The following is a 127,104-nucleotide window of genomic DNA, read 5'->3' on the forward strand; positions in this document are numbered from 1 at the left end:
ATACAACACATTGAACCTTGAAGCAGATGGGTTACAGCAGCAGAAGACCACACCGGGTGCCACTCTGCCACTCCTGTCAGCTAACAACAGGAAACTGAGGCTACAATTCGCACAGCCTCCCCAAAGTTGGACAATAGAAGATTGGAAAAATGTTGCCTGGTCTGATAAGTCTCGATTTCAACTATCACATTCAGATGGTGGGGTCAGAATTTGTCGTGAAAAACAACGTGAAAGCATGGATCCATCCTCCCTTGTATCAACAGTTCAGGCTGGTGGTGGTGTAATGGTGTGGGGGGTATTTTTTTGGCACGCTTTGGGCCCCTTAGTACCAATTGAGCACTGTTTAAACACCACGGCCTACCTGAGTATTGTTGCTGACCATGTTCATCCCTTTATGACTACAGTGTACCCATCTGATGGCTCCTTCCAACAGGATAATGCACCACATCACAAAGCTCCAATCATCTCACCATTGGTTTCTTAAAGATGACAATGAGGTCACTGTACTCCAATGGCCTCCACAGTCATCAGATCTCAGCACATTTGGAATGTGGTGGAACAGGATATTTGCATCATGGATGTGCAGACGACAAATCTGCAGCAACTGCGTGATGCTATCATGTCAATATGGATCAAAATCTCTGAGGAATGTTTCCAACACCTTGTTGAATCTATGCCATGAAGAATGAAGGCAGTTCTGAAGGCAAAAGGGGTCCAACCTGGTACTAGCAAGGTGTACCTAATAAAGTGGCCGGTGAGTGCATATATCTATATATAGATATATATATATATATATATATATCTCTATATATACACAGTGCCTTGAAAATGTATTCATACCCCTTGAAATTTTCCACATTTTGTCATCTTACAACCAAAAACATAAATCCAATACAATAAGAACTTTGTTTCTGTAACCTATGGGGGTCATTTACTATAGCACCAGGAAGTACTGGGCGCTATTACATGTAAAAGCGCCAATTTTAGGCAATTAAGATTTCAACAGGTGAATGAAAAAGCACGAAATCAGCGGCGAACATACGTTTGTAAATTCGGAATCAGCAATTCCGCAGATATGCAAATTCCAATTTTTACTATTTTTGCAACCATGATCCATGTATGTGAAAGAAACATTTTTATGTGAGATGTGCTCTACCTCGTGTGCATCTATTGATGTATATTGCAATTAGTATTCCTTTTTTTTCCTTCTTTTGCTAACGAATGCAGTTATGAATGATTATTACAGAGTAATATCTGCTATTCTGTAATGTTACACGTATTAAACATTTAGGTTACCTATTTGTTGTATGTTTTTTTTTTTTCATTTTTTTTTATTTAGGTAACTATAAAGCGGTAATTATTTATGTTCATTCTTTAATCATACTACACTATTATGCATGTCTCAGCATACTTAGCACAATGGCTTGGTGGTCTGCTCAGATGTCTCCACAGCACTCAAGGTATGAGTTTAAGTCCCAGCCAACCTACCATCCACCAGCTGTGTTTATTTTTTCAGTGCACAAGCCAATTAAAATGAACAAACAAAAAAAGTAAACTGCCCATTAACTAGTGTGTGATGTTTGGAATTCCACACCATAATATTATTGAATACTTACATACCATTGCATGCATTTGAAGAATTAATATAATAGAATCTGCCAAACTAAAGTGAATTGGCATTCGCCTATTCTCAGCATATGCTGCTTTGGCTAATTGGCATTTGCCTATTTTCCACCAATGCAATCTTTTATTATCCTTCTGTGAGATTTGAACCCATGAGACTTTCAAGGCCTGAGTTTTTCAAGGTATAAGTGCTGACCACTTGCCTATTGGGCTGTGCACAATTATATATACAAAATACTTTTACTAGTGTTTGATGTTTTAATTTTATAAAATAATGTTTAGCAAATGAGCCATTAATATAATGGAAACAACCATGCTCATGCTGATGTGGCATTGGCTATTTCTTAAAAAAATTGACAAAAATGGCGTGTGCCTCCCCAGTCTTTAAGGTGAACTCAACCCCAAAATTATTTTAAAAATTGGCATAGGGTCCCCCCTCCATACCAGGCCCCTCAGGTCTGGCATAGATTTTAAGGGGAACACCACGCCAAAATTAACAAAAAATTTGGCATGCCTCCCCCATATCCATACCAGACCCTTATCTGAGCATGCAGCCTGCAGGTCAGGATTGGGGGGGTGAGTAACCACCCCCCCTCCTGAACCATACCAGGCCACATTCCCTCAACATAGGGAGGGTGCTTTGGGGTGCCCCCCAAAGCACCTTGTCCCCATGTTGATGGGGACAAGGGCCTGTTCCCGTCAACCCTGGCCATTGGTTATCGGGGTCTGCAAGCAGGAGGCTTATCGGAATCTGGAAGCCCCCTTTTAGAAGGGGGCCCCCAGATCCCGCCTCCCCTATGTGAATGGGTATTGGGTACATCACACGCCTTCCCATTCACCCAAAAAGTCTCCAAAAATACAAATCACAAGAGACAGTTTTTGACAAATCCTTTATTCAAAAAGTAAAAATAATAAAAACTCAAAACGCTCCACCTGGATAGGAGGGCTTCCGCCGTATGTGCTCTGTGCGCTTTGACTGTTCTTTTATAGGCAAGGGCGGGGCCACCCAGGTACATCACCCAATAGCCCCGCCCCCTCTGACATTACGTGATGCTATAAGGGGACGGGGTCACCCAGTTACGTCACTGGGTGGCACCGCCCTTGCAAATATAACACCTGTCAAAGTGAAGAGACAGCAGTTGGCGGGAGCCCTCCCATCGAGGTTGAGCGTTTGGATTTTTTGATATTTTTTGGGTCCATCGGGCGCCATGATTGACGATAGAAGTACCTCGTGGGACACTTTATTATTTTTATGTTTAAAATAAAGGAATTGTCAAAGATGGTCCCTTGTGGTTTGTATTTTTGGAGACTTTTTGGGTAAATGGGTAGGGGTACGATGTACCCAATACCTATTCACATAGGGGGGGGTGGGATCTGGGGGCCCCATTGTTAAAGGAGGTCCCCAGATGTCGATAAACCTCACACCTGCAACCCCCCACAACCACTGTTCATAGTTCTGGGGAAGTGGCCATTGTCCCCATCAACATAGGGACAAGGTGCCTTGGGGGTGTTGGTGCAGAGCCCCAACCACACCACAAAAAACATCCCCACATGCTGATGACATGTTGACTGATCTGGCTCAGGAGCAGGGGGCACTCTCTTTTCCATGGCCTGCTAGGCTGAGCACTAAAATCAGGATCTGGTATGGATTTTGTATGGGGCCCCCATGCCCTTTATTTATGCTACATTTGTGGCGGGGGTTCCCCTTAAAACCCATACAAGCCCCAACGGGCCTGGTATGCATTGAGGAGGTGGGGGAAGAGCCATGTGGTCTGCTTGTTTCGTAGTTATACTGCCAGAAATGGCTTGCAGCCATGGAAAACTATTTGAATCTCATTTGTTGGTGTTTAAATATGTCATTATTGCTGCAGCAGGTTAGAGAGAAATGCAACACTTTACAGGCAGATGAAATGGACCCCCCAGACACTCTTGAATATAAAATTTCACTTTAAATATCCTTCCCCCCTTGGCACTGGCCCTTTAAGGGGTGTGCCATTCTGAGAGGCGGGGCTGCTGGCACTATTATATGCAAATATGCATCCACTCTGTGCCAAGGCCCAGCTACCGCAAGACCGCATATTTGCATGCGATCTGCGCCAACTGTTTACAATCACTGCACCTTTAAAAACTATAGCTTAGACCATATATACATAGTGTTTTTACAGGAACATGTACAAATGCAGGAAGTTAGTCTAATGTGCAGAGAAAGAGGCAGTGACATGTGTGTATGCCCAGGAAGTAAATGTGTGTGAAGGATCACTACACACAACATTCCCCCCCCCCCAAATAAACAAAGCTAACTAGCACATCACCCCAACCCAGAGAACAAGACATCGCCCACACTTACCTCTCATATCAGCAGCTGCTCTTCTCGTGAAAGTAGCGACCTAGCCATGTTAGAGGCTGAGCAGCAGTAAACTTCCTGTGGGCGTGTGCATGCCCTTTCCCTTTTCATGATGATGCATTTCCAGGTCATCAACCGGCCAAAGCAAATCTGAGAACACTAATTTGCGTTGCTGCAACGAAAATTTATTCACATTTATTTGCCAGATTTCATGGTTTGCCTAGTCCATAAAAGAATTGATAGAGCTCTGGAATTCAGCTTTAGAGCAGGTTTTCTTTTTTTGTTGGGGGGGGGGGTTGCGGGTTCCCCCCCATTACATTTTCTACTCAAGGACTTGCATAACCAAAATACTTTTTTTTATGCAACTAGATTTACTAAAGATTTGAAGGGTATGAATAGTTTGCACAAATATGAAAATATGAAAATTATAGTCTGCAAAAGTAAAACAAAACAAAAAAAATCAACTTTTTATTTCAACATTAGTATAAACATTTGGAACATTAATATACTTAAGCCAAAAAATAAAAGGCATGGAAATGATGCTCCAGCATTTGACAATATAGTTAGAAGGGCCCTGCTTGAAAGAGCTTACAATCTACAAGGGTAGGACACCAAAAAGTAGACACATTAAAAAAAATCACATGATAAAAGCAGGGATACAAATCAAGCAATAACCATGACAAACAATTTTGAGGATCAGATCTGCTTACCGCAAACCCCTAAAAAAGAGAGAGTGTAGGATTATAAGCAAAAACAGATACAATTATTACAAACTCAAAGAAGGCAGCGCACAAACAAAAACACACACTTATGTTTGGAATTAGCATGAAGATTCATTTTCATCTAAGCCATTACATAAACTAGATTAAAATTAACAGTTGTAAATGTAACGTGAGAATTAGAAGTAACTAGAACAAGAAAAAAAATCTGCTGAGGCACACAAACACAAGGTCAGAATGGACAAAGACACAATTTTGGAAACCATGCCCACAAAAAACACACTTTTGAGGGCCTTAATGCAAAACTATACCAGCAAACACATAAAGCAATCACCAAACTACAGCCTTAGTGGTGTGTGGGTCAGGCCTTATGCACACACTCCCCCCCCCCCCAAAAAAAAAAATTAAAATAAACTATAGCTCTATTTGAAAATCAATATACACAAAGATTCAGGCCAAACAACCACCACAACTTCAGGCCTTTATATAACCTAGATAGAATTGCTAACAGACCCACCCAGTAAAGGACACACCCACCAGTGTAATTCTGTCTCTTCATGTAGGCCTCATGTAGGCCTCACACCTGTTCATCAGGAGCACACACTCTACAAATGAAAGAATGTCTCAGCATATATATCTGTGCAGGCTAAACCTAAAAATAACAAATGCCCCTTACACACGAGCGAAAATTCCGCCAGCAAAAGTCTGATGAGAGCTTTTGGTCCGAAAATGCGACCGTGTGTATGCTCCATCGGACTTTTGCTGGCGGAATTCCAGCCAGCAAAAGATTGAAAGTATGTTCTCAATTTTGCAGTCGGAAAAAGTTCCGATCTGAAATTCCGATCGTCTGTACCAATTCCGACGCGCAAAATTCCTACGCATGCTCGGAAACAATTCGACGCATGCTCGGAAGCATTGAACTTCATTTTCTTGGCTCATCATAGTGTTGTATGTCACCGCGTTCTTAACGGTCGAAAGTTCAGCAAACTTTTGTGTGCATATGCAAGCTAAGCTTGAACGGAATTTTGTCGGAAAAACCATCCAAGAATTTCCGCTCGTGTGTACGCGGCATAAGGCTCTGGCCAGGATCAGTGATACCAACAATCTAAACATTAAACTTGTACGTTGTTGGGCATGTGGAGGGTACAAAACAGGAAATGACAACACAAATTGTTGACAAAGTGCATACATCATTCATCATCAGCATACAACATTAAAATATGTGTGCAGCATCACACCACATCCATATCTGGCCAAAGACACACAGTTCTAGATTTGGTGCAAATTCATAATTTATTAATTGAATTATAATATCATTTGTTGGGTTTCCATGTTTTGAAACCCAAGAAATTGGTGATTACTATTAGCATGCTGAATCATCTCGAAATTGGTTAGGTTTTGCTTGGTAAAAGGCTGCAATTAGTGGTGGTGGGGAAATGTTAAGGCTGATTATTTTCCTTGCCCATGGAAAACATATGACATGATTTGCAATGGTGGTGGAATCCCCCTTACGCATAAATACTACATTTAGACATAATTAATGGAAGGACCTGAGTCAGGAGTTATGTTTAACAACATAGGGAGGCCAGACAACTTTTCTAGGTGAAGTGGCATGCTTGGGATTCGAGCCATCAACCCCAGTACTGATAAGCAGAAGTACTAATCACTTAGCCACTGTGCTGCCACATGGATAGAGACTGCATCTCTGTGCTCTCAAACAGTCCTAAGTCTCAGGGGTGCAATGAGTTAATCAATGCAGATGTGCTGTGGACGGCCAGAGAGCCATTGAACAACCTGTTTCTGGCATATGCCATGTGTTTTGAAGGCTCAGTATGGGTTACTATTGTGAGCATGCTGAACCATCTCAAAATTGGTTAGGTTTTGCTTGGTAAGAGGCTGCAATTAGTGGTGGAGGGGAAATGTAAAGGTTTATTGTCCTTGCCCATGGAAAACATTTGACACACTTTGCAATGGTGGGAGAACCCTCCTACACATAAATACACATACATCCTGGATTTCTTTGAACATATATACCTATAGGTGGTGGAATGACATCAGTCAGGAGTTATGCTTCCTGATTTATTCTGTGATATTTGGTGGTTCTTGGTGGCTGAGTGTAGAATAGTGATGTTACCCTCTGAATTTTGGGAGTGACATTTTGATTTCTGATGTTGGTACGCATATCACATTTTTTGGGCTCAAATTCTGATCATTTGGAAATACTAAACAACACACAACATTGTGACTCATTTTAATTTTGCATCAGCAATGGTATTGTTTGTGGTTTGTAAAGACACCTGTGTGAGTTTGGGTATTTTTGTGAGTTGGAGAGTAGAGTGAAAGTGACAAAGAAAAATATATTTTACCAAAACATGAAAACATTCCACACTCTAGCATTCTTAAAAACAAAATATAGAAAAACAGGACAAGAAGGATCTATCGGGACAGTTGCTGTGGCTGGCCATGGACATATACCCATCAAGTAGGTTGTACTGGACTATCTCGGTACTGATACACAAACACATTTTTAATATAAGAATATAATTTTAATACATATAAAAGAACATATAAAAAAGACAAGAGATAAAATTCAACCACAGACAACTACTAACGGGGTCACCCGAAAGATAACTGTTGATGTGGGGTATAGACAAATTGATCCTCTATTAGTTTTGCGGATTGAAACTTCTTCAGGATTCTTCTTCTGTCTATAAAACAGAAAATACAATAAAATATACAGTAATTACATTATCAGAAACATAATATACAGTAAACATTATGGTAGAAAGATCTGCTCTTCAGCAGATCTTTCTACTATAATGTTTGTTGTATATTATGTTTCTGATGATGTAATTACTGTATATTACATATTACATAATATGTTATATTACATATTATATTATATTACTGTGTATTTTATTGTATTTTCTGTTTTATAGACAGTGCCTCCTGTAGAAGCGGTTTCAATCCGCAAAACTAGTAGAAGATCAATTTGTCCATACCCCACATCAACAGTTATCTTTCGGGTGACCCCGTTAGTAGTTGTCTGTGGTTGAATTTTATCTCTTGTCTTTTGTATATGTTCTTTTATATGTATTAAAATTACATTTTTATATTAAAAATTTGTTTGTGTATCAGTACCGAGATAGTCCAGTACAACCTACTTGATGGGTATATATCCATGGTCAGCCACAGCAACTGTCCTGATAGACCCTTATTGTGCTATTTTTCTATATTAATTTGGATGATGGTACTTTATTTACGATTGCTAGTTCTTTGTTATGTGAGGCAACACTCATAAATTTTACTTAAAAACAAAATAGATGAAGAAGAAGCAACATTGTTGCAAGGAAAATTTATTTCAGAGAAAGATACATTTCATCTCAACATTAAAAGTATTTATTTGGGGAAGCTACAATTGTACCATTATAATCAATGGCTGAAACTTGCATTGGACTATATAGCGTGGATTTTCACTCTCAAAAACGCATTTTAGCCTAGCGCTAATTTTGGTATTTATTATAACGCCCTGTAAAAAAGCCATGGGAGTTAAAATGAGAGTAGTTTGCCTTCTGAGGATGCAAATGAATTTATCTCTTCTCAGACTTTTAAAGAAATTTCAGTCTAGAAATCACCTTTTCACACAGTTTAAAAGCAGATTATCGTTAAACAATATCCCGCATATTTTAGTACCATTTAGGTAATCATATCATGCTCTAAACATTGTTTCCATGTGCACTACTCCAGGTTCTAGCAGAGTAAGGGTTTGGATGCTATTTGTTTTCTGGGAGCTATAGTAAATTCGATTTTGGGAGTATCTTTTCACCAGTGCTATAGTGAATACTGTTGCGCTAATTAGCGTGATTAGTGCTAATTCAGGGTAATTAGAGCAATATAGCGCGCAGCTCTTTAGTAAATTACCCCCTATGTGTTCCTTTTTTAAGGTAAGGATTTCTTGAAATGTCAGAATTGAAAACTGTATATCTACTATACTCTTCATTTTTTTATTTATAAATGTTTAATTACTATGATTATATTTGAATATTGTTTTTGTATAACTATTGTGTTAACAAGAAGTTAATATTTTTGAACTGAACCAATATTCAGTTTGCCTAAACAATTAGGCAGTGTGCCTATGTTAATTGTTGGTCTCATGAAGAGCTGTGTTTATGGCTGAAAACCTTTGCCAAATTGATTTTGTGATGTACAGTAATAAACTCATTTCATAATAATGAAGAAATAAATGCGGCAACCATCTATTCTTAATCTTTTATTCTTCTATATAATGGGATCTGATGAACTAATCCCCGCTACAAGCGCTCCATTTGAAATTCAGGTGTGCTATCTACCTCTTCTGTATATATACTGTATATATACAGTGCATCCGGAAAGTATTCAACGTGCTTCACTTTTTACACATTTTGTTATGTTACAGCCTCATTCCAAAATGGATTCAATTCATTATTTTCCTCAAAATTCTACAAACAATATCCCAAAATGACAACGTGAAAGAAGTTTGTTTGAAATCTTTGCAAATTTATTAAAAATAAAAAACAAAAAAATAATCCCATGTACATAAGTATTCACAGCCTTTGCCATGGCACTCAAAATTAAGCTCAGGTGCATCCTGTTTCCACTGATCATCCTTGAGATGTTGCTACAACATGATTGGAGTCCACCTGTGGTAAAATCAATTGATTGGACATGATTTGGAAAGGCACACACCTATCTATAACAGTGCATGATGTTTCAAAAAATCCTTACCTTAAAAAAGGAACACATAGTTTACAGAAACAAAGTTCTTATTGTATTGGTTTTACGGTGTTATATAAAGTGGTTTAATGCTTTAAAAAAATTGGTCTTTTATTTATGAGTTATTTATTTTATAAATTAAAATTGTATTTATTTTTAAAGTTAAATGTTTTTAAATGTCTTTTATTTTTAACTACGCTTTCCTGTTATATGTCCATTCCCAGATATGGTTCTCTAAAGTCTGTGTCCGCAGCCCAGTGGTACCATAAGCTTAATATTTTCCCAAGTTCATGCTGTCTACTTCCAGTCCCTGTTATTTAATGAATATAAATCATAGCCCATTTCAGTTGAACCAACTACTTCATAAAAAATCAGGGATATGAAGTAGAGTGCATGTATGGGAGTCTTATTGGCTTTGCCAATACTCTGCTAATCCTTGGGTCCGCCGCATAGGTTGGCGTCCCAACAATTGTTTGGAACTGTTAAAGGGTGGCTACATTTGTTATCCATGATCCCACTGTATGTAGGAACATTGCCACCCTCTTTTGCTTGCTACTAAGATGGAATAATAGTAGGGTTGCCACTTTTTCTTCAAGTCAAACCCAAACACTTTAGCAGCGCATAGCAATTTTCTTTAACGTACGCTATACAGTAGGATTATAACAGAATTTGGACACCTTTATGCACTCCAAAGAGAATAGTAATGTGGCGTGCATAGTACCCCCCTCACCCTCCTGTTCTGAGCCACGTTTCTGTCTGAATTCTCTGAGTTCTCTCTCTCTCTTGTTCTCTCCCTCGTTCTCTCTCTCTCCCTCACTCTCTCATTCTCTCTCTCCCTTGTTCTCTCACTCTCTTGTTTTCTCTGTCTCTCGTTCTCTCTCTTGTTCTCGCTCTCTCTCTCTGGTTCTCACTCTCATTCTCTTTATCTCGTTCTCTCTCTCTCCCTCATTCTCTTTCTCTCGTTCTCCCTCATTCTCTTTCTCTCGTTCTCTCTCGTTCCCTCTCTCGTTCTCTCTTGCTCTCTCTCTCGTTCTCTTTCATTCTCTCTCTCATTCTCTCTCATTCTCTCTCATTCTCTCTATCTCATTCTCTTTCTCTCATTCTCTCTCTCTCTCCCTCTCTCTCGTTCATGTATGGGTATGGTGTGAACAAGCCCTTAGTTTGTCTCACCTGCTTGCTGCCCGTAGCCAGTGAGGCGAAGTAGGAGAATGCAAAACCCAGCTCCCTCATTACACAATGCCTTTTAGTGGCAGTTCAGCACAGCTCAAGGGGGGTGGGGGGTCGGGAGGACAGTCGGGAGGGGATAGGTGGCAAAATGAACCTTCATCTGTGTAGACAATAATCGTTGCACCGGCCTTGTGTTTACATCTACTCTAGGTATTTAGCATATGTTGACCAGAATATTACCTCAGTCTCACTGGTTTGCTCCTCGAAGTAGCAATTTAAATACCCCACAAAAGGCGAACCAGTTTATACTTAGATTGGTTAACATTGTCCGTACCTGGGCTGTCTGTTACCTGTTTTTATTTTTAAACTACTTTTCGAGTTTAGGTCTGGTTTCACCAGCATGATATAACATTTTGGAAAAAAAATACAACCTAATATGCCAGTATTAGAACATATTATAGCAAATATTTCAATAAGTACAGTATTCTTTCCCATACCACTCATGTAAGCTGGGATAAAAGTGATCCAGACACTGCAGAACACCAGCATGCTGAAGGTGATGTATTTAGTTTCATTGAAACAATCTGGTAAATTTCTGGCCAGGAAAGCCACAGTGAAGCTCACAGCTGCCAGAAGTCCCATGTAACCCAGGAGTATGGAAAATGCAAGTGTAGATCCTTCATTACACCGAATTATTATTTTGTCTGGATACAAGTCAGTATTATTTTCTGGAAAGGGAGGAGAAACAGAAAGCCAAATTATACTGGTTAACATTTGAAAAGCCAAACAGATAAGAATCAAAGATAAAGGAATTTTCACTCCAATACATTTCCTCCACTGACTTCCAGGTTTGGTGGCTTTAAAAGCCATGTAAACAATGATAGTCTTGGCCAGAATGGAGGATATGGTTACAGAAAAAATGACCCCATAGAAAGTGTGACGCAGCATGCATGTTATTTGTAGAGGACGATCCAGAAACAAAAATACTCCAAGAAAACTCAGCATGATGGAGACCAGGAGAACAAAGCTCAAGTTTCGGTTATTAGCTTTGATGATTGGAGTGTCTCGATAAACAATGAAGATGCCAATGATGATTATAGTTTTACCAAATAGTATGGCAGAAATAATTGCAATGCCAAACGTTATTGGATCAGTCTGATATGAAAGATACTCAGAAGGTTTCGGTACACATAAGTTACAGCTGTTTGGCCACTTGTCTTCTGGACACTTCTGGCATAATCCTTTGTCTAAAATGAAAGAAAAGCTGCTCTAATATACATTTTAGGGAGTCTGTAATAAGTGGACCGCAAAAGCCCATGGTGCCTAGTGATCTACGACAACTGTAATAGTTGTCTACGCCCAATTTGTCCAGAAGTGTGAATGTGAAAAGTGCTTCTTAACATACTGTATATACAGTGGGGACAGAAAGTATTCAGACCCCCTTAAATTTTTCACTCTTTGTTATATTGCAGCCATTTGCTAAAATCATTTAAGTTATTTTTTTTTCCTCATTAATGTACACACAGCACCCCTTATTGACAGAAAACCCAGAATTGTTGACATTTTTGCAGATTTATTAAAAAAGAAAAACTGAAATATCACATGGTCCCGACGGAAGCCCGCATGGAGTTTGCTAAAAAACACCCGAAGGACTCCAAGATGGTGAGAAATACGATTCTCTGGTCTGATGAGACCAAGATATAACTTTTTGGCCTTAATTCTAAGCGGTATGTGTGGAGAAAACCAGGCACTGCTCATCATCACCTGTCCAATACAGTCCCAACAGTGAAGCATGGTGGTGGCAGCATCATGCTGTGGGAGTGTTTTTCAGCTGCAGGGACAGGACGACTGGTTGCAATCGAGGGAAAGATGAATGCGGCCAAGTACAGGGATATCCTGGACGAAAACCTTCTCCAGAGTGCTCAGGACTTCAGACTGGGCCGAAGGTTTACCTTCCAACAAGACAATGACCCTAAGCACACAGCTAAAATAACGAAGGAGTGGCTTCACAACAACTCCGTAACTGTTGTTGAATGGCCCAGCCAGAGCCCTGACTTAAACCCAATTGAGTATCTCTGGAGAGACCTAAAAATGGCTGTCCACCAACGTTTACCATCCAACCTGACAGAACTGGAGAGGATCTGCAAGGAGGAATGGCAGAGGATCCCCAAATCCAGGTGTGAAAAGCTTGTTGCATCTTTCCCAAAAAGACTCATGGCTGTATTAGATCAAAAGGGTGCTTCTACTAAATACTGAGCAAAGGGTCTGAATACTTAGGACCGTGTGATATTTCAGTTTTTCTTTTTTAATAAATCTGCAAAAATGTCAACAATTCTGTGTTTTTCTGTCAATATGGGGTGATGTGTGTACATTAATGAGGAAAAAAAATGAACTTAAATGATTTTAGCAAATGGCTGCAATATAACAAAGAGTGAAAAATTTAAGGGGGTCTGAATATTTTCCACCCAAAATGTACATGCAGGTGTGGCCAATGCACACAATGAATTGTCTTTCAAATATTGCTGTTTCATTTCCAGTCAGTTTGAAATGTCTAATAGTTTAACCAAGTACTGAGAAAAGTTATGAAGGCCCAACTCTAGCTATTAAATAAAGTTTTGCTTAACCCCTTTCCACCGACCGCCTCTCGGCCCTTTAAGAGTTCTAAATGCCAGGAAGCAGAAGCGAAGATTGGCTGTCGCAGTGGTCACATGATCGGTGAGCTCCCAATCACAAATAGGCATCAGGAGCTTTCCAGGTTCCCGCCGCTAACTGTGCTGGAAGTGTGCTTGGCATGCACTATCAGCACAGAATTGTTTACATATATGCGGCCTCTCGTCATTAAAGCCCACCAGCCTAGAGGCTGCATATATGCATACGGTTGACGGGAACAGGTTAAGATCCTTAACACCCATGGAAATGCTCTTTTTTTCCCTCGTACTGTCCCCTGTGGACATTCTGCTTTATCCACTGGAAGGCACCTCACTTCCAGGTTGAATGTTGTCCAGAACCATCCAGTCACCTTCTGTAAGCCCACAGTGTCAATGATACACCACCTGCCGAGAGGCTGCATATATGCATACGGCTGATGGGAACAGGTTAAGATCCTTAACACCCATGGAAATGCTCCTTTTTTTCCCCAGTACTGTCCCCTGTGGACATTCTGCTTTATCCAATGGAAGGCACCTCACTGCCAGGTTGAATGATGTGCAAAACCAACCAGCCACATCCTGTAAGCCCACGGTGTCAATGATACACCACCTGGGCTCAGTAGTCATGTAGCTTGAGCTTGCAGTGTAATGCTGTAACATTAAAGATCACCCACTACCTGATGCTGAAAAAGCAGAAAAAGGACAGTGCTAGTCACATAACCAGCCTGAAAACACCATAAATTAAAGTATATGTGCTTACATTTTTTAAGTTGGGGTGGGAGGCTTGGGAGAGGGTGGAAGTGTGTGTAATCTGGAATTGGGCTTTGAGGCCTCAACAGAGCAGCAGAAACTTTATTAACTCATTTTTTGTTTTATATTTTGCAGGGTCCGTTCACCCAGTTAAATACTGTGTTGTTGAACACTAAACAGCATGTACTCTAATACAAAAAAATTAACAAGCACCTATGAACAAATGAGGTTCTACATCACTGTGATTTTCCAACATGTTCTCATGTTTTTCTATGAAAGATGAAAGAACTGAATAGTCCTTTTAACACGCACATTAGATAAAAATGTAGCACCCTGGAGTTTAGGCAGGGAGCTCCTCACAAATTTACTTACCAGGAGTAGTTATCCTGGTTGATTGTTCGAGATCCATTGATTTGGCCTTGTTGTATTTTTCTCTTCTACCACTATGTGGCCGGGTACTTGGTGGTATTAGATATGAGAAGGGCAACCCAAGGTCAGGTTATGGGTATATGGGGTGTCTCAGCTAATGGGCAGGGGTTTTCTTGAATCCCTTGGCCTGCCAGGAGAACCTATATATTCAGGTGGAGTCAGGTGATCTAGGTTCTGTGCGACCTGGACGACTGTCTGGGTGGATGTGTGTTGTGTGACCCGGGCTGCTAGGCCGGAGATTGGGTCTATCCTGGGGGGCATCTGGCTGCTAGGCTGTCTGAGGACCTATCCAGAAGCAAGAGAGCAGCACAGGGTTGGGATTGCGGCTTGCAGTCCAACCAAAAGTGACGGTTCTGCTGGCCAGAGAACTTGTCGTGGTCGGAGGTAGAGGGAAAGCTGTCGCCAGTAAGGGACTATCCGCCTTATTACCAGGGACTACAGTGAGTAACTGAAGCAAGTACCAGAGCAGCATTCTCACCAGACAGGGACGGGGAAACTTCAGTGGGAATCAAGCCAGGGACCCAGCCAATGGAGGTGATGCTTGCAGGGCAGCCTTGTGTGTCAAGCTAGGGACCGAGCAGGCCAGCGTGGGTGAAGCTTGAGAGGTATCTTGAGTGCCAAGCCAGGGACCCAGCAGAGAAGCATGGGGGACGCTTGAGGAAGACACTACCGTGAAGCTTGGAGGAGCTTAAGGGATTTAGTGACAGTGAACCAGTGGGTCTAGTGAGAGATCGGGAGCTCAGTGGGCTGAAGAACTACAAGGAGAAGTTTTAGTGAAGGTGAAAGAACTGTTACGCTTTGTGTTAGGAACTGTTAAAGACTGTCTCCATAGGAGACAGCATTCCTGCATGTGCAGATGTGGCTTATTGCTGGAGGCCTTTCCCTGCATGGCTGTCCTCCTATTGAAGTCTCTGAGTCTGCTAATTGAACTTGTAACTACCTAAGGGTGTCCTGGCCCTAACCCTCTCTCCCCCAAAAATACAAAAAGGACTGTTAAGAGAACTAAAACCTTTTTTACATCCAAGAAGTGTCTGGCGCCCAATGACATTGAATGATGCCAGCTATCCCTGGCACTGAAAATTCTCATTATACCGAAGGAGACCTGGGACCTTTCTACAAAAGCTTTCTAAGAGAAAAGGTGAAAAAGGTGTGCTGGGTCTTGGCAGTCAGTGGTGAAGTTGAGGAAAGGCAGCCTTCTCATCATGTATAGTTCTGACATCTGTCCATTTGCTGTCTAGTATTCAAAAGTGAAAATTTACAATACCATGCCGTGAAGTTGTATTTATTAGGTATAATTTGTACGCCTTCCATTGGAAGGGGTATGCCGATAGCATAAGCTTAGTCCTTTCCTAAATGACCCATCCATGATGAGACATATAAACTAAGTAATAAAGGCACACTACCTGTCTCATTGGAGACCTCCCCTTCTGGACACTGAACACAGTCAAAGCAGCATCGATGAATTCCTTCCATTTTTTTCCTTCTATAACCCGGAGGACAATCTGGAGAACAAACTGATTTAGGGACCTAAGAAATAAAAAATGTAAATATAAAAAAGTTACAAAACAGAAAGTTTGGCAGCGCAATGTTGTATTAGTGTAGTTATTGATAAATGCAGAAGGGGGTATGCATTTAACAAAGCATAACAAATTAACTGGTTGCCGACCAGTGCACGATGATATATGTCGGCACAATGGCACAGCTGTGCAAATGGGCGTACAGGTTCGTCCCCATTAAGACGCGGCATTGTAGGCACGCGCGCACCCATTGCGTGCTCCGTGACCGTGCCTGTGGGTCCCGCGGACTCGATGTCCGCCGGTGTCCCACGATCGTGTCATGGAGAATGAATGGGGAGATGCGACATTGCGGCGGACAAATCCAACACTAAGTGACACTTTTTGGTGACCAGTACACCAATACAGTGATCAGTGCTAAAAAAAAATGCACTGTCACTGTAGAAATGACACTGGCAGGGAAGGGGTTAACACCAGGGGCGATCAAAGGGTTAAGTGTGCTCCTAGGGAATACTTTCTAACTGTGTGGGGGACGGATGCACTTTAGGAAAAGAGAGATCTGTGTTTCAGCTTAGCTGAAACACTGATCTCTCTTTTACACTCTGACAGAACAGCGGTCTGCCTATATAAACAAGGCAGACCGCTGTTCCGCCATTGCAGCCACCGGAGCTGCCAATTGGTGGCGCTTGCACACCACCTGAAACTTGTGCACAAAATCTCTTACCCATACGTGATTTTGCGCAGCCGGGCCGCCCTGCCGCAGTATATATGCATTGGGTGGTCCGGAACTAGTTAAATCCTCAGCGGCTGATGTGATCATGGTTCAGGAGACTCACTTCCCTGCTGCAGGTTCTTTTAAGTTTGCTTCCAAACACTATCCAACTGTCTACATTGCATCTGGTCCCTCTGGGACAGCTAGTGTGGCGACTTTGATCAAACGCTCCTGCCCTCCACTGATTGGGTCTTCTTATATACTGTAGTTTCTTGCGGCAGACTTATTTTCCTGAACTGTGATTACATGACCTGTTCTCTTACCTTAGCCAAAATTTACACACCAAATTCAGGTCAGATTCAATTCTTCACAGAAGTTTGCAGAAAATTCAGAAATACTCACAACCATTTATGATTGTTGCGACGACTTTAACCCGATTATGCCTCCAACGAAGGATAGACGTAAGTTGTTTCAAAATAATCCATCTGCTTGAGTACATAGATTAGCTACTTCTTTTTGCAAACTTATAAGAACTCATAATCTCTTATGCCGCGTACACACGAGCGGACTTTGCGGCAGACTTTGCCCGGCGGACTTTTCGACGGACTTTACGACGGACTTTCTGAATGAACGGACTTGCCTACACACAATCCACCAAAGTCCGTCGAATTCGTACGTGATGACGTACGACTGGACTAAAACAAGGAAGTTCATAGCCAGTAGCCAATAGCTGCCCTAACGTGGCTTTTTGTCCGTCGAACTAGCATACAGACGAGCGGACTTTTCGACCGGACTCGATTTCGACGGATGGATTTAAAACATGTTTCAAATCTAAGTCCGTCCAACTTTTGAGAAAACAAAGTCCGCTGGAGCCCACACACGATCGAATTGTCTGACGAAATCCAGTCCGCCGGGCAAAGTCTGCCGTAAAGTCCGCTCGTGTGTACGCGGCATAAGACACCTGGAGGGTCAAACACCCCACTCACAAACGTTTTACATTCTATTCTGCCCCTCCCCATAAATTATACTCCAGATTGTATCCCTTTTTTATAACTGCTCCATTGTTTTTAACACAGTAGCATCTAAAATTAACCCAATCACCTGTTCTTATCAAGCATCCATAGATCTGGACCTTACCCTGTTAGATTCTACTCCTGAGCCATGTCATTGGCCCTTCAATTAATCTTTTCTACGCATACCGGTTATCCAAGATGAACTAACACAAGATTTGACAGAATTCTTTTAGATTATTAAAAATACAGTATCGGAGGCCTCCACCCTATGGGAAACACACAAAGCATACTTCAGGGGAAAATATATTTCTGTTGGTTCCTGTCTGAAGAAAGAGGCCAATTTCCAAAGGATATCTCTACCCTCCAAACTGCGAAAAGTAGAAAATCAACAATTTTTTACCCTACCGTGGCTCGTCTCTGTGCTGTTATTTTTCTCTGTAACCATAGCAAAGCCCTTGACATGACTAAACTTGCTAAATCTTTACTGTGGGCCAACAGGGCCGAATATTTTAATAAGCCCCACAGGATGTTAGTGAAGAAGCGTAAATCACACCCCTTTCATTCTTTCCCTGATTTTCTTATGCAACTTGACGGCACTCAAACTATCACCGACATATTTGGAAAATTTCTTATAAGTTATATAATTGTTATAATTCTGACTCCCAATGCCTCAGACACAGGAGAAGTTTGACACTTTTTTTGCTTCCTTTAACTTACCTAAACTGTCTTCTTCCAATCTCACATTACTAAATGTTGTACTAACTGTTGTAGAGTTGGTGGAGGTAGTCAAACACATTTGCCATCCCGTAAATTCCCAGGACCAGATGAACTTCCATATTCCTATAAATCTGAATAGTAATATTCTCTTCTATTCTCTATCTACACCACCTCCCTTGGTCACCTAATAACTGCCCACGGCTTCCAATACCACTTATACGCTGATGACACCCAAATCTATCTGTCTACTCCTCACCTCACTCCTTCAGTCTCCTCTCGCATTACTAACTTACTAACTGACATATCAGCATGGATGTCGCACCACTTCCTTAAACTAAATCTCTCTAAAACTGAGCTATTAATATTCCCCCCCGCCCGTGCCCCCCTCCATGACTTTTCCATCAAAATCAACAATGCAACCATCAGTCCCTCCCCTCACGCCAGGGTACTAGGTGTAATCCTAGACTCCGACTTGTCATTTCAGCCTCAAATCCAATCATTGTCAAAAGTTTGTAGAATTCACCTCCGTAACATCTCTAAAATTCGCCCTTTTTTAACAAATGAAATCACCAAGCTCCTCATTCACTCCCTTGTTATCTCTCGCCTTGACTATTGCAACTCCCTTCTCATTGGCCTACCGCTCCATAGGCTATCCCCTCTTCAGTCTATCATGAATGCTGCTGCCAGACTTATCCACCTTACCAACCGCTCAGTGTCTGCCAACCCTCTACTTCAATCCCTACACTGGCTCCCAATCACCCAGCGAATTAAATTCAAAATTCTAACCACAACATACAAAGCCATTCACAACTCTGCCCCAAGCTACATCACTAATCTTGTCTCCAAATATCACCCAAATCGTTCTCTCTGCTCTTCTCAAGACCTCCTGCTTTCAAGCTCTCTCATCTCCTCCTCCCATGCTCGTCTCCAGGATTTCTCCAGAGCCTCTCCCATCCTCTGGAACTCGCTACCTCCATCTATCCGGCTATCCCCTACTCTTGCTACCTTCAGGCAATCCCTGAAAACTCATCTCTTCAGGAAAGCCTATCACGTCTCCAACTAATCTCCTACCACTTGCACCAGCTCATTCCCCACAGTTACAACCTTTTGTACCACCTGCCCCACCCTATTAGATTGTAAGCTCTTCTGAGCAGGGCCCTCTTAATCCTATTGTATTGTATTGTATTATATTATAACTGTATTGTCTCCCTTTTATATTGTAAAGCGCTGCGTAAACTGTTGACGCTATATAAATCCTGAATAATAATAATAATAATAATATAACTAGATAATAATGTGTTATAAGAGTGCAAATTACATGTGAAAAATCGTCACCGTCACCCCTTTCTTCCCTGTGTATTTCCCCACTGCTTTTCCTTCCCTCCTCTCTTTCCCCTCCTCCCCCCTTCCCCTCCTGTTTTTCCTTCCCTCACTCCCTTCTTTTCCTCCCCTTTCCCCCTCTTGTATACTTGGGTCCATTCACTTTTGTCCATCACACCCTCACACTGTATGGTTGTTTGTCACCACTCACGTCTGTCACTACCCCACTATATTGTTATCTTTCACTGTATTATTCCCACATAGAGCACTGACTGAGGGGTTGCCAATACCCAATATTGACTATGAAGTTAATACTATATATACTCACTTATGTCTGTACCTTTGGTGCATGTTGGAAGCTTCTGTCCCTTAGCGCCTCCTCTTGGCCACATAATTAATGTGGCATTAGTGATCAAATTTACTATGGACACTTTTTTGGTTCTTATCACAGGTGTGTCTCTGTGTTTCCTGTTGGTCGTTTGCTTGGTGGGCGGTGCCCAAGAGTGTGACCTCTCGCAAGTCACGTCGCTGTTCTCACTGCCCTGGTCCGAGTCGTGTCGGCGATAGAGGCGCCTGGGACTCTCCCTCTGGGGAGGAGGGGAGGACAGTCTTTTTAGGGGATCTCCATGTGGGAGGCTTTTTTCTTTTCCTGCTGGACACGCATTATTGGGTAATTATACTGTATTTATGCACCACATGGTGAATGTAATCATTGTTATATTAATGGAACCTATATATATATGTGTATCAACTCTATCTATGTATATTTTCCAGCAGACTGACCCTCTGAAGAAGACCCCAAGTATAGGGGTTGAAACGCATCAGGTTTAAATATTCATGTTACCAAGCATTGTTATGAATATGTGTCTGCCAATGTATGTTCAGCTAATTTAATATAATTTTATTTTTAAGTACCCCCCACTGGAGCTCATTGTTTTAGCTTTCATGGTATACTATTCAATAAATTTGTTATTTTTTGATATACAATTGACTCTTTTTTGTCATTTTGCTGCCTAAAATCCCCACCCTGGAGAAACTTTCTCTTTTGTTTTCAGTCTCTAAGGGGTGAGCAACAATCCCTTTCCTTCTCTCCTTTTTTGCAGATGAACTTCCATATTCCTATAAATCTGTATTTCCGATCCTGGCCCCACATCTACAATAACTTTTTGGTTCCTTAATGAAAGGAGACATGCCCTGTCTTAATTTCTTACATGCTTTTCTCACTGTTATAACTAAAACCGGTAAAAACCCAACTATTCCTGACAATTATAGGCCTATAGCGTACTTAATTCCATTTATGAAACCTTTATGAAAATTTTAGCTTATAGACTCACCCAAATGCTTCCTATAACTTATACATGAAGATCAAGTTGGATTTGTCCCTGCCAGACATGCTGGAAATAATACTAGATGAACTATAGTTCTTATTGACCCATTAAACAAGACCAATCGTTCAGATGTCCAAAAAGCTTTTGACAGATTGAGCTGGCCATTTATGTTCACTATGCTCTCTCAATATTGTTTTACTAGTCCATTTATTACCACATTGAGAGCTTTAGATTCCCGACCCTCGTGCTAAGTAAATTGTCTTCCTTTCTGTCCCATTCATTCCAGTTGAGTAACAGCACCAGGCACGGCTGTCTGCTTTCTTCTCTACTCTTCATGCCGTGAGAAGTAAAAAATGCAGCGCTAAAGAAATATAACCACCCAAAGATTCCTTTGGGGTGGAATATTCACTAAAGTGAACTCGTGAATAGTAATATAACTAGATAATAATGTGTTATAAGAGTGCAAATTACATGTGAAAAATGAGAAAAGCTTATACAAACATAACATAATCGCATGGACGCATATAATCCGTCTGTAAACTACACATGCAGTGTTTATCAGACCAAAGTGTTCAGCTGAGGTAATAAACCTGTAAAGGATATTCACAGTAGTTCATAAAAGCAATCAATATAGTCTGTGGAAATAATAAAAGGTGCAATCCTTCTTATAGGCAAAAATGACAAATGTGCATTGTATGGGTGACTTCACACACAACACTCTGGGATGTGTATTGTAAGGGTGACTTCACACATGACACTCTGGAATGTGCATCAGACATCAAGGGAGGGTGGTGGGTTAATCAAGCATTAAACGATCATCCAAAACGAATCCTCCAACCAGAATTTCTACTGGTAGTGCAAACCAACATCAACATCCAGGGGGGTCCGTGGTGAGTAGTCACAGTATGGACTCAAGAAGGAAGATGTTTATAGTCCTCCAACCGGCAGCATGAATCATGGGAGAAAAAACAAAACAAAAAAAGGCCTCCACATAGAGCAGATAAATCTGGTAAAAAAGATTTATTCAGATAAAATGGATAAAAAACATACAAAACATCGCTCACGATGTGTACAAACGTGATCACAGAAGTAAGGTTAAAAAAAGCATGGTATATCGAGCCTGGCAAGCTATGTACCCGACAAGTTTCATACTAAACGTACTTCTACTGGGGCTGGTTATATTTCTTTAGCGCTGCATTTTTTACTTCTCACCCTTTTCACAATTTTTATCATTGTTGATGCTGGCTGCTGTTTTTTCTATTTATATTGGGTAGCGCAACTTTGTTTTATATATTTTGTTTGTGTTACTCTTCATGTTGTGCCTGGAACCCATTTCTGTTGCGATCCGCTCTCACTCTGACATTCGTGGTGTGTTTTTGTGACAGAGGGAATACTAATTGTTTCTTTTCGCTGACGATATTCTTCTGACACTAACTAACCCACACACTTCCCTCCCTACTCTTCATGAGCTATTATTATACTTTTGTTCATTATCAGGTTGTAAGGCCAACATGACTAAAGCAGAGGCCCTCCCCCTTAACATCCCTTCCACTTTACTTGCCATCTTACAGCAGAATTATCTTTATCGCTGGTGCTCCCTTACCCTTAAAGTGGTGTTCCGGCCAAAATTATACTTTTTAAATAAAAATACTCCTATAATACACAAGCTTAATGTATTCTAGTAAAGTTAGTCTGTAAACTAAGGTCTGTTTTGTTCGTTTATAGCAGTAGTTTGTTACTTTATAAACTTACAGCAGGCCGTGGCCATCTTAAGTGTGGGCATCTGAAGCCAGACTGTATTTCTTCCTGGATCTCATCCTTGCAGATCTCGCACATGCTCAGTGCAGCACAAGCAGTGTAATAGGTTTCAGGTCAGGTTTCCATAGCAACGGCAGTTTCAGAGGAAGTTGCCCCCCCTTCCCAGAAGGCATTGCAAACAGGAAATGATGCGATGGGCCGCGGCCAGGGAGGAGGAAGTGAAAAATGAATACAGCAGATATACAGTAGGTGCTGAGAAAAAAAAAATTAAAAATATCCAATTTGTTTATAGTGCACAGTTTAGTGAGGGATGCTGAAGAGTTGTAAAAGTGGGTGGAACTCCACTTTAAGTATCTGGGCCTATATACACTACAGTATGACTCTCTCCTACTCTACCCTTTATCATGCAAATTACAAATTTTCCTGACACCAAGAGAAAAAAGATGACAGTGGAGGGATCTTCAGCTGATTGACAGCCTCAGCTCTGTTTGTCACTGGGCTCTATAGAGTGTAACTTTAGCTTTCCGCCCCTTTTTTCTAACAGTTCAGACAAGCTTTAGAAGTTCTGCACTTTGAAGGCTGTAAAGGAGAGAAGACTGCAGAAAAACAGGTACACCTTATGTAGGAGGATTTGTTTAATCTCTGTGTATCACCTAAGGACAGTCACTTCAGTGAGTATATGTGAGGGTTTACAACCACTTTAACAAAACTTAAATGTCTAGAGAGATCTTTTCTTAACTTTATTTGGCTTTACAAAACCCACTGCATTGCTAGCTCTGTGGTGCTTGCCTTGAGATCCCAAGAGTGCATGGGAGCTCCAAGTGTAATTAAGTACTACTGTGCTACACACCTTAGAGCTGTTACTTCTTGGTCCTTTCAATATGCCCCAAACAGGTCGACTGAAATAGAAATGGGAGCTTTATGCCCGGTCCATCCCTGTTCCCTGATATGGTCAAATCTTTACACTACCATTACTCGGTTAAAGGGACTATGTTTGGTTCCAATGTTGTTGACTTTATCAGTTTAACAAAAATGTTCTAAAAAGTACTCTCTCTTTCTCTTCTCCCTGCCAGCTTCTTATCGAATGTGTTTCCAAATTGGACTTTCTGGATAGTTTGTCAAATTTGTCAAATAGTCAAATGCAATCTTGGTTCTAAGCAGGTCTTTTTCGACTTTGGCATTTGGTCTATCATACGTCCCACAGGGTAACGTTCTTTTGATGAACTCAAAGTAAATATTATATCCCTAAACAATTATTTTCCTCTTATCTCCAAATTAATCTTTTTCTTTACTCTAAGTCCCCTTCTTTGACTTTTGACAAACCTACTAAATCTGAATGCCTTTTTGCTCAAAGTCCTTATCAGCTACACTTAATCTCTTCCATTTATAAAATTCTCCACGAAGATGACTTGCTTTCTGAGAATAGGCCCGCCTATATGCGTAAATGGGCATACAATCTCCAATATTCTATTCCCCTTCCACAGTGGGAAAAAATATGGGACTCTATTTCTAAAGTTTTCCAGTGTGTGGCACAGAGAGAGACTGCTTACAAAATGTTATTTTGGTACAAAACTCCTGGAGTTCTTTACAATCGCAATCCGTCAATCTCGTGGCAGTGTTGGAGGTGCTATCAGGGTGTAGGCACTCAATATCATGTTTTCTGGGTTTGCCTAAGTATCCAGCCCTTTTGGGTTTATGTTCAGTCAGTCCTTTTGGCTGGGTTCACGCCTAATACAGATGCGGCTCACAGCAGGAGTCCGTTGCATCCCTATTCTCTGTTTCAGGGACGAATCAGGCCTGAATTTTTGGCTGAATTCAGACCTGGAACAGATCCAAAGGCGCAGAGGGCCCCTGTGCAATGCGCTCTGTGGCCCCAGAGATGTGTAAACTGGCTTCATTGAGAGCCGGTCACAATCTCCTGTCATGCGAATTGGATGCAGGGAAATCCGCATCCAATTCGCGTAGGTGTAAACCCAACCTAAAAATATATTATCCCTTTAAAAAAAACTTCTGGGGGGGGGGGGTCATATACCTGCCTGTGGAGTGCTGCATCTCTACTATGTAAACAAAGTTGTATAGCAAAAAGTGACAATTACAGAGGAAAAAAATGCAATTTGAAATGCAGTTTATTCACATTTCTATGCAAACTTCCTTTATTTTGGGCCCCCCTTCAAAACATACCAAACCCCCAACAATCAAGATGAACCCAGCCAAGTCTTTTCGGCACTGTTTTGCCTCTAGACCCTGTTCATTATTTACTTTGTCCGCCTTTCCCAGGCATCTCTAAACACGCCAAGAGATTGGTCGCATGTGTTTAATTAGTTGCCAAATGAGTTATACCATTATGTTGCTTATTTTCCACTCCTTTAACACAATCACAATTATTTAATGCTGATATTCAGAAAATGGAGCACAATACTCCTACAGTAAGTTTTGAATTTTTGCTCTGAATTGCTTTACCAGGCTACTAGATAGCTGTCTCTTTTTTTCAACTGTTCTGCCCCTTTTTTTTAATTTGTGAAAATGTGTCCATTGTGTGCTTTTCTTGTGTTATTTCTACTGATCTTGTTTCTTGACTTATATTTATGGTCACATATTTGAGCAAACATTATGTTTTTTTCTGGATTCCTGTGTTGGTTTTATTAAGCTTTCTCCTTTTACGAGCACTCATTTTAATTCTGTAGTATGTAATTTGCCTCCCTCTTTATTTTTGAACCAGAACCAGAATCTGATGTTGTGGCTTCACTTTCGGTCAGTAATTACCAATGTGTTTTGTTAGTCTTTGTATAATTTGAAAAACACAATAAAAATACAATTATGAAAAAAAACAAAAACATATAAAAACACCAGTGGAATAAAAAAACAAAAACACAATATTGTACTCACCTTTCCCCCCACAGGGTTCCTTGGTGCAGGGGGTGGTGATTTCATCATCCTCCAATTTAATCCTGGGGAATGTTGAATACTGTAAAGCCTATAAGATGTTTGCAACAGAGCTGGGAGCATCTTCTTAGTGGAATATGGAGTACTCTTCAATCCTCAGACCCCACCAGAAAGAAGGTGACTCCACCCTTGCCTAGGCGCAGACGGTAGGTAGACGATCTACTTTTTTTTTTCTTCTATTACAGGGAACTTTTAAAACTTTCCTATGGTTCCTTATAGTTTGTAAGGGTAAACAGTGGATCTAGCCTTTTAATGGCAAGGTCTGCTCATGGGGACATGAGTACCGATGATACTGAGTACTGATGCCTGCACATAAAGCCCCCCCCTTAGAGGTGGCTTATAAAATGAAGTGTGCCACAGCAGTGATATGACCTTAACTGTCACCTGACCATTACAGGCAAATAATTGATACCTCTCTCTATATAGCAATTGTAAAGAGTTAATTTATTCCCTGGGAAAACCAATTGGAATGTGTACTTGATGTTCAATGAAGAAGTCAATTTCATTCATGAACTTCTTTTATAGTATTTGCAACGTAAAATTACTGACCTCATCATAGGTCCAGTGTATGAGATCTCGGGATATAACAAGCTTCTGTCCATGGTGAGATGATGTTTCAAAAGTTCCAACCCTGTTGGGGGAATGCTCACTGTCCTCCATGTGGCCACAGTTCTGTATGTGATAGGATGTGGACATTTCTCTTCTCTCATTACAAAACACTTCTTCTCCAGTAGGGTCTTGGAAGTGAATTCTTTTTAAATAAGACTAGCGGGAAGATAATGATAATCATTTGTATTACCGTGCTTATTAATGTTGCTATCCCTTACAATACATACACTACATGGCCAAGCATGTGGACACCTAAGCATCACACCCATGAACATTAATATGAAGTTGGCCTTCTTTTTTGTTGCAATAACAAGGTTTTCTATAAGATTTTGGAATGTGTTTGTGGGAATGTGGCCAAAACAGCATATGTCAAGTCAGGTACTAGTGTTGGATAGGGATGGGCTTTATGTTCGGGTCGAACATGAGTTCAACTCGAACATTGGCTGTTCGCCCGTTCGCCGAATAGCGAACAATTTGGGGAGTTCGCGGCAAATTCGAAAGTCGCGGAACACCCTTTAAGAGTCTATGGGAGAAATCAAAAGTGCTAATTTTAAAGGGTAATATGCAAGTTATTGTCATAAAAAGTGTTTGGGGACCTGGGTTCTGCCCCAGGGGACATGTATCAATGCAAAAAAAAAGTTTTAAAAACGGGCGTTTTTTTCAGGAGCAGTGATTTTAATAATGCTTAAAGTGAAACAATAAAAGTGTAATATTCTTTTAAATTTCGTACCTGGGGGTGTCTATAGTATGCCTGTAAAGTGGCGCATGTTTCCCGTGTTTAGAACAGTCTGACAGCAAAATGACATTTCTAAAGGCGGGGTCACCCATTTACGTAAATGGGTGACCCCGCCCCCACTGACACCACGGGGAAAGCCATAGGGAAGTCCACGTGCGTTAGAGGGGGGCGGGGTCACCAGGTCACCTCCATTATATAAGTGCTGTCACCTGAACAGAAGCGTCACACAGTGGGAGACTCCCATTGAGGCGGATCGGAGAACGAAGCAGAGAAGAAGCCCGAGGAAGATGACAGACGAGAAGGCCGGAGGAAGAAGTGGAGGAAGATAGAGGAAGAAGCGGGGGAAGAACAAGATGGAGGAAGAAGAACACCGAAGGAAGACCAGAAGAAGATGGAAGAAGAAGTGGGGAAAGAAGAAGGTATTAATAAAGGAATTGTCAAAAATCGTCTTTTGTCTTTTTTTAACATTTTTGACACTTTTTTTGTGAAATGGTAGGGATACATGTGTACCCCATTACCAATTTGCATGGGGGGATGGGATCTGGGGGTCCCCTTGTAAAAGGGGGCTTCCAGATTCCAATAAGCCCCCCGCCTGCAGACCCCCACAACCACCGGGCAAGGGTTGTGGGGATGAGGTCCTTCTCCCCATCAACATGGGGACAAGGTGCTTTGGGGGATACCCCAAAGCACCCTCCCAATGTTGAGGGCATGTGGACTGGTACGGTTCATGAGGGGGTGCGCTCTTTCATCCCCCCTCTTTTCCTGCGGCCTGCCAGGTTGCGTGCTCGGATAAGGGTCTGGTATGGATTTTGAGGGGGACCCCATGCCTTTTTTTTTTTACATTTTGGCGCAGAGTTCCCCTTAATATCCATACCCAGCCTGAAGGGCCTGGTATGGAATTTGGGGGGACCCCCACGCATTTTTATTTCTAATTTTGGTTCAGGGTTCCCTGAATTTTGGAATCCCATGCCGTTTTTATCAATGAACTCTTATGTGTATTGCTGGACCGACAATTCATTATAGCTGTCTATGTCTATTTTAACCAAAAATATGTAGAAGAATACATATTGGCCTAAACTAATGAATAAATTAGCTTTTTAAAAAAAAATATTAAATGCATTACCTTTATTATGTCCTTATAGTTTTTGGAGTAATAGTGGCTGATATTGGTATTTCTAGGCATGTATAGTAGCATTTCATGTAGAGAATGTGCCATAGCATAAACAGCTTTGTAGATTTGATAAGTGAATCTAAAATTTTGTGTATCATACATACAACTGGGAAGGAAACGTAGGCATATAGTTCTGTTGCAAACATGACGTTTCATTCCATGTTCTTTAAAAAACATTTCAAGCCAAGGATTTGATATTTTACAGCTGAAAATAAGTCCAACAATATATTGTAATAAAATATCATTTGGCCGATTTTCAGTGCTGACATCTTTTAAGAAGTTGCTCAGAGCTGGGATGTGTTTGATGGGGGGTGAAAATTTGAGACAACCATTTAATGTTACTTGCTTGTTTTTAAAATAAAGTATTTGAGCGTTAGAAGAACCTGGAGGAACAATCAGCGTCTTCTCATGTATTGTACTTTGGCCATCAAGAAAAGTGAGTAAGGTTATTGAAATGGGACTACAAAGAACTATAATGTTTGAAGTTGACCTTTCAAAAACTTGTGATTCCTTCACAAAAGTTGGATGGTGCCTTAGTGTGTCAATAGAGGGTAGCCTAATAATATACTCAATGCAAATATCATAAAGAGCAACCACTTTCTTAAATTCTTCCCTCCTCTTCTCTCCAGCATCATCTTCGGATACAATAACTCCAACCCAGGTCCATTTGAAATGACTGAGCAATTCAGCTAAGGCCAGATACTGGGTGTGATCACACAAGGCTTGGAAGAAGGATGGAGAAATCTGCTTATTGGAAAAATCAGGATCTGGTGGACCACAGCTGATCTATGTGCAATATTACAAATAATAAATGTATTGGCAATTTATTGGGAAATGCTAGATTGGTAAAGTCATCACAAATAGATTAGCACTAGTTAAAATTTGATCCATATCAGTTGATCTGCTTGTGACCAACATTCATTAAACTTTAGTAGCACTCAGAAAAAATCAGGAATTTCTAATAGAAGTAAGGTTCTGTTTCACTCAAATACACTATTGGTCAAAAGTTTTTGGGGACCTGACCATCACACCTATATGAGTTTGTTGGATTTCCCAATCCAAAACCATGGGCATTATGCTTTGCGATACAAATGTAAACACCTGTCTGATGAATTTATGGACTGATGTTGGATAAAAAGAAGACATGGCTTGCAAGCGGTATTCCATTTTAGTCCTTAAAGGTGGAGATGATGTCTCCGTTTAGGCCATGTGTGTCCCTCTACACCAAACTGTCTTAATGGAGCTCACTATGGCCAAAGGTGCACAGTAATGCTGGAAAAAAACTAGGACCTCCTCAAACTGTTGCCCCCAAAATGCACACAATTGTCTAAAATGTCTTCCATTACATACATAGTTACATAGTAGGTGAGGTTGAAAAAAGACACAAGTCCAACCTTAGTGTGTGATTACATGTCAGTATTACATTGAATATCCCTGTATGTTGTGGTTGTTCAGGTGCTTATCTAATAGTTTTTTGAAACTATCTATGCCCCCTCACTGAGACCACCGCCTGTGGAAGGGAATGCAACATGCTTGCTGCTCTTACAGTAAAGAACCCTCTAATGTATTTTAAGGTTAAACCTCTTTTCTTCTAATTTTAATGAGTGGCCATGTATCTTGTTAAATTCCCTTCGGCGAAAAAGTTTTATCCCTATTGTGGGATCATCACCAATACGGTATTTGTAAATTAAAATCATATCCCCTCTAAAGCGTCTCTTCTCCAGAGAGAATAAGTTCAGTGCTCACAACCTTTCCTTATAACTAATATCCTCCAGACCCTTTATTAGCTTTGTTCCCCTTCTTTGTACTCGTTCCATTTGCAGTACATCCTTCCTGAGCACTGGTGCCCAGAACTGGACAGCATACTCCAGGTGCGGCCGGACCAGAGTCTTGTAGAGTGGGAGAAATATTGTTTTATCTCTGGAGTTAATACCCTTTTTAATGCATGCCAATATTCTGTTTGCTTTGTTAGAAGCAGCTTGGCATTGCATGCCATTGCTGAGCCTATCATCTACTAGGACCCCCCAGGTCCTTTTCCATCCTAGATTTCCCCAGAGGTTCTCCCCCAATGTATAGATTGCATTCATATTTTTGCCACCCAAATGCATTATTTTACATTTTACTACATTAAACCACATTTACCATGTAGTTGCCCACCCCATTAATTTGTTCAGATCTTTTTGCAAGGTTTCCACATTCTGCTGAGAAGTTATTGCCCTGCTTAGCTTAGTATCATCCGCAAATACAGGGATTGAACTGTTTACCCCATCATCCAGGTTGTTTATATTCAAATTAAATAGGATTGGTCCAAGCACAGAACCCTGGGGAACTGACCATTCCGAGTACTCACCATTTATCACCACCCTCTGAACTCACCCTTGTAGCCAGTTTTCAATCCATGTACTCACCCTATGGTCAATGGACCTTATTTTGTACAGCAAAGTTTATGGGGAACTGTGTCAAATGCTTTTGCAAAATCCAGATACACCATGTCTACGGGTCTTCCTTTATCTAGATGGCAACTCACCTCCTCATTGAGGGTTAATAGGTTGGTTTGGCAATAATAATTCTTCATGAATCCATGCTGATTACTGCTCATGATACCATTCTTGTATATAGTCCCTTGTCATCCCCTCCAAGAGCTTGCATACTATTGATGTTAGGCTAACTGGTCTGTAATTCCCAGGGATGTATTTTGGTCCCTTTTTAAATATTGGTGCTACATTGGCTTTTCTCCAGTCAGCTGGTACCATTCCACTCAGTAGACTGTCAGCAAAAATTAGGAACAATGGTCTTGCAATTACTTGCCTGAGTTCCCTAAGTACCCTCAGGTGCAAGCCATCTGATCCTGGTGATTTATTAATGTTAAGTTTCCCAAGTCTAATTTTAATTCTGTCCTCTGTTAACCATGGAAGTGCTTCCAGCGATGTGTCATGAGGATAAACACTGCAGATTTTGTTACTGAAGCCCCCCCGATTCCCTCGTGAAGACTGAGGAGAAGAAAATATTCAATACCTTTGCCATCTCCCCATATAGGGATGAGCTACGGCGAACTGGCGAACAGCTGATGTTCGACTCGAACATCAGCTGTTCGCCAGTTCGCCGAACATCGAACAATTTGGGGTGTTCACGGCAAATTTGAAAGCCGCGGAACACCCTTTAAATGTCTATGGGAGAAATCAAAAGTGCTAATTTTAAAGGCTTATATGCATGGTATTGTCATAAAAAGTGTTTGGAGACCTGGGTCCTGCCCCAGGGGACATGGATCAATGCAAAAAAAAGTTTTAAAAACGTCCGTTTTTTCAGGAGCAGTGATTTTAATAAAGCTTAAAGTGAAACAATAAAAGTGTAATATTCCTTTAAATTTTGTACCTGGGGGTTGTCTATAGTATGCTTGTAAAGGGGCGCATGTTTCCCATGTTTAGAACAGTCTGACAGCAAAATGATATTTCAAAGGAAAAAAAGTCATTTAAAACTACTCGCGGCTATTAATGAATTGTCGGTCCGTCAATACACATAGAAGTTAATTGATAAAAACGGCATGGGAATTCTCCACAGGGGAACCCCGAACCAAAATGAAAAGAAAAAATGGGGGGTCACCCTAAATTCCATACCAGGCCCTTCAGGTCTGGTATGGATATTAAGGGGAACCCCAGACAAATTTTTTTTTAAAAAATGGAGTGGGTGTCCCCCTCAAAATCTATACCAGACCCTGCAGGTCTGGTATGGATTTTAAGGGGAACCCTGTGCCAAAATTAAAAAAAAAATGACGTAGGGTCCCCCCAAAAATCCATACCAGACCCTTATCTGAGAACGCAACCTGGCAGGCTGCAGGAAAAGAGGGGGGGACGAGAGAGCGCCCCCCCTCCTGAACCGTACCAGGCCACATGCCCTCAACATTGGGAGGGTGCAGGTGCAGACCCCCACAACCACCGGGCAAGGGTTGTGGGGATGAGGCCCTTGTCCCCATCAACATGGGGACAAGGTGCTTTGGGGGGCTAGCCCAAAGCACCCTCCCAATGTTGAGGGCATGTGGCCTGGTACGGTTCAGGAGGGGGGGCGCTCTCTCGTCCCCCCCTCTTTTCCTGTGACCTGCCAGGTTGCGTGCTCGGATAAGGGTCTTGTATGGATTTTTGGGGGGACCTTACACCTTTTTTTGTTTTCATTCTGGCGCGGGGTTCCCCTTAAAATCCATACCAGACCTGAAGGGCCTGGTATGGAATTTAGGGGGACCCCCCATGCCATTTATGCCTTTCCAGCAAGGTCCCTAGTTTAGGGAAGTTGGCTCTTTTGAAATTCAGTGTCTTTGTATTCCCCTTATGTTTCCTATTTGTGAGATTTATACTGAAGCCAATTGATCTGTGATCGCTGTCTCCTAAATTGCTCTGTATTTCCACATCCGTGATCATGTCTGTATCGTTGGTAATTAGTAGATCCTTTGCTGTATCATTACCAGTTTCCTTCATTAAAACACCTAAACACCTGTTACCGTTGGTTTACATCTTTACATCTGACAATGGGCTGGAGGAGGCAAGGAATAACCAATTGGATGTGAGATAGCTTTCTATCTGATATCGTGACTTTATGAGTTTGGAACAGCTTGTGTCCATATTTATTTTAGGATTGAGAATTTGTTAAAATGAAATGAATTAATTAATAGTTGTATTTATATAATTAAACAGGGTTGTAAACAGCAGGTGAAAAAAAAAAAACCTGCAAGACAATGTTATAATGTGCTAGTATGGATCACATACTAGCACATTATGATAGAGTTGCCTGGGAACTAAGCCCTCCAGCGCAGTAATGTCACCGCTGAGACAGCTGACATCTTCCCCCGGTCTTCTTTCTGTGTTTGCTTTCTCCGACTACATGAGCGGCCAGGGGTGCAATGACGTCACTCCTGTGCATGCAGTCGATAACCGACGTTTCCGACACAGGCTATGAAGATCCGGCACTGTAAGCCGGACCTTCAGAGCGCATGCGTTAGTGATGTCATTGGCTGTATGCACTCTGAATATCTTCTAAACTGTGCAAGTTTAGGAGATATTCACAGTACCTACAGGTAAGCCTTATTATAGGCTTGTCTGTTGGTACAAGTGGTAGTACAGAGTTTACTACCTTAACAACCTGCAGTTTGCATAGAAAAGAAAACCCTAGACAAAATCAATATTTGGCGTGTCAACACTTTGCCTTTAAAACACCATTGATACTACCATGTACCCTTGCACATATTTTTGCAGAAATATAAACCAGTGCATGATTAAGCAATTACAGTGCCTTGCAAAAGAATTCACCCCCTTGGCTTTTTATCTATTTTGTTACATTACAGCCTTTAGTTCAATGTTTTTTTAATCTGAATTATATGTGATAGAGCAGAATACAATAGTCTAAGTTGGCAAAGTAAAATTAGAAAAATATATAAATAAATCTATTTTTCAGAAATAACAAAATGATAATTGGCATGTGCGTATGTAGTCACCCCCTTTGTTATGAAGCCCATAAAAAGCTCTGGTGCAACCAATTACCTTCAGAAGTCACATAATTCATGAAATGATGTCCACCTGTGAGCAATCTAAGTGTCACATGATCTGTCATTACATATACACACCTTTTTCAAAGGCCCAAGAGGCTGCAACACCAAAGCAAGAGGCACCACTAACCAAACACTCCCATGAAGACCAAGGAACTCTCCAAACAAGTAAGGGACAATGTTGTTAAGTAGTACAAGTCAGGGTTAGGTTATAAAAAAAATCCAAATCTTTGATGATCCCTGGGAGCACCATCAAATCTATCATACCCAAATGGAAAGAACATGGCACAACAGCAAACCTGCCAAGAGATGGCCGCACACCAAAACTCACGGACCAGGCAAGGAAGGCATTAATCAGAGAGACAGCACAGAGATCTAAGCTAACCCTGGAGGAGCTGCAGAGTTCCATAGCAGAGACTGGAATATCTGTACATAGATACATGAATCTGTACATACAATAAGCCGTACGTTCCATAGAGTTGGGCTTTATGGCAGAGTGGCCAGAAGAAAGCCATTACTTTTGGCAAAAAACAAAATGGCACGTTTTGAGTTTGCGAAAAGTCATGTGGGAGACTCCCAAAATATATGGAGGAAGGTGCTCTGGTCTGATGAGACTAAAATGTAACTTTTTGGCCATCAAATAAAACAATATGTTTGATGCAAACCCAACACATCACATCACCCAAAGAACACCATCCCCACAGTGAAACATGGTGGTGGCAGCATCATGCTGTGGATTTTTTTTTCAGCAGTCGGGACTGGGAGACTGATCAGAGTTGAAGGAAAGATTGATGGTGCTAAATACAGGGATATTCTTGAGCAAAACCTGTACCACTCTGTGTGTGATTTGAGGCTAGGACGGAGGTTCACCTTCCAGCAGGACAATAATCCCAAACACACTACTAAAGCAACACTTGAGTGGTTTAAGGGGAAACATGTAAATGTGTTGGAATGGCCTAATCAAAGCCCAGACCTTAATCCAATAGAAAATCTGTGGTCAGGCTTAAAGATTGCTGTTCACAAGTGCAAACCACCCAACTTGAAGGAGCTGGAGCAGTTTTGCAAGGAATGGGCAAAAATCCCAGTGGTAAGATGTAGCACGCTCATAGAGACTTATCCAAAGTGACTTGGAGCTGTGATAGTCGCAAAAATTGGCTCTACAAAGTATTGACTTTAGGGGGGTGAATAGTTATGCACATTGACTTTTTCTGTTATTTTGTCCAATTGGTTGTTTGCTTCACAATAAAAAAAAAAATCTTCAAAGTTGTGGGCATGTTCTGCAAATTAAATGATGCGAATCCTCAAACTATCCATGTTAATTCCATGTTGTGAGGCAACAAAACATGAAAAATGCCAAGGGGGTGAATATATTTGCAAGGCACTGTATACCACAGGGATAATAATCAACAGTATAACATCCAAGTTAAAATACAATCATTAAATGAAACAGAATCAGCTGTATTAGCATGCCCAGCCTATTGGAATAGGGGGTGCACCACAAAGCACAAACACACATGTGTGTATATCAGCAGTTCAGTGGATGGTGTCAGTAGTGCCAAGATTGGTGTCAATAGGACAGTGGATGGTGTCAGTAATTTTTATTTTTTTTACAATTTTATTTTTTTTAATTATTTTTTACAATATTATTTTTTAGTATTTTTTTAACGATCTTTTTAGGAGCCCCGTTGGGGAACTTTGGGGAAATATCAAGGGTCTAAACAGAGAGAAAAGGACTGAGGGCAAAGTTTCCCCAGTCCCTTTCTCTGCAGCCTCAGATGCACTGGACAGTGAACAAATGGGAAGTGTTCTTTGCTGAGCAGCTTCCTGTTCATTTACAAACTGAAGCATAGTAAATAGTTTACTTGCTTCAGTTACAAATGAGCACAGGAGTGATCGGTACGGATCACTTACTGTGTTCATTCATTCATCCTGAAACATCACCTGCAGCAGCCAACAGGGGAGGAGGGAAGCTGGCAGCACTGCAGGGGAGACACAGGGAACGCCAGGAAGCAGGGGGAATTGGCACCACACAGGGTGATTAGGGTACATTTTTTCAGTATATCTCTAAGAGACAGCAGTAAATGAAGCAAGGTGTGGTTTATAAAGAGTCAGAAAATGACTGAATGTTTATATTAAAATCTAGCCTGCATTTGGCCCTTGAGGACAGGTGTTGAGTACCCATGTGATAGATAAAAACTTAAGATTTCTTAGTTTTATAGGTCATACACCTTTTTAATCATAGAAAATAGGATTTACCTGTGTGTGCCCATACAAGTTTAATATCTGTACTATCGGTAAACATCTTCCTGGAGATAGAAAGGAAATGACACCAACCAGATTGTCAGTGTCTAGGCAGGAATAATTGGGGATTAGGTCTTCAGAACCAGATAAGATCTGTAGGAGACTCTCTATGGCTTTCTTTGCATTGTTACAGGAGTCATACGCATGGTATCCAAGCGTGACATTGGGTAGAAGATCGGGGTTCTGGTTTATCTCATCAATAGCAAACATAAAAGTCAGGAGATATCTGTAAAACATAGGGGTAGGCCTGGAAGAAATTAAATATTAACTGAAATGTAAAATGATACAGATCTATGGTTTTAAATTCTACTTCATATCAAAATTTAAACACAGAAAGGTCAATATAAAAGGAAAATATTATGAATTTGTAATGAGTCAACTTTGTTAATCTAGTAGAGACACTTGTGACTCTTAAAATGCTTCCTTTCTTTTATAGACGGACAATGTCTTCTGAGGTCCCCCATGTGACAGTACTCGGGCCTGAATGGCCTGTCACCAAGCCTAAACACTGTCACATGGGGATGGGCAGTGACATCATCTACCCAGATAAGATCGAACTCCATTCAATATGCAAACCAACCCAGGATGGACTCCTGCAGTGGAAAGGTGACCATGGAGTCACAGATGGCTGAGGATACCTTGCAGGGGGAAGGGCAATCGGAATACACTGCCAATTTGACCTAATTGGGAAAAATGGTAGTTTCTTTTTAAAGTAAAATTCAAATTTGAATTCCAATTTTACAGTATTCCTTTTTACACTTTCCCAAACAGCCCGATCTAAAGCCTCGTACACACGGTATGATTGTTGGCCAACTGAGCGTCTGATTTTTGTCAAAAGGGCGTGTGCCAGGATCTTTTCTAGCATGCTAATTATACACAATTGTTGTGCCACGAACGTAGTGACGAACTACGAGGAATTTCAACACTTGAGAGCCACCATTCGGGCCCCTTCTGCTAATTTCGTGTTTGGTGAGCATTGATTCCAAGCATGCGTGTTTGTACGTTTGGCTTTTGTGTTTTGGATTTGTGTATTGACCATACGAAAATCAGACATCAAACCGCTGTCCGCCGAAAATTTACTAGCCTATCATCCAACATTTGTTGGTGGAAAATTGAACAACATTTGTCAAAAGAAGCGTACTAACAGTAAGATTTTAGGATAACAGTCTGTCAACAGACAATCTCCTGCCAACAATCAAACCGTGTGTACGAGGCTTAAGATTCTCATGAAACCAAAAATCTTGGACCTGTCCTTAAATTCTGCACTAAAGTTCATTAAGAATTAAGAGATAAAAGAATAAGATACATTTGAAGCTAAATTACAGGGAAAGGGACAATGCCACAGTGCCCCCTGTGGTGGGATGACTATTGCACAACATAACTGAACCAGAACTTGCAGCAGACTTGCAGAATGTTTGCAAAGAAAGTTGATCTGGAGTCATGCAATGTGGACTTGCTGCAATTGTGCAACAAACTTGTGAAGCCTGGAAAGTCAAGCAATAGCTTAGCAAGTCATTTTCAAACTTGTAGCACAATTATTTGCTATCAGGGAATGTAAACAAATTGGCGGGGTTAGTGGCTGATGTCATTGACCATATGTGACCATGGCCATTTAGGCCAGGTAGGGATGAGCTTCGCGTTCGAGTCAAACCCATGTTCGACTCGAACATTGGCTGTTCGATCGTTCGCCGAATTGCGAACGTTATGGGCCGTTCGCGCCAAATTCGTGTGGCGCGTCACGGCCCATAATTCACTGCGGCATCGCAGTGCATTGCTGGCTGATGATTGGCCAAGCATGCACTATGACCCGCATGCTTGGCCAATCACAGCGCCGTCGGTAGAGAGAGCTGTAATTGGCCAAAGCCATGGTGGCTTTGGCCAATTATGGCTCAGGGGGTTTAGAACACGCCCCACACTATATAAGGCCGCCTGCACGGCGGCCCTGTGTAGTGTGTCCCGGCGTGCTGAGAGATAGAGAGAGAGACAGTGTCATTTCATTTGAGTTAGCTAGATTAGGCAGGACAGTCAGTGAGTTAGCTGCACTTACAGTGTATTGTGTATATATATATATATATATATGCATCCCAGGTGTTGCATATATATATATATATATATATATATATATACACTGTATTCAGTTTAGCTAGATCTGTTCCTGTTATCTTCCTACTGACAGGCAGGCTTGTCTTGTTACAGTATTTCTAGCTACCTGAAGAAAATTGCTGGTGTTCTTTTGATCCTATTAGTACCACAGTCAGGCAGATAGACTATTTACAGTTAGTGTAGTGCATCCTCCTCACAGTGTTCAGCTAAAGCTACAAGTTGGTGTAGTGTGTCCTCCTCACAGTGTTCAGCAAAAACTACAAGTTAGTGTAGTGCAACCTCTGCACAGTGTTCAGTTAAAGCTACAAGTTAGTTTAGTGTGACCTCTGCACAGTGTTCAGCTAAAAGTACAAGTTAGTGTAGTGCACAGTGTTCAGCGAAAGCTAAAAGTTAGGGTAGTGCGTCCTCCTCACAGTGTTCAGCTAAAGCTACAAGTTAGTTTAGTGTGACCTTTGCACAGTGTTCAGCTAAAGCTACAAGTTAGGGTAGTGCGTCCTCCTCACAGTGTTCAGCTAAAACTACAAGTTAGTGTAGTGCGTCCTCCTCACAGTGTTCAGCTAAAACTACAAGTTAGTGTAGTGAGACCTCTGCACAGTGTTCAGCTAAAGCTACAAGTTAGTGTAGTGCGTCCTGCTCACAGTGTTCAGCTAAAACTACAAGTTAGTGTAGTGCGACCTCTGCACAGTGTTCAGCTAAAGCTACAAGTTAGTGTAGTGCGTCCTCCTCACAGTGTTCAGCTAAAACTACAAGTTAGTGTAGTGAGACCGCTGCACAGTGTTCAGCTAAAGCTACAAGTTAGTGTAGTGCGTCCTCCTCACAGAGTTCAGCTAAAGCTACAAGTTAGTTTAGTGTGACCTCTGCACAGTGTTCAGCTAAAGCTACAAGTTAGTGTAGTGCGTCCTCCTCACAGTGTTCAGCTAAAACTACAAGTTAGTGTAGTGAGACCGCTGCACAGTGTTCAGCTAAAGCTACAAGTTAGTGTAGTGCGTCCTCCTCACAGTGTTCAGCTAAAGCTACAAGTTAGTTTAGTGTGACCTCTGCACAGTGTTCAGCTAAAGCTACAAGTTAGTGTAGTGCGTCCTCCTCACAGTATTCAGCTAAAGCTACAAGTTGGTGTAGTGTGTCCTCCTCACAGAGTTCAGTGAAAACTACAAGTTAGTGTAGTGCGACCTCTGCACAGTGTTCAGCTAAAACTACAAGTTAGTGTAGTGCATCCTCCTCTAAAGCTACAAGTTAGGGTAGTGCATCCTCCTCACAGTGTTCAGCTAAAGCTACAAGTTGGTGTAGTGTGTCCTCCTCAAAGTGTTCAGCGAAAACTACAAGTTAGTGTAGTGCGATCTCTGCACAGTGTTCAGCTAAAGCTACAATTTAGTGTAGTGTGTCCTCCTCACAGTGTTCAGCTAAAACTACAAGTTAGTGTAGTGAGACCTCTGCACAGTGTTCAGCTAAAGCTACAAGTTAGTGTAGTGCGTCCTCCTCACAGTGTTCAGCTAAAGCTACAAGTTAGTTTAGTGTGACCTCTGCACAGTTTTCAGCTAAAGCTACAAGTTAGGGTAGTGCGTCCTCCTCACAGTGTTCAGCTAAAGCTACAAGTTGGTGTAGTGTGTCCTCCTCACAGTGTTCAGCGAAAACTACAAGTTAGTGTAGTGCGACCTCTGCACAGTGTTCAGCTAAAGCTACAAGTTAGGGTAGTGCGTCCTCCTCACAGTGTTCAGCTAAAGCTACAAGTTAGTGTAGTGCGTCCTCCTCACAGTGTTCAGCTAAAACTACAAGTTAGTGTAGTGCGACCTCTGCACAGTGTTCAGCTAAAGCTACAAGTCAGTGTAGTGCGTCCTCCTCTAAAGCTACAAGTTAGGGTAGTGCGTCCTCCTCACAGTGTTCAGCTAAAGCTACAAGTTGGTGTAGTGTGTCCTGCTCACAGTGTTCAGCTAAAACTACAAGTTAGTGTAGTGCGACCTCTGCACAGTGTTCAGCTAAAGCTACAAGTTAGTGTAGTGCGTCCTCCTCTAAAGCTACAAGTTAGGGTAGTGCGTCCTCCTCACAGTGTTCAGCTAAAGCTACAAGTTGGTGTAGTGTGTCCTCCTCACAGTGTTCAGCAAAAACTACAAGTTAGTGTAGTGCAACCTCTGCACAGTGTTCAGCTAAAGCTACAAGTTAGTGCAGTGCGTCCTCCTCACAGTGTTCAGCTAAAGCTACAAGTTAGTGTAGTGCGTCCTCCTCACAGTGTTCAGCTAAACCTACAAGTTATTTTTTGGCGAGCTCTGCACAGTGTTCACCTAAAGCTTCCTGTAGAAGGTTGGTGGTCTTTTCCTCATCCTTCACTACCGCAGGCAGCTAAATAAGCTACAAGTTAGTGTAGTGCGAGCTCTGCACAGTGTTCACCTAAAGCTACCTGTAGAAGGTTGGTGGTGTTTTCCTGATCCTATCAATACCGCAGGCAGCTACAAGTTATAAGCTACAAGTTATTTTTTGGCGAGCTCTGCACAGTGTTCACCTAAAGCTACCTGTAGAAGGTTGGTGATGTTTTCCTGATCCTATCACTACCGCAGGCAGCTAAATAAGCTACAAGTTAGTTTTTTGCAAGCTCTGCACAGTGTTCAGCTAAAGCTACCTGTAGAAGGTTGGTGGTGTTCTCATACTACAGGCAGGCAGTTGATTTTGCTAGCTGCAGTATCAGTACATCAGTATATATATATATCCCAGCTTAGTGCAGCTACAGGCCATTAGTATGTCTGGAAGGCCAACAAGGAGACGTAGACAGTCACAAGCCAATAAAAGAGGGCAAGCAGGCTCTGTGTCTAGAGGCAACAGTGCTGGTCGTGGAGAGGGTGCATCCTCATCAGCACGTGGCCGTGGGACACGCTTGGCCTTTTTTTCGGCAGTTGGCCATGTTGAGCCGCAACATGCGGAAGACTTGGTTGAGTGGATGACCAAGCCGTCCTCATCCTCCTCATCCTCTCTCACCCATGCTCAGGGTACTTTGTCTGGCAAAGCAGCGGCCTCTTCCCTTGGCTCAATGTCATCAGTGACTCCTTCCCTAGCCCCACCATGTCCTCCTGAGGAGTCCCTCGAACTGTTTGACCACAGTGTTGGCTACATGCTCCAGGAGGATGCCCTACGTTTGGAAGGCTCTGATGATGATACTGAGCTAGATGAAGGTAGTAACGTGAGCACGGACAGAGGGGGTGCCCAAGAAGGATAGCAATCTGGCAGTCATGCTCCCCCTGCTGCAGCATACTGCCAGGTTTGCTCCAGTGATGAGGAGGGAGGGGATGATGAAGTCACTGACTCAACATGGGTGCCTGATAGGAGAGAGGAGGAGGAGGCGGCACATCACCAACGAGGCAGGATGCCCTCCAGGGGCCAGCCTAAGGGCAGCACACTGACTGCATCACACCCCAAAGCTCCGCATGTGCAGGGCGCTGCAGTCTCTGCGCGTTATTCAAAAAGTTCTTTGGTGTGGGCCTTTTTTGAGAGGAGTGCATCAGATCGCACCGCTGCTATTTGAAACTTATGTCTCAAGCGTATCTCGCGTGGCCAAAACATCTCCCGCTTGGGCACCACATGCTTGACCAGACATATGTTGACCTGCCATGCAGTTCGTTGGCAAGCGTATCTAAAAGACCCACACTAAAGAACAAAGAGGACCTCTCCTTGCTCCTCATCAGCTGAGATCTCCAACCCCACTATACCTTCAGTCCTCTCTGAGACCTGCACTGAGAGGAATGAAGGTGTAGAATTAGGTGTGTCACAGCCAAGTACTTGTGGGCAATTTGCTTTCGGTACACCGACGTCAGATTGTACCAGGCAAATTTCCCTGCCCCAGCTGCTGCACCGCCGAAAGAAGTTCGCTCCCAGCCATCCACATGCCCAGCGGTTGAATGCTAGCTTGGCAAAATTGCTAGCACTTCAACTGCTGCCTTTTCAGTTGGTAGACTCTGCCCCCTTCCGTGAGTTTGTGGAATGTGCGGTTCCTCAGTGGCAGGTACCCAAACGCCACTTTTTCTCACGGAAGGCGATTCCGGCTCTCTACCGGCATGTGGAAGGCAATGTCTTGGCCTCGCTGGAAAGGGCGGTCAGTGGTAAGGTGCATATTACCGCTGACTCATGGTCCAGCAGGCATGGACAGGGATGTTACCTAAGTTTCACCGCGCATTGGGTGACTCTGCTGGCAGCTGGGAAGGATGCAGGATAAGGTGCAGTAGTGTTGGAGGTTGTTCCGCCACCACGCCTCCAAAATGCCACTACTAATGATTGTGACACACCTCTCTCCTCCACCCCCTCCTCTTCTTCTTCCTCCATGGCCTCTTCCTGTGCTTTGTCCTCGGAACCAGCGGTGCTCCGTAGCCGTTCAAGGGGCTACGCAAGTATGCAGGCCAAAAGATGCCATGCGGTGCTTGAGCTGGTGTGCTTGGGGGACAGGAGCCACACTGGGGCAGAGGTTCTGTCAGCGCTGCAGGGGCAGGTTCAGAGGTGGTTGACGCCACACCAACTTAAGGCAGGAATGGTGGTTTGAGACAATGGCACCAACCTCCTCTCTGCCCTCCGACAGGGACAAATGACCCATGTGCCCTGTTTGGCTCACGTCCTTAACTTGGTGGTGCAGCGGTTCTTGGGCAGGTACCCGGGCTTACAAGATGTCCTGAGGCAGGCCAGGAAAGTCTGTGTGCATTTCCGCCGGTCATATAATGCCAGTGCTCGGCTGGCAGACCTCCAAAAGGAGTTTAACCTGCTCAAGAACCGCCTAATCTGTGACATGCCCACCAGGTGGAACTCAACGTTGGCCATGCTGCAGCGGTTGCACATGCAGCAGAGGGCCATCAATGAGTACCTGTGCGACTATGGCACCAGGACAGGGTCAGGGGAGCTTGTTTTTTTTTCCCTATGCCAGTGGGCCATGATCAGGGATGCATGCACTGTCCTGTCACCATTTGAGGAGGCCACGAGGATGGTGAGCAGTTGGAGCACACGCTGCGTGGAATAATGGACAGGGCACTTGAGGCAGAACAGAGGCAGGAAGAGGAGGACTTCCTTAGCTCTCAAGGCCCCCTTTATCCAGACAGTGTTCCTGCATGCCTGCCGATCACACAGGAAGAGGATGAGGACAAGGAGGAGGAGGAATGTGTCAGTATGGAGGTGGAGCCTGGCACTCAGCATCAGCAGCAGTCTTTAAGGGATCAGTCCCAAGAAACACATGGACTTGTACGTGGCTGGGAGGAGGTGGCAGCGGACCATGTCGTCCTTAGTGACCCAGAGGACTCCGGACCGAATGCCTCAGCAAACATAAGCTGCATGGCCTCCCTGATCCTGCAAAGCCTGCGTAAGGATCCTCTTATTCGTGGTATCAAGGAGAAGGACCAATACTGGCTGGCAACCCTCCTTGATCCACGTTACAAGGGTAAGGTTGCGGACCTTATCTTGCCATCGCAGAGGGAGCAGAGGATGAAACATCTTCGGGAGGACTTGCAGAAAGGTCTGTGCAACGCGTTCCCAGAAACTGGGAGGTTACAAACTCCTGTTTCTGGACAACGTGTTGCTGAGGCTTCAATCAGTCAAAGAAGGAGCGGTGGAGAAGGTGGCCGTCTGACAGATGTGTTCAGACAATTTTTTGGTCAGCAGCCCCAAGGTATGATCGGTTCCAGCAACCATCGCCAGCGTCTATTTTACATGGTGCAGGAATACCTAGGGGCAAGATCTGACTTGGACACCTTTCCCACCGAAAATCCTCTGAGTTACTGGGTCTTGAGGATGGATCACTGGCCAGAACTTGCACAGTATGCAATTGAGCTACTGGCCTGTCCTGCATTCAGCGTTCTTTCGGAACGCACATTCAGTGCTGCTGGAGGCTTTGTGACCGATCACAGGGTGCGTCTGTCCACCGACTCGGTCGATCGACTGACCTTCATAAAAATGAATCAGTCTTGGATCACCACCAGCTACCATGCACCTGATGCTGATGTAAGCGAATAATTTTTTTTGAAATCTCAGATCCTTTCAAAGACTGCCTATGCTGATGCTGAGTGACTCTCCTGTTATACTGAGTAATTATCCTCTTCCTCCTCAATGGTCATGATGATATCTTGTAAGAACATTTTTGATTCTGGGCACCACCAGTCCCGCCACCAGTGCCTAAGGCCCAATTTTTCAGCCCCTGTTTAACAGGGGCGTGTAATAACAATTTTTGATGCAATTCTTTGCAGCAGGGCTAGTTCCTGTGCTCCAACTAGAGTATCTGTGAGGGGTTGCAGTGTTGTGGCACCAGCACCAGTGCTTAAGGCCCAATTTTTCAGCCACTGTTTAACAGGGGCATGTAATTACAATTTTTGATGCAATTCTTTGCAGCAGGGCTAGTTTCTGCGCTCCAACTAGAGTATCTGTGAGGGGTTCCAGTGTTGTGGCACCAGCACCAGTGCCTAAGGCCCAATTTTTCAGCCCCTGTTCAACAGGGACATTTAATTAAAATTCTTGATCTAATATTTCACAGCAGGGCCTGTTTCTGCACCCACCAAAAGTATCTGTGAGGACTTACAGTGTTGTGGCACCAGCACCACCATAGGCCCAATTTTTCTGCTGAGTATCTAGGGCAGGCCCCTACTTTCAAACATCCAACTTACAAACGACTCCTACGTGCAAACGGAAGGAGACAACAGGAAGTTAGATGAAATCTACCCCTAGGAAGGGAAATTCTCTCCTGTAAGAGTTAATATGGGAAAAACATTTCTCCTTTCCACTGATGCTTTATCACCAATCCTTGTTTCACAAAAAAACCCAGATTTTCAAAAAAACATTTGTCATTGGGACAAAAAGTGAGGTGAAATCTTCTGAAGAGGAGCACAGACAGCAAAACAAATGTCACAGGGGTGATAACCCTTCCCTAGGTTTTCCAAAAAGCTTAAAATAGATTTTTTGGCTGGAGCCAAACATGTTAAAAATGTACCAGTTCAAAATTACAAACAGATTCTACTTAACAAACCTACAGTCCCTGTCTTGTTTGCACCGCCTGTATACTGCTGTTCAGAGTATATAGGGCCTGGGGGCCCCACACCTTTCCTTTTTTAATTTGAGTGCGGGGTTCCTCTTAATATCCATACAAGACCCAAAGGGCCTGGTAATGGACTGGGGGGTACCCATGCCGTTTGTCTCACTGATTTTGATCCATATTGCCAGGACCCGACATTACATTAAAGCCGCAAGCAGTTTTAAATGACATTTTTTCCTTTAAAAATGACATTTTGTGCAGGGACTGTTCTAAGCACGGGAAACACGCGCCACTTTACAGGCATACTATAGACAACCCCCAGGTACGATATTTAAAGGAATACTTCACTTTTTTTTTTTTTTTACTTTAAGCGTCATTAAAATTACTGCTCCCGAAAAAACGGCCGTTTTTAAAAGTTTTTTTTGCATTGATACATGTCCCCTGGGGCAGGACCCGGGTCCCCAAACCCTTTTTAGGACAATACCATGCAAATTAGCCTTTAACCGGTTCCCGACCTGCGCACGCCGATGTACGTCGGCAGAATGGCACGGCTGGGCAGATGGACTTACAGGTACGTCAATTTGAATTCCCCGCCGTGCCATTGCATGCGCGCTGCCGGCCGGGAGCTCCGTGAGACGGGTCGCGGGTCCCGCGGACTCGATCGCCGCGGGGATACTCGCGATCGCCTCACGGAGAGGATGAACAGGGAGATGCTCATGTAAACAGCATCTCCCTGTTCTGCCTAGTGACAAGTGTCACTGATCACAGCTCCCTGTCATCGGGAGCTGTGATCAGAGTAATGACACTGCTAGCCCATCCCCCTACAGTTAGTAATCACTCCCCTAGGACATACTTAATCCCTCCCCGCCTCCTAGTGGTTAACCCCTTCACTGCCAGTGTCATTTACACAGTAATCAGTGCATTTTTAATCGCACTGATCGCTGTATAAATGACAATGGTCCCAAAAATGTGTCAAAAATGTCCGACATGTCCGCCATAACGTCGCAGTCACAATAAAAAATCGCTGATCGCCGCCATTACTAGTAAAAAAAAAAATTATTAATAAAAATGCCATAAAACTATCCCCTATTTAGTAAACGCTATAACTTTTGCGCAAACCAATCAATAAACGCTTATTGCGATTTTTTTTTTTACCAAAAATATGTAGAAGAATATGATCGGCCTAAACTGAGGAATATTTTTTTATATATTTTTGGGGGATATTTATTATAGCAAAATGTAAAAAATAGTGCGTTTTTTTCAAAATTGTCGCTCTTATTTTGTTTATAGCGCAAAAAATAAAAATTGCTGAGGCGATCAAATACCACCAAAAGAAATCTCTATTTGTGGGAAAAAAAGGACGTCAATTTTGTTTGGGAGCCACGTCGCACGACCGCGCAATTGTCAGTTAAAGCGAAGCAGTGCTGAATCGCAAAACACGCTCTGGTCAGGAAGGGGGTAAAATCTTCCGGGGCTGAAGCGGTTAAAATTAGCGCTTTTTATTTCAAATGTTCGAGTCCCATAGACGTCAATGGGGTTCGTGCAAATTTTCGGTCCGTTCGCAGGTTCTAGTGCGAACCGAACCGGGGGGTGTTCGGCTCATCCCTAGTAAAGAGGCCTATTACAAAGTCAACGCCTCTAAATCTAACATACTGAGTATAGCAATTGATAAAACTCTTAAATCATCCCTGCAACATAAATTGCCATATCCATGGACCACATGCTCCATAAATTATTTAGGAATCCAACTTACAACAATGCAAAAACAACTGTCAAAAATTGTATGGGCAGGCAGTAGAGCTAGATGTCCCCCTCTGTTGCAAAGGAAACACAAATCAGTGGGAGGGATGGGTTTACCACTACTAAAGGACTACTATACAGCAGCTGTATTAGACCAACTTAAAAACTGGTTTGCAAAAACCACTATAAAACCCTGGTGTCAACTAGAATTTGCATGGCTATTTCCTAAATCACCACTATCCCTTCTTAGCATCTAACCTACTTCACACAGGCAAAACGATAGATCACCCCACCATACTAGCAACAATCCAGGCATGGTCCGATTTGAAGACAACAAAGGATGATACTTTAACATCCGATACCATCCCCATCCCCAGCCCCTCAGAATCCCTCAAATCGGTAATTCCAAACATATCCCTGAACCAATGGTTAAATAAAGACATCTACTCTTTACAGGATCTAGTAAAAAAAGACAAATTGATGTCATTCTCAGATGTACAACACAAATACCAATGTCATTACCACTGGTAATATCGATCATTTGGCGTGCAGTACTGAGGTCCACCAGCAGGTGTCTCCTGTCAGTTTGGAGCTGTCAGAAGAGCTTTTTCCTGCTGGTATTCTGTCACCTTTGGGCCGCAGTACTGGCGTCCACCAGCGGAGGAATCCTGGCAGTATGGAGCAGGTATTCCCCTCTGCAGACAGGTGTCACCTGACCTTAATTAGCAGCTGCAGTATAAATACCCGGCAAGTGCACACTCATGTTGCCCTGGTATTGTCCTTGAGCCCTGACCTGCAGCCTGCATCCTGTTACTCTGATCCTGAAATCTGATTCCTGAACCTGATTCCTGATTCCTGTCTGTTACCTGAACCCTGGACCCTGAGCCTTGTACCTGACCCGTCCCTCCTGTGATCCATCCATCCTCTCTTTGTCCTGTTTGTTTCCCTTCCCAGCTACTGATCTCCTGTTTATGAATGTAGCCTGGCTTGACTACGATTCTGGTACTCCCTTTTGCTACATATGCTGGTTGTGTATTATCACTGTTTGGTTTGTTCACTCTGTATTGGTGGTGTGTTCACATGTATATGCATTTACCTTAACCACTTGCCGACCGCCTAACGCAGATATACTGCGGCAGAATGGCACAGGCAGGCAGAATCACGTACCCATACGTGATCTGCCTCCCGCGGGCGGGGGGTCCGATCGGACCACCCCCCGGAGCCAGCAGCGGTCGGCATTTGACTGGGAGCGTTGAGAGGCGAGGGGGAGACCATCCGATCGTGGCCCCCCCCCCTCGCGATCGCTCCCAGCCAATCGGAATCCTCCCCTGCCTGTGTGTAGTACACACAGGCAGAGGATGTGATGTCATCTCTCCTCGGCTCGGCAGTTTCCGTTCCAGCGCCGAGGAGAGAAGACATGTAAGTGCACAAAACACACACACAGTAGAACATGCCAGGCACATAAAACACCCCCGATCGCCCCCCCCCCCCCCCGTCACAAACTGACACCAAGCAGTATTTGTTTTTTCTGATTACTGATTGGTGTCAGTTTGTGACAGTTAGAAGTGTTAGGGCAGTGAGTGTTAGCCCCCTGTAGGTCTAGGGTACCCCCCTAACCCCCCCTAATACAGTTTTAACCCCTTGATCACCCCCTGTCACCAGTGTCGCTAAGCGATCATTTTTCTGATCGCTGTATTAGTGTCGCTGGTGACGCTAGTTAGGGAGGTAAATATTTAGGTTCGCCGTCAGCGTTTTATAGCGACAGGGACCCCCATATACTATCTAATAAATGTTTTAACCCCTTGATGGCCCCCTAGTTAACCCTTTCACCACTGATCACTGTATAACCGTTACGGGTGACGCTGGTTAGTTCGTTTATTTTGTATAGTGTCAGGGCACCCGCCGTTTATTACCGAATAAATGTTTAGCCCCCTGATCGCCCGGCGGTGATATGCGTCGCCCCAGGCAGCGTCAGATTAGCGCCAGTACCGCTAACACCCACGCACGCAGCATACGCCTCCCTTAGTGGTATAGTATCTGAACGGATTAATATCTGGTCCGATCAGATCTATACTAGCGTCCCCAGCAGTTTAGGGTTCCCAAACACGCAGTGTTAGCGGGATCAGCCCAGATACCTGCTAGCACCTGCGTTTTGCCCCTCCGCCCGGCCCAGCCCAGCCCACCCAAGTGCAGTATCGATCGATCACTGTCACTTACAAAACACTAAACGCGTAACTGCAGCGTTCGCAGAGTCAGGCCTGATCCCTGCGATCGCTAACAGTTTTTTTTGTAGCGTTTTGGTGAACTGGCAAGCACCAGCGGCCTAGTACACCCCGGTCGTAGTCAAACCAGCACTGCAGTAACACTTGGTGACGTGGCGAGTCCAATAAGTGCAGTTCAAGCTGGTGAGGTGGCAAGCACAAGTAGTGTCCCGCTGTCACCAAAAAGACAAACACAGGCCCGTCGTGCCCATAATGCCCTTCCTGCTGCATTCGCCAATCCTAATTGGGAACCCACCACTTCTGCAACACCCGTACTTCCCCCATTCACATCCCCAACCAAATGCAGTCAGCTGCATGAGAGGCATTTTCTTTATGTCCTCCCGAGTACCCCTACCCAGCAAATCCCCCCAAAAAAGATGTCGTGTCTGCAGCAAGCGCGGATATAGGCGTGACACCCGCTATTATTGTCCCTCCTGTCCTGACAATGCTGGTCTTTGCATTGCTGAATGTTTTGAACGCTACCATTCACTAGTTGAGTATTAGCGTAGGGTACAGCATTGCACAGACTAGGCACACTTTCACAGGGTCTCCTAAGATGCCATCGCATTTTGAGAGACCCGAACCTGGAACCGGTTACAGTTATAAAAGTTACAGTTACAAAAAAAAGTGTAAAAAAAAAAACACATACAAAAATATAAAATAAAAAAAAATAGTTGTCGTTTTATTGTTCTCTCTCTCTCTATTCTCTCTATTGTTCTGCTCTTTTTTACTGTATTCTATTCTGCAATGTTTTATTGTTATTATGTTTTATCATGTTTGCTTTTCAGGTATGCAATTTTTTATACTTTACCATTTACTGTGCTTTATTGTTAACCATTTTTTTGTCTTCAGGTACGCCATTCACGACTTTGAGTGGTTATACCAGAATGATGCCTGCAGGTTTAGGTATCATCTTGGTATCATTCTTTTCAGCCAGCGGTCGGCTTTCATGTAAAAGCAATCCTAGCGGCTAATTAGCCTCTAGACTGCTTTTATAAGCAGTGGGAGGGAATGACCCCCCCCAACGTCTTTCGTGTTTTTCTCTGGCTCTCCTGTCTCAACAGGGAACCTGAAAATGCAGCCGGTGATTCAGCCAGCTGACCATAGAGCTGATGAGAGACCAGAGTGGCTCCAAACATCTCTATGGCCTAAGAAACCGGAAGCTACGAGCATTTTATGACTTAGATTTCGCCGGATGTAAACAGCGCCATTGGGAAATTGGGAAAGCATTTTATCACACCGATCTTGGTGTGGTCAGATGCTTTGAGGGCAGAGGAGAAATCTAGGGTCTAATAGACCCCAATTTTTTCAAAAAAGAGTACCTGTCACTACCTATTGCTATGATAGGGGATATTTACATTCCCTGAGATAACAATAAAAATGATTTAAAAAAAAAAAATGAAAGGAACAGTTTAAAAATAAGATAAAAAAAAAAATAATAATAAAGAAAAAAAAAAAAGGCGAACGCAAGCGTCGGTCTGGCGTCAAATGTAAACAGCAATTGCACCATGCATGTGAGGTATCACCGCGAACGTCAGATCGAGGGCAGTAATTTTAGCAGTAGACCTCCTCTGTAAATCTAAAGTGGTAACCTGTAAAGGCTTTTAAAGGCTTTTAAAAATGTATTTAGTTTGTCGCCACTGCACGTTTGTGCGCAATTTTAAAGCATGTCATGTTTGGTATCCATGTGCTCGGCCTATCTTTTTTATTTCATCAAACATTTGGGCAATATAGTGTGTTTTAGTGCATTAAAATTTAAAAAAGTGTGTTTTTTCCCCAAAAAATGCGTTTGAAAAATCGCTGCGCAAATACTGTGTGAAAAAAAAAAATGAAACACCCACCATTTTAATCTGTAGGGCATTTGCTTTAAAAAAAATATATAGTGTGTGGGGGTTCAAAGTAATTTTCTTGCAAAAAAAAAAATATTTTTTTATGTAATCAAAAAGTGTCAGAAAGGGCTTTGTCTTCAAGTGGTTAGAAGAGTGGGTGATGTGTGACATAAGCTTCTAAATGTTGTGCATAAAATGCCAGGACAGTTCAAAACCCCCCCCAAATTACCCCATTTTGGAAAGTAGACACCCCAAGCTATTTGCTGAGAGTCATGTCGAGTCCATGGAATATTTTATATTGTGACACAAGTTGTGGGAAAGAGACAATTTTTTATTTTTTTTATTTTTTTTTGCGAAAAGTTGTCACTAAATGATATATTGCTCAAACATGCCATGGGAATATGTGAAATTACACCCCAAAATACATTCTGTTGCTTCTCCTGAGTACGGGGATACCACATGTGTGACTTTTTGGAAGCCTAGCCACGTACGGGACCCCGAAAACCAAGCACCGCCTTCAGGCTTTCTAAGGCCGTAAATTTTTGATTTCACTCTTCACTGCCTATCACAGTTTCGGAGGCCATGGAATGCCCAGGTGGCAAAAAACCCCCCCAAATGACCCCATTTTGGAAAGTAGACACCCCAAGCTATTTGCTGAGAGGTATAGTGAGTATTTTGCAGACCTCACTTTTTGTCACAAAGTTTTGAAAATTGAAAAAAGAAAAAAAAAAAATTTTTTCTCGTCTTTCTTTATTTTCAAAAACAAATGAGAGCTGCAAAATACTCACCATGCCTCTCAGCAAATAGCTTGGGGTGTCTGCTTTCCAAAATGGGGTCATTTGGGGGGGGGGGTTGTGCCACCTCGGCATTCCATGGCCTCCGAAACTGTGATAGGCAGTGAAGAGTGAAATCAAAAATTTACACCCTTAGAAATCCTGAAGGCGGTGATTGGTTTTCGGGGCCCCGTCCCCGGCTAGGCTCCCAAAAAGTCCCACACATGTGGTATCCCCGTACTCAGGAGAAGTAGCTAAATGTATTTTGGGGTGCAATTCCACATATGCCCATGGCCTGTGTGAGCAATATATCATTTAGTGACAACTTTGTGCAAAAAAAAAAAAAAATTGTCACTTTCCCGCAACTTGTGTCAAAATATAAAACATTCCATGGACTCAACATGCCTCAAAGCAAATAGCTTGGGGTGTCTACTTTCCAAAATGGGGTCATTTGGGGGGGGGGGTTTATGCCATCTGGGCATTTTATGGCCTTCAAAACTGTGATAGGTCGTGAGGAGTAAAATAAAAAATGTACGCCCTTAGAAATCCTGAAGGCAGTGATTGGTTTTCGGGGCCCCGTACGCGGCTAGGCTCCCAAAAAGTCCCACACATGTGGTATCCCCATACTCAGGAGAAGCAGCTAAATGTATTTTGGGGTGCAATTCCACATATGCCCATGGCCTGTGTGAGCAATATATCATTTAGTGACAACTTTTTGTAATTTTTTTTTTTTTTGTCATTATTCAATCACTTGGGACAAAAAAAATGAATATTCAATGGGCTCAACATGCCTCTCAGCAATTTCCTTGGGGTGTCTACTTTCCAAAATGGGGTCATTTGTGGGGGTTTTGTACTGCCCTGCCATTTTAGCACCTCAAGAAACGACATAGGCAGTCATAAATTAAAGGCTGTGTAAATTCCAGAAAATGTACCCTAGTTTGTAGGCGCTATAACTTTTGCGCAAACCAATAAATATACACTTATTGACATTTTTTTTACCAAAGACATGTGGCCGAATACATTTTGGCCTAAATGTATGACTAAAATTGAGTTTATTGGGTTTTTTTAGAACAAAAAGTAGAAAATATCATTTTGTTTTCAAAATTTTCGGTCTTTTTCCGTGAATATCGCAAAAAATAAAAATGGCAGAGGTGATCAAATACCATCAAAAGAAAGCTCTATTTGTGGGAAGAAAAGGACGCAAATTTCGTTTGGGTACAGCATTGCATGACCGCGCAATTAGCAGTTAAAGCGACGCAGTGCCAAATTGTAAAAAGTGCTCTGGTCAGGAAGGGGGTAAATCCTTCCGGGGCTGAAGTGGTTAATAAACTTACTTTCACCTATTTATGTCAGGTTCACTCTGTTGTAGTCCACACAGTTCTGGTCTTATCTGGTATATGACAACCAAGTTCTAACAAATGAATATTCACATATACCCAGATCTCCTCATTCTACCAACACACCAAGAGCACCCACATGTCAATCTCTGGGAAAGTATGGACATTTTTACATACCACTACCCCAAAGATGAAAGGACTTTGTCCGGACATTCCGACAACAAAATCCTAGGATTTTTTCCAACGGATGTTGGCTCAAACTTGTCTTGCATACACAGGGTCACACAAAGTTGTCGGAAAATCCGATCGTTCTGAATGCGGTGACGTAAAACACGTACGTCGGGACTATAAATGGGGCAGTGGCCAATAGCTTTTATCTCTTTATTTATTCTGAGCATGCGTGGCACTTTGTCCGTCGGATTTGTGTACACACGATCGGAATTTCCGACAACGGATTTTGTTGTCGGAAAATTTTATATCCTGCTCTCAAACTTTGTGTGTCGGAAAATCCGATGGAAAATGTGTGATGGAGCCTACACACGGTCGGAATTTCCGACAACAAGGTCCTATCACACATTTTCCGTCGGAAAATCCGACCGTGTGTACGGGGCATAAAACTACCTTTACCAAACATACCCCTCTCTACTTAAATGGGAGAAAGAACTGGGCAAAACATATTCAGACCAACAATGGCTAGTAGCGATCAAATGTATTCACCAATTTTGCCGATGCTCTAACTATGAAGAACTAGCACAAAAATTCTTAATAAGACGGCATTTCACCCCATACATAGTTTGGAAATTCTCCAAAGACAACTCACACCTATGTTGGAGAGGGTGTGGCCAAGTAGGAACTTTAAAGCATATGGTCTGTGCCTGACTCCATTTCCATAGCTTCTGGTCAGAAACATTCAATTCAATATCTAGAGTAACTGGGGTCTTTATAAAACTGATTATTATAACAAGCTATCCTTAGCATAAATATGTCAAACTACCCAATCTCGGTCAGATCGATAGCCATACATATATTTTGTGCTGCACGAGCAGTGATAATGTACAAATGGTAAACAAACAAAATCCCTAGTATAAGGGAGATCATCACGAAGGTCAGCACTGTAGCAGAATTCGAAAAAAAAATTCTAGCATACAGGGATGGAAACACCTCTAAATTTGAATCTAACTGGTCTACCCGGAGAGCCTTTTCACCTACACCTTAATTAGTTTAAATACGTTAATGTTAAAATACACTGCTGAGATATATGTTTGAATAATCATTATGAACCAGTTACAGGAACAGTTAATATAGCAAATCTATCACCCTTTCCTTTTGTTTTCTCCTTTAAGTAAATATAAGGCAACAACCTGACCTTTATCATTTCATTTCTGTCTTTAGTCAGGAGGATCTTATTCTATAGAAAACTGGATAATTGATTTCTAATAGTAATTAAAGTTTCACAGAAAATATACGTATAAACATGGACAGAGACTTATGTATACCATACTTGCATTATATGTTTTATGTTAACATTAAATAAAAACTATTTGAATTAAAGAGGCTCATCTACCACTACTTACTGGCTGCAAACCGATACATCATGGAGGAGTTTGTAGAAACGAGCTACAGCAACATTTACAGTGAATATTCCGCCAATAATAAAGTCTCCATCCTGGAAATATTTTGCATTGAATAGATACCTAATCTTCCTGATAAAACATTGTGGTCCAGAGCTTAGTTTCTGACCTTGCCCCAGCAGTATTACAGAGACACAAGCAAATGCTGTGCAAAGAAAATGGTTACCATACATCTTTAGATAATAATGCTGTCCATATAATCTTCTTCATATAAAGAGTCATAGTACAGCATTGTACACTTTGACGGTGCAGCCTACAAGATGTATGAGTGTTATACAGATCAAGTCACCTCATATAGTCTGGGAGATCAACAGGAGATTGTGTAAATATGATATTTAGATGGCTTTTTCTATAAGTAATGTATCCGCAATAAACATTTTCATTTTTTTCTGTCAAAACATGTTAACTTTAGAAAGCTGGAAAGTGAAATCTTAATTTGATCACTGAACTTTAGTAAAGCAAAAATAACATTCAATAGGTCTTGATGTAAGTAAAAGATTAAACAGAGGTTGTAACTACTCCCAAATCCTTAAAGTGGAAGTCAAGCCAGACTTTTTGTCCAAATGCACTTGTTTAGTAACTTGGGATTGAGCCCATTTTTAGACTGGTCTCACTGAAAGCCAAGGATCCTCCCTGAAATGAGACGTGGACCTATTTTTGGGGAGATTCTAGGCTTGTATTGAATTGTATTGTGTGGGGACAAAAAACAAACAAACAAGGGTAACGTATGTCGATCATCAGACTATGGGCAACAGATATGAAACAGGGTAAATCCCATAGCATATAAAGGAGAGGATGCAAAGGGGTATTTCCCATAACATATAATAGCAAGGTCATTTGAGGGATTCATTTAGGATGCAGAGAAGAGAGAAAGAAAAAAAAAGGGGGGTGGGTAGGTATAGGGGAGAGGATTGAACGAATGTGTAAAATCTTTACTAAGAAAGGAGAATTGGTCTTGGGTGTAAATGCAAAAAACACATTTTTGACAGTGGCCAATGGAATTCTCCAGTTGGAAGCAAGATTGGTAATTGTAGTTGGGGGAGAAGGGGAGGAAAAGATGCAGGATATAGTTGGGGGGGCAGTGTCTTCTTTACTGATACTGTTTCTGGATTGTCAGCCCTTCTGCAGGCCTCTTAAAGCTGGTGTATGGAAAGCTGACTAATGGACACTTGCTATTAAGCCTCTCCAAATCTGCATGTATTAAGCACATCGTAAACTGGGCCTTTGGTGCTCGTGCCTTGGCTGGCAAAACCCTATATAAATTGTGCTGCTTTATTCAGGCATCCATGGAGGAAGATCACAGCGACCAACAGGTTGCCACAGGTGGTCACCACACTGTAAACCACAAAACACAACACGTCACCTCCGCTCCATTCACTCAAACCTTCTTCATATACCCAGAACTAGACTCAGGACAATGGGAGACAGGGACTTTTGTGCAGCTGCCCCGCGCCTGTGGAATGCCCTACCTGACACCTTGAGGGCTCCTCAATCTACTGACTGTTTTAAAAAAGGTCTTAAGACATTTCTTTTTAGTAGGGATGAGCCGAACACCCCCCGGTTCGGTTCGCACCAGAACCTGCGAATGGACCGAAAGTTCGCACGAACGTTAGAACCCCATTGATGTCTATAGGACTCGAACGTTCGAAATCAAAAGTGCTCATTTTAAAGGCTAATTTGCATGGTATTGTCCTAAAAAGGGTTTGGGGACCCGGGTCCTACCCCAGGGGACATGTATCAATGCAAAAAAAAACTTTTAAAAATGGACGTTTTTTTTGGGAGCAGTGATTTTAATGATGCTTAAAGTAAAAAAAAAAAAAGTGAAATATTCCTTTAAATATCGTACCTGGGGGGTGTCTATAGTATGCCTGTAAAGTGGCGCGTGTTTCCCGTGTTTAGAACAGTCCCTGCACCAAATGTCATTTTTAAAGGAAAAAAATCTCATTTAAAACTGCTTGCGGGTTTAATGTAATGTCGGGTCCTGGCAATATGGATGAAAATCAGTGAGACAAATGGCATGGGTACCCCCCAGTCCATTACCAGCCCCTTTGGGTCTTGTATGAATATTAAGGGGAACCCCGCACCCAAATTAAAATAAGGAAAGGTGTGGGGCCACCAGGCCCTATATACTCTGAACAGCAGTATACAGGCGGTGCAAACAAGACAGGGACTGTAGGTTTGTTGTTAAGTAGAATCTGTTTGTCATTTTGAATGGGTACATTTTTAACCTGTTTAGCTCCAGCCAAAAAATCTTTTTTAAGCTTTTTGGAAAACATAGGGAAGGGTTATCACCCCTGTGACATTTGGTTTAGAAGATTTCACCTCACTTTTTGTCCCAATGACAAATGTTTTTTGAGAATTTGGAGTTTTTTGTGGAACAAGGATTGGAAAGCATCAGTGGAAAGGAGAAATGTTTTTCCCATATTAACTCTTACAGGAGAGAATTTCCCTTCCTAGGGGTAGATTTCATCTCACTTCCTGTTGTCTCCTTCCGTTTGCAAGTAGGAGTCGTTTGTAAGTTAGATGTTTGAAAGTAGGGGCCTGCCCTATATACTCAGCAGAAATTTGGGCCTTAGGTGTTGTTGTGGCCACAACACTGTAAGCCCTCACAGGGCCCTGCTGTGAAATATTAGATCAAGAATTGTAATTACATGCCCCTGTTGAACAGGGGCAGAAAAACTGGGCCTTTGGTGGTGGTGGTGGTGGTGCTGGTGCCACAACACTGTAAGTCCTCACTCACTCTTGGTGGGTGCAGAAATGGGCCCTGCTGTGAAATATTAGATCAAGAATTGTAATTACATGCCCCTGTTGAACAGGGGCAGAAAAATTGGGCCTTTGGTGGTGGTGGTGGTGGTGCTGGTGGTGGTGCTGGTGCCACAACACTTCAACCCCTCACAGACAACCTAGTTGGAACGCAGGAACGAGCCCTGCTGCAAAGTATTGCATCAAAAATTGTAATTACACGCCCCTGTTAAACAGGGGCAGAAAAATTGGGCCTTAGGCACTGGTGCTGGTGCCACAACACTGCAACCCCTCACAGACACTCTAGTTGGAACGCAAGAACGAGCCCTGCTGCAAAGTATTGCATCAAAAATTTTAATTACACGCCCCTCTCAAACAGGGGCAGAAAAATTGGGCCTTAGGCACTGGTGCTGGTGCCACAACACTGCAACCCCTCACAGACACTCTAGTTGGAACGCAGGAACGAGCCCTGCTGCAAAGTATTGCATCAAAAATTGTAATTACACGCCCCTGTTAAACAGGGGCTGAAAAATTGTGCCTTAGGCACTGGTGGTGGCGCCCAGAACCAAAAATGTTCTTACAAGCTATCAGCGTGATGATTGAGGAGGAAGAGGAAAATTACTCAGGGATAGTCACTCAGCATCAGCATAGGCAGTCTTTGAAGGGATCTGAGATTTCAAAAAAAAATATTCGGTTACATCAGCATCAGGTGCTTGGTAGCTGGTGGTGATCCAAGACTGATTCATTTTTATGAAGGTCAGTCGATCGACCGAGTCGGTGGACAGACGCACCCTGTGATCGGTCACAAAGCCTCCAGCAGCACTGAATGTGCGTTCCGAAAGAACGCTGGATGCAGGACAGGCCAGTAGCTCAATTGCATACTGTACAAGCTCTGGCCAGTGATCCATCCTCAAGACCCAGTAAGCCAGAGGATTTTCGGTGGGAAAGGTGTCCAAGTCTGATCTTGCCCCTAGGTATTCCTGCACCATGTAAAACAGACGCTGGCGATGGTTGCTGGAACCGATCATACCTTGGGGCTGCGGACTAAAAAATTGTCTGAACGCATCGGTCAGACGGCCACCTTCTCCACCGCTCCTTCTTTGACTGACCGAAGCCTCAACAACACGTTGTCCAGAAACAGGAGTTTGTAACCTCCCAGTCTCTGGGAACGCGTTGCACAGACCTTTCTGCAAGGCCTCCCGAAGATGTTTCATCCTCTGCTCCCTCTGCAAAGGCAAGATAAGGTCTGCAACCTTACCCTTGTAACGTGGATCAAGGAGGGTTGCCAGCCAGTATTGGTCCTTCTCCTTGATACCACGAATACGAGGATCCTTATGCAGGCTTTGCAGGATCAGGGAGGCCATGCAGCGTAGGTTTGCTGAGGCATTCGGTCCGGAGTCCTCTGGGTCACTAAGGACGACATGGTCCGCAGCCACCTCTTCCCAGCCACGTACAAGTCCATGTGTTTCTTGGGACTGATCCCTTAAAGACTGCTGCTGATGCTGAGTGCCAGGCTCCACCTCCATACTGACACAATCTTCCTCCTCCTCCTCCTCGTCCTCTTCCTGTGTGATCGGCGGGCACGCAGGAACACTGTCTGGATAAAGGGGGCCTTGAGAGCTAAGGAAGTCCTCCTCTTCCTGCCTCTGTTCTGCCTCAAGTGCCCTGTCCATTATTCCACGCAGCGTGTGCTCCAACAGGTGGACAAGGGGGACAGTGTCACTGATGCATGCACTGTCACTGCTCACCATCCTCGTGGCCTCCTCAAATGGTGACAGGACAGTGCATGCATCCCTGATCATGGCCCACTGGCGTGGGGAAAAAAAAACAAGCTCCCCTGACCCTGTCCTGGTGCCATAGTCGCACAGGTACTCATTGATGGCCCTCTGCTGCATGTGCAGCTGCTGCAGCATGGCCAACGTTGAGTTCCACCTGGTGGGCATGTCACAGATTAGGCGGTTCTTGGGCAGGTTAAACTCTTTTTGGAGGTCCGTCAGCCGAGCACTGGCATTATATGACCGGCGGAAATGCACACAGACTTTCCTGGCCTGCCTCAGGACATCCTGTAAGCCCGGGTACCTGCCCAAGAACCGCTGCACCACCAAGTTAAGGACGTGAGCCAAACAGGGCACATGGGTCATTTGTCCCTGTCGGAGGGCAGAGAGGAGGTCGGTGCCATTGTCGCAAACCACCATTCCTGCCTTAAGTTGGCGTGGCGTCAACTACCTCTGAACCTGCCCCTGCAGAGCTGACAGAACCTCTGCCCCAGTGTGGCTCCTGTCCCCCAAGCACACCAGCTCAAGCACCGCATGGCATCTTTTGGCCTGCGTACTTGCATAGCCCCTTGAAAGGCTACAGAGCACCGCTGGTTCCGAGGACAAAGCACAGGAAGAGGCCATGGAGGAAGAAGAAGAGGAGGGGGTGGAGGAGAGAGGTGTGTCACAATCCTTAGCATTTTGGAAGCGTGGTGGCGGAACAACCTCCAACACTACTGCACCTTGTCCTGCATCCTTCCCAGCTGCCAGCAGAGTCACCCAATGCGCCGTGAAACTTAGGTAACATCCCTGTCCATGCCTGCTGGACCATGAGTCAGCGGTAATATGCACCTTACCGCTGACCGCCCTGTCCAGCGAGGCATGGACATTGCCTTCCACATGCCGGTAGAGAGCCGGAATCGCCTTCCGTGAGAAAAAGTGGCATTTGGGTACCTGCCACTGAGGAACCGCACATTCCACAAACTCACGGAAGGGGGCAGAGTCTACCAACTGAAAAGGCAGCAGTTGAAGTGCTAGCAATTTTGCCAAGCTAGCATTCAACCGCTGGGCATGTGGATGGCTGGGAGCAAACTTCTTTCGGCGGTGCAGCAGCTGGGGCAGGGAAATTTGCCTGGTACAATCTGACGTCGATGTACCAAAAGCAGATTGCCCACAAGTACTTGGCTGTGACACACCTAATTCTACACCTTCATTCCTCTCAGTGCAGGTCTCAGAGAGGACTGAAGGTATAGTGGGGTTGGAAATCTCAGCTGATGAGGAGCAAGGAGAGGTCCTCTTTGTTCTTTGGTGTGGGTATTTTAGATACGCTTGCTTACCAACCTCCATGGCAGGTCAACATATGTCTGGTCAAGCATGTGGTACCCAAGCGGGAGATGTTTTGGCCACGCGAGATACGCTTGAGACATATGTTGCAAATAGCAGCGGTGCGATCTGATGCACTCGTCTCAAAAAAGGCCCACACCAAAGAACTTTTTGAATAACGCGCAGAGACTGCAGCGCCCTGCACATGTGGAGCTTTGGGGTGTGATGCAGTCAATGTGCTGCCCTTAGGCTGGCCCCTGGAGGGCATCCTGCCTCGTTGGTGATGTGCCGCCTCCTCCTCCTCCTCCTCTCTCCTATCAGGCACCCACGTTGAGTCAGTGACCTCATCATCCCCTCCCTCCTCATCACTGGAGCAAACCTGGCAGTATGCTGCAGCAGGGGGAGCATGACTGCCAGATTGCTGTCCTTCTTGGGCACCCCCTCTGTCCGTGCTCATGTTACTGCCTTCATTGAGCTCAGTATCATCATCAGAGCCTTCCAAACGCTGGGCATCCTCCTGGAGCATGTACCCAACACTGTGGTCAAACAGTTCGAGGGACTCCTCAGGAGGACATGGTGGGGCTAGGGAAGGAGTCACTGATGACATTGAGCCGAGGGAAGAGGCCGCTGCTTTGCCAGACAAAGTACCCTGGGCATGGGTGAGAGAGGATGAGGAGGATGAGGACGGCTTGGTCATCCACTCGACCAAGTCTTCTGCATGTTGCGGCTCAACACGGCCAGCTGCCGAAAAGAAGCCCAAGCGTGTCCCACGGCCATGTGCTGATGAGGATGCACTGTCTCCATGACCAGCACTAGACACAGAGCCTGCTTGCCCTCTCTTATTGGCTTGTGACTGTCTGCCTCTCCTTCTTGGCCTTCCAGACATACTAATGGCCTGTAGCTGCACTAAGCTGGGATATATATATATATATATATATATATATGTACTGATATTGCAGCTAGCAAAATCAACTGCCTGCCTGTAGTATGAGAACACCACCAACCTTCTACAGGTAGCTTTAGCTGAACACTGTGCAGAGCTCGCAAAAAAATAACTTGTAGGTTTAGCTGAACACTGTGAGGTGGATGCACCACACTAACTTGTAGTTTTAGCTGAACACTGTGAGCAGGACGCACTGCACTAACTTGTAGCTTTAGATGAACACTGTGCAGAGGTCTCACTACACCAACTTGTAGGTTTAGCTGAACACTGTGAGCAGGACGCACAGCACTAACTTGTATTTTTAGCTGAACACTGTGAGCAGGACGCACTGCAGTAACTTGTAGCTTTAGATGAACACTGTGCAGAGGTCTCACTACACCAACTTGTAGGTTTAGCTGAACACTGTGAGCAGGACGCACCGCACTAACTTGTAGGTTTAGCTGAACACTGTGAGGTGGACGCACCACACTAACTTGTAGTTTTAGCTGAACACTGTGAGCAGGACGCACCCCACTAACTTGTAGGTTTAGCTGAACACTGTGAGCAGGACGCACTGCGCTAACTGTAAATAGTCTAGCTGCCTGACTGTGGTACTAATAGGATCAAAATAACACCAGCAATTTTATTCAGGTAGCTGTAAATACTGTAACAAGACAAGCCTGCCTGTCAGTAAGAAGATAACAGGAACGGATCTAGCTGAACACTGTGAGCAGGACGCACTGCACTAACTTGTAGCTTTAGATGAACACTGTGCAGAGGTCTCACTACACCAACTTGTAGGTTTAGCTGAACACTGTGAGCAGGACGCACAGCACTAACTTGTATTTTTAGCTGAACACTGTGAGCAGGACGCACAGCACTAACTTGTAGTTTTAGCTGAACACTGTGAGCAGGACGCACTGCAGTAACTTGTAGCTTTAGATGAACACTGTGTAGAGGTCTCACTACACCAACTTGTAGTTTTAGCTGAACACTGTGAGCAGGACGCACTGCACTAACTTGTAGCTTTAGATGAACACTGTGCAGAGGTCTCACTACACCAACTTGTAGGTTTAGCTGAACACTGTGAGCAGGACGCACTGCACTAACTTTAAATAGTTTAGCTGCCTGACTGTGGTACGAATAGGATCAAAAGAACACCAGTAATTTTCTTCAGGTAGCTGTAAATACTGTAACAAGACAAGCCTGCCTGTCAGTAAGAAGATACAGTAGGAACACACACTACACAGGGCCGCCGTGCAGGCGGCCTTATATAGTGTGGGGCGTGTACTAAATCCCCTGAGCCATAATTGGCCAAAGCCTCCTTGGCTTTGGCCAATTACGGCTCTCTGTTCAGACGGCGCTGTGATTGGCCAAGCATGCGGGTCATAATGCATGCTTGGCCAATCATCAGCCAGCAATGCACTGCGATGCCGCAGTGAATTATGGGCCGTGACGCGCCACACGAATTTGGCGCGAACGGCCCATATCGTTAGCAATTCGACGAACGATCGAACAGCCGATGTTCGAGTCGAACATGGGTTTGACTTGAACACGAAGCTCATCCCTACTTTTTAACAAAGCTTTTTGTCCCTTTTAAATGTTTGTTTTATCGTATAAATTGCTCAATTTTCTTTTTTTGTTTTTAACCTGTAGCTAGCACTTCGAGATCTTTTGATGAAAAGGGCACTATATATAACATGTATTATTATTATTATTATTGTAAAGAAATCTGTTACAACTATCCCTGTGCAAGGATTTCCTACTCTGACAATGTCAAGCTTTTTCCTCGCAGGACCGGTCAACTGGCCAATTTAACCCTCTTCAAACAATTCCTTAAATGAAGATGCGGACGAGGACGATTTATAAGTAGGTTTTTGTACCTTCTTTTTGTAAGGCTGTTAGGATGCCTAAAATGGCAGAGGTACTTGCTATGCAAGGAGTGCATTGCATTTTTTTCCTATGATGTTTAAGCTAGAAGCTCATTCTTGAAGAGAGGTGCAAATTGAACAGAAGGACAGAGTAGAAGAATGTCTTAGTGGTCAGCACCTTGCACCTTGCAGTACTGGGTTCCTCAGTTCAAACCCCAATCAGGACACTTCTACCTGCACTGCAGGATTTCAAATTAGGCTCTTATGAGGAAGAGGTTTTCCAGCATAATGAGTCACCTGTCTGGTTGATGTGAGCTTAGCTGTATACATGGAGTTGTCATTGGAGGATGCTGTGTCCTTTAGGGTTATACTCAATCATGTTGGCACAATATGGACTGAACCTCTGTCACTTGATTTATTGCACTAGGCACCTTTATTTATTTATTTATCAATTTATTTGGCGTTTACTATTTGGAGATATAGATTTGCGATTTGTCACTGTGTTTATTTTCACACTGGTCACGCCGTTATTACAGTGTGCCCTTATGTGTGCATGACACACCAATTACTGCATTATTATTTTGCACTGAATTGCTCTGCACTTTTTCATTGTCTATTGATTATGCACCACTATTTGTAATGTACTAGTGTTTTAAACCTATTGGTATATAATTTTACATTGCGTCCTTATGTGGGCATGACACACATAGTACTGCATTAGTTTGCACTGAATTGCTCTGCACTCTGTCACTTTTTGAATATAATATGCACCATTATCTGTAATGTATTAGTATTTTAATATATTGGTATCTATTTTAATTTTACTATCCATACACCACTGTTGCACTTTGCACTTTACTTGTGTTCACAAGCTTGACATTTAACTTTTTGTTCTGTGAAACATAATCAGCCTATGTATTTTCCCATTAGGGACTTCTATGCATACTGCTACCTTTAGCAGTACTGTTAGTTTACTGTTGGATTAGCGCAGCACCATACCATTTACTGAGTTTTCTGTTAGCGTAGGGTTGACTTGGACCCTATTCGGTGCAAGCAGCTTTTCCATCCTTTCATATACCTGCACATGATAGCGCGGGAATAACTATTTTCCATTTATACTCAATCATGATGATTGGGTATGCCCTTGGGGGGTGTAGCATCCTTTAGTGGTAACTTTATGTGTCAGACTTGTCCTTAGGGGTATATCTGTCTGCAGTTTTAGCATGGGAACCTGCCTTAATCCTTGCCTCTCTTCCAATGCAATGGAGGTTGGGATGAAGAATATTAATTCTATCGTAAAGAATGATTCTGACAAGTGGGACAATCTGGTCTGCTTTGTGAAAGTTTAAACAGTCCCTTTCAAGGGCTAGCTTCATTTGATAGTGAAGAGCTGGGAATAATTGTACAAGGGAGACAATCTTGTCTGCATTGCGAGAGCCCAAACAGCCCCTTCAAGGGTTAGCTTCATTTGATAGCTAAGAGCTGCGTTTAGCTTGGCCTTCTGCCTCAGAGTAATGCCGCGTACACACGGTCGGACTTTTCGGCTACAAAAGTCCGACAGCCCATCCGACAGACTTTCGACAGACTTTTGGCGGACTTGCGGCAGACTTTCTAACGAACGGACTTAACTACATACGATCACACAAAAGTCGGTTTCGTACGTGATGACGTACACCGGACTAAAATAAGGAAGTTGATAGCCAGTAGCCAATAGCCGCCCTAGCGTCGTTTTTTGTCCGTCGGACTGGCATACAGATGAGCGAATTTCTGGGTCCGGCAAAGTTACGACGTAAAGATTGGAAGCAAGTTGCAAATCTAAAGTCCGTCAGATTTGCGACTGGAAAAGTCCGCTAAAGGTCAAGTGGAGCCCACACACGATTGGATTGTCCGCTGGATTTGGTCCGTCGGCGTCCGTCCGACCAGTCCGGTCAAAAAGTCCGATCCTGTGTGCGCGGCATAAATGTCTGCTGAATGAAAGAAGACTGCAGTTCAACAGTCAGTGTATGACTCCAAAGAGGTTTGCTCCTGCAGTTCCGGCTTGGAGTACAGAAAAAATTGAAGAGAGTCCTCAACCAACTAGTCAGCAAAAAGCTCCACTCCAGGGGGATAGGTTGCTTACTGGCCTTTTTCAGCTTGTGCCACCGATACATATCTTATGAGTACCTGGTTGCTCCTTTTCTGATAGGAAGATACATATTTGGTCTCGGATGGTTGAACCATCAGGACAAGCACTTCAGTCCATGGTGGACAATCAGTCACCTTCAAGCCTCTGACTGTGCCAGGAGGAATCCTTTGCTCCAACAACAATAGACAAGTTCTGCTAGCCAACATTGATCTAACCATCTCTATTGACAGCATTTCCCATTCCAGCAGATGTAATTTTAAGATGAATACTATTGTTGCTCAGAGGGATGCCTATTTCCAACTCCCAGAGTCTTCTCTGATATACCTCTGTTTCTACATGGGTCAGGACATTATGCAGTATACATGTCTGCTGGTTGGGTTCCTGATCCACTCCTGCTCTAGACAGGCATCCCTGTCAAGAATACAGAGGGAATTTTCAGAACCCTACAAGAGATTGGTTGGCTAGTCTTTCAAAAAGGGTTATGTGATTACTACGCAAATCCTTGTGTACATAGTTTTTGCCACTAGAACATACTGGTGGTAGGACGCTGGGTAATCCTGGCTTTCCTCTCTTCTCCTGTCAGTGTCTCAATACCTGATGATCAGGACCATGGTCCCTCCCATCCCTATATTGAGGTCTGCTCAATGGAAAGGGCCCCCTGTCCTGAAAGGGATTTTGTTGATGAAGCACGCAGCTATTCATGTCTCGCAAACAGGCAGATGAAGCCTTGGGTGCTGGCCCAGTAATACATTTTCTATGCTGCAGAGTCATTGCCAGTGGAACTCCCCTGTTGGGAAGATGTTTTGCCAGTAGAGCCCATCAGGAAAGGAAAATTACGGTAATGACGCGTATACATGATCAGAAATTCTGCCAGCAAAAGTCGGATGTGAGCTTTTGGTCAGAAATTCCGACCGTGTGTACGCTCCATCTGACTTTTGCTGGCAGAATACCAGCCAGCAAAAGATTGAGAGCAAGTTCTCTATTTTTTGGTCGGAAAAGTTCCTATCCGAAAATGCGTTTGTCTGTATGCAATTCGGACATGCAAAAAATCACGCATGCTCCGAAACAATTCGACGCATGCTCGGAAGCATTGAACTTAATTTTCTTGGCTCGTCATACTGTTGTACGTCACCGCGTTCTTGACGGTCGAAAGTTCACAGAACTTTTGTGTGACCGTGTGTATGCAAGGCAAGCTTGAGCGGAATTCCGTCGGAAAAACCATCCAAGTTTTTTCTGACGGAAATTCCACTCGTGTGTACGAGGCATAAGTATTTCATAGGAAATTTACAGTTATATTGTTCTCAGAAATGCTATTATACTATTTTTGGTATTTTTTTTCTTTCCTTTTTCTTTGAATTGCAGCCAATGTAATAATTGTCAAGCTTTGCTGTGACAAAAATGGTAAACTTATATGTATCTTTCCTTGTGTTGCAAGTAATACTGTGACATTTAAGCATCTTGTTATGTTTTTATAGAAACAGAAAAGTGACGGCAGTAAAAGACCAAGTACTCTATTGATGTTTGTCCCAAGCATGCCAGAAACCATGTACTGCTGACTGGCTCACTAACTCTGCTGGAAGTTTATTCCAAGCATCAACTACCCTTACAGTAAAATAATACTTTCTAAGATTCATTTTGAGCTTTCCTCCAGTTAGTTTGAGGTCATGTCCCCATGTGCTTGATTTTGGTTTCATATTGAAAAAAACGACCCTCCTCAACTTCACCCACTTGATTTATTTATTGGTTTCAATCATGTCTCCCCCTTCTCTTCTTTCCTTCAGACTGTACATATTAAGTTCCTGAAGTCGCTCTTGATATGTTTTATCCCCCAAACCTTTCACCATTTTTGTTACCCTTCTCCCGGGCTCGTTCTATTTTATTAATATCTTTCTGTAAGTAAGGTCTCCAGAACTGGACACAGTATTCTAAATGAGGTCCCATTAAAGATCTATATAGGGCAGGGATATGCAATTAGCGGACCTCCAGCTGTTGCAAAACTACAAGTCCCATGAGGCACAGCAAGACTCTGACAGCCACAAGTATGACACCCAGAGGCAGAGGCATGATGGGACTTGTAGTTTTGCAACAGCTTCAGGTCCGCTAATTGCATATCCCTGATATAGGGGATCAGAACTTCCTTCAGCCCTGCTGGTTATCCCTCTAGTGATGCATCCTAGAATTCTATTCGCTTTTCCCCCTGCCTGGTCACACTGTTTGCTTATTTTGCAATCATCTGAAATAAGTACCCCAAATCTTTTTCCTCTAAAGTGCTGGCTAACACTGTATCCCCAATGTTGTACTCTCTCAGGTGATTTTTTTTCCCTAGATGCACTATTTGTGCATATGTTAAAATGCGTATATAAAGATAAAAAGAGATGGAAAGAGGCCTGTTTTGCAGCATTTTGTGGATTGTCAAACCACATGGATAATACACATCAGTTCAGTACATTTTATATTGGTATTCGCTGCCAGGTGTAGGACGTGTGGTTTTGGGGTGATTACACTCATGTGGTAGATGCTTTCCAGTGAATTCAGTCCAATCCAGAAATTCTGTTTTAGGGCTTGCTGGCCCACTTTTATTAAACAAAACAGAAGGTTCACATAGACATCAGTTGACCCCAGAGGGGTTCTTCCACATTAAAATGAATAGTCAACTGAAAATGCCAAGCCACTAAGCTCCCTCATCCACCTCACCACTGCTCTTCTTACCAGTCCCTCTGATTATATTGTCCAGTTCTCCTGGCTCTCTTGGCTCAGTCAGCCTATAGTCGCACCCCCCTGCTGCACTGCCCACTTGTAACCTCTGGGTTGGGGTTCTTGTGACACCCCAAAAGGAGCTTCCCTGACTCCTGGGATAAGATCTCCTGTCTCCTGTCAGCTGGCTGGGGCACCTCTGACCCATTGTTTATACCTCTTGTTTCTTGACTTCTGGCCAGGGCACCTATATGGGAGCTGTCTCAGAACTGGGAGCCCTGAGCTATCCTAAGGCTTGAGTATACTTTTAATCATGCCCACACATGTGGAATGTGTTGCAGCAATTGGGCATGCTATGTGGAGGTTTTCTTGGCTGGGATGGGGTTCCTTGCCTCAGCTCCGGAAAAGACAACCATTTGAGGTCCCATCCTCCTCGATACTAGTCAAGCACAGTGCTATAGCCGACCTGTGAGTACAGATCTTTCTCCCCATGAGGTCTTTTCTCCCTTTGAAGTGGTAGAACATATTTACTAATATTACATAATTATTTATATTTACAGTTTACTTCTGTACCCAACTCCTGTACCCAACTCCTAGGCATAAAATGACATTTGGCACCCAGATCAGCATAAAAAGTAGCCAGGCCACCTCAAGTGGAGTATTGAGCTGTAGTAAAGTTTAATCTATCGAGTGCTGGAACTATACTGCCAAAACACATTTATAGCAGCAACGCTAGTTCTAGACTGAATGGGTATGCACTGTCCAAAAGAAACAAAGGATGGTAGCAGAGGGGGCAGGAGAACAAAGGTGGCTTGCAGAATTTTTGTTACAAGAGGGATAGTCTTTTGAGATGTTCTTCTGCCCGCTATTATAGGGGCCTCGTAAGAGTATTTTTGTACTTAACAAAAGACCCAGTTAACCTGCATATAGTATAGGTACAGTATAGGGAAGGTATAATCTCAGTACAGGTGCAAGGTAAATGTGGTCCAGATGCGGTAAAGGTTCAGTGGTGCAGCATAGGGTTGGTAGAGGTTCAGTCTAGGTTTGGTGCCCTTTGGTACACTTGGTGTCCTGCTCTCAGTGGTTTATTCCCTGCTAGAAGTATCAGCAGTGGGCGAATAGTCCTCTCACTAGTCCCTGGGATACTGCAGTGACCTCTCACTGTAGAAGGATTGGCCCTCGGTGTCTCCCCGAAGGCCTCCGGTAATCAGCAGTGGGAAGCAGAGGGTGAGTGGTTGCTCCAGTCTGCCTGCTGCAGCAGTGCAGGTGCTGTGATGTAGGTAGTGGTGCGCTTCCCCTGGGTGTCCTTAATCCCAGTCTCAGGCTTGGATCTCCACTGGTATGGTCGCCCACTGGCAGGTGAATATCCAGAGGCTCTCTCTCTCTCTCTAACTCCCTCAGTGCCAAGAGGAAGAGCTTTCCCAGGCAGTATAAGAAAAAATGATCTCTCCCTTCCTCCTATTGCCTGATGGGATTTGTATTGTAAGGAGACTATTTGTCCCATTATATGGCCCCTGTCTCAAACGACCACTCCCAGAATTCTCAGCATGTGCATTGCAGTCTATAGGCTTGCTTGGCTTTAGCTCTCCCTCTGTTCGTAGAAAAAGGATGGTGTAGCATAACATCAGTATCTCAGTAGAGGGAGAGAAGAATACAAGGCAATATTTTCCTTCTCCATACTGTTGTAGCCCAGCACCTGGCTAAATTTTTATATGTTTTGTGAATGAGTGGGGGAACTGTGTACCTGTTATTCATTCATGTAGGGGTTGAGGGCATGTGGCCTGGTATGGTTCAGGAGAGGAGGCAATGCTCATCCCCCACTTTCCTGGTTAGGAAGGCTGCATGCTCAGATAAGAGTCTGGTATGGATTTTGTGGGGACCCCATACTTTTTTTTCTTTGCATTGGGTTCCCCTTTAGAATCCATACCAGACCCCAAGGAATTTGGGGGGGGGGGGGGCTTATGAAGGATAAGGGTCTTGTACTGTGTGTATTTTTAGAGAGTATTCAACACTTTTTTTTGGTCCCCCTTTAAAATCGATACCAAACCTTCATCTAAGAGTCGGGTATAGATGGCTGCTTTTCTTAAAAGAGGATGAAGCAGTCGGGAACTGTCATTTACTGGAAATTTAAACTGCATTTTTTATATTTGTAAATGCTTGTTTTGCTGTAGTAGGTTGTATACATTATACGGATGTGCCACTTCACAGGCAGGTGTAGGGTATTTAACATTTTTAATGTTGCCCTTTAAGCATGATTAAAATCGCTGCTTCCCACCAAACAGGATTTTAAAAAAAATGTTTTTGCCTTAGTACATGTTCCGAAGGCAGTGGCCAGACTCCCATGCTTTTTCTGGTCTATTACCCTAGAACATTGTCATTCTCTTTTTAACATGAGGTTCCTATTGACTTCAATGGGGCAAGGATTTGGCACCTGAACATTTGTTATGTTTGTTAATTAAAGCGGAGGTCCGCCCACTGCTGCAAAAATGAAAAGCCAGCAGCTACACATACTACAGCTGCTGGCTTTAAAGTCTTCAGTCCTTTCCCTCAGAGATCTCCTGAGAGTCAGCGGGCTAGTGAAGAGTCAGTCGGGTGGACTGGTGTGGAGAAACTGCCAGGATGGCTGTAGAAAGGAGCAGCTGCAGCCTGGTGGGTTTGCAGTGCCTGAAGAGGTGGTGCTGGGATCAGTGGCCACAGAGGAGAAGTTACTTGCCGTAAAGGTGCTGCGAGTTCCTGCCTGTAATGGGCTGTTGCTAAATCTGACTGGAAGCCTATCAGATCATCTCAAGAGTGAATTAGCTGGAGCAAGCAAATGTTTGTGCTGGAGTAAAGAGAAGAAGAGACTGTAAATAGATGTATATAGGAAGTTGTCCCTGAAGTTGATGAAGTCAAGTGGGCATCCCATAACCTCCCATCCCTATCCAAGTTAATAACCCTCTAATAAATAACAAAAAAAAAACAAAGCCACGGACTGTTCTCTGACTCTGGGTGCTTGTGAAGATTTGATGTGCCTGGCTGTGCAGGAGTGGGTGAATCCCATATACAATGGGACGCCTATGTAAAAGAAAAAAAAAATCTGACAGGGGTTATAACCCTCCCATACACAATCCAAAATAAAAAAAAAACCTGAAAATAGTTTCATACTTACCATAATTTTCTTTTCCTGGTGCCTATCCATGGCAGCATACCTGTGACAAGCTCCCCCTTGGCTCCTCCCTCAGGACCAGTGAATATTATAAAAGAAAAGGATTAGTGCACTCCCAGCATTCTACGTAATATAGCATACCGAGGATGGGATTGTATGCTGCCATGGATAGGCACCAGGAAAAGAAAATGACGGTAATAATGAAACTATTTTCTGTTTTCCTGGTGCCTCCATGGCAGCATACCTGTGACAAATAACTAGCTGAAATGGGTGAGATAATGCATAGTAAAAGACTTACCGTATTTATTGGCATATAACACGCACAGGTGTATAACACGCACCTTCATTTTAGGAGGGAAGTTTTAGGAAAAAACTTTGAAGCAAAATAAGGGTCAGTGCCCATCAATGCAGCCTCACCACTGCCCATCTGCAGCCTGATCAATGCCATCTGCAGCCTCACAATTGCCCATCAATGCAGCTTGATCAATGCCCATCTGTAGCCTCACAATTGCCCATCAATGCAGCTTGATCAATGCCCATCTGCAGCCTCACAATTGCTCATCAATGCAGCTTGATCAATGCCCATCTTCAGCCTGATCAATGCCCATACGCAGCCTCTCCATTGCCATGAATGCAGCCTGATCAATGCCCATCTGCAGCATCACCTCAGATTACTGCTGCCTCGGAGGGGACAGGGAGGGTGGCGGGACTAGCGCCGTCAGATTACATACAGCGAGAATCTCCTGTTTACTCGGTGGCCTCTTTAATACAAATTCCTGCCTCCTGGACGGGCTTCTATCATAGACAGAACACTGGTCCAATCCCGGCCCAGGAGATGGGACTTCCTATTACAGAGGCCACTGAGTAAACAGGAGATTCTCGCTGTATGCAATCTGACGGCGCTTGTCCTACCCCCCTCCCTGTCTCCTCCTAGGCAGCCCAAATTGCAGTATCGGCATATAACCCGATTTTCAGGGTGGAAAAGTGCGTGTTATACGCCAATAAATACAGTATTTGAAAAAGGATTTAAAATAGGCAAATGCCGGCCTGATAGCCTGTCTGCCAGTTTCTACAGATGAGAAAGCTGCCGGGTCTACTCTGTAACGTCTCGTAAACGCATGTTGGGATGACTGTGATGCTACCCTTTAGATTGTTTTGATGGATATGTCTGCTCTCGCTGTCCAAGAAGCAGAAAACAACTGGGTGGCATACAGCCCAACTGAAGAGGGGGTTCTAGACCCCGTGCCCTATACGCCTTCTTAACCAATTTGATTATCCATGAAACCATTGTACTAGAGCAGGGATATGCAAACTATGGCTTCCCAGCTGCTGCAGAACCACATGTCTCATGAGGTATTTTAAAGCTCTGATATTCACAGACATGACTTGGCATGATGGATACTGCAGTTCCGGAACGGCTGGAGGGCCACATTCTGGAGGCCTCTGTTCCAGATGATGCTTCTTTGCCCGTTTTTTTTTTTTTTTGGGGTATTACAAACAGGTTCGATGAAAGTCTGAAGGGAGTTGTGGCTTGAAGATAGTGTCTCAGTACCAAAGTAATATTGTCTTCGTGAAGAAGGTTGAAATTGGATCTGAAAAGATTGGCTGGGCCCAAGGCTCGGAGATAGTAGAGGAAGAGGAGAACTTAGGGATGAATCTATTTACCGTTCTAAGTTCCACTCTATCCGAGTACAGAAAATAATATTATTGTCTTCTGAACCCAGAGCCTGAAGTTCTGATACTCCCCAGCCCGATGCCATCGTCACAAAGAAAATGTGTTTCTAAGTGAGATTCCACAAGGACGCTGAATCAGATGAGGCAAAATACTGTTTGGATAAGGGCTCCAGTCCAGAGCGATAGAGAGATCCCAAATGGGAAAGATTTGTTTTAATGGGTGGGCTTATCTTCTTGACTGTCTTGAAGAATTTGATTATTAAAGGATCTTCGGCCCATCTCTTGTGGTCACAGCAGAGATTGCCACCAGCTGTAGCTTTAAATTGCTTAATCCTAATCCTAAATCAGGTCTGTTTGCAGGAAGTCAAGGAGTTGGGAGGAAGAGGATATATTAGGATTGAAATTTTTCAGTTAGCGAAAGATAGAAACTTATTCCAAACCTTGTCATACATATTGTTCGTTGAAGGCTCCTGTGCTTTGAGCAGAGTTGAAACAACTCTGGAGGAACATCCTAATGATTAAAGCCTCTGTGTTTTAACATTCTGTGAAGGTTCAATCTGTGAGGATTCTGATGGGTGTGATGCCTCGAGCCAGAAGAGAGGGTATCGGAGGAATATTTGCCGGAGGCTGGACATGAAGATATATTGCCCTAGGGAATTATGGGTCTCCCTGCAAATATGGCAGCACTGTTATCACCTTTATTGTTGGTATTGCAAGTCTCGAGAGAATTTTTGAGGTAGGAGGCCGGAGGAGGCCTAAATTAGATTGCATGCCCAAGGACTTGACAGGGTATCTATTGCTTCTGCCCAAGGGTGAGGTAGATGTAAAACAAACCTCCACAGCTTGGTATTGCTTGCTGTAGCAAAAGGATGCAGTTCAGGAAAGGTTCACTGGCCTACAATCCAACTGAATAACTTCAGTTGTAGGAACCATTTGTTGGGATCCAGGAATCCTTGGGATAGGTGATCACCGTTTGTGTTTAAGTGGGCTGGAAGATAGGCTACTCTTAGGTCCTTCAGATTCCCCTCTGCCCAATGAAGATGGGTTCCACTTCCCTTAGTAAGGAACTGTTGTGGGTTCCGCCTTGGTGATGTTTGTATGATATTGCCACTCTGTTGTCTATCCGAATCAGAACTGATTTGTCCTTGATCTGAGAGAGCAAATGCTGTCCATGCGAGATAAGCTGCCTGGATTTCCAGGATATTTGCGATGATGTCTGCCACACTGAATACCCATCTCTCTTAAACTAACATCTGGTTGTAATGTGCCTCCTAGCATATTGCATTGGTGTCTGTGGTAACTGTGGTCCAGAAGACATGCCTTAATGAAAGTAGCCTTACAGGCATCTCCTTCTTTGTCCACTAGTGCAGAGTGCAGACCCTTGTGCATTAAACTTGTTTGATATATGGACTGGGATAGACGGTTTGCTCCAATGCTTCAGGAATTCTAGATAAAAGGTGCCTGAGGTATCCATGTGTGCATAGGACCATCTGGATACAAATAGACAAAAATCCCTATTAAGTTGAGTTAGCTCGAGGCTGTTATGTAGGACCATGTCCTCATTCTCCTTACTTTCTGAATGATCGCCCACACTTTCTGAGATGGCAGGGACACGGTCCCTTTTGCGGTGTTGAATAAGTCGTCTAAACTGGAGAAAAGATGACTCATTTGACCACCCAACCGTATCTTGATAGTGTAGGCCACAACATCCACCTGTGTTCCACTAGCTGGGCTGAATCTTTTGATAAAAGGAGGATATCGTCTTGTTAGTGAGAACACCCAGTTCTCGTAAAGAAGCTTGGATAGTGATCCGAGCCCCCATGAGGGCTCTGAGGGAAGTGCGGGGTCGACCGAAAATCTCAGATACTTCCGTAACAGTTGTAGCATGGGTGCGTGCAAGTAAGCATCCCTGAATCCCCGGGTACATCTAATTCTGCTGGGAATCAAGTTTGACTTTCCTCCTGTGATGCGGGAAATGGCTTTCTGTAACCTTTCCTCAAAGAGTGATTTACCATAAAAAAAACGGTATTTATACTAATTTTGTTTTGACACAGTGTCAGCTGCCCATAGTTCTGACCACAATACCCATATGGCTATCACAAGTAGTGACATTGATCTTGCGAAGTATCGAATTGTATCCATCGCCGTCTCACTGGTGAAGTCTGCTGAGAGACATAATTTGTCCAAAGCCTTGACTATATTTTCCCTAGGGACATTTTGATGAATCACTGTTTCCATGTTTTCGGTCCCTGCCCGCAGGGCTTTGGATACAGATGATAAGGCAATTGCTGACTTCCAGGCGTTTACCTGCCATTTGGTAAGCTCCTTTAAGTTGGGGACTATTCGTCTGTCTAAAGGATCCTCAATTGAGGCTGAGTCATCGATCGGTGCGATGAAATTCTTTGTTATATGAACCACTGCTGCATCTACCTCCAGTGGATCGTCTGGCATTGAAGAATCTTGCTCCGACAGTGGAAAATATTTTCCTAGGCAATTGAGAGGAAAAAAAAAATATTTATTTATTTATTTTTATTTATTTTTTTCAACAATGTCTCTGACATCATCCATCAGAGTAAGCCTATGTTTCCACTATTGCGACCTGAAAGTAGCGCAATTTTTCCATGTTTTTTTGCTGCGATTTTGATGCGACTTGAAACAATGCCTGTGTATTCTTGAGGTCTATGGCCCTCAAGTTGCAATGAAGTGGGGCCAAATTAGTGCAGGGATTATTTTGATGTTGCTGCGACTTGAATTTGCATAGATATGAACAGTACTTATTGGAAATCATGGGGTACGACCTGTCATGCGACTTTGCAGTTCCAAGTCGCATGACAAGTCGCAATAGTGGAAACCGAGGCCAAAGAAGGAAACCTGCTTCTTTAGAATTGGGAAGTACATCTTTGACTTCTCAGCTGTAGTGTTGGCTTCCTCCCAACCAATAGCTGGCTTTACAGCCTGGACATTGGGCTGAACTAGGAAAAGGTTGAAGTCTTCTGAGGTATCCTTAGATGGCCCACTATCATCCAGATGTCTTGGAGGGATACTTGCTGCGTGGTGAGAGGATTCTCTCGAGGATGGACGAGGAAGATTTAACTTCTCTGGAGGAGGTTGAGCTAATGGCTTAAATGGAACTGCTTTTGCTCATTCCACTATGTAACCCCTGCTCATTTTTTAAATAGGACAGTTTACCTGTTAACCCTCTGACTCTCTGTCTGCTGCATAGACTCTAAAACAGCTTTTGCAGACCAATTGCCTGGTAATGGAATGAGCCCGCATGCTCGGTATATAGGTATTTGAGAGTTGGTGAATGTGAAGAACTATTTCACAGACCAACCCTCGCCACTTGCATGGTATCCTGATCTTGCTGGTGTGCCCTGGTTGGGGGCCTTCATAGATTTGTTTATGTTGCCTTGAAGTCTGCTTGGACTTCTTCTGGCGTACAAGGCTAAAATTAATAAACATACAGTACTAACATAAGTGCTCTCTTTTTTTTTTTTACTCACCTGGACGATGGTCCCTACCTTAAATGTTGGAGAGGGTCTTGTTCGGGTGGCTTACTGCTTATTTTAGGCAGCAGACAGAAAAAGCAGCTAGAGAGAGATAAAGGAGTTATCAACTGGTATTTCAGCTGGAGCAAGGAAACAGTATTCCTGGGTAAAAAAATAAAAGAAAGAAATTACATTCACCGCTGGCAAAAAACAGGGTCCCCTCCAGGAGCTCCCCACATAGGCAACCTCCTCAGATGACAACAGGCTGGCATGCTGAAAGCCCGCAGTAATAAACAATGGAGAGGGGAGGGACATCTGCGGAAGATACCACCCTCTACAAAATTATTTTGACAAACAAGGGCAAAAAAATTAAAATTTACCCCTATTCAAGATGGCCGCCACAATCTCAGGCCAGACTATGCAAGTGCCGGCGGCACTAGGACCTATGCGGCCCGCCTGACTCAACCCGGACCACCGAGCCGGCTCCTGAAGTCCACGCATGCGCAGAGCAAGCAGGATGACGCTAAGGGACTCAGAAAAGCCAGCGAGAGGTGCACGCTGCCCACTATAGCAACCAGGAATGAAGGTACAATATCACAAGAAGGGAAAGGTGGTGGGGAGGAAGAAAGCAAAAAAGAGAGAGACGAACGCAAGGAAAGGAAAGTGAGAGAGAATGGATGACAGGAGGGAAAGAATGTAAGGATAAGGCTAAGTGCAAAATAGATATAGCTGCCTTCTCTGCTGCAGGCTTGAGCAAATGCCAATATATAAATGCAGATAGGAGCTCTTAGTTAAGAGACAACTGCTGTCCCAAAAGGCCCACAGAAGGGACTCCCTATCTTATTAGCGTATTTAGCTGCCCAAGAATAGGGACTGCACCTGGGAGAGGCTTGAACCCAGCTGAAAGCTGCCGACTGCAGAAATAAGGGATGTTCGACCACCATTCACTGGCTATGAGGTATGAGGGAAAAAAAGAGAATGCTGGGAGTGCACTAATCCTTTTCTTTTATAATATTCACTGGTCCTGAGGGAGGAGCCTAGGCGGAGCTTGTCATAGGTATGCTGCCATGGAGGCACAAGGAAAAAGTTTTGCCTATAGTTCCACTTTAACTTTACTTTTTAGGAACAATTTACTAAGGTATTCCCTATCCTGCATGTTTTTAAAAAGATTGAAAATGTATGCCTTGCTGTCCTGATGCCCAGAGTCCAATTTCTTTGCAGATCTTATTGACATCCTCTTTCTTTTACCATTTGTTTCTTTTTTCCTTCTAAGTTTTTTTCCTTGACGTTTTTTGACACCTTTGGGATTGGTAAACTTGTTGCTAAGGACGGTTAGTGGCAACTAGGGATGAGCCGAACACCCCCCTGTTCGGTTCGCACCAGAACATGGAACAGGAAAAAAGTTCGCTCGAACACGCGAACACGTTAAAGTCTGTGGGACACGAACATGAATAATCAAAAGTGCTAATTTTAAAGGCTTATATGCAAGTTATTGTCATAAAAAGTGTTTGGGGACCCGGGTCCTGCCCCAGGGGACATGGATCAATGGAAAAAAAAGTTTTAAAAACGGCCGTTTTTTCAGGAGCAGTGATTATAATAATGCTTAAAGTCAAACAATAAAAGTGTAATATCCTTTAAATTTCGTACCTGGGGGGTGTCTATAGTATGCCTGTAAAGGGGTGCATGTTTCCCGTGTTTAGAACAGTCTGACAGCAAAATGACATTTCAAAGGAAAAATTCCATTTAAAACTACCCGCGGCTATTGCATTGCCGACAATACACATAGAAGTTCATTGATAAAAACGGCATGGGAATTCAACACAGGGAAACCCCGAACCAAAATTAAAAATAAAAAAAATTACGTGGGAGTCCCCCTAAATTCCATACCAGGCCCTTCAGGTCTGGTATGGATATTAAGGGGAACCCCCGGCCAAAATTTAAAAAAAAATGACGTGGGGTTCCCCCTAAATTCCATACCAGACCCTTCAGGTCTGGTATGGATTTTAGGAGGAACCCCGCGCCAAAAAAAAAACAAAAAACGGCGTGGGGTCCCCCCAAAAATCCATACCAGACCCTTATCCGAGCACACAACCTGGCAGGCCGCAGAAAAAGAGGGGGGGACGAGAGTGCGGCCCTCCCCCTCCTGAACCGTACCAGGAAACATGCCCTCAACATTGGGAGGGTGCTTTGGGGTAGCCCCCCAAAACACCTTGTCCCCATGTTGATGAGGACAAGGGCCTCATCCCCACAACCCTGGCCGGTGGTTGTGGGGGTCTGCGGGCGGGGGGCTTATCGGAATCTGGAAGCCCCCTTTAACAAGGGGACCCCCAGATCCCGGCCCCCCCCTGTGTGAAAAGGTAAGGGGGTACTTACCCCTACCATTTCACTAAAAAACTGTCAAAAATGTTAAAAATGACAAGAGACAGTTTTTGACAATTCCTTTATTTAAATGCTTCTTCTTTCTTCTATCTTCCCTCATCTTCTTCTTCTTCTTCTGGTTTTTCTGGTTCTTCCTCCGGCGTTCTCGTCCAGCATCTCCTCCGCGGCATCTTCTATCTTCTTCTCCTCGGGCCGCTCCGCACCCATGGCATGGGGGGAGGCTCCCGCTCTTCTCTTCATCTTCTTCTTTATCCTCTTCTCTTCTTCCTTCTTCTCTTCTTCATTTTCTTCTCTGGGCCGCTCCGCACCCATGCTGGCATGGAGGGAGGCTCCCGCTATGTGACGGAGTCTCCTCGTCTGATGGTTCTTAAATAACGGGGGGCGGGGCCACCCGGTGACCCCGCCCCCCTCTGACGCACGGTGACTTGACGGGACTTCCCTGTGACATCACGGGGAATGCCACAGGGAAGTCCCGTCATGTCCCGTGCGTCAGAGGGGGCGGGGTCACCGGGTGGCCCCGCCCCCCGTTATTTAAGAACCGTCAGACGAGGAGACGCCGTCACACAGCGGGAGCCTCCCTCCATGCCAGCATGGATGCGGAGCGGCCCGGAGAAGAAAATGAAGAAGAGAAGAAGAGAAGAAGGAAGAAGAGAAGAGGATGAAGAAGAAGATGAAGAGAAGAGCGGGAGCCTCCCCCATGCCATGGGTGCAGAGCGGCCCGAGGAGAAGAAGATAGAAGACGCCGCAGGAGATGCTGGACGAGAACGCCGGAGGAAGAACCAGAAGAGCCAGAAGAACCAGAAGAAGATGAAGGAAGATAGAAGAAAGAAGAAGCATTTAAATAAAGGAATTGTCAAAAACTGTCTCTTGTCATTTTTAACATTTTTGACAGTTTTTTAGTGAAATGGTAGGGGTAAGTACCCCCTTACCATTTCACACAGGGGGGGGCGGGATCTGGGGGTTCCCTTGTTAAAGGGGGCTTCCAGATTCCGATAAGCCCCCCGCCCGCAGACCCCCACAACCACCGGCCAGGGTTGTGGGGATGAGGCCCTTGTCCTCATCAACATGGGGACAAGGTGTTTTGGGGGGCTACCCCAAAGCACCCTCCCAATGTTGAGGGCATGTGGCCTGGTACGGTTCAGGAGGGGGGGGCGCACACTCTCGTCCCCCCTCTTTTCCTGCGGCCTGCCAGGTTGCGTGCTCGGATAAGGGTCTGGTATGGATTCTTGGGGGGACCCCACGCCGTTTTTTTTTTTTTTTTTTTTTGGCGCGGGGTTCCCCTTAAAATCCATACCAGACCTGAAGGGTCTGGTATGGAATTTAGGGGGAACCCCATGTCATTTTTAAAAAAAATTTTGGCCGGGGTTCCCCTTAATATCCATACCAGACCTGAAGGGCCTGGTATGGAATTTAGGGGGACTCCCATGTCATTTTTTTTTTTTAATTTTGGTTCGGGGTTTCCCTGTGTTGAATTCCCATGCCGTTTTTATCAATGAACTTCTATGTGTATTGTCGGCAATGCAATATCCGCGGGTAGTTTTAAATGGAATTTTTCCTTCGAAATGTCATTTTGCTGTCAGACTGTTCTAAACACAGGAAACATGCGCCCCTTTACAGGCATACTATAGACACCCCCAGGTACGAAATTTAAAGGGATATTACACTTTTATTGTTTGACTTTAAGCATTATTAAAATCACTGCTCCTGAAAAAACGGCCGTTTTTAAAACTTTTTTCGGCATTGATCCATGTCCCCTGGGACAGGACCCAGGTCCCCAAACACTTTTTATGACAATAACTTGCATATAAGCCTTTAAAATTAGCACTTTTGATTTCTCCCATAGACTTTTGAAATGTGTTCTGCGGCATTCGAATTTGCCGCGAACACCCCAAATTGTTCGCTGTTCGGCGAACTTGCGAACAGCCAATGTTCGAGTCGAACATGAGTTCGACTCGAACTCGAAGCTCATCCCTAGTGGCAACAGCATCAGCAATGGCATGCAATGCCAAACTGCAGCAAACAAGGCTATTAGTTACACATCACAACCCAAAATGATCCAGCGCTACACTTGTCTTACACTGTGTATAATACTCAAGAAACCAGAGTATATAAAAAATTCCGATATAGATCACTCATTTATTATATTGTATGGTTTTTCTACACAGCTGTTCGCAAGGGTTTTTTTATTTTTATGACGCAAGGCCAGGGCCGGACTGGGTATGAAAACCAGCCCTGGAAAAAATGTCATACCAGCCCCATAGCATTATAATACCAGCCCAACAGCATAACGTCATTATTTTCTTGTACATAAAATGGAAAACCATGCATTTTAAAGCACATTTAAAGAGTGCATTATATATAGATAAGACACATATAAAAGCACATAGGGCTTTATATATATATATATATATATATATATATATATACACTGCTGTACGTTCGCTGCTTACACAGTGCTGTGTTAGGAAATCAAATAAATTGCTTCCCTAACACTGACCCGCCTCTCAGCCAATCAGGTGCACTGGGTCTGGTTACCTGTCACCTGATTGGCTGAAGCGACAGGCGCTGTGATCGGAGGGAGCGTGGAGCAACGCGCTGACCTGAGACAGGTATGTGCCGGGCGGGGGGGGGGACACTGGCAGGAATTGATGGGGCAAACTGGCGGCAATTGATGGGGCAAACTGGCGGCAATTGATGGGGCAAACTGGCGGCAATTGATGGTTACAGTGGCTGCGTTTGATGGCATAGTGGCTGCGCTTGATGGGCACAGTGGCAGCGTTTAATGGGCACAGTGGTAGCGCTTGATGGGCACAGTGGTGGCGCTTGATGGGCACAGTGGTTGTGTTTAATGGGCACAGTGGCTGCAATTGATGGGTACAGTGGCTGCGTTTGATGGCACAGTGGCTGTGTTTGATGGGCACAGTGGTGGGAATTTATGGGCACAGTGGCTGCGTTTAATGGGCACAGTGGTGGCAATTTATGGGTACAGTGGCTGCGTTTGATGGGCACAGTGGCTGTGTTTGATGGGCACAGTGGTGGGAATTTATGGGCACAGTGGCTGCATTTAATGGGCACAGTGGCTGCAATTTATGGGTACAGTGGCTGCGTTTAATGGGCACAGTGGTGGCAATTTATGGGTACAGTGGCTGCATTTGATGGGCACAGTGGCTGTGTTTGATGGGCACAGTGGTGGGAATTTATGGGCACAGTGGCTGTGTTTGATGGGCACAGTGGTGGGAATTTATAGGCACAGTGGCTGCGTTTAATGGGCACAGTGGTGGCAATTTATGGGTACAGTGGCCGCGCTTGATGGCACAGTGGCTGTGTTTAATGGGCACAGTGGCTGCAATTGATGGGTACAGTGGCTGCGTTTGATGGCACAGTGGCTGCGTTTGATGGGCACAGTGGCAGGAATTTATGGGCACAGTGGCTAGGTTTAATGGGCACAGTGGTGGGAATTTATGGGTACAGTGGCTGCGTTTGATGGGCACAGTGGCTGTGTTTAATGGGCACAGTGGTGGCAATTTATGGGTACAGTGGCTGGGCTTGATGGCCCAGTGGCTGCGTTTAATGGGCACAGTGGCTGTAATTTATGGGCACAGTGGCTGTGTTTAATGGGCACAGTGGTGGCAATTTATGGGTACAGTGGCTGCGTTTGATGGCACAGTGGCTGCGTTTAATGGGCACAGTGGCTGCAATTGATGGGTACAGTGGCTGCGTTTAATGGGCACAGCTAGATGCTGCCATAACAACGATATGCCTCGTCAAAGTAAGGATGTATATCGGCGGTCCGGAAGTGGTTAAATAGCATAGAGGTTTTTTTTTTTTTACTGTTAGAGCAGTAAGGATGAGGAACTTCCTTCCACAATCAGAAGTTTCAGCGGGAAGTGTTACTAATTTACATTTTTTTTTCGATGGACATGTTACTGAACACAATATACAGGGATGTGGGAAGTGTCTGAGACATACACACACACACGTTGAACTAGATGGATTGGAGTCTTTATTCAACCTTACCAACTATGAAACGATGAGACTGAAGGACCTACTGCTACCAGCCTTCTTTGTTTCTGTCCTATTGTGCTCACGCAAAAAAAAAAAGGCAAAACAGGCACCTGCATCAAGCACTGTGCTGGGAGGGTCTCTGTTGGTGCAGGAGCCATCCCTGCCTATGCATCACCTAGCCATCTCCTGCACTCTGCAAGACCAAGCTGTCAAACTAACAGCTAGAAGGTGCACAAAGACACGTGTAAGACACAAAACACAAGTCCAGAACACTTAATGAACTACATTAATCTATTCCTATTGAAAGTTTTCCCTGTCCTGTCACTATCACCAGCTCCATTAGCCCAACACTATGGCTGTTCTCAGCCCCCCCTCTCTTATAGCGAGTGTCTAGGTATTCAGCTCTCATATTATTGGCTCATCTCAGGCTGCTGATGGATCTGTACCAAAATGAAGCAATCATGAATTAGAGCAAAATTTTAAGTTTCAAATTGAATTCATCCTGGAAGTTTGGGTGGAAACTTGATGTGACCCAAATCTCACCCCTACTTATAATTTACTTAAAACCATTATGCCCTGTACACACGATCGGACTTTCCGACAACAAAAACGTGGATTTTTATTTGAAGGGTGTTGGCTCCAACTTGTCTTGCATACACACGGTCACACAAATGTTGGCCAACAATTACGAATACAAACGTAGTGACGTACAAGACGTACCGCGAGCCGATAAAAAGGAAGTTCAATAGTCATGCGCCACCCTTTGGGCTCCTTCTGCTAATGTTGTGTTTGGTGAGCACTGATTCCGAGCATGCGTGGACTTTTGTCCAACGGACTTGTGTACACACGATCGGAAAGTCCAACAAAATAAATTGTTGGCGGAAAATTTAGGAACCTGCTAGCCAACATTTGTTGGCGGAAAGTCCGCCAACAAATGTTCGATAGAGCATACACACGGTCGAACTTTCAGCCAACAAGCTCACATCCAACATTTGTTGTCGGAAAATCTGATCGTGTGTACGGGGCATAACAGTTAGTAAACTAAATTTTTTTGCAAGGAGGTCAGAAGTAACACTATCCATTGTTCTTTCATGACAGATTTAATTTAGCAACATTAAATATGATTGTTTAAAATTTTAAAAGCACTATAAAATCATTCATCGAGGCAAATATAATTCATCAGTTAAATATATTGTTTACACAGTCTCTAGCCTGCTTGGTTCACTCTATATAAGATCATTGAATTGATTCAGATCATTGAATTGATTCAGGATCCATGCACAGAACACATCTATGTTGTAGTATATCGCTTTTACAGATCTGTGATTTGGTAGTTTAGGATAATCAAAATGGGGCAGTGAGAAAGCTAAGGGATGGACGGTCATTCTTTCTTTCTCCAGGTTATGTTATGTCTATGTGTGTTATTATCACCACAATGTCAGAAACTAAGTTCCGGACCTCAATGTTTTATCACAAGCAGACAATATGTCTTTGACAAGAAGTATGTCTATGAAGGTGACTTTATAATTGGTGGAATATTCAGTGTGTATTATTTTGCAGTACATGCAAAGTCAAGTTTTTCAAACTCTCCAGTGTTGTGTATGGAGTAAGTACACAATACATACTTCATTTATCTATAAAGTGTATGCAAGTCCTAACAGTGAATTTCTTTTATTTGCTCCTTTTTGGTCTGTTAAATAAACCATTGTAAGCATTTGTTATACACTATATTACCAAAAGTATTGGGACGCTTGCCTTTACATGCACATGAACTTTAATGGCATCCCAGTCTTAGTCCGTAGGGTTCAATATTGAGTTGACCCACCCTTTGCAGCTATAACAGCTTCAAGTCTTCTGGGAAGGCTGTCCACAAGGTTTATGGAAATATTTGACCATTCTTCCAGAAGCGCATTTGTGAGGTCAGGCACCGATGTTGAACAAGAAGGCCTGGCTCGCAGTCTGTGCTCTAATTCATCCCAAAGGTGTTCTATTTGGTTGAGGTCAAGTTTAAGTCAAGTTCCTACACCTCAAACTTGCTCATTCATGTCTTTATGGACCTTGCTTTGTGCACTGGTGTGCAGTCATGTTGGAACAGAAGGGGGACATCCCGAAACTGTTCCCACAAAGTTGGGAGCATAAAATTGTCCAAAATGTCTTGGTATGCTGACACCTTAATGGGGCGTACACACGGTCGGACTTTTCAGCTACAAAAGTCCGACAGCCTGTCCGACAGACTTTTGACGGACTTTCAACGGACTTGCGGCGGACTTTCTAACGAACAGACTTGCCTACACACGATCACACAAAAGTCCGTCGAATTCTTACGTGATGACGTACACCGGACTAAAATAAGGAAGTTGATAGCCAGTAGCCAATAGCTGCCCTAGCGTGGGTTTTTGTCCGTCGGACTAGCATACAGACGAGCGGATTTTTCGACCGGACTCGAGTCCGTCGGAAAGATTTGAAGCATGTTTCAAATCTAAAGTCCGTCGGATTTGAGGCTGAAAAAGTCAGTTGAAAGTCCGGAGAATCCCACACACGATCGGATTACCAGCCAGCTTTAGTCCGTCAGCGTCCGTTGGACTTTTGTAGGCGAAAAGTCCGACCGTGTGTACGCGGCATAAGAGTTCCCAAGAACTAAGGGGCCAAGCCCGACCCTTGAAAAACAACCCCACACCATAATCCCCCCTCCACCAAATGATTTAGACCAGTGCACAAAGCAAGGTCTATAAACACATGGATGAGTGAGTTTTGGGTGGAAGAACTTGACTGGCCTGCACAGAGTCCTGACCTCAACTCGATAGAACACCTTGGGATGAATTAGAGAGGAGACTGCGATCCAGGCCTTCTTGTCCATATCAGTGCCTGACCTCACAAATGCGCTTCTGGAAGAATGGTCAAACATTCCCACAGACACACTCCTAAACCTTGTGGACAGCCTTCCTAGAAGAGTTGAAGCTGTTATAGCCGCAAAGGGTGGGCCAACTCAATATTGAACCCTACAGACTAAAGCTGGCCATACTTGGTCGAATTTCGAAAGAATTTTCTTTTGAAAATCAGAAAATCATTTTGTGCGTTTTGTGATCCCACGGTGCCACCATTTTTTATTTTGAAATTCAACCAACCAAGCCTTCAATTTCACCTCATGTTGCTACAGGAAATAATTTTCGTGGCTGGGAATCTTCTTTTCTTTCCGGGAACTTTCTTTTCTTGCACATGCGCATTTATTTTTCGATTACGTTTCTCGCACAATTCTCCCATCATTGATTAGGAAATGGTTTGTTTTAAAAAAAAAAAAATTCCAACATGCCAGATTACTCAAATTCAAATTCCACTCATGGTGCGAAATCCGATCGAAAATTCTTAGATAAGATTTTTGAAAGAAAATTATTTCGAAATTTGACCCATGTAAGGCCTGCCTTAGACTGGGATGCCATTAAAGTTCATGTGCATGTAAAGACAGGTGCCCCAATACTTTCGGTAACATAGTGTATCTTCTTGATAAGTGCACCTGTTGATCCTGCCAGAAATCCAGTGCCATTAACCCTAATGCCCCGCACACACGATCTGACTTTCCGACAACAAAACCGTGGATTTTTGTTCGAAGGTTGTTGGCTCCAACTTGTCATGCATACACACGGTCACACAAATGTTGGCCAACAATTGCAAACGTAGTGACGTAAAAGACGTACGGCGAGCCGGTAAAAAGGAAGTTCAATAGTCATGTGATATCTCCATTACGAACACTAGTTTTACAAGACCGAGCGCTTCCGGCTGGTACTTGATTATGAGCATGCGTGAACGTTTGTGCAACGGACTTGTGTACACACGATCAGAAAGTCCGACAACAAAGTTTTGTTGGTGGAAAATTTGAGAACCTGCTAGCCAATATTTGTTGGCAGGAAGTCTGACAACAAATGTTCGATGGAGCATACACACGGTCGGATTCAGCCAACAAGCTCACATCCAACATTTTCGGAAAGTCCGATCGTGTGTACGTAGCAATACAGTCTGTTTTGCACACCCATGAATGAGTTCCTGCTTGTGTGACAACCAGTTTGAAGACATTCTCTACATTATAGACTTAAATTTAGCTAATATAAACTCAGGAGCTTTCCTCAGTTAAGGGAACTGGATGCTGACAATTCTCTTTTTTTGCAGCAGTAATCATTTTTAGCATTAATTTTGGTAAAGTAAACATCCATTCAAAGTTGACCCAAGATGGCTTTTTTTTTCCTCATCAAAAGTGGGGCTCCACTTTAAAGTGAACTTTTCAGCAACGAATTTGGGTTAGTTAGCAAACTTAACACTGAAAAAATGAAATGTTGACATTCAAGGGAAAAAAAATGGCCTTGGATTAGTAAAAGAGCCTTCATAATGACATAGAAGATGTGGGGGTAAACTCTATGTCATATTGTTCATTATATTTTTTTCATATTATCATCATAATATCATATTTTTTCTCTCCTTTTTTCTTCATAGACCTGTACCTCGTTACTACAGATATCTCCTGGCTTATGTGCTTGCTATTAAAGAGATCAACAGTAACTCTGATATTTTACCTAATGTGACTTTGGGGTACCATGCAACTGACTCCTGTAGACATGTGGTTAAAGCCATGGAGGGTGTATTGTGCATTTTATCTGGACAGAGATATGCAGTACCCAACTACTCTTGCCAAAATCATGACAATCTAATTGGTATTATTGGAGATCAATCTTCAGACACATCTTTGCACATAGCTCAGTTATTAAATATGTATGGTTATGCACAGGTATTATATAGCAGGGCCCTTACATGCATTTACTTGTACTCTATTTGTGACCTTTGTCTTCTGCTTTGTTCACCTTCAGAACATATTACATGTTTCACCCGTATTAAGGCTGGAACATGTAACATGTTCCAACTCCTGCCTCCACTCCCTCCTATCCCCCTACCCCCAGCAACAGCGGCCGGGGGTTCTTCTCTCCACAAATGTGGTCACCTTTTAAAAAGAGAGTTGCTGTGCGGGGCTCCACCTACAAAGCTGTGTCATGCCACCGGGGCAGAACAAGGGTGCACACACCGCTTCAGGCAAAAAGTGGACACACCCGGTCCAAGGTGCTAATCCCGGGCGGTTCACCGTAGGCAATATCAAGAAGTGAAGAAAAGATTGATTGCACACTTGAATCCAAAAGATGCTCTAGAAATTTCTTCATTGTCATGAGCCAGACAAGATTGCAATGATGATCAGTTGACGCGTTTCACACGAAAGGAACCGTGCTTGTTCACCAAGGCGGACAGAGCTTCAATGGGATGCAAGGGTGTCAATGAGCGCTCCCATAGTCCATTGACATATCCTCCAGCTTTTAAACAGAAAGGCCGTACATGGGTATGGGATGAAAGCCAGAGAACATTTCTGGCCACATTGCACCCGTGACCTTTTTCTTAAAAATATGCAAAAATTCTGCAAAAATATTTGCATTCATTATTTTTTTTTCCATAAAGGTGAAGTTATCCTTTAATGCTTTAACATAATTATAAGCCATGTATGCCAGATTATATCTTTAATGAGTACATGTCTGGGTGACATGTGTTGAGAATGGGTTCTATAATGATTTGAATAGTTTAAACGTATAAAAATAATGAAAATTTTTTAATAGAACACTGTGCACTACCCCTGAAGGAATTACAGGTTTGGGTTCTACTGTTCCGAATTCCAATGACCGACTAATGGCACCACACTCACTGACACACCTTGAGACTGAAAAGTTTTTTTTTATCTGGGTGGCAGTATCCATCAACGCAAAGAATAACAGAAACAACAGTGAGCAACATGGATTGTGAAACAGTATTACACAATAAAGAAGACGTAGCAAACAATATCACAACAAGTTATGAACAACACCCTAAAATTTGGGACAGATTTCAGGTCCTCATATATCTGGACTAAGAAGAGCCATAGATAATGGGAACTACTCTCCAAAGTCTGACAGGGGTACTGTCCCTCCCTCCCCTGCTGGCCAGTGGCGTCTTTACTAACATTGGCTGGGGGCCGAAGACCTGGGTTGGTGCACTCGCCTCTTCCATTTGGGAAAGGTTCCTTGTAATCCCACAAAGTCAGGTAACACAGCAGCAACAAATGGCATGAGGCCTCTGGGTAGTCATACGTATGCCAGCAAAATCATCCTCTCTTTCAAGTTGGCACCCCACAGCTGCTTCAAGTTGTCCTCTCAGAAACACTGTAGAGTGAAGCTCCTCCTTGGAATCAACAAGTCTGGAACCATAGATTTGAATTAATAATCTGCACAGTCCAAGTTCAGGTGGGCACAATAAGCTTTGTAGTCCAAACGCAGCAAAGTTCAGATCACGACAGGTTCATCAGGAATGCAAAGGGAAACAAACTTTCACTGAATTTCACAGCAGTGACTACAGCATTGGAAGCCCAGTCTACACACAGGAACAATTGCAAATGGACAGCCTCTCATTACATCACTGAAACAGCAACAACTGCTCTCAGCAGCTCAGTCCTTACAGGCAGCACAGCACAGTCCAGACCAGATTGCCCCATCATATTTTGGCAACTGCACAAACTGAATGTTTTCCCCTATTGGAGCAATTTAGATCATGCTTTATTTATTGTTTTGTTTTTTGTTTTTGGGTTCCTCTGGATCAACTGTGAGTGTAGAATTGTGCATATGGAAGTTTTCAATTTGTGTTTTGTTTTTTTTCTATTGGTCGAACTTGATTAATTTGTGTGTCTGTTTCAATCTAACTACAGTATGTAACTGTAACTATGTAAGTTTTCATCTCCAAGAACATGGCTGCTGCTCTACCTATACTGAGGACAGCTGCTCAGCTCAGTGCAGAAATTAAAAAAGAGTGGAGTAACAAACTGCAATTGGAAAATTGTTCTGCAGGCTAAGTTATGTGGCTTTAGCCCAGGATATAACTGTTTATCAAAACATTTCAGCAATATTTTAAAATTGTTTTGTAAAATACTTTTTAAAATCTGTGTTCATCCTTCATTGCATCCCACTGCAGTTAATCTCCTGTAACCTCTTTTCTGTCTGCATGTATTCCAGCCATGGCTGAAGAGCGTTTGCCAGGATGACTTTTCACATGGTGGCAACAGTGGACCATGCTTGCATAATGTGTATCAAGGCAACTATTTGTAGTTTCTATTGGAAACTCATTTGGTAGGGTGACAACAGTGGAGCACAACTGGATAGCAAATATAGAGCATTGTCACCCTATAACAGAAAGAACCTAAACAAGGACCTTCATGGCAGAATCAACTAGCTTTAAGGGCAAAACCTTTTTTTTTTTTTAATCAAAAATAATTTATTCTTGCACTCTGCCTTAAATACTACTGACTTCAGGAGTCTCAGGACACTGCCCTATACTTCAGGACCCCTATAAACTGCCCTACATATTACTGACCCCGGAGAATTATAGTTCTGTTCATCTTATAGAAGAACCTAAACAAGGACCTTCATGGCAGAATCAACTAGCTTTAAGGGCAAAACCTTTTTTTTTTTTCCTTGTCAAAAGAAGTTTATTGAGTATACAATGTTATAAAGATACATAAAGTAAGTTTACAAGGATCTATAAAGTAAGCTCATTGTTTTACAGTAGGGTTTCTATAGGTAAATATAATGAAATTTCAAATATTAAACATTGGGTTTACGTAAACCTAAATTAAAGATATATATCATTTCCTTAGTTACTTTTGTAGGTATTTAAATGATTTATACCTACTATACATATTGTTTACAAGTAGAGTGTATATAGGTCAAATAAATTCTGATAATGAGCTTTAATCGTAAGGTGGAGAAAAGGAAAGAAAAAGAAGAAAAAGGGTTGAAAGGTAGAGGTATGGTCCACAAGGTTGTCCCGCTCGTCAGTTTATTATTCTTTTTAGTTCTCTTTGAAGCCTTAGAATGGGTGTCTCTGTAAGTAATTTAATCTGTTACCATGGCAACAGGACAGAGTCATTGAAGTTTGACAGGAACTGTTGTTTTATCCAAGGATGCCAAAGTTTTTCAAATTTTGGAATTTGATTTTGATCGATGGCTACCATCTTAGCATGGGACATTGTATTATTCATTCTGTGAATTGTTTCTGCTAGTACCAATGTAGGAGATTTCCATGCCTTGGCCACTGTTTGTTTTGCAGCTGTTATTAGTTGGATCATAAGTTTGAATTGAGAGAGTGTTAACCATTCCGGTTTTAGATTAAGTAAAGTTAAATATGGATCTGGTTGTATTATTTTTTTAAATATTTTAGATGCAATCACGAAGACTTCCTTCCAGAAGGTTTGGATTACTGGGCACGTCCACCATATGTGTAAATATGTGCCTATTTCTGGGCATCCTCGAAAACAAAGAGCTGAGGTATTAGGTGAATATTTTGCCACTCTAGCGGGTACAAGGTACCAGCGAGTTAGGACTTTATAATTTGTCTCCAGTGCTAAGATGTTGGGTGAAGATGACTTAGATGTGAGCCATATGTTAGACCAGTCCGTGTCTTCTAAAGTTCGTCCCAGGTCCTCCTCCCACCTCTGAACGTAAGAGGGTCTATTAAGATTTGCTACTCCATATAATTGATTATAAAGTGATGAAATTGTACCTTTAGCAAATGGATCTTTTGTACAGATTGATTCAAAAATGGATAATTGGGATAATGGTGTATCCCCCTTTAGGAATGGTGTATAGAAATTTTTGATTTGGAGATATCTAAATATCTCAGAGTTTGGTAGATCATATTTTTCTCTAAGCGATGGGAATGAAAGGAATGATTTAGATGCTATGAAGTCATTTAGTGTCTGAATGCCTGATGTTGTCCAAGCTTTAAAAGAATTTGGGTAGATCCATGCCGGATAAAAGGCCGGATTTCTGATAAAAGAAAGGAGAGGATTGTGTGGAGATTGTAACTGATATTTGGTTTTTAGTTTATCCCAGAGAGATAAGAAGTGTTTAGTTATGGGATTATGAATTTTAAAGCGGTCTTTAGGATCAAGCCATAATAAATTTGATATTAATAGTGGGTCATTTTCTGAAGCCTCTATAAATACCCATAATGGGATTTCCTGTTTTGCATGGTATTTGGACAGACTGGCCAAATGTGCTGCTCTGTAGTAGTTAGTAAAATTAGGGTATCCCAGGCCTCCTTTATTTTTGGGAAGATGTAGTGTGTGTATAGGTATACGTGGTTTAGAAGAGCCCCATATAAACGAAGTTGCTCTTTTTTGTACTATTCTCAAAAAATAGGAAGGAATTGGAATAGGGAGGACTCTGAATAGATAAAGCAATTTGGGTAGAATAGTCATTTTGATTGCATTAATCTTCCCTATCCAGGATAAAGGAAGTTGCGACCATTGTTTTATTAGATTTGTGATCTGTCTTAATACAGGAGGATAATTGGTTGAGAATAAGTCAGAATGAGATGCTGTTAAATGAATTCCAAGATATGGGATTGATTTTTCTGCCCATGTGAATGGGAGTGCAGCCCTAGCTGGGATCAATTCCATGTTTGTGAGTGAAATATTAAGCATTAGGCATTTCTTAGGATTAATCATAAGGCCGGATAGGGCTGCAAATCCATCAAGAGCTGGTATTAAGTTAGGACCAGAGACCTGTGGTGATGATAGAAAAAGTAATATATCGTCTGCAAATATACATAATTTGTGTGTAATACCTCCTACTTCAATGCCAGTTATAGTTTGGTTTGTTCTGATGTATTGGGCCATGGGTTCGAGTATAAGGGCAAATAATAAGGGAGATAATGGGCAACCCTGTCGGGTACCTCTTTCGATATTAAAGGCTTCAGATTTGTATCCAGCATATTTTATATAGGCTTTGGGTTTATTATATAATGCTTTGATCCATGTTAAAAAGTGGGGTCCAAAACCCCATTTTTGTAATGAATATTGCATATATTGCCAGGATACTGTGTCAAATGCCCTCTTAATATCGAGAGATAGAAAACATAAAGGGATTTTCCGTTTTTTAGCAATATGTGCCAATAACACTGCCCTGCGTATATTATCGCCTGCCTGTCTATTTGGCATGAAGCCTACTTGATCTCTATGTATTAATTTTCCTATAATGCTATTAAGGCGTTTTGCTATTATTTTTGCTAATAATTTAATATCGAGGTTTAACAGAGAGATAGGCCGATAATTCACACAGGAAGTATCATCAGAAAGGGGTTTTGGGATCATACAAACAATTGCCATTAGTGTTTCTTGCCGAAAAGAATGTCCATCTAGAAGTTTGTTAAACGTTTCAGTGAGAATGGGAGAGAGTATTTCTGAGAATGTTTTATAGTATAAAGCCGAGTAGCCGTCTGGGCCTGGTCTTTTGTTAAGTTTTAGGTCTTTTATGGCGTTTGCAACTTCATCTATAGTTATAGGCTCATCCAAACTGCTTTTTTGATTCTGAGATAACTCAGGTAAGGTTATTTTTGAGAAGAAGGATTCAGCCTCTGTAGGATTAAATTCATTGTTTGTCTTATATAAAGTTGCGAGATGTGAGTGAAATTTATGGACTATTTTAACTGGATTACAAGTGTAAACATTTTTTGATAATTTCAAACGTATTGGTTTGAAAGATTTGTTAGTTGAATTTAATGCCCGAGCCAAATATGTACCTGGTTTGTTTGTATTCATGTAGAAATTGTGTTTGGAGCGTTTGAGGGATTTATCAACTGACTCAGTGAGAAATAGATCGTATTCCAATCTAGATTTTTCCAGATGAGATTTTGTACTCTGAGATGGATTATCTTGAAATGATATGTAGGCTGCATTAAAATTGAGTTCTAGTTTTTTTGTTAGATTTTTGCGTTCCCGTTTAAATAGTGCCATTTGTCTTTGTATTGTACCACGCAAGACAGGCTTATGAGCTTCCCACAGTGTTATTGGGGAGATGTCTGTTGTATTATTAATTGATATGTATTCCTTTAAAGCTTGTTCAATGGCCATCTGATGTAGTGGGTGTTTGAGCATTATGTCCGGTAAGTACCACGTTGGGTCATGCGCTTTTGGTATGGCTGAGGCTATAGTAGTGTATACTGCATTATGGTCAGACCACGGAATCGGAATTATATCTGATGCAATAATTTCTGGTATCATTCCTATTGTTAGAAAAATATGATCTATTCTGGTGAAGGTTTGATGAGGGTGCGAGAAATAAGTGAATTTCTTTTTCATTGGGTTACTTTCTCTCCACGAATCTACCAGATTGTATTTGGAAAGAAGTTGAGAAAAAGGTCATCTAGAGGTTATTTTGGATGGTGTAAAAGGTGATTTATCTAGAAATGGGAGGAGGACCTGGTTCGAATCCCCACACATTATCACTGTTCCTATTTTGTGTGTATTAATCACTTGTAATATATGTGAGAGGAATGGTGTAGGTTGTTTGTTAGGAGCGTAGTAGGAAATCACCGTGATTGCTGTATCCATTATATAACCCATGAGTATCAGGTATCTACCTTCTGGGTCTTTAATTTCTGATGATAAGGTGAATGGTGTGGATCGGTGAAATGCAATTAGAGTTCCCCTTTGCTTGGTACAGGCAGAAGCCGTGTAAATTTGTTGATAAAAAGGAGAAATATATTTTGGAGTAGAATCTTTGGTGAAGTGTGTTTCTTGGAGGCATACTATGTGAGCTTTCTTGTTATGAAAAGTACGGAAGGCTTTGGTCCTTTTTTGAGGGACATTTATTCCCTGAACATTCAGGGAAAGTATATTCAGTGGTGCCATGGCAATAGATCAAATAGTTTTGACTTACTTTTTGTTATGCAGAGCTGACTGCGCAGATCAACCTGTGTGGACTGAAGAGATGAATAGATAGAAAAGAAACCAGTGAATTCTGGAGTAAAGAGTAAACAAAAAACATATGAGATTAGATGATACATTGTATAAATTATTTTTTGCAAGTAATCACAATTTACCCGTGAAAGAGAATAAATATCTCTCTCAGGGGAATAAGTGCCTTCGTCACACTCCCACATAATATGGTTGGGAGAATGAGGAGGGCTAATGGGGGTACACGGATCTTCCGCTTACAGGAGAGAAGTGCTATGTCAAAAGACATCAAAATGATGTTTCATTAATTGGAGTGCAGAATATAGTTTTTGTTGAAATTATTTATTCCAGGGTGGTTGTATATGGTTAGTCTTGCCCTAGGCTAAATAATTCAGTTAGAAAGGTACTGTTAATAACTTTGGTATTGATGAAGATAGTTTGAATTATTTTGGGATTTTAACCCTTTTAGAGTAAACAATTACATATTTTATTCATATGCAACTGTTTAGATATGTTAACTCATAAAATTGAGGTTATATTGCTTCAGATTAGAATAAACAAAAACATAATTCTAGGAAGTAGTTAGGTAATAATATATTTGTTTTAAGAAAAGAAAGAAAAAGCTTCCATTACTTCTGGATTATTGAACATATTTGTCCTAAAAAGTAATAAATCTATTGTTATTACCTGATAATATATAACTGAACAAGAATTTCCTTATTTCACTTATATATTCTAAGGCTATATGAATCAGAAGTAATAAGAAATATAACTGGAATGTAACATGATCCCACACAGTGTGTGACTATCAGAATGCAGTTACATTCAGTTATAAATATAGGTTTTTTTTATAGAGAACCATCTCTTAGTATAATAAATGAAGAGATATCAGGAATTAGGATGTCAGTCCATTGAATCTTCTTGGTCCATGGATGATGTGGCATAACGGCCTCTTTTGTGAGAATGATGATTCCCATTTTGTTCTGAAATTTTCTGGGTGCTGCCTGAAGGTGAAGATGATGCCATTCTTCTGCGTGTGGGTTCTGTCAGATTTAATTTTAAAAGGGTTTGTTGTAGTTCATCTGCTGATCTGCTTCTGTAAATTGTACCTTGGTAGTTAAATCTGACTGAAAAGGGGAAGCCCCATTGATACATAATGTTGTGGCGTTGCAGTTCCATTAGTTGGGGTTTCATGGATCGTCTTTTAGTAATAGTAAGTTGGGATAGGTCAGCAAAAATTTGATAATTGTGTCCTTGAAAATTAAGTTCCTTTTTTTCTCTTGCAGCAATTAGTATTTGTTCTTTCGTTCTGTAATAATGAAATTTTGTGATTATATCACGTGGGGGTCCATCTTTCTTTTTGGCTGTGAGGGCTCTGTGTACTCTGTCCAGTTCTAAACGTTCAATAGGGATATCTGGCTTTAGTTCTTGTAATAGAGCAGTAATAGTAGATTGCAGGTCTGTCACAGTTTCAGGTATTCCCCTTATGCGCAAGTTTGAACGTCTGGCTCTATTTTCGTAATCTTCGAGCTTAGTTTGAAGTATTAAATTCTCTTTTTTTAATTGTTCCAATTCTGTTATATTTTCTTGGGTTGTAATTTCAATTTCATCCATTTTTATTTCTAAGGCTGCGGTGCGGTTTCCCAGCTCTCTTATTTCTTTGGTTAGGCTTTTTGTTATTTGGTCTGAGGTTTGTTTTAAAGCCTTATGAAGCATCTTTTCAAATTGTAATAATATTACTGGGGATGCTGAGGAGGCTTGTGGAGAAGTTTGTGAGAGGATTTGTTCTGTATCTGACTCAAATGGAGAGTCTTGCTGTGACATTTTCTGTCTGTGAGAGCGCCCTGATGCTGTATCTTGTGAGGTGACTGGAGCTGCTTCAGCTGCAGTGAGTGCCTGTGAGCTCTTTGTGAGGTGATTTTTATTTCTGCCACGGTTTCCTCCCAGTACCATATTTCCTGCCCAAACTTTCACAGTTTGTTCCCAGGGGCAAAAAGGTTCAAATGGATACCTTTTGAGCCTGCAGGCTCCGCTTTGTCCTTCTCTTCTCTCCTCAGCGGTGTGGAGCTCTAACAATGCATGTCTGCTCCGCTAGGCTCCGCCTCCTGCCCCCCGACCTTTTTTTTTTTTAAATCAAAAATAATTTATTCTTGCACTCTGCCTTAAATACTACTGACTTCAGGACACTGCCCTATACTCCAGGACCCATATAAACTGCCCTACATATTACTGACCCCTGAGAATTATAGTTCTGTTCATCTTATAGAATGCACGTTAGTGCATCTTTGGTAACAACCTGCCCATTGGGCAGATGACAAATAGATTGCACCTCCACTGTGCAACCCTCAGTTTGAAGTTGTCCTCCCCCCCATATGAAGAGCGGTTCAGGGAAGCAACATAGTGATGTGTCCTTCCGCACTGATCCCAACTGATCTACCTCTCAAGTCAATCCCAAGCACTTGTATGTGACTATACAAATGAACACCAAACAAGAAGAGAGAGTGGAGGGTCGCTGAGGATTAGCATGCCAAAACGGGTAACTAAGACTCATAGCCTCTTTCATGTTCTGTTTCTTATATGGGGGAAATGGCACTTTCCCCTATAAACGACTTACCCTTGAACATTGCTCTACAAGCTACTGACCCCTGTGCTAATCCCTACAAACTACCAAGCCTTGTACTCTACACTACAAACCACTGACCCCTGTTTGCCCCTTCTACACTGTCCTACACACTACTGATCTCTACACTCTACACTACCCTACATACTACTTAACCCTGTACACTACCCTACATACTACTGATCTCTGTACACTGCCTTACATAATACTGACCCTTGTACTCTGTCCTACTCATCACAAACCCTGGTACACTGCCCTACATACTACTGACTCCTGTACACTGCTTAAATGCTACTGACTAAGGATGAGCCCGATGTTCGAGTTGAACGTTCGCCCAATAGCAATTTGGGGCGTTCTCTGCAAATTCGAAAGCCGCGGAACACCCTTTAAATGTCTATGGAAGAAATCAAAAGTGCTAATTTTAAAGGCTTATATGCATGGTATTGACATAAAAACGTGTTTGGGGACCCAGGTCCTGCCCAAGGGGACATGTATCAATGCAAAAAAAAAGTTTTAAAAACGGCCGTTTTTTCGGGAGCAGTGATTTTAATAATGCTTAAAGTGAAACAATAAAAGTGAAATATTCTAAAACTTTATGGACAAAAAAAATAAAAGTGAAATATTCCTTTAAATTTCGTACCTGGGGATGTCTATATTATGCCTGTAAAGTGGCGCATTTTTCCCGTGTTTAGAACAGTCCCTGCACAAAATGACATTTCTAAAGGAAAAAAATCATTTAAAACTACTTGTGCCTATAATGAATTGTCGGGTTCGGCAATACAGATAAAAAAAGTCATTGAAAAAAACGGCATGGGATCCCCCCATTCCATTACCAGTCCCTTTGGGTCTGGTATGAATATTAAGGGGAACCCCAAACCAAAATTTAAAAAAAAAAATTGCGTGGGGGTTCCCCCAAATTCCATACCAGGCCCTTCAGGTCTGGTATGGATATTAAGGGGAACCCTGTGCCAAAATTTAAAAAAAAAATGGCGTGGGGGTCCCCCTCAAAATCCATACCAGACCCTTCAGGTCTGGTATGGATTTCAAGGGGAACCCCACGCTAAAATTAAAAAAAAATGGCGTGGGGGTCCCCCCAAAAATCCATACCAGACCCTTATCCGAGCACGCAACCTGGCAGGCCGCAGGAAAAGAGGGGGGGACGAGAGAGCACCCCCCTCCTGAACTGTACCAGGCCACATGCCCTCAACATGGGGAGGGTGCTTTGGAGTAGCCCCCCAAAGCACCTTGTTCCCAAGTTGATGGGGACAAGGGCCTCATCCCCACAACCCTTGCCCTGTAGTTGTGGGGGTCTGCGGGCTTATCAGAATCTGGAAGCCCCTTTAACCCCCAGATCCCGGCCTCCCCCCTGTGAAATGGTAACGGGGTACAAATGTAACATTTCACAAAAAAAGTGTCAAAATGGTAAAAATGACAAGACACGGCTTGGGACAAGTCCTTTATTAAAAAATAAAAATGTCCCACAAAGTCTTCTCGTTTTCTTGCTCCGCAAACCCATGACCGACCCACCTCCATGGGAGGCTCCCACCATATGACGCATGTTTGCTTTTCAACTGAGGGCGGGGCCACACCGTGATGTTCCTGGGTGACCCTGCCCCCCTCTGACACACGGGGACTTCCCTATGGCTTTCCCAGGGCGTCAGAGGGGGGCGGGGCCACCTGTTTATGTACTGTGTGGCCCCGCCCCCTTGGACTCCCTGGGAAAGCCATAGGGAAGTCCCTGTGTGTCAGAGGGGGTGGGGTCACCCGGGAACATCACGGCGTGGCCCTGCCCTCAGTTATAAAAGAACTCTCAAAGCAAAGACATGTCATAAGGCGGGAGCCTCCCATGGAGGCGGGTCGGTCACGTTTTTTCTTTTATTCGGTCCATCGACGGAGCAAGAGAAGAAGAAGACTTCGTGGGACATTTTTATTTTTTTATTTTTAATAAAGGACTTGTCCCAAGCCGTGTCTTGTCATTTTTACCATTGTGACACTTTTTTTGTGAAATGATAGGTACATTTTTTCCCCGTTACCATTTCACACAGGGGGGAGGCCAGGATCTGGGGGTGCGATAAGCCCCCGCCCGCAGACCCCCACAACCACCGTGTAAGGGTTGTGGGGATGAGGCCCTTGTCCCCATCAACATGGGCACAAGGTGCTTTGGGGGGCTACCCCAAAGCACCCTCCCCATGTTAAGGGCATGTGGCCCGATACGGTTCAGGAAGGGTCGCTCTCTCATCCCCCCCTCTTTTCCTGCGGCCTGCCAGGTTGCGTGCTCGGATAAGGGTCTGGTATGGATTTTTGGGGGGACCCCATGCCATTTTTAAAAAAATTTTGGCACTTTTTTGGGAACCAGCGATGTTAAGGCTGGATTTACACAGGTTCGGCTGCGGTTTGCAATCCGGTGTCCTGTGCGTTTCTGTTCACCAGTTCAGGTGCGATTAAGGTGCAAATGTTTCCCTGAATTTGCACCTAAACTGGACCCAGAAACACAAAGGACCCTTTTCAAATTCGCACTGCAGCCACCCCGGGCATGTGTGAACCGGCTGCATTAAAAGCCGGTCACACTCACATGTTATACAAATTGGATGCGATATAAAACACATCTAATTCTCTTATATGTGAACTCAGCCTAATACAGTGATCAGTGCTAAAAATATGCACTGTCACTGTACTAATGACACTGACTAGGAAGGGGTTAACATCAGGGGCGATCAAAGGGTTAAATGTGTGCCTAGCCAGTGTTTTATTGTAGTGGGGGAGGTGCCAATACTAGGGGAACCATTAATTGGTGTCCCTGATTTGCATAGTACTGTACTGACAGAATGGCAATCTGCCTTCTTTACATGTCTGCCTGTTTACCTGACAGGTGCCGGTGGTCATTGAGTCCTTGGGGCCCGCTGATCAGCGGGAGCTAGAGGTGTTGGGCTACCTGCTCAGTAGTTCACATTATTTATTGATTGCTATATTTATATTTATAATTTGAGGTCATATTCATGTCAGACATAGCCTTTTGGTTTCTTATGGTAAATCCAGGGAGAGTAGCGCTGTGAGCCGAACATCTTTCTGGTGTAAAGCTTTTTTTATTTGTTTTGACACAGTCTGAATATGGGCCAAATCCTGCTAAAAAGGGCCATCTTTAACACAGGGCAAAAGGGGCAGCTGCTCCGGGCCCAGTCATTGTTATGGGGCCCAAAGCAGCTGCCCACACTGCCTACAAATAGTTAAGTGGATTAGGGAGGGGCCAAGAAAATGTTTGCTCAGGGTCCAATCAGTATTAAAGACGTCCCTGCTGCTAAATCAACTAAAATTCGAGCTGCGGGTGGTCCTGTCAGCACTCTTCCCATAGTTGCCAACATTCTCAGAAAACGTTTGTAGGCGGAGTATTATTTTAATTAGGGGTGGGGCATTCATTTGTAAGCATGGCCTAGATTGAATGGAAAATATGGAACTCGTAGGGCGAAAAATGGGCGTGGTTTAAACTATGCTAACTATATACCCTGACGCTCTTTTGTGCTTATATTTACAGCTATATACCAGTCCAATTGTGCTATATACCTTATAGTGGTCGGTCAGCCATTGCTGATTCATTCATCACTGGCTGGGTGCTCCTGCAGTAGCTTTTACTTTCCCATTTCCAGATTTGTTCGGCCATGAGTGGTCAATGTGCCCCTTTCTTCCACCCTGGAGTGGTTCTGATTGCCCGCGGACCCAGAGGGGTACAGATGTTAATTCAATCTCCTTCCTCGTGTGTCCGGTTTTGGTTGATCTGCTTGTGTAAGTACACTCAACCCATTGTCTTATCTTCATGAGTTTTGGTTTAGCATGTAAACCATTGTTCAAAGAGGAAATCTAATAGGCAATTTTTCTTTTTCATTATCAGTTTTATTGTTGTACTAATTTCTATTATATTTGCATTGTAGAAAAATTAACAATTGTTATAAGTGACATTATGCCTCTGAAGAAGGACGTCCTCGTCCGAAACATGTCAGGCGTCATTTCTGGCATTGATCTCTGCTAGCCCGGAATTTCTGTACAGGGCAGCTAAGTCTCATGTCTACTATGTCTGTAATGTCTACATTTTTATGACTAAACTTTTTTGATACTTGTACGTTATCTGAATTATATACTATATACTGTGAATAATAAATATATTTTTTTACCATACATTTGGTCCGTCATCTAAAATCCTGAGGGGTTATACCGTGCCTTGTGCACTAGGTTGTTCTTTTGCTGATATATTGGATCGGACCGACCAAATGTTTATGCACGCACTGCTAATCCCTACCATATTGAAATACAAAACGGAAATGTCAGTAACCACTCACTATAAACCAACTGATATTATATTCTTTTTTTTTTATTAGATCAGCTATGGTGCAACAGATCCCGTTTTAACCAATAAGCTGCTCTACCCATCCTTCTTCCAAACACTCCCGGGTGATCAGACCCAGTGTCTGGCAATCATTAAGCTGTTGAAACATTTTGGTTGGACATGGATTGGTGTTATTACATCTGAAGATGATGCTGGAGAGAAACAAAGTCAAGAGCTAACCAAACAGGCTGCTGAACATGGCATCTGTATTGAGTATACAATAAGCTTACCTTCTGGTCAGACCAGTAAACAACGGTTTAACCTAAATAAGAGAAAACAGACCATTTACATTTCGACTTCTAATGTTGTTGTACTCTGTGGCACTGTATCATTGTTCCCAATATATTTTATTGAAAGTGAAAGCAGGTTTGGTCATGTAAAGACATTAGTTGTTTCAGCAAATCCAATTCCTCAGCTTACACTTAATGTAGAAGGAAAATCTTCACTCCATGGAAGTCTGATATTTTCACCAAACACTAAAACAATCCCAGATTTAAAAACATTTTTAGAGGAGACGACCCTAACAAATAATCCAGGTGACACTTTATTGGAATTCATAACTGCAATTTACTTTGAATGCGCAACTTCCAATTCCATACTTAATAAGGCAATTGAATTCTATTATGGAAATAAACTTCACAAATGTAACCACAGTATTTATTTAGCTGGACTTCCCAAATTCATATTTTACACTGAGTGCTTTGGAACAGCTTACCAAGTTTATCGATCTGTTTATGCCATGGCACATGCTTTGCATGAAATGCGATTATACACATCTAAGAACCTTAACTCGAACACAGGCAACTATAGATATATGCTAAAGGTGAGGCTCAAAAATATATGTTAAGTGAGGTTCAAAATGATCAGGGAGTCAACCATTGGGAGCTACATGAAGGCCAGTGATCAGAATGGAGAAAGGCTGTTAGAGACTTCCCTGGAGCAGTTTTATACAGACAGATATCTAGCAGTTGTTTAGGCATGGTTGTCCATTTGGAAAAATATATATAAAATTAGTCCCGCGCTTAGGATAAAGAGGTATGCAGCCTCCCCTAATTACACCCCCTAAAAGGGAGGGTAAAATAATATAGAAAAAAAAAAAGAGTAAGGGGTAATTGGCGCTCCCTGAACTAGTATGAGTGGACCCTATATGAGTCAGATTAACACCTGTATGTGTTGTGCTGCAAACCACCCAAAATTAATTAAGTAGATATAATTATGATTACCAAATTGCCATATTAAGGTGAATATACATATAACCGTATATGGTGAATATATGAATTCCTGGTATGCAATCAATATATAACACTAGCCGTAATGGCTATATGAGTATAAGTAAAAGTATACATATAATTAACAAAGTGCCATATAAAGTGAATGTAAGTGAGAACTTATGTGAGTGAATATATATATAACTTCATGGTAATTGCAATCAATATATAACATTGGCCATAATGAACCAATACATGGGGAAAAAACAAAGATATTCCCCTGCTAACACCAAGATCTCAGCACCAAAAATTGACCGTGATATGTCAAAGAAAGGCCGAGAAAAATATGGTAATAATAAATGCATACAAATCACATAAAAATTAGTCCAAGTGATAAGTGTCCAACTCAGTGAAAGACATCAAAGTGAAAATCCAAACAAATAGATGTTGTAGATTGCAATATGAAAAAAAAGAGAAGTAAAAAATAAAAAATAAAAATGAAAAATATATAAAAAATAAATAAAGTGAAGCTACAAAATGGCAAAAAGTTCATGCAGGAATGGGACTCTTGTGCTTCATCAAAATACAGTGACTTCTGTGATCCCCCTTAAGGGTCCCCACTCACCAGCATCCAGTACCCCTGCAGGGGTGACAGGCGTATATCAGTAAAGGTGGATGGCCTTCTGTATCCGCTCAAAACGCCCGTATGGGTCCCCTATACACTACAGCCTCCAGCACCGTATCCGGGAGAAGTTACACCGGCTCCTTGTGATCACATACTCATAGGAAAAGACAGAGCTCCCATAGTGTAGTAATTAAAAGGCTTTATTTAAACTAATTAAAAACAAATAATACCCACAAAGTGGACAGCCTAAAAGGACATTACAGCATATGGTAGATAGCAGTACACAGGAAGCGATCAGCGCTCTCAGCGTGCATCTCAACTGCGCTTCAAGCTCCCTGTTTACTACCGGGTATGACGTAAGCGCGTAGCTCCAACTTACGCATTTCGTCATCAACGTTGTCAACGGCGTACCCATTATACTACGTCCTCAGAGTATATAAGGTGAGCGGGCACGCAAGATCCTCCCCATACTCCTCCCACGGGTGGCACGAATAGGTGTCCAATACCAGAACCATGTATTGGTTCATTATGGCCAATGTTATATATTGATTGCAATTACCAGGAAGTTATATATATTCACTCATATAAGTTCTCACTTACATTCACTTTATATGGCACTTTGTTGATTATATGTATACTTTTACTTATACTCATATAGCCATTACGGCTAGTGTTATGTATTGATTGCATACCAGGAATTCATATATTCACCATATACGGTTATATGTATATTCACCTTTATATGGCAATTTGGTAATCATAATTATATCTACTTTATTAATTTTGGGTAATTTGCAGCACAACACATACAGGTGTTAATCGGACTCATATCACCCATACTAGTTCAGGGAGCGCCAATTACCCCTTACTCTTTTTTTTCTATGGTTGTCCATTTGATATGTGGTCTGGACATCTATAGCTAAGCTCACAATCAAGTGACTTTCACTGGAACCCATGATAAATGCTTAAGGGTCCTTGCTCAGGCTATCAAGGTCTGATGAGTTGGATGCCATTTACTGTTGAGGGTGCAGGCTGAGGAGAGGTCCATCCAGATCCAAAGCACACTGCAGAAAAAGGAAGAGATATCCCAGCCACCGCACATCTCACCCGACCCGAATGGTTAGCAGGTAAATGCAGCCTCGGCTCGATTCATCAATGACCATATCCCCAACGTGTTTCTCTCCACCCCAAGGCTTAATCATCTCCATGATTAAGCCATGGGACAGGGCAAAACACATTGGGGGACATGGTCTAGCTGAAAAAAGCTGATGCTGCTTTTACCTGCTAACCACTCGAGTCAGGTGAGGTGTGCGGTGGCTGGGCTATCTCTTGCTATTTCTGAAGCAGGCTTTCGCTGTAATATGTAACTAATCGGTTTTCTAATATTTAATCGACTGCTGCTCCTGCTGTCTCCTCTGGACCTTGCTATTCACCTCTTGTTTTTAGTTCTTGTTGCTTCTCCTTGGCCTACCTTTATATCTGTTTCTGCTGTTCCCCCCTTTTTTTCTACAAATTTCTCTGGGTCTTCCTGCTCTTTAAAGTTCTTTCTTGTCCTGGCACAGTGCTCAACTATGCATCCAGGCTTGCCATTCATATGGGGCTGGTGACTAAGCATGCCTACATGATTAGCTGTTTCACTTGCTGGCAGCAGCCATGTAAACACTAAACAAACTTCTCATCACCTTTCAGCTCCATTCATGATAGAAGAGAGGGAGGAACAATAGCTCCTCGCTTTCCTCTGTGGACAGCCGACTCGACTATTTGCAACGGCCCTGGGGTGGAACAGGAGAGCCCAGGAACAGTGGCGGATGATAGTGGGAGGGGGTGCCCCCTTCCAAGTCCTGTAAAATTGATTGGGTGGCTGTAGAGCCACTGGGATCACTTTTACCTGATACTTTCAGAGCTGTCGCACTTTGAATGACAGTTGCGTAGTCATGAAACACTGCACCCATATGAAGTTATTATAATTTTTTCATACAAATAGAGCTTTCTTTTAGTGGTATTTAATGACCACTGGGTTTTTTTTATTTTTTGCTGAACAAACGAAAAAAGACTGAACATTTTGAAAAAAAAACCTTTTTTTTAGTTTCTATTGTAAAATTTTTTTAAAAAGTTATTTTTTTCTCCTTTACTAAAGTGCCCTGATGAGGCTGCACTGATATGCATCACTGATGGACACTGATATACGGCAATAATGGGCACTGATACCCAGCACTGATGGGCACTGATGGGGCTGCACTGATAATCAGTTTACTGGCTTTGTAATGCCTTGCAAAAGTATTCACCCTCTTGACTTTTTACCTATTTTGTTACATTACAGCCTTTAGTTCAATGTTTTTTTAATCTCCATTATATGTGATGGATCAGAACACAATAGTCTAAGTTGGTGAAGTAAAATTTGAAAAATATATACATAAAACAATTTTTCAGAAATAAAAAAATGATAATTGGCTTGTGCGTATGTATTCACCCCCTTTGTTATGAAGCCCATAAAAAGCTCCGGTGCAACCAATTACCTTCACATAATTAGTGGAATGATGTCCACCTGTGTGCAGTCTGTCACATGATCTGTCATTACATATACACACACCTTTTTGAAAGGCCCCAGAGGCTGCAACACCTAAGCAAGAGGCACCACTAACCAAACACCAAACACTGCCATGAAGACCAATGAACTCTCCAAATAAGTAGGGATGAGCTTCGAGTTCGATTCGAACTCATGTTCGACTCGAACATTGGCTGTTCGCCAGTTCTCCGAACAGCGAACAATTTGGGGTGTTCGCGGCAAACTTGAAAGTCTATGGGAGATATCAAAAGTGCTAATTTTAAAGGCTTATATGCATAGTATTGTCATAAAAAGTGTTTGGGGACCTGGGTCCTGCCCCAGGGGACATGGATCAATGCAAAAAAAAGTTTTAAAAAACGGCCGTTTTTTCAGGAGCATTGATTTTAATAATGCTTAAAGTGAAACAATAAAAGTGTAATATTCCTTTAAATTTCGTACCTGGGGCGTGTCTATAGTATACCTGCAAAGGGGCGCATCTTTCCTTTGTTTAGAACAGTCTGACAGCAAAATGACATTTCAAAGGAAAAAAAGTCATTTAAAACTACTCACGGCTATTAATGAATTGCTGGTCCGACAATACACATAAAAGTTCATTGATAAAAACGGCATGGGAATTCCCCACAGGGGAACCCCAAACCAAAATTTAAAAAAAAATGACGTGGGGGGGGTCCCCCTAAATTCCATACCAGGTCCTTCAGGTCTGGTATGGATATTAAGAAGAACCCCGGCCAAATTTTTTTTTTAAAATGGCGTGGGGTCCCTCTCAAAATCTATACCAGATCCTTCAGGTCTAGTATGGATTTTAAGGGGAACCCCACGCCAAAATTAAGAAAAAAAATGGCGTGGGGTCCCCCCCAAAATCCATACCAGACCCTTATCCGAGCACGCAACCTGGCAGGCCGCAGGAAAAGAGATGGGGACGAGAGCGCCCCCCCCCTCCTGAACCATACCAGGCCACATGCCCTCAACATTGGGAGGGTGCTTTGGGGTAGCCCCCCAAAACACCTTGTCCCCATGTTGATGGGGACAAGGGCCTCATCCCCACAACCCTTGCCCGGTGGTTGTGGGAGTCTGCGAGCGGGGGCTTATCGGAATCTGGAAGCCCCCTTTAACAAGGGGACTCCCAGATCCCGGCCCTCCCCCCTGTGTGAAATGGTAAGGGGGTACAAAAGTACCCCTACCATTTTTCAAAAAAAGTGTCAAAAATATTAAAAATGACAAGAGACAGTTCTTGACAATTCCTTTATTTATTGTAAAAGGATGTTGTTGTTGTCCGCCTACCTAAACATCACTCCGCACCTTGGACTAAGTCAAAAATGGTATGCTTGTAGCATGAACAAAAGAAAAAGCAGCTACTTAAATGATTGAAATATAAATAGGCAATAAAACAATTAACGTCAATGTTGATGGGGACAAGGGCCTCATCCCCACAACCCTTGCCCGGTGGTTGTGGGGGTCTGCGGGCGGGGGGCTTATCGGAATCTGTAAGTCCCCTTTAACAAGGGGACCCAGAATTGGAGATCTATAGTAGCTTCAGCAGCTGTGTTCTGTATGAGGGGGGAACTCCTTCCACCAAGCACTTCACCACGCGAGGGGGGGAAATCCCCAATGGGAATACACTCACCAGAAATTCAGCCAACAAGAGCCTTTGATAACAATAGCAGTTCTCCACTTTTTCTAAACGACCACCAGATATCAGTAATACTCTCGGTTACTCCAGCAAGACATATGGGAGGAATAGAATGTCCACATAGTATGATATTGCTAAAAACATTTTATTCAGCTAAAATCATAAAAACAACCCCCCATAAGAATATGCGTACCAGAGAATATACAATATAGAGCAAATATGCTATTGTTATCAAAGGCTCTTGTTGGCTGAATTTCTGGTGAGTGTATTTGGGGAGTCCCCCCCTCATGTGGTGAAGTGCTTGGTGGAAGGAGTTCCCCCCTCTTACAGAACACAGCTGCTGAAGCTACTATAGATCTCCACTTCTACTGAATTTCTCATATAAAGAACTGTATATGAAAGCGGGTCCATGCGTTTTGGGCACGAAGCGCTGCTGCAATAAGACACTATTCATTTAAGACTTTTCATTGCTGTTTATTGTTTTATTGCCTATTTAAATTCCTTTATTTAAATGCTTCTTCTATCTTCTATCTTCTTTCTTCTATCTTCTATCTTCCTTCGGTTTCTTCTTCTTCTTCTGGTTCTTCTGGTTCTTGTTCTGGTGTTCTCGTCTGGCATCTTCCTCCGCGGGGTCTTCTTCCCTTCGTCTTCTGGGCCGCTCCGCATCCACCATGATGGGAGGCTCCCGCTGTGTGACGCTTCTCCTCTTCTGGTGGTTCTTAAATAACGGAGGGTGGGGCCACCCGGTGACCCCGCCCCCCTCTGACGCACGGGGACTTGACAGAGACTTCCCTGTGGCATTCCCCATGATGTCAGAGGGAGGCGGGGTCACGTAAGAGGAGAAGCGTCACACAGCGGGAGCCTCCCATCATGGTGGATGCAGAGCGGGCCAGAAGACGAAGGGAAGAAGACGCCGCGGAGGAAGATGCCGGACGAGAACACCGGAGGAAGAACCAGAAGAACCAGAAGAACCAGAAGAAGAAGAAGATGGGGGAAGAAACCGAATTAAGATAGAAGAAAGAAGATAGAAGAAGCATTTAAATAAAGGAATTGTCAAAAACTGTCTCTTGTCATTTTTAACATTTTTGACACTTTTTTTGTGAAATGGTAGGAGTACTTTTGTACCCCCTTACCATTTCACACAGGGGGAGGGCCGGGATATGGGGGTCCCCTTGTTAAAGGGGGCTTCCAGATTGCGATAAGCCCCCCCGCAGACCCCCACAACTACCGGCAAAGGGTTGTGGGGATGAGGCCCTTGTCCCCATCAACATGGGGACAAGGTGTTTTGGGGGGCTACCCCAAAGCACCCTCCCAATGTTGAGGGCATGTGGCCTGGTACGGTTGAGGAGGGGGGCGCTCTCTCATCCCCCCTCTTTTCCTGCGGCCTGCCAGGTTGCGTGCTCAGATAAGGGTCTGGTATGGATTTTTGGGGGGACCCTACGCCATTTAAAAAAAAATTTTGGCCTGGGGTTCCCCTTAAAATCCATACCAGACCTGAAGGATCTGGTATAGATTTGAGGGGGACCCCACGCCATTTTTAAAAAAAAATTTTGGCCAGGTTCCCCTTAAAATCCATACCAGACCTGAAGGGCCTGGTATGGAATTTAGGGGGACCCCCATGTCATTTTTTTTTAACATTTTGGTTTGGGGTTCCCCTGTGGGGAATTCCCATGCCATTTTTATCAATGAACTTTTATGTGTATTGTCGGACCGGCAATTCATTAATAGCCGCGAGTAGTTTTAAATGACTTTTTTTCCTTGTTTTAAATTTCCTTTTTTGCTGTCAAACTGTTCGAAACTCGGGAAACATGCGCCCCTTTACAGGCATACTATAGACACCCCCCAGGTATGAAATTTAAAGGAATATTACACTTTTATTGTTTCACTTTAAGCATTAAAATCACTGCTCCCAAAAAAAACGGCCGTTTTTAAAACTTTTTTTTGCATTGATCCATAAGGGTCTGGTATGGATTTTGGGGGGGACCCCCACGCCATTTTTTTTTATTTTGGTGCGTGGTTCCCCTTAAAACCCATACCAGACCTGAAAGGTCTGGTATGGATTTTGAGGGGGACCCCTACGCCATTTTTTTTTTTAATTTCGGTGCGGGGTTCCCCTTAATATCCATACCAGACCTGAAGGGACTGGTAATCAACTGGGGGGATCCCTTGCCATTTTTTTCATGACTTCTTTTATCTGTACTGCTGGGATCGACAATTCATTATAGCCGGTGCTAGCGATAAGTTTTACATGACTTTTTTTTCCTTTAGAAATGTGATTTTGTGCAGTGACTGTGCTAAATACGGGAAACATGCACCACTTTATAGGCATACTATAGACACTCCCCAGGTACGAAATTTAAAGGAATATTTCACTTTTATTGTTTCACTTTAAGAATTATTAAAATCACTGCTCCTGAAAAAACTGACATTTTTAAAACTTTTTTTGTATTAATACATGTCCCCTGGGGCAGGACTCAGGATCCCAAACACTTTTTATGACAATAACTTGCATATAAGCCTTTAAAATTAGCACTTTTGATTATTCATGTTCGTGTCTCATAGACTTTAACGGTGTTTGCTTGTTCGAACAAACAGGGGGGTGTTCGGCTCATCCCTACAAATAAGTAAGGGACAATGTTGTTGAGAAGTACAAGTCAGTTAGGAAAGAACATGGCACAACAGCAAACCTGCCAAGAGACGGCAAACCTGCAAAAACTCACGGACCAGGCAAGGAGGGCATTAATCAGAGAGGCAGCACAGAGACCTAAGGTAACCCTGGAGGAGCTGCAGAGTTCCACAGCAGTGACTGGAGTATCTGTACATAGGATGACAATAAGCCGTATGCTACATAGAGTTGGGCTTTATGGCAGAGTGGCCAGAAGAAAGCCATTACTTTCAGCAAAAAAAAAAAAAGGCACGTTTTGAGTTTGTGAAAAGGCATGTGGGAGACTCCCAAAATGTATGGAGGAAGGTGCTCTGGTCTGATGAGACTAAAATTGAACTTTTTGGCCATCAAAGAAAACACTATGTCTGGCGCAAACCCAACACTTCACATCACCCAGAACACCATCCCCACAGTGAAACGGGGTGGCAGCATCATGTTGTGGGGATGTTTCTCAGCAGTCAGGACTGGGAAACTGGTCAAGGTTGAGGGAAAAATGGATGGTGCTAAATACAGGGATATTCTTTAGCAAAACCTGTACAACTGTTTGTGATTTGAGGCTAGGACGGAGGTTCACCTTCCAGCAGGACAATGACCCCAAACACACTGCTAAAGCAACACTTGAGTGGTTTAAGGGGAGACATGCAAATGTGTTGGAAGGGCCAATCAAAGCCCAGACCTCAATCCAATAGAAAATCTGTGGTCAGACTTAAAGATTGCTGTTCACAAGCGAAAACCATCCAACTTGAAGGAGCTGGAGCAGTTTTGCAAGGAGAAATTGGCAAAAATCCCAGTGGTAAGATGTGGCAAGCTCATAGAGACTTATCCAAAGCAATTTGGAGCTGTGATAGGTAAAAAAAAGGTAGCTCTACAAAGTATTGACTTTAGGGGGGTGAATAGTTATGCACATTTACTTTTTCTGTTATTTTGTCCTATTTGTTGTTTGCTTCAAAATAAAAAAAAAAACATCTTCAAAGTTGTGGGCATGTTCTGTAAATTAAATGATGCAAATCCTCAAACAATCCACATTAATTCCATGTTGTGAGGCAACAAAATACGAAAAATGCCAAGGGGGGTGAATACTTTTGCAAGGCACTGTATATATAATGATTGGTGTAAAAAGCAATCAAATACCTTAAAGGGGTTGTAAAGATGTTTTTTTTTTTTTTTTTAAATAACAAACATGTTATACTTACCTTCACTGTGCAGCTCGTTCTGCACAGAGTGGCCCCGAACCTGGTCTTCTGGGGTCCCTCGGCGGCTGTTTCAGCTCCTCCCCGCAAGCATTTACCACCTTCATGCGAGCTCCCTCGCACGGTGGTGAGTGCTTGCGGGCGCGCTCCCGTGATACAGCTGGCGGCTATAGCCGCTCGCTGTATCACTCGGCCCCGCCCCCCGGCGCGCCGCGTCATCGGATGTGATTGACAGCAGCGCGAGCCAATGGCTGCGCTGCTTTCAATCCATCTACTGCAGCCAATCAGCGACCAGGCTGAGCTGCAATGAAGCTGACGAGGACGAGGAGCGAAGATTCGAGGCGTCAGGTAAGTAAAACGGGGGGGCTGGGGGCGGTGGTACTGTCAAAAGTTTTTTCACCTTAATGCATAGAATGCATTAAGGTGAAAAAATTTTTACCTTTACAACCCCTTTAAATCAAATCAAATATCCAGGTCCTCCTTGGAACACAGAAGGTCATCCTTAGGATCAGTATGAGTCCAGAGCTGAACTGAGTGAATCCAAAAAGGAACTTTTATGCCCCGTACACACGAGCGGAAATTCCGCCAGCAAAAGTCCGATGAGAGCTTTTGGTCCGAAAATGCGACCGTGTGTATGCTCCATCTGACTTTTGCTGGCGGAATTCCAGCCAGCAAAAGATTGAGAGCATGTTTCAATTTTTCGGTCGGAAAAAGTTCCAACCGGAATTTCTGAACATCTGTACCTATTCCGATGCGCAAAATTCCTACGCATGCTCGGAAACAATTTAACCCATGCTCGGAAGCGTTGAACTTAATTTTCTCGGCTCGTCGTAGTGTTGTACGTCAACGCGTTCTTGACGGTCGAAAGTTCAGCAAACTTTTGTGTGACCGTGTGTATGCAAGCCGAGCTTATGTGGAATTCCGTTGGAAAAACCATCCAAGATTTTTCCAACGGAAATTCCGCTCGTGTGTACATGACATTAGAGTGAGAAGGCTTGAATACCTCGATCTGCTGATTCAATGTCCCAGGCTTTCATGTAATGAATCCAGACTATGATTGCAAGTGGGTCCTGTCTGAATGAATAATCTATGGGGAAGCAAAAAGGGCCTCAACCTGAGCAGTTTCCTTTCAATAGTTTGTATTGGGTTTTATATACATTGCAAAGAACAGAGCACATGACAAATGTTCTTATATCAATCTACAAAAACAAAACAAGTCAATAAAAGTGATAAGGCACTTAGTGCATGGTACACAGCAAACATTTTTCTGACAGTTCGTTGAGAAGAGAAACAAAAATACTCAACTATAGCATGAAAAGGTAAGTGGAGATTCACCTTTGGTTTGATCATAAGTTCTAAGAACATAAAAAAAAAAAAATACTACTGGTAAACGTGAACATATACAGTCAGATATCCTAAATAGGTTTAGATAGCGAAGCATTAGGGTATATATAAATCCCACCACATAAATGTAAGCCAGTTTGAAGAGCTAGAGAGTCCAGGGTACCATACCACCCAGGGCTGCCAGTGCTTAATACAGGATGAATATTTACCATTGCTAGACGCAAAAAGTGTTTCATAAGTACTATGCGTGTTTGTTATTTGTACAATCTCTTTCAAGATGGGATGTACAGTGTCTTTCCAGTTTCGAACCAGAGAAAGGCAGGCTGCTAATAGAATGTGGGATACCAATGTCCTCACCCAGGAAGGAATGGAGTCTATTTCTAGTGATAATAAGGCCATTCCTGGGGTTGGTAGGATGGTAATTCCCAGGACTTGAGAGATAAGGTTGAAAAACAGGAGCCAATAGTTAATTAGCCTGGGGCAAGACCATAGAATGTGTGTCAGAGTCCCAGGGCTTCCACAATTCCTCCAGCGTTTGGGAGATGCTTCTGGGGAAAATTTAGATATGCGGTAAGGTGTGAGATACCAGCGTAGTAGGTTTTTATGGTGCAGTTCCCATAGATTTGCACTCCTGGTAGAGGCGTATGTTATAATCAGCGCTCTCTGCCATTGAATCTATGAGTACTCTCTGTTAAATATCCCTCTCCCATGCCAAGATTGGGAAAGGTTTGACAAACTCTTGTTTATTTTGAGGGTAGGTATAGAATAGCAAAATATCCTTAGTGTTTGTATGGTTCGCTAGATAATATTGGGCTATTTGTCAGGGAATAGAAGTAGTCAAATTCCCGTAATGTCTTATTAGGTGGGCAATTTGCAGGTATCTATAGTGTTCAGAGTGGTGGATGGAGTGTTCTATCTGAAGGTTTCGAAAGTCTTGAATGCTCAGCCAACATATAGGTCCTCCAGCGTGAAAAGGCCACTGGAGCACCAATTCGCTAGGGTAATACCAGGAATCAAGAGTGAAAGAGCAGGCAGAGGGAATTTCAAAGGTGTTAGTTTGTGGCTAGATGGCTTAACATAACATTGTAAAGAATCAGCAAGTAGAGCTCAAAAAACCCGTGAACCGTTGAAAGCCCTAATTGTTGGCTGGATATGCAAACATACTGCACCTTTGATTTGGTAGTAATATGTTAACATCGCTGGAACAAATAGGGTAGTGAACTGTGACATGAGTTATGGACAAAAAAGTAGTAGGTATCTACACTGGCAGTCACAATACCCTGAAGATGCCATATTAGGTTCTCATTGAGACAGAATATGATACCAGATGTATATGTGTGTATTCTTTTACAATGAAACAAGAAAACATTATTTTTCTAGTACTTTTTAAGAAGAGTTCATTTTCAAGATCCCACTGGAGGAGAAGTTTATTTTAACGAGAGAGGAGAGATGACCCAACTCTATTACATTTACAATTATGGAGATGTTTCTGATGGAAAGTTTTATCTCAAGCACATTGGAATATTCAATGCATCCGCTTCTGAAGGTAGACAGCTTGTCATTTTTCAAGATGACATATTATGGAAACACGGTGAGGTCAGTGCCTTTATGAAAGCAATTTAAGACAACAATGAGACAATGCTTGTCCCATCAAAGTGAAGACCAAACCTTTCGTACAGTATTCTGACACAAGGTAGAGTTTTGCAATCCTCCTGAAATCTCCTGAGACAATGCCATGCTACAACGTAAGAGTTTAGACCAGGGGTGCCTTTTGATGTGGCCCACCACCAGTCTCCTGCTCTTGGATGGCGGGTTGGCAAACCCAGATCGCGGGCTCAAACCAAGCATTAGTGTGAAGAACGGAGCCGGCGCTAGAGGAAGCAGAGCCGGTGCTTCTTCTATAGCGCTGTCTCCTGTCATAGGTGGAGTGATATAAAATGTACTCCACCTGTGACAGTTGCCAGCATTATACAGGAAGCATCAGCTCTGCACTCTATTGCAACTGCATGCTCCTCTCACACTGATGCTCAGGGATGGTGGGTCGGGAACCCGCAATCTGGGACAGCAGCCACCAGGGATACTCACCAGCAGTACCCACCAGCAGTATCTGCCAGATGTACCCATCGGCAGTACCAACCAGCAGTACCAACCAGCATTACCCACTGGCAGTACCAGCCAGCAGTACCCACCAGCAGTACCCACTGGCAGTACCAGCAAGCAGTACCCACCAGCAGTACCCACCAACAGTACAAGCCAGCAGTACCAGCCAGCAGTACCAGCCAGCAGTACCCACTGGCAGTACCAGCAAGCAGTACCCACCGGGTACCCACCAGCAGTACAAACCAGTAGTACCCACCAGCAGTAACAACCAGCAGTACTAGCCAGTAGTACTTGTAAGCAGTACCCACCAGCAGTTCTTGCCCTGGAGGACAGCCAGCAGCAGCCGCCAACCATACCTGCCTGGGGGACAGCAGCAGCCAGTGATACCTGCAGGAATCCTGAGGAAGCAGTAAAAATTGAGGTCAGTTGAGGTGCAGGTAAACCACAGCGCATCAGTGTGAAAGCAGCCTTTAGTACCTTTCACAGGATTGGTCCGATCTGCTTAAAAAAACAGAAGGGGATCTGTCCTCTTCTGTCTGGGAGGATCAGATCAGAGGGCCCATTGCGTTGAGCGGGCTGTGTCCGTGTCTGCTCTACATATGCAAAGTGGACACAGACCTGTCATTCGCCTGCTCCGCTGATTGTGGCCCGCGACCAGTTACCAAGCCGCTAAAGTGGCCCTCGCTCTTCAAAAGGTTGGGCACCCTTGCTTTAGACCATTTCATTTCATTTTGATTGTGTCTTAAAATTTTTTTTAGCTTTCAAAGGGTCAGTTTTAATAAAATGTTAAGTGAGGTGTAGTAAATCTAGGTTCCATCATGTACACGAAAAAAAAAAAAAAAGGTTTAGAGCAGGATCATTCAACAGGACCATAAAATGTAACTAATATCCCAAGCTATAAAGCAAAGGCTTGAGCATCAGTAGTAAGATCAAGGATAAGTACTTCAGTACATTCAGCTAATGCTCATTGTCCTGTGCTGTATGCTTTATGCATGATTGAGGTCAGTGGCGGCCTGTCCATTAGGAGTGCACGGGCGCCGCCCTTTCTATCCATGCAGGGCACCGGACACATGGATTACAATGTTTTTTTTTTCAAGCACGTGATTAGAGCCTGAGGCTCTAATAGGCTTAAAAAAAGGGTGGGCTCTGGGAACAGAGCACTGCGCCCTGAGCCCACCCAGTTATGTGATTATTTGCTATTTTCACACTGATTCTCCTCCTGGCCAATCAGGAAGGACCCGTTTCCTGATTGGCTGAAAAGAGAAGCGATTCTATTGGCCTAGGAGGAGGAGGGAGGAGACACGCAGGTGCCATGATGCCGATGAGACGCAGGGGAAGCCTGACCGACCCACCAGCTGCCACTGCCACACACAACACGATAATCAGTGACAGCCATGCTCCCTTCTACGGATGAATGGGGGACACGGAGAGGCCGGGACATGGAGGAGAAGGAGGAGGGAAGCCACAGCCGGCGGGCACTTACCAACATGTCAGTTCGAGGGCAGCACAGGGTAAGCCGCAGGCGACCGGGGGGGGTGTGTGTGCCACCCCCCCGACTGATGGAGCACCAGCCGCCACTGATTGAGGTCAAGATAATCAGCTGGAATGGTCTTCAACAGATCATGGTTGTAAGTTTCTAATTTTCTAAGTTTATTCTTAAGTTTTTGTAATATTTTTGTTTTGCATTTAGATTCCTGTGTCTACATGTTCTGAACACTGTCCACCAGGTTATAGAAGTGTTATGAAGAGGGGACACCATCGGTGCTGCTTTGAATGTTTGCAGTGTTCAGAAGGGGAAATATCCTATGAAACAGGTGCAATTTCCTTCTATGTTTCTGAACAAGTTTGATCACAGGCTTGATAGGCCTATCTGAGATACTAGACTGGCAAAGGTGGTTTCTTGCCTCAATATGGCAGAAAAAAGTGAATATTTTTAACTGTACTCTACTGGTAGTTCAACAAATCGTATACAGTAGTACTTCACTCAACAATTTATTTTCACTTTTAAATTGTTAATTTAATACAATCTATAGTGTGTTTGTTAGTAAGACATTTCTTCTTTTTTTCTTCTTTTTTCTTTTGATCATCTTAGAGGTACTGTATTTAAATGGTGTAATTTTTTCTCATTTTTATGCATGTTCCAATGGTAGGCTAGCCCTGTGGTATCAAAATACATTTTTTGGAGCATTAAGTAGAGATAGGAGGATTAATGATGCAAAAAGTGGAAGTGGCCAGGAAAAAATATTATGGTGTATGGCTTTGTTCTAAAATCTTTCCCTGACCCATTGCAAACAACCCATAGTTTTTTGGATGTTCTTTTTTCAATTTCCATGTATCAAACATCAGAAAGGAGTAGAATTCCACAGAATGTGTCAAGAACATAGGTGTAGCAATAGGGGTGCAGCCTCCCTGTCACACCTGGAGAGGAGGGATGGCGGTGCAGAGTATATTAGACCCAATCAGCTGTATTTTCTTGTAGCATCTGAAAGCACGGTTCTCCTCTCCCCCCCCCCTGCATTCATCTGATACAGCTGATCAGGTCTAGTAAATGCTGCCCCCCATCGCCCCTCCTCTTCAGGTCCTCTTGCTGCTCAGGCCCCCCTCCCCCCACAGCACTGCCAGCTCCCCTCTTCTTCTCTCCTGCCAGCTGCTGTGGGGGATGTCAAGATGGAGAGGGGTGGAAGGGGTCAGTAAATGTGTTGTTTTCCAGCCCCTTCCTTTTGTGAAGGAACACAAAGAGTTATCAGTACTGATCACTCACTGTGTTCATTCATAACTGAAGCATAGTAAACAGTATTTTCTATGCTTCCATTTGTGAATGAACAGGGACCCGCTCAGCACAGAGCACTTCTCATTAATTTACTGTCCAGTGCAACTGAGGCTATAGAGAAAGGGACTGGGGATTAGACCCCTGATATATCACCAAAGCCCCTCACAACAGGGCTCCTAAAAAAGTTTGTAAAAAACAATAAAAAATAACATTGTAAAAAATAGTAAAACAAATAAAACTGTAAAAATAATAAACTACTGACACCATCCACTGCGATACTCACACAAACCTCTGCTCTACTGACACCGTCCTCTGCCCTACTGACAAAGTCCACTGCTCTACTGGCTGACACCATCCACTGCCCTACCGACACCAATTTCTCAAACAAAAATTTCCCAGCACGCTTACCAGCTTGTCTGCAAATAAACCAAATTGACCCTAACAATATACTGCAACCTTGATGTGGCAGCAGTGCCCACGTCAAGGCATATCTGTATACTGCGGCCCTAACTCTACAATATATAATATACTTATATATTTTATCATAATGGGGGATTTTAATTATCCAGACATAGATGGGCGGAGGGAACCACGCATTTGTTTAAGGCTCGCCAGTTCCTAAATGTCTTGCAGGACAATTTCATGGGTCAGATGGTAGATGCACCAACTAGAAACAAGGCGTTACTAGATCAATACAATACATACTTGATCACGGGTGTGGAAATGCAGGGCAATTTAGGAAACAGCGATCACAGGTCAATTGACTTTAGTATAAATCACACAAATAGGAAACACACGGGGAACACAAAGACACTGAATTTCAAAAGAGCCAACTTCCCTAAACTACGAACCTTGCTAGAAGATATAAATTGGGATAAAATCTTAGAAACAAAGAACACGGAGGAGAGATGGGTTTACTTTAAGAGCATATTAAATAATTGCATTAGCCAGTGCATCCCATTGGGAAATAAATTTAAAAGAGCGAACACAAGTCCTGGATGGCTTAACTCCAATGTAAAAATGCATAAAAAAGCAAAGGAGAAGGCCTTCAAAAAATACAAGGCTGAGCGATCATTGTCAGCATTCAGAATTTACAAAGAATGCAACAAGATATGAAAGGGCGCAATTAGGGTGGCTAAGACAGAACACGAAAGACACATAGCGGAGGAGAGCAAAAAAAATCCCAAGAAATTCTTTAAGTATACAAACAGTAAAAAAGGGAGGACAGACCATATTGGCCCCATAAAGAATGAGGAAGGACATCTGGTTACAAAGGACGGTATTTAAATCATTCTTCTCCTCAGTTTTCATGAGGGAATTTGGGGGCTTCATTAACCAAAACTGCAGTGTTTGTCCTCATGACACATCACAGGAAGCACCCTCATTGCTATTCAGTCAAGTAATTGCCAGACCATTGTTCCTAATTTTCACTGACAGTCTACTGACTGGAATGGTACCAGCAGATTGGAGAGAAGCCAATGTAGCACCAATATTTAAAAAAAGGCCAAAATACATCCCTGGAAATTACAGACCAGTTAGCCTAACATCAATAGTATGCAAGCTCTTGGAGGGAATATTAAGGGACTATATACAGTATTTTAGTAATGAAAACGGTATCATTAGCAATAATCAGCATGGATTCATGAAGAATCGTTCTTGCCAAACCAATCTATTAACCTTCTATGAGGAGGTAAAGCTGCCATCTAGATAAAGGAAGGCCGTGGTGTATCTGGATTTTACAAAAGCATTTGTCACAGTTCCCCATAAACATTTACTGTACAAAGTAAGGTCTGTTGGCATGGACTATAGAGTGAGTACATGGATTGAAAACTGGCTACAAGGGTGAGTTCAGAGGGTGGTGATAAATGGGGAATACTCGGAATGGTCGGGGTGGGTAGTGGGGTCCCCCAGGGTTCTGTGCTGGGACCAATCTTGTTTAATTTGTTCATAAATGACCTGGAGGATGGGGTAAACAGTTCAATCCCTGTATTTGCAGAAGACATTAGGCTAAGCAGGGCAATAATTTCTCTGCAGGATGTGGAAACCTTGCAAGGAGATCTGAACAAATTAATGGGGTGGGCAACTACATGGCAAATGAGGTTAAATGTAGAAAAATGTAAAATAATGCATTTGGGTGGCAAAAATCTGAATGCAATCTGCTCATTAGGGGGAGAACCTCTGGGGGAATCTAGGATGGAAAAGGACCTGGGGGTCCTAGTAGATGATAGGCTCAGAAATGGCATGCAATGCCAAGCAGCTGCTAACAAAGCAAATTGAATATTGGCATGCAATAAGAAGGGGATTAACTCCAGGGATAAAACGATAATTCTCCCACTCTACAAGACTTTGATCTGGCCTCACCTGGAGTATGCTGTTCAGTTCTGGGCACCAGTCCTCAGGAAGGATGTACTGGAAATGGAGCGAGTACAAAGAAGGGCAACAAAGCTGATAAAGGGTCTGGAGGATATTAGTTATGAGATAAGGTTGCGAGCACTAAACTTATTCTCTCTGGAGAAGAGACGCTTGAGAGAGGATATGATTTCAATTTATAAATACCTTACTGGTGACTCCACAATAGGGATAAAACTTTTTCACGGAAGGGAGTTCAATAAGACGTGGCCACTCATTAAAATTAGAATAAAAGAGGTTTAAACTTAAACTGCGTAGAGGGTTCTTTACTGTAAGAGCGGCAAGGATGTGGAATTTCCCTTCCACAGGTGGTGGTCTTAGCGGGGGGGCATTGATAGTTTAAGAAAACTATTACATAAGCACCTGAATGACTGCAACATACAGGGATATACAATGTAATACTGACATATAATCACACACATAGGAAGGACTTCATGGACTTGTGTCTTTTTTCAACCTCACCTACTATGTAACTACTATACTGTATATTTTCAGAGTCTCCAAGCTGGAGCATACATAACAGTGTATAATTTAAGGGCAGGCTTGCCTGAAGGGAGTCCAATTCTCCTTAAAGTTACAGGTACAAATTGGACATCCAGCAATAGCACAATGGCAGCCAGAGGCAACCAATGTACCCCCACCCCAAATCAGGGAACAAGTTATACAAAAATATGGCATCCACCCCAACTTGTAACACCAGCCTTTGCCCTACTGACACATCCGCTGCTCTACTGACACCATCCACTGCCCTAATGACACCTTCCACTGCTTTACTGACACCATCCACTGCTCTACTGATACCGTTCACTGCCCTACTGACACCAACCTCTGCTCTACTGACATATCCACTGCTCTACTGACACTGTCAACCGCTCTACTGATATTGTCCACTGCCCTACTGACAACAAGCTCTGCCCTCCTGACACCATCCACTGCCATACTGATACTGTCCACACACAGGTAGATCTTCACTTCTCAAAGGTTGCCTACCCCTGTTTTATACTGCGTAGCTGGGAAAAAGTGATTACCGCATCACCCTGCATAGATAATTCAGTAAACTCAGAGGGTGCTGGCCTGCTAGGCAGGGGCCTGCCCAGGCCCACCCTGGGCCCTCTAACTTTCCGGTTTCACCTACACAGGGTTATGAGACAAGCACGCAGTGGAAGCTGTGAATGGTAGTGGGGGGGCCCAAGTCAACTTTTACATTGGGGCCCACAAGCTTCAAGCTACTCCTCTGGTCAAGAAGTGAGATCACTCACAGAAAAATTATCATTCTCAAGGAGGGACCAGGTGGGGGAATGAAGGCAGGCTCATATATCAACACAACAGAGATCATATTGTCCTGTGTGATTCTGCCGGACAGATAACATTTTGGTGAGGATACCCTACAGATAAAAAGACACACCAACATTCTGTATTGTCTTATATGATGCAAGGAGTTTACACTCCCCTCCTGTGAGTGTTATTATGAGAGATCACAGACTTAAACTGAAAATAAGTATTTCATTTTTCATTTTCAGACAAAGGATCATGCCATACATGTCCAGAAGACCAGTGGCCAAAGGACAACAGATGTGTGCCAAAGCCTGTGGAATATCTAGCTTTCAGAAGTGATACAATAATTCAACTTGTTTCCATTATCTCAGTGTTATTATTTCTTAAAACCTCTACAATTTTGGGAATCTTCATTGTATTTCGGGACACTCCACTTGTCAGAGCTAATAATCAAACTCTGAGCTTTATTCTCCTCATCTCCATCATGTTAAGTTTTATTTGTGTGTTTTTATTTTTGGGCCATCCAGTACACACAACATGTGTGCTACGTCAGACATCATTTGCAATCATCTTCTCAGTCGCAATCTCTTCTATTTTGGCAAAAACTATTATGGTCTACTCAGCATTTAAAGCCACCAAACCTGGAAGTCCCTGGAGAAAATGTATTGGTATAAAAATCACAAACTGTGTGGTTCTCCTTTGTTCTTTCATTCAGGTTTTAATTAGTATTATTTGGTTATCTATTTCCCCTCCTTACCCAGAAAGTAACACTCATTTGTATGTGGACAAAATAATCATTCAGTGTAATGAAGGATCTGTGGTGGCATTTTCCATACTCCTGGGTTACATGGGACTTTTAGCAGCTGTGACTTTGATTGTGGCTTTCCTGGCAAGAAATTTACCAGACAGTTTTAATGAGACCAAATATATCACTTTCAGCATGCTGGTGTTCTGCAGTGTCTGGGTCTCCTTTATCCCAGCTTATATGAGTGTTACAGGAAAGAACACTGTACTCGTAGAAATATTTGCTATAATAGCATCTAGTTGGGGCATTTTGGGTTGTATATTTTTACCAAAATGTTATGTTATCCTGGTGAGACCAGATTTAAACTCAAAAAGTAACTTACTAAAACAAGCACACAATAGACAGCAATAACTTGTAAATGACCCGCAGAAACCTTCACCACTTCAATCCTTTTCTTCTCTATTCTGCTACTGACCACCTCTAAATCTCACCCCTGTCCTGCCCCAACCTAGCCATTTCTTTCTACAATAGATACCTGTCCTCCGCCCTGGACAAGCTTGCCCTTCTCACTACACACAGAATTGGGCCCCCCTCCCTACCGTCCTGGCAAACAGAGGATACCAGAGGTCTCAAAAAATGTAGCCATGCTCTTAAGTGTCTGTGGCGTAAGACTAAAGCCTCATACACACGATCAGATTGTTGGCCAACAAAGCGTCAGACTTTTGTCCGAAGGGCGTGTGCCAGGAACTTGTCTTTCATACAAACGGTACACAATTGTCAGCCAACAAACACAAACATAGTGACGTACTACGAGGAATTTCAGATCTTGATCTTAACCTTCTGCTAATGTCGTGTTTGGTGAGCAATGATTCTGAGCATGCGTGTTTGTACTTTCAACTTTTGTGTGATGGACTTGTGTACAGACGATAAGAATATCTGACAACAGACCATTGCAGCCGAAAATGTACTAGCCTGCCCTCCAACATTTGTTGGTGGAAAGTTGGACAATTGTCTGATGGAGCGTACTAACAGTTGGATTTTAGGCAAACAGTCTGTCATCACACAATTCCCTGCTGAAAATCTTATTGTGTGTACGAGGCTTAAGTCTCACAGACTTCAACCAATATAAATCTGCCTGCCAAAAATACAAATCTTGCCTCCACACTGCCAAGCATACCTATTTTATCACACTCATTAACACCTTCTCATCCAGTCCCCATCAAATCTTCTCTACCTTTAATTCTCTACTTCATCCTCAACTGCCCTCACCCACTAACTCACTCTTTACCCAGGAGATTGCCAATCACTTCAAAAATAAGATTGATATGATTTGCAATGAAATTTGCACTTAACACCCCATGTCCACGGGTACACTCATAAACTTCCCTCATTTAACCCTGCTACTATAGACAAGGTTGCTAAACTTATTTCTAATGCCCACCTAGCCACTTGTCCCCTGGACCCTATTCCCTCTCAAATGCTATGGTTACCCTCTGGCTCTATCCTACACTCTCTAACTCACATTTAATCATCTTCCCTAACTCGCAAAAACATGCACTAGTCACCCTAATACGTATAAAGCATTCCTTGGACCCCACCAATCTTAAAAACCTATGCCCCATCTTCTTGCTCCTCTTTTCCTTCAAACTCCTTTAACGCCTGGTCTGCAATCAACTGAGTGACCACTTTATTAAGAATAACTTTCTTGATCCCCTTTAGTCTGGATTTCACCCTCAACACCCCACAAAAATGCTCTCCTAAAACTCAAACAATTTTCTAACAGCAAAAAACAATAGACAACATTCTTTCTTCCTTCTGGACCTTTCAGCTGACCTGTCAACCTACAGTTGGCCACCTACTCCTCCTCAAAAAACTTTACTCTCAGTCTCCATGACTGTGCTCTTCATTGGCTCTCATCCTACCTATCCCACCACACCTTCAGTGTCACTTACAATTCTTCTTCCTCCTCTATTCTTCCTTCCTCCATCAGGGTTCCCCAAGGTTTTGTTCTTGGATCACTCCTATTCTCAATCTACACCTCCTCCCTTGGTCAGCTGATAGCCTCCTATGGCTTTTAATATAAGTTCTACGCTGACGACAGCCAAATCTATCTCTCTAACCCTCAGCTTACAACATCAGTCTTCTCACGCATCACTAATTTACTGATTGACATATCAGTCTGGATGTCTCACCACTTCCTCAAACTCAACCTGTCCAAAACTGAGCTCATAATATTTCCTCCCCCACGTGCCCTTTCCCCTGAATTCTCTGTCAAGATCAATGACACAACCATCAACCTATCCCTGCATGCCAAGGTTCTAGGTGTAATCCTGGACTCCGAACTCTCCTTTCTGCCCAACATCCAATCACTGTCCAAAGCTTGCCGCCTCAACCTCTGCAAAATCTCCAAAATACGCAACTTCCTAACCAATTACAATACAAAGCTCCTAATTCACTTCCTGGTCATCTCTCGCCTCGACTACTGCAACTCCCTCATTGGGTTACCTTTACATGGGCTATCCCACTTCAGTCCATCATGAATGCTGCTGCCATACTCATCCAACTTACAAACCGCTCAGTGTCTGCTACTCCTCTCTGTCAATACCTCCATTGGCTGCCACTCAACTTACAAAGCCTTCCACAACTCGGCCCCCAGATACATCACTAACCTAGTCTCAAAATACCAACCAAATCGTTCTATTTGTTCCTCCAAAACCTCCTGCTCTCTAGTTCCCTTGTCACCTCCTCCCATGTTTGCCTTCAGGACTTCTCCTGAGCCTTTCTCATCCTATGGCACTCCTTACATCAATCTCTCCGACTATCTCCTACTCTATCCACTTTTAGGTGATCCCTGAAAACTTTTCTCTTCAGAGAAGCCTATGCTCCTCTACCTAACAATTGTACTTTTATTTTCTCCATCAGCTCATCCTCCACAGTTATTACCTTTTGTATCACTTGACCCTCCCTTTTAGATTGTAAGCTCTAATGAGCAAGCCCTCTGATTCCTCCTGTATTGAATTGTAACTGTACTGTCTGCTCTCACATTGTAAAGCGCTGTGCAAAATGTTGTCGCTATATTAATCCTGTATAATAATAGTAATAATAATAATAATAATAATAAAGGATAGATATTCCTTCTGTGATATATTAAATTACTTTTGAGTATTTACTAAAGGAGTATAGAATGTTGACCTTTAAAGTGAATTTTTAATTTGCAAAGGAAATCTAATGAATCAGGTGAAAAAGTTAAATTTAACTTTGTAAAGAAAACAAAAATCATCTGTAAGGTTACTTCGTTCAGAGAAACAAATTTTGTTGACTTTAATCATCCAATCAAGTGCAAGCAAAAATCCAGTTTTTTTTTATCATGCACATGATAGGAAATTCTTTACAAAGTGAATTTTTACCACATTCACAATTGCCTGGGGATTGGTTCACAAGATAAGCGCTGTCAATCACAGCTAATTACCGATATATCTTCTTGCCAGATGCATCAATGGAAAGCAGTAGGGGGCACTGTTCATCATGCTATCTCAGTTTTTATGATGGCAATTTGCATAAACTCCAGAATGCTATGAAGAGTGATCAGATGAATTGCAATTAATTTCATAGTCCCCCTTTGCCATGAAAATGAACTTAATCCCCCCACAAAACAACTTTTTCACTGCATTTCAGCCCTGCCACAAAAGGACCAGCTGAAATAATGTCAGTGATTTTCTCATTAACACATGTGCCAGTTTTGACGAGGACAAGGCTGGAAATCATTCTGTAATGCTGACTGAGTTAGAATAACAGACTGAAATCTTTAAAAGGAGGGTGGTGCTTGAAATAATTGTTCTTCCTCTGTTAACCTTGGCTACCTGAAAGGAAACATGTGCAGTTATCATTGCTTTCCACAAAAAGCATAGTTGCCAACATTGTAAAAAAAAAAATTAGGGACACTTTTTTGGCTGTAGGCACATTATAATCAGGGGACGGGGCATGCATTTGTAGGCGTGGCATATGACAAAATTAGGCTTGGTTTACACAGAATAGTGGGCGTGGCTTAGATGTCTGAGATGAATGAGGGATGGAGAGGGAAAGGGGGAAAGGGGGGGGGGATGGAGGGACAGCAGCCCCAGATCTTACACCACAATAGCAATATGTGTATTCCAGAGTTTAACAATCAGCAGATAAAGATACTCCAAACACCTGGTGTTAGCGCTTCAATCATCCCAGCACCATGGTTGTTGTGGTGTCGTATTTCTATTACGACATTGTAATATAAAATGAAATCATTCTACTCACCATAATTCAAAATCAGTGGGAGCCCTGAGCGTGTCACCTGCCACGTCGCCTGCCACCAGATGCCCCCAGCAGAGTCTGTCCTTACATCAGGTGCCCCCAGCGGAGTCCCTCCTTACATCTGGTGTCCCCATCAGCGGAGCCCCTCCTTACATCTGGTGTACCCATCAGCGGAGCCCTCCTTACATCTGGTGTCCCCATCAGCGGAGCCCTCCTTACATCTGGTGTCCCCATCAGCGGAATCCTCCTTACATCTGGTGTCCCCATCAGCAGAGTCCTCCTTACATCTGTGTCCCCATCAGTCCTCCTTACATCTGTGTCCCCATCAGTCCTCCTTACATCTGGTGTCCCCATCAGTGCTCCTTACATGTCGTGCTGTTCCCATCAGTCCACCTTACATGTTGTGAACTTTCAGTACAAATCATTCTGGCCAGCTCATGTCTATTCTCTAAGCTTGTATCATGCAGCACACACTCAACTTAAATTCTCACCCTCTCCTTACCTGAGATAGATATTCATCAACGTAAAACCTGTCTTCTTAACAGATAACCTCTTGCAACTTAGGCACCCTTGGCTTCTTTTTAGACCTAGCTTGGTCAAGTGTAAGTACGCCATGCCTGGTCGTATTATTCACATCCTCACTTCTTGCAC

At 43.0% G+C, this 127,104-nt stretch overlaps 2 protein-coding genes across 2 annotated transcripts; one reads left to right on the top strand and one right to left on the bottom strand.

Annotated features, from left to right (window-relative positions):
• Positions 1–7,302: 7,302 nt before the first annotated feature.
• LOC141128069 (vomeronasal type-2 receptor 26-like) lies at positions 7,303–65,692 on the bottom strand. Its single transcript, XM_073615138.1, has 6 exons — positions 65,469–65,692; positions 36,118–36,331; positions 28,206–29,039; positions 15,836–15,959; positions 11,103–11,852; positions 7,303–7,394 (listed from the first exon to the last, which is right to left on the bottom strand). Exons 1-6 carry the CDS (start codon positions 65,690–65,692, stop codon positions 7,303–7,305), a joined length of 2,238 nt encoding a protein of 745 aa, XP_073471239.1.
• A 6,935-nt stretch (positions 65,693–72,627) lies between these two features.
• LOC141128079 (vomeronasal type-2 receptor 26-like) lies at positions 72,628–122,580 on the top strand. Its single transcript, XM_073615147.1, has 5 exons — positions 72,628–72,666; positions 84,302–84,465; positions 87,342–87,633; positions 116,661–116,784; positions 121,670–122,580. The coding sequence occupies exons 1-5, from the start codon at positions 72,628–72,630 to the stop codon at positions 122,578–122,580; spliced, it is 1,530 nt and encodes a 509-aa protein (XP_073471248.1).
• The last annotated feature ends 4,524 nt before the right edge of the window (positions 122,581–127,104 follow it).

The sequence above is a fragment of the Aquarana catesbeiana genome, linkage group LG01, assembly GCF_042186555.1.
Source record: "Aquarana catesbeiana isolate 2022-GZ linkage group LG01, ASM4218655v1, whole genome shotgun sequence".
Taxonomy (NCBI): domain Eukaryota; kingdom Metazoa; phylum Chordata; class Amphibia; order Anura; family Ranidae; genus Aquarana; species Aquarana catesbeiana.

Excerpts from the sequence above, each read along its gene's own strand:
- LOC141128069 (XM_073615138.1), bottom strand. The coding sequence starts at position 65,692 with ATGGTTAGATCAATGTTGGCTAGCAGAACTTGTCTATTGTTGTTGGAG. Across the intron at positions 15,960-28,205 it reads ACTATAAGGACATAATAAAG|GTCCCTAAATCAGTTTGTTC; the intron begins GTAATGCATTTA and ends TTTATTTCTTAG. Across the intron at positions 7,395-11,102 it reads TATCCCAGCTTACATGAGTG|ACAGAAGAAGAATCCTGAAG; the intron begins GTATGGGAAAGA and ends TCTGTTTTATAG.
- LOC141128079 (XM_073615147.1), top strand. The coding sequence starts at position 72,628 with ATGGCTTCCCAGCTGCTGCAGAACCACATGTCTCATGAG. Across the intron at positions 87,634-116,660 it reads ATATGTATGGTTATGCACAG|ATTCCTGTGTCTACATGTTC; the intron begins GTATTATATAGC and ends TTTTGCATTTAG. Across the intron at positions 116,785-121,669 it reads GGAAATATCCTATGAAACAG|ACAAAGGATCATGCCATACA; the intron begins GTGCAATTTCCT and ends TTTCATTTTCAG.